Here is a 144,179-nt window from a genome sequence, read left to right on the forward strand (position 1 = left end):
GGCTGATATTCAAAAGTCTACAAGCAATAAATGCTAGAGAGGGTGTGGAGAAAAGGGAACTGTCTTACACTGTTGGTGGGAATGCAAACTAGTACAGCCACTATGGAGAACAGTGTGACGATTCCTTAAAAATTTGCAAATAGAACTGCCTTATGACCCAGCAATCCCACTGCTAGGCATACACACAGAGGAAACCAGAATCAAAAGAGACACATGTATCCCAGTGTTCATTGCAGCACTGTTTATAATAGCCAGGACATGGAAACAACCTAGATGTCCATCAGCAGATGAATGGATAAGAAAGCAGTGGTACATATACACAATGGAGTATTACTCAGCCTTTAAAAAGAATACATTTGAATCAGTTCTAATGAGGTGGATGAAACTGGAGCCTATTATACAGAGTGAAGTAAGCCAGAAAGAAAAACACCAATACAGTATACTAACACATATATATGGGATTTAGAAAGATGGTAATGATAACCCTGTATGCGAGTCAGCAAAAGAGATACAGATGTATATAGCAGTCTTTTGGACTCTGTGGGAGAGGGAGAGAGTGGGATGATTTGGGAGAATGACATTGAAACATGTATAATATCATATAAGAAACGAATCGCCAGTCTAGGTTCAATGCAGGATACAGGATGCTTAGGACTTGTGCACTGGGATGATCCAGAGAGATGGAATGGGGAGGGAGGTGGGAAGGGGGTTCAGGGTTGAGAACACGTGTACACCCGACACAGAGTCATGTTCATGTATGGCAAAACCAATACAGTATTGTAAAGTAAAATAAGGTAAAAAAAAAAAAAAAAAAAGAAAACTATTCCGTCAGTGGAGAAAAAAAGAAAGAAGAATGTAAAAAAGTGATGACATCAATGAGATATGGAAAATCATCAAAAGAATCAATACATGCCCTACGGGAAGCTCAAAAAGATAAGAAGAGAGAAGTGGCAGAAAGTACTTAAGGAAATAATAACTGGAAACATCCCAAATCTTTTGAAGAAATGGACATCCAGATTCATGGAGGTCAAACGAACCCTAAATAGAATCAACTCAAAGAAGACTATAATTTTGCATAATATTATCAAAAGTAAATGATTAAAAGAGAATTTTGAAAATGGCAAGAGAAAATCAACTACTCACATATAATGGAATTACCATAAGACAAAATGCAGTATCTCAGCAGAAGTTTTGCAGGCCGGCGGAGAGTGAGTTGACATATTCAAAGTATCGCAATTAAAAAAAAAAATCCTGCCAATTAAGAATCCTATACTAAACAAAGCTATCATTTACAAATGAAAGAGACATAGTGGCTCAGATGAGCAAACACTGAGGGAGTTTGAGTGGACATCCTTAGGTCTGTCTTATAAGCTATGTTTAAGGGAGTTCTTCAAATTGAAGCAAAGAGATATACAGCTATATGAAAACATAATCTCACTGTTAAAAGTAGATATACGGACAAGTACAGAATAAAGTAACACAGTAATAATGGTGCATAGATTAGTTTTACCTTAATATAAAAGTTAAAAGACAAAAAGTTGTTAATGTATACATAGTATAAGACAGAGCAAACTCTAACTACGAGAACTTAAAATGTGTGTTTATGGAGAAGTAAAAGTGTAGAGTCCCTGTATGTTATTGAAGTTCAATAATTGCTAACTTAAAATAGAGGGTTATATTTATAAAATATTTTATGCAAACCTCAAGGTAACCACAAAGAAAAAGCTTACAGTAGTTACATCAAAGACAAGGGAAAAAGAATCAAAGCAGATTGCCACAAAAGGTCATCAGATAATAATTACTTTAAATATAATTAGATTAAGTTCAGGTAGTTCAATTGGTAAAGAATCCATTTGAATGCAGGAGACTTGGGTTCAGTGCCTTGGTTGGGAAGATCTCCTGCTGAAGGGCATGACAACCCACTCCAGTATTCTTGCCTGGAGAAGTCCATGGACAGAGGAACTTGGCGGGCTACAGTCCATAAGGTCGCAAGTGTTGGACACAACTTAGTGACTAAACTACCACCAGATTAACTTCACAATTAAAGCCATAGTGTGGCCATATAGATTAAGAACAAAAACAAAAAACAAGATCAGCTATATGATGTCTATGAAGAACTCACTTACTTATATTTATTCATTTATTTATTTTTATTTAGGAATACTGACATATAAAAATTATATTAGTTTTGGATGTATAATGTGATTCAGTGTTTGCATATATTATGAAGTGATCAACATAATAAGTCTAGTTAACAGCTGTCATATATAGATATGATTTTATTTTTCTGTGATGAGGACTTTTAAGATCTACCCCCTTCAAATAGGCAAAGCAGTATAGTTACCATATTGTACATTACATCTCTATGAATTATTTATTTTATAAAAGGAAGTCTGTACCTTCTGATCTCCTTTCCCCATTGTGCCCATCTCCCACCCAAAAAATTCACCTTAGATTTAAGGACATATATAGACTGAAAGTGAAAGAATGGAAAACAATACACCATGTAAATAGTAACCAGAAAAAGGAAGGGTGATTATTCTTTTATCAGACAAAACAGACAAAACAGACTTTAGAATTACATAAGAATATTATATAATGGTTACAATGCCAATTCAAAAGGAAGATGCAAGAATTAAAAGTATATATAGGGTCAATATCAAAGCACCTAAAGATATAAAGAAAATATTGATCTGAAGAGAAAAATTGACAATAACACTTCAATACCCCACTTTCAATATTACATAGAGCATCAAAAGAGAAAATTAGTAAAACAACAACAAACCCCTCCCCCCAGCAGTCTTGAATATTTCTATAGTTAAAATAGATCAAGTAGATATAAACAAAACTTTCCAGAAACCAACAGAATATTTATTCTTCTCAAATGTACATGGAATATTCTTCAGGATAGATCACAAGACAAATGAAAATGATAATACAATATATGAAAATGCATAGAATGCAGCATGGAATCCCTACATTGAAATAGAAGAAAATGTCAAATAAAAAATCCAACACATCAGGAAGTAGAAAAATAACAAAGTAAGCCCAAAGTTGGAAGAGAGAATGGTATAGTAAAGATTATACCAGAAATAAAATTAATAGATAATAAGAAAAGCTATTACCATAAATGTCTTAGAAATTTAAAAGATCATCAGCTCAGTTCAGTTCAGTTGCTCAGTCGTGTCTGACTCTTTGCGACCCCATGAATCGCAGCATGCCAGGCCTCCCTGTCCATCACCATCTCCCAGAGTTCACTCAAACTGATGTTCATCGAGTCGGTGATGCCATCCAGCCATCTTATCCTCTGTCGTCCCCTTTTCCTCCTGCCACCAATTCCTCCCAGCATCAGAGTCTTTTCCAATGAGTCAACTCTTCACATGAGGTGGCCAAAGTACTAGAGTTTCATTCAAAGTACTGGAACATCATTCCTTCCAAAGAACACCCAGGGCTGATCTCCTTTAGAATGGACTGGTTGGATCTCCTTGCAGTCCAAGGGACTCTCAAGAGTCTTCTCCAACACCATAGTTCAAAAGCATCAGTTCTTTGGCGCTCAGCTTTCTTCACAGTCCAACTATCGCATCCATACGTGACCACTGGAAAAACAATAGCCTTGGCTAGACGGACCTTTGTTGACAAAGTAATGTCTCTGCTTTTTAATATGCTTTCTAGATTGGTCATAACTTTCCTTCCAAGGAATAAGTGTCTTTTAATTTCATGACTGCAATCACCATCTGCAGTGATTTTGGAGCCCAAAAAAGTAAAAAGTCAGCCACTGTTGTCACTGTTTCCACTCTTTCCCCATCTATTTCCCATGAAGTGATGGAACCAGATGCCATGATATTCATTTTCTGAATGTTGAGCTTTAAGCCAACTTTTTCACTCTCCTCTTTCACTCTCATCAAGAGGCTTTTTAGTTTCTCTTCACTTTCTGCCATAAGGGTGGTATCATCTGTATATCTGAGGTTAGTGATATTTCTCCAAGCAATCTTGATTCCAGCTTGTGCTTCTAAGGACTATTATATGATAACAAATTGGACAAACTAAAGATATGAATGAATTCCTAAATTAATAAAATGAGAATAAATTTCATTAAGTATGTGAAAGACATATACACTGAAAAATACAAAACATTGCATTATTTGTTCAAAAGGCTCTCCACTGAATTCTTTCTTGCACCTTTGTCAAAAACTCAATTGGGTATATTTGTGTGGGTCTATTTCCTCATTCTTATTTCATTCCATTGATCAATATGTCTATCTTCTTGTCAATACCGTGGTGTTTTTATTGTTGTATTTATATAGCAAATCTAATATCAGATAGAATACTCCCTCATGCTTTGTTTTTTCATTAAATGTTGTTAGCTATACTACAGTCAGACTTTTCCAGATAAATTTTAGGATAAGCTTTTATGTCTATGAAAAAGCTTGGTAGAATTTTGATAGGAACTGGATTATATATATAGATCAATATTTGGAGAATTGAACTTTGCTATATTGAGCTACATAATCCATGAACATAGTATGTTAAACCTATTTCTTTTTTAAAGATTAATTTTAATTGGAGGATAATTACTTTACAATATTGTGATGGCTTTTGCCCTACATCAACATGAATCAGCTACAAGTGCACGTGTCCCCCAATCCTGAAACCCCCTCCCACATCCATCCCCACCCCATCCCTCTGATTTTTCACAGAGCACCAGCTTTTTGTGCCCTACTTCATGCATTGAACTCGTATTTGTCATCTATTTTACATATGGTAATATGCATGTTTCAATGACCCCATAGCAGCTGCTGTAAATCCGCACCTCCACCAGACACTCCTGGAGACTCATAGGTGACTCTGGCTCAGTCTCTTCGGGGTCACTTCTCTTTTTTGCTTGTGCCCTCCAAGAGTCTGTTTCCCCGGTTTTGTGGAAGTTCTGTGATCAAATCCCACTAGCCTTCAAAGTCAAATTCCCTGGGGGTTCTTAGTCCATTTGTGGGCTCCCCAGGTTGGGATATCTGTTGTAGGTCTCAGAAATTTCACAACAGTGTGAGAACTTCTTTGGTATAATTGTTTTCCAGCATGTGGATTGTTTACTTGGCGGCTCTATACCAGGGCTCACACACTGTGCCTCCCAGGTCTGCTGCAGCCAGAGCCCCTGTCCCCATGGCAGGCGATTGCTGACACATGCCTCCACAGGAGACACTCAAAATCTCAGAGGCGAGTCTGGGTCAGTCTCTTGTGGGGTCCCTGGGTCCTGGTGCACACAAGGTTTTGTTTCAGCCCTCTGAGCAACTCTGGCAGGTATGGCATTTGATTCTAAACATGATTTTGGCCCTCTTACCATCTTGTTGCAGCTTCTCCTTTGCCCTTGGACATGGGATATCTTTTTTTTTTTTTTTTGGTGGAATTCAGCATTCTTTTATTGATGGTTGTTCAACAATTAGTTGTAATTTTGGAATTCTCACAGGAGAAGATGAGTGCATGTCCTTCTACTCTGCCATCTTGTCAGACAAATATATTTATATAAAATAGAAAACTACGAACCATAAGCACCTTTTGTATTAAACAGGGAACTCTCTTCAATAATCTGTAATGGCCTATATGGGAAAATAATCTTAAAAAGGGTGGATATATGTACAAGTATAACTGATTCACTTTGCTGTGCACCTGAAACTAACAGAATATTGTGAATTAACTATACTCCAACAAAAAAAGACACGTAATGACTGAAAGTGAAAAGAAGGAAAACAATACCATGCAAAAACTAAGAGAAGTTTTATATTAATAACAAAGTAGATTTTAAAGCAGCAAGCAATAAATAAGATAAAGGGGGACAGTTCATAATGATAAATACATCATTCTAACCGAAACATGTAAATTATTTCTATCTGTATTGAACTACCTTATAGCCTCAAATACATAAAGCAAAAATGTATGGCAATAAAGAAAGAGAGAGACAAATCAATAATCACACTTGAAGATTTCAAGAAATCTATTTCTACTGATAAAAAATACAAACACAAAACAGTAAATATATGGGATATTTAAACAACATGATTAGCAAACTAGAACAATTGCCCTGATAGAACATACCAACACTTGAGAATATACATTATAGTAAAAATATTTTAATATTTTCTGAAAGAAATATTTTCTAAGTTGCAGAGCAAATATTTTAAAAATATATTGTATTTAAATCTTATATACAGTGTGTTCTTTAAACACAGTGGAATTAATTAAAGCTTAATAATAGATAACTAGAAAATTTCCAAATATTTGGAGACTAAGTAATTCACTTTTAAGTAACCTGTGAATCAAAGAAGAAGTCAAAGTGGAAATTAGAAACTATTTTGATTTTAATAACAGTAAAAATATGACAGAACATGTGGGTGCAACTAATGCAGGGCCTATAGGGAAACATGGAGCTTCAAATTAATATATTAGAAAAAAAGGAAAGCTAAAAATCAACCTAAGTGTCTATACCAAAATGCTGTAAAATGGAAAGAAATCAAAATTTAAAATTATAAAGGAAAAGCAGAAAACACTAAAACAGAAAACAAATATAGAGAAAAATGAACTGATAGACATTTTTCCAAAGGAAATGCAGACAGTCATTACACACATGAAAAGGTGCTCAATGTCACTAAGCATCAGGGAAATGCAAATGAAAACTACAGTAATTCATCTTACATCTGTCAGAATGGCTATCATCAAAAAGAGCAAAGACAAATGTTGGTAAGGATTTGGAGGAAAGGAATCTTCCTACAGTGTTGGTGGGAATAACAACAGTGGGGAAAACAGAACCGTGGCTTCCCAAAAAAACTAAACTACCATATGAGCCCCAAAAAGCTAAACTACCATTTGAGCCAGTAATTCTACTCTAGAGTATATATTAAAAAAAAAGGAAAAAAAAAAGGAAACACTAATTCAAGATGAGACATGCACCCCAACGTATAGCAGCATTATTTACAACTGCTAAAATATGGAAGCAACCCAAGTGTTCATCAACAGATGAATGAATAAAGAAGATGTGATACTCACACACACACATACACACAGTGGAATAGTACTCAACCATAAAAAAGGGTTCAATATTTCCATTTGTAGCAACATGGATGGAACTGGAGGGTATTATGCTAAGTGAGAGGGAGAGGAAGACAAATACTGTATATCACTTATACATGAAATCTATAAAAATATGACCAATTAATGAATATGGCAAAAAAGATGTTGACACATAGATATATAGACAAAACTAGCAGTTACCACTAGGGGGATGGAAGTGGGGAGATGCAGTAAAGGGATAAGGTACAAACAATTAGGTATAAGATAAGCTGCAAGGATATATTGCACAATACAGGGATTAGAGCAAATATTTTATAATAACTAAAAATGGAGTACTGCTGCTGTTGTGGCTGCTAACTTGCTTCAGTTGTGTCCGACTCTGTGCAACCCCATAGACGGCAGCCCACCAGGCTCCCCCGTCCCTGGGATTCTCCAGGCAAGAACACTGGAGTGGGTTGCCATTTCCTTCTCCAATGCATGAAAGTGAAGAGTGAAAGTGAAGTTGCTCAGTCCTGTCTGACTCTTAGCGACCCCATGGACTGCAGCCCACCAGGCTCCTCCATCCATGGGATTTTCCAGGCAAGCGTACTGGAGTACAACCTTTACTAATTGTGAATCACTATATTGTATAACCTGCAAAGTGTAATGTTGTACATCAACTGTATTTCAACAAAAATATTGAAAATTTTTAAAATTAAAAAATGCAAGATAGAAAAAAAAGAACAAATGAATAAGTTGGCTTATTTATTAATGGTCAATCAAATTGATAAATTTCTGCTTGATAAATATAATACATACTATGGGCATTAAAATGAGAAACTTATTACCAATAAATTTTAAAATTTTGTTAAAATTGGCAAATTCCACAAAACACTATTTATTAAATGCCATAAGAATCAGTAGGAATTTTATATATTCCTATATATCAAACACATTTTTAAGTAAAAACTTCCCCCAAAGAAAACTTCAAAGTAGATCTACCAAGGTTCTGATTTGCTTCTTGGCTTCAATAATCAGTGGAGCTGGGTGGATCATCCCACAGCAACAATTCAATACAAGCACCTGCACACTGACCCACCTAAGTGAGTCTTGTCCCACTTGCTTTCCACAGTATCACAATGTCATTCAAGGTATTGACTCCTCTCTTCTGTATCCTCCATATCCCTGGGACTGTAAAATGCTACTGTACTCTCAGATTTCATTTAAATTTTGTCTCCTAATTACCTTTCTGATAACTTCAGCCTGCTAGTCCCTATTCTCAACAGAGTAGAAAGAACACAGATTTAGAAGTACAGCAGTCCCCGTACCCACCTCCCAACCATGACCTATTTACTTAGCAGACTCAGCCAAGTGATCCATCTCATCAGGGCTCCATTTTGCTCATTGGTATTAAAAAAGGAAGAGACTTATTTCGGAGGGTTGATATAGGGATTGGATGAGGTTCTCTGTGTAACTCATCCAATCTACAAGAAAGTAACCTTACACACTGAAAGATGAACTCCTCAGGCAGCTAGGTGTCCAATATGCTACCGGAAATCAGTGAAGAAATAACTCTAGAAAGAATAAAGAGACGAAGTCGAAGAAAACACAACACCCAGTTGTGGATGTGACTAGTGATGGAAGCAAGGTCCGATGCCATAAACAACAATATTGCATAGGAACCTGGAATGTTAGGCCTATAAACCAAGGCAAATTAGAAATGGTCAAACAGGAGATAGCAAGAGTGAACGTCAACATTTTAGGAATCAGTGAATTAAAATGGACTGGAATGGGTGAATTTAACTCAGATGACTATTATTATATCTATTACTGTGGGCAAGAATTCCTTAGAAGAAATTGAGTAGCCATCACAGTCAACAAAACAGTGAGAAGTGCAGTACTTGGATTCAGTCTCAAAACTGACAGAATGATCTCTGTTCATTCCCAAGGCAAACCATTCAAAATCAAGCTAATCCAAGTCTATGATCCAACCAGTAATGCAGAAGAAGCTGAAATTGAACAGTTCTATGAAGACTTACATGTCTGGTCCTATCACTTCATGGAAAATAGATGGGGAAACAGTGGAAACAGTGTCAGACTTTATTTTTTGGGGCTCCAAAATCATTACAGATGGTGATTGCAGCCATGAAATTAAGAGACACTTACTCCTTGGAGGAAAGTTAATGACCAACCTAGACAGCATATTAAAAAGCAGAGACATTACTTTGCCGACTAAGGTCCAACTAGTCAAGGCTATGGTTTTTCCAGTGGTCATGTATGGATGTGAGAGTTGGACTGTGAAAAAAGCTGAGTGTCAAAGAATTGATGCTTTTGAAGTGTGGTGTTGGAGAAGACTCTTGAGAGTCCCTTGGACTGCAAGGAGTTTCAACCAGTCCATTCTAATGGAGATCAGTCCTGGGTGTTCATTGGAAGGACTGATGCTAAAGCTGAAACTCCAATAGTTTGGCCACCTCATGTGAAGAATTGACTTATTGGAAAAGACTCTGATGCTGGGAGGGATTGAGGGCAGGAGGAGAAGGGGATGACAGAGGATGAGATGGCTGGATGGAATCACCAACTCGAAGGACATGAATTTGAGTGAACTCCGGGAGTTGGTGATGGAGAGGGAGGCCTGGCGTGCTGAAATTCATGGGGTTGCAAAGAGTCGGACACGACAGAACAACTGAACTGAACTGAACTGATGAAGACCTACAAGACCTTCTAGAACTAACACCCCCAAAAGGTGTCCTTTTCATTATAGGGGACTGAAATGCAAAAGTAGAACATCAAGAAACACCAGGAGTAACAGGCAAATTTTGCCTTGGAGTACAGAATAAAGCAGGACAAATGCTAATAGTTTTCACAAAGGAAAGCACTGGTCCTAGCAAACGTTCTCTTCCAACAACATAAGAGAAGACTACACAGGTCATCATCAGATGGTCAACACTGAAATCAGATTAATTATATTCTTTGCAGCTTATGATGGAGAAACTCTATACACTCAGCAAAAACAAGACTGGGAGCTGACTGTGGCTCAGATCATGAACTCCTTATTGACAAATTCAGATTTAAATTGAAGAAAGTAGGGAAAACCACTAGACCATTCATGTATGACCTAAATCAAATCCTTAACGATTAAACAGTGGAAGTGACAAATAGATTTAAAGGACTAGATTTGATAGACAGAGTGCCTGATAAGCTACAGATGGAGGTTTCTGACATTGTACAGGAGACAGGGATCAAGACCATCTCTAAGAAAAAGAAATGCAAAAAAGCAAAATGGCTGTCTGGGGAGGGCTTTTACAAATAGCTGTGAAAAGAAGAGAAGCAAAAAGCAAAGGAGAGAAGGAAAGATATATTCATTTGAATGGAGAGTTCCAAGGAATATCAAGGAGAGATAAGAAAGCCTTCCTCAGTGATCAGTGCAAAGAAATAGAGGGAAATAATAGATTGGGAAACACTAGAGATCTCTTCAAGAAAATTAGAGATACCAAAGGAACATTTCATGCAAAGATGGGCTCAGTAAGGGACAGAAATGGTATGGACCTAACAGAAGCAGAAGATATTAAAAGAGGTAGCAAGAATACACAGAAGAACTGTACAAAAAAGATCTTCATGATGATAATCATGATGGTGTGATCACTCACCTCAAGCCAGATATCCTGGAATGTGAAGTCAAGGGGGCCTTAGGAAGAATCACTACGAACAAAGCTAGTGGAGGTGATGGAAGTCCTGTTGAGCTATTTCAAATGCTAAAAGATGATGCTGTGAAAGTGCTGCACTCAATATGCCAGCAAATTTGGAAAACTCAGCAGTGGCCACGGATTGGAAAGGGTCAGTTTTCATTTCAATAACAGAGAAAAGCAATGCCAAGGAATGTACAAACTACCGCACAATTGCAATCATCTCACAGGCTAGTAAAGTAATGCTCAAAATTCCCTAAGCCAGGCTTCAGCAATACTTGAATTGTGAACTTTCGGATGTTCAAGCAGGAGTTAGAAAAGGTAGAGGAACAAGAGATCAAATTGCCAACATTGGTTGGATCATCAAATAAGTAAGGAAGTTTCAGAAAAGCATCTCTTTCTGCTTTATTGACTATGCCAAAGCCTTTGACTGTGTGGATCACAATAAAGTGTAGAATATTCTGAAAGAGATGGGAATACCAGACCACCTGACCTGCCTCTTGGGAAATCTGTATGCAGTTCAGGAAGCTACAGTTAGAACTGGACATAGATGAATGGCTGGTTCCACATCAGGAAAGGAGTATGTCAAGGCTATATATTGTCACTTGGTTAATTTAAATTATATGCATAGTACATCATGCGAAACACTGGGCTGGATGAAGCACAAGCTGGAATCAAGATTGCTGCGAGAAATATCAATAACCTCAGATATGCAGATGACACCACCCTTATGGCAAAAAGTGAAGAAGAACTAAAGAGCCTCTTGATGAAAGTGAAAGAGGAGAGCGAAAAAGTTGGCTTAAAGTTCAACATTCAGAAAACTAAGATCATGGCATCTGGCCCCATCACTTTATGGCAAATAGATAGAGAAACAGTGGAAACAGTGGCAGACTTTATTTTTGGGGGCTCCAAAATCACTGCAGATGGTGACTGCAGCCATGAAATTAAAAGATGCTTATTTCTTGGGAGAAAAGTTATGACCAATGTTCAGTTAGGTTCAGTCACTCAGTCATGTCTGACTCTTTGTGACCCCATGAACTGCAGCACTCCACGCCTCCCTGTCCATCACCAAGTCCCGGAGTGCACTTAAACTCATGTCCATTGAGTCAGTGATGCCATTCAGCCATCTCATAATCTGTCATCCCCTTCTTCTCCTGCCCCCAATCCCTCCCAGCATCAGAGTCTTTTCCAATGAGTCAACTCTTCACATGAGGTGGCCAAAGTACTGGAGTTTCAGCTTTAGCATCATCCCTTCCAAAGAACAGCCAGGACTGATCTCCTTCAGAATGGACTGGTTGGATCTCCTTGCAGTCCAAGGGACTCTCGAGAGTCTTCTCCAACACCACAGTTCAAAAGCATCAATTCTTTGACACTCAGCTTTCTTCATAGTCCAGCTCTCACATCCATACATGACCACTGGAAAAACCATAGCCTTGACTAGTTGGACCTTTGTTGGCAAAGCAGTGTCTCTCCTTTTTATTTTTTTATTTTTATTTTTTACTGCAATAAAACAAACGTTTAATTTAATTCAGAATAAGAAATAAGAAATAACTCTTCAATAAGATATATAAAATTATATAAGGCACTCTTTCAAAGTGATAAAAGTATACTTGGGGCAGGGAGGGGGTGCTGGATAGAAAGATTAAATACCAAGGAGCTATACTGACTGTCTGACAACATCATTTTTTACCAAGTCAAAACATGGCTTTACCCTCTGCCCCCAGCATGTTAAAAAGTATATAAAATTTTCTAATAAGTTTAGCACATACAATAGGTACACACAGAGAAAGCATGATTTTCTTCTTTTTTGGATCTGTTCATTGTTCAAGAATATTTAGCATATAGACAATGGTTACAAGATACTCATTTTTTTTAAAGCAGAGAATTAACTACACCCCTCCTCCAAATTGCCTTTGCAATGCGTGAGGACTGACATACCTAGTGGTTCACAGAAACCATCAATTCCTCCCAACATGCTTTAACTTTTCACACCCGAATTATCTGAAATGAAGTTAAGCAACAGCCTTGAGAGGAATTAGGAAGGACCTCCATTTTCCACCTTACCCAGGAGGACTCTCACGATTCTAATCTTTTATTGATCTCACAAAAACTTTTAGTAATGTGTAATAAAGAAGGTGGAGAGGGGGAAAAAATATAGGGCCAAATAGGGTCATGTCTAGTGAATTTTCAATCTATGTGAGTTTTCAATGCACATGAAAAATGCAAAAACATGATGTGTCCCTTCCCTGGGAGGAATCTTTCCATATCTACTCCTTATGCAAGTAATGTCTAATTCTAACGTTTGTTTTCCATAAGCTAAAGTCAGTTATTCCATCCAAATCACCAGATTTCAGCAATTTTAGCAAATAATTTGTCTCCCCCATAAGAAAAACAAAACAAAACAGATAGACTTAAGCAGTCTCTTTTAGGAAGGTGAAATATAGAGAAAAAAGATATATTATATATATATATATATATATATATATATATAGCCTTTCAAAATAATTTGATTTTTATGTCTGCTGTATAAGTGTCAGAGCCAATCTTTATGAAAAGGGGGGGGGGTGCATCTGGCAGATTAATCAAGAAAACAGGGCTTGGGTGTCTCCGGTCAAAGAAGCAATTCGAACTATGTCTGTGGCCCTGTCGATCTAGCCGCTGAGGCTGAGGGTGGAGCATGCAAGGTTTGCAGAGCGGGACTGTCTTCTTGGAGGCGGGGCGGGGCGGGGCGGGGCGGGGGGGGAGTGGTGCTGGGGCGGAGGGAGGCTTTTAAACAAACATCCGTCCCGAAGTCTATTGAGCTGGTCTTCCTTAGGATAGGTGGTACATGCCATATCCCACTGGAGTCGCATAGAGTCGAACGGGCGGGATGGGGAGCACAGGTCTATGGAAAGGGTAAGATGCACTGTGTAGAGATGCTGCTTGCAGGGGAGAGTTGATGGGGAAAGGGAGGCTGAAGCCCCAGGGCAGCATAGGTTTTGCTGCCATTTTCAGCTTTTCCGGTTCTGCCTCCTGCAGTCTTTTCGCCTTGGCTCTTCGGTTCTGGAACTAGATTTTGACCTGGGTCTCTGTGAGGTTCAGAGAGCTGGAGAACTCTGCCCGCTCTGCGATGGAGAGGTGCTGTTTCTGGCGGAACTTGCGCTCCAGAGCGAGGAGCTGGGACGTGTTAAAGGGCGTGCGCAGCTTCCGATTGGTCTTGTGTTTCCGCAGGGTGCAGGTGGTGGGGCTCTGTGTCTTGGCGGCGGCGGCGGTTCCTACATCCACGCCGCTCAGTCTTTTGAATTTTCCGACTTGACGGAAGCGGTCTCGAAGGGTTTGACCAGCGGCCCGGGGCTGTGAGCTTCCCGGACGCCGTGGCCAGGCAGCAGAAGCGGCCGCAGGGTGGCCCAGGCGGAGGCGCTTTCGGCTGGCCGCGGGGACGTCTCCTTGGGCGGCTTCTTGTCCGACATGAGCGCCTCCACACTGAAGGGCAGGCTGGAGACCTTGATGCGGCGCTGCTCCGCTGCCCCTTCGGCGCCCCCAGACCCCGGGCCCGGTCCGGCCACCATCGCCGGGCCCTCCTCATCAGACGAAGACAAGTCACTGGCTTTGGACGGAGAAGCCACGACTTCTCTGCCCTACGTAGCTCCCGGCACGCGACTCCGCTGGCAACCCAGCAGCTGCGACTCAAACTTTTTTTCTCTCTGCTTTTCAATATGCTATCTAATTGGTCATAACTTTCCTTCCAAGGAGTAAGCGTTTTTTAATTTCATGGCTGCAATCACCATCTGCAGTGATTTTGGAGCCCAGAAAAATAAAGTCTGACTGTTTCCACTGTTTCCCCATCTATTTCCCATGAAGTGATAGGACCAGATACCATGATCTTAGTTTTCTGAATGTTGAACTTTAAGCCAACTTTTTCATTCTCCTCTTTCATTTTCAACAAGAGGATTTTTAGTTCCTCTTCACTTTCTGCCATAAGGGTGGTATCATCTGCATATATGAGGTTATTGATATTTCTCGCAGCAATCTTGCTTCCAGCTTGTGCTTCTTCCAGCCCAGCGTTTCTCTTGATGTACTCTGCGTATAAGTTAAATAAGCAGGGTGACAATATACAGCCTTGATGTCCTCCTTTTCCTATTTGGAACCAGTCTGTTATTCCATGTCCAGTTCTATCTGTTGCTTCCTGACTGACATATAGGTTTCTCAAGAGGCAGGTCAGGTAGCCTGGTATTCCCATCTCTTTTAGAATTTTCCAGTTTATTGTGATCCACACAAAGGCTTTGGCATAGTAAATAAAACAGAAATAGGTGTTTTCTGGAACTCTCTTGCTTTTTTGATGATCCAGCGGATGTTGGAAATTTGATCTCTGGTTCCTTTACCTTTTCTAAAACCAGCTTGAACATCTGAATGTTCACGGTTCACGTATTACTGAAGCCTGGCTTAGGGAATTTTGAAGCATTACTTTACTAGCATGTGAGACGAGTGCCATTGTGCGGTAGTTTGAGCATTCTTTGGCATTGCCTTTCTTTGGGATTGGAATGAAAACTTTCCTTTTCCAGTCCTGTGGCCACGTCTGAGTTTTCCAAATTTGCTGGCATATTGAGTGCAGCACTTTCAGAGCATCATCCTTCAGGATTTGAAATATCTCAACTGGAATTCCGTCACTGCCACTAGCTTTGTTCATAGTGATGCTTTCTAAGGCCCCCTTGACTTCACATTCCAGTATGTCTGGCTCTAGGTGAGTGATCACACCATCGTGATTATCTTGGTCGTGAAGATCTTTTTTGTACAGTTCTTCTGTGTATTCTTGCCACCTCTTCTTAGTATCTTCTGTTTCTTTTAGGTTCATACCATTTCTATCCTTTATCAAGCCCATCTTTGCATGAAATGTTCCCTTGGTCCAAGCAGCGGTGGCTGCGCCAGCACAAGAGGGCTGAGATGAGCTATTCCATGTTCAAGGTCAGGAGGGGCGGCAGTGAGGACATAACCCTTGTACAAGGTAAGGAGCAGCAGCTGCGCTTTGCTGGAACAGCCATGAAGAGATACTCCATGTCCAAGGTAAGAGAAACCCAAGTAAGATGGTAGGTGTTGAGAGAGGGCATCAGAAGGCAGACACACTGAAACCGTAATCTCAGAAGACTAGTGTATCTAATCACACGGACCACAGCCTTGTCTAAATCAATGAAACCAAGCCATGCCGTTTGGGGCCATGCAAGTGTCATGGTGGAGAGGTCTGACGGAATGTGGTCCACTGGAGAAGGGAATGGCAAACCACTTCAGTATTCTTGCCTGAGAACCCCCTGAACAGTATGAAAAGAAAATATGATAGGATACTGAAAGAGGAACTCCCCAGGGCGGTAGGTGCCCAATATGCTACTGGAGATCAGTGGAGAAATAACTCCAGAAAGAATGAAGGGATGGAGCCAGAGCAAAAACAATACCCAGCTGTGGATGTGACTGGTGATAGAAACAAGGTTCGATGCTGTAAAGAGCAATATTGCATAGGGGCCTGGAATGTTAGGTCTATGAATCAAGGCAAATTGGAAGTGGTCAAACAGGAGATGGCAAGAGTGAACGTTTACATTCTAGGAATCAGCAAACTAAAATTGACTGGAATGGGTGAATGTAACTCAGATGACCATTATATCTACTACTGCAGGCAGGAATCCCTTAGAAGAAATGGAGTAGCAATCGTGGTCAACAAAAGAGTCTGAAATGCAGTACTTGGATGCAATCTCAAAAATGACAGAATGATCTCGGTTCGTTTCCAAGGCAAACCATTCAATATCACAGTAATCCAAGTCTATGCCCCAACCAGTAACACTGAAGCCGAAGTTGAACGGTTCTATGAAGACCTACAACACCTTTTAGAACTAACACCCCCCAAAGATGTCCTTTTCATTATAAGGGACTGGAATGCAAAAGTAGGAAGTCAAGAAACACCTGGAGTAACAGGCAAATTTGGCCTTGGTATACAGAATGAAGCAGGGCAAAGGCTAATAGATTTTTGCCAAGAGAACGCACTGGTCTTGGCAAACATCTTCTTCCAACAACACAAGAGAAGACTACACATGGACATCACCAGATGATCAACACTGAAATCAGATTGATTATATTCGTTGCAGCCAGAGATGGAGAAGCCATATACAGTCAGCAAAAACAAGACCAGGAGCTGACTGTGGCTCAGATCATGAACACCTTATTGCCAAATTCAGACTTAAATTGAAGAAAGTAGGGAAAACCACTAGACCATTCAGGTATGACCTAAATCAAATCCCTTATGATTATACTGTGGAAGTGAGAAATAGGTTTAAGGGACTAGATCTGATAGATAGAGTTCCTGATGAACTACGGACGGAGGTTGGTGACGTTGTACAGGAGACAGAGATCAAGACCATCCCCATGGAAAAGAAATGCAAAAAAGCAAAATGGCTGTCTGGAGAGGCCTTCCAAATAGCTGTGAAAAGAAGAGAAGCAAAAAACAAAGGAGAAAAGGAAAGATATAAGCATCTGAATGCAGAGTTCCAAACAATAGCAATGAGAGATAAGAAAGCCTTCCTCAGTGATCAATGACCACTGTAGACAGCATATTAAAAAGCAGAGACTTTTAAATTTTACTTTGCCAACATAGATCCATCTCGTCAAGGCTCTGGTTTTTCCGGTAGTCATGTATGGATGTTAGAGCTGGACTATAAAGAAAGCTGATTGGCAAAGAATTGATGCTTTTGAACTATGGTACTAGAGAAGACTCTTGAGTGTTCCTTGAACTGCAAGAAGACCCAACCAATCAATCGTGAAGGAAATCAGTCTGGAATATTCTTTGGAAGGACTGATGTCAAAGCTGAAACTCCAATACTTTGGCCACCTGATGCAAAGAGCTGACTCATTTGAAAAGCCCCTGATGCTCGGAAAGATTGAAGGTGGGATGAGAAGGGGAGGATAGAGGATGAGATGGTTGGATGGTATCCCTGACTCAATGGACATGAGTTTGAGTAAACTCTGGGAGTTGGTGATGGACAGGAAGGCCTGGCGTGCTGCAGTCCATGGGGTCACCAAGAGTCAGACACGACTGAGTGACTGAACTGACTGACTGAGTCTTACTTCTGTCTTCCTCCAGATTGGTCTACCAGCAATCATGATTTCATCATGAAAATGGACCTAATTTTTTCCAAAGAAGTTAGTTTTTCCTTCTTCCTAACCTTAAAGGAATTGAGGCCATACTTTTTTTTCTATTGTATTCCCTGGGCACATAGCATAAGTTATAAAATATCACACAAAGTCACACTAGCAATATTAAGGGGAAGAAAGAGAGAGTCAAGACTGTTACCATTTATTCTGAACATATCCCATCCCAGACTCAGGATAAGTAACTTAACCTGCACTGTCTAATCAGCTCCCACAACATGTAATTCCAGTTTTGTACATTAACTCACTGCCTCTAAAGTAATGAACTTGCCAAAGGTCAGTGCTTTAGATTCATCCAGATTTGCCTGGTTTGAAAGCCTTGTTTCTTTATTTCTTTTTTTAATTTTTATTTTTACTTTATTTTACTTTACAATACTGTATTTGTTTTGCTATACATTGACACGAATCTACCACGGGTGTACATAAGTTCCCAAACATGAACCCCCCCTCCCACCTCCCACCCCACACCATCTCTCTGGATCATCCCTGTGCACCAGGACATGGAAACAACCTAGATGTCCATCAGCAGATGAATGGATAAGAAAGCTGTGGTATGTATACACAATGGAGTATTACTCAGCCATTAAAAAGAATACATTTGAATCAGTTCTAATGAGATGGATGAAACTGGAGCTGATTATACAGAGTGAAGTAAGCCAGAAAGAAAAACACCAATACAGTATACTAACACATATATATGGAATTTAAAAAGATGGCAATGATAACCCTGTATGCAAGACAGCAAAGGAGACACAGATGTGTAGAAAGCCTTGTTTCTTAACCTCTGAATTATTTCCCCTTTATTCATGTGAGGCACTAAGATACATTTACTGCCAAATAGATGGTTTGTGTCATAGAAGGAAAGAAAATTACCCAATATTCAGAACAAGTTAGGCAGATGACAGAAGGGGGAAAGAGGAGTGAAATGTGGCTTGGCATTATGCTAGTGTTCAACATTCTGGGACCAGAAAATAAGTCCATACAGCTTCTTGACCTTGCCTAACTCTTCTGGCCCCTGAAGAAATAAGGAGTAGGAGACTTTAGGTATTAGAGTGGATTGATAATGTTTTCTGAATATCAAAGACAATTTCTCAGTACAGTTCAGTCACTGAGTCATGTCCAACTCTTTGCTACCCAATGGACTGCAGCATGCTAGACTTTTCTGTCTATCACCAAACCTGGAGTTTACTCAAACTCATGTCCAGTGAGTCAGTGATGCCATCCAATCATCTCATCCTCTGTTGTCCCCTTTTTCTCCTTCTTCCAATCTTCCAGCATCAGTCTTTTCGAATGAGTCGGTTCTTCCCATTGGGTGGCCAAAATATTGGAGTTTCAGCCTCAGCATCAGTCCTTCCAATGAATATTCAAGACTGATTTCCTTTAGGATGGACTAGTTGGATCTCCTTGTAGTCCAAGGGACTCTCAAGAGTCTTCTCCAAGACAACAGTTCAAAAGCATCAATTCTTTGATCCTCAGCTTTCTTTATGTTCCAACTATCATATCCATACATGACTACGAAGAAGCATAGCTTTGACTAGATGGACTTTTGTCAGCAAAGTAATGTTTCTGCTTTTAAAACCTATGTTGCCTAGGTTTGTCATAGCTTTTCTTCCAAGGAGCAAGTGCCTTTAGTTTCATGGTTGTAGTCACCATTTACAGTGATTTTGGAGTCCAAGAAAGTTGTCTCTCACTGTTTCCATTGATTCCCCATCTATTTGCCATCAAGTGATGTGACGGGATGCCATGATCTTCGTTTCTTGAATGTTGAATTTTAAGCCAGCTTTTCCACTCTCCTCTTTTACTTTCATCAAGAGGCTGTTTAGTTCTTCTTTAACTCTGTCATAAAGGTGGTGTTATCTGCATATCTGAGGCTATTGACATTCCTCCCTGCAAACTTGATTCCAGCTGGTATTCACATGATGTACTCTGCATATAAGTCAAATTAGCAGGGTGACAGTATGCAGTTTTGACCTACTCCTTTCCCATTTTGGAACCAGTCTGTAGTTCCATGTCCAGTTCTAACTGTTGCTTCTGAACCTGCATACAGATTTCTCAGGAGGCAAGTAAAGTGGTCTGGTATTCCCATCTCTTTAAGAATTTTCCTGTTTGTTGTGATCTACACATACAAGGTTTTGGCATAATCAATAAAGCAAAGGTAAATTTTTTTTTCCCTGAAATTATCTTGCTTTTTAAATAATGCAATGGCTGTTGGCAATTTGATCTCTGGTTCCTCTGCCTTTTCTAGATCCAGTTTAAACATCTGGAAGTTCACCATTCAGGTACTATTGAAGCCTAGCTTGGAGAATTTTGAGCATTACTTTGCTGGTGTGTGAGATGAGTGCAATTGTGTGGTAGTCTGACCATTCTTTGTCATCTTTCTTTGGGAATGGAATGAAAATTGAGTTTTTCCAGTCCTGTGGCCACTGCTGAGTTTTCCAAATGTGCTGGCATATTGAGTGCAGCACTTTCACAGCATCATCTTTCAGGATTTGAAATAGCTCATCTGGAATTCCATCACCTCCACTAGCTTTGTTTGTAGTGATGCTTTCTAAGGCCCACTTGACTTCTCATTGCAAGATGTTTGGCTCTAGATGAGTGATCACACCATTGTGGTTATCTGGGTCAGAAGATGTTCTTTGTGTAGTTCTTCTATGTATTCTTGCCACCTCTTCTTAATATCTTCTTCTTCTGTTAGGTCTATACCATTTCTGTCCTTTATGGAGCCCATCTTTGCATGAAATGTTCCCTTGGTATCTTTGACTTTCTTGAAGAGATCTTTAGTCTTTCTCATTCTATTGTTTTCCTCTATTTCTTTGCACTGATCACTGAGGAAGGCTTTCTTATCTCTCCTTAATGTCCTCTGGAACATTCATCCTTTTCATTCAAATGGATATCTCCTTTTCTCTTTTGCATTTTGCTTCTCTTCCTTTCTCAGCTATTTGTAAGGCCTCCTCAGACAACCATTTTGCCTTTTTGCCCCCCCCCTTTTTTTTTTTTTTCATCCGGATGATCTTGATCACTGCCTGCTGTACAATGTTACAAACCTCCGTTCATAGTTCTTCAGGCAATCTGTCTATCACATTTAATCCCTTGAATCTATTTGTCACTTCCACTGCATAATTTTAAGGGGTTTGATTTAGGTCATACTTGAATGATCTAGTGCTTTTCCCTACTTTCTTCAATTTAATTCTGAGTTTTGCAGTAAGGATTTCATGATGTGATCCACAGTCAACTCTCAGTCTTGTTTTTGCTGACTGTATGGAGCTTCTCCATCTTTGGCTGCAAAAAATATAATCTATTTTATTTTGGTATTGACCATCTGGAGATGTCCATGTGTAGAGTCATCATTTGTGTTGTTGGAAGAGGGCGTTTGCTATGACCAGTGTGCTCCTTTGGCAAAACTATGTTAGTCTTTGCCTTGCTTTATTTTGTACTCCAAGACCAACTATGCCTGTTACTCCAAATATCTCTTGACATTCTACTTTTGCATTCCAGTCCCCTATGATGAAAAGGACATCTTTTTTGGGTGTTAATTCTAGAAGGTCTTGTATGTCTTCATAGAACCATTTATCTTCAGCTTCTTGAGTATTACTGGTTGGGGCATAGACTTGGATTATTATGGTATTGAATGGCTTGCCTTCAAAATAAACAGAGATCATTCTATCATTTTTAAGTTGGCACCCAAATACAGCATTTTGGACTCTTTTGTTGACTATGAGGGATACTTCATTTCTTCTAAGGAATTCTTTCCCACAGTAGTAGATATAATGGTCATCTGAATTAAATTTGCCCATTCCAATCTATTTTAGTTCACTGATTCCTAAAATGTTGATGTTCACTCTTGACACCTCCTGTTTGTCCACTTCTTATTTACCTTGATTCATGGACCTAACATTCCAGTTTATACTCTGAACATTTTGCATAGGGCAGCATCCTGGTGTCAGCACACAAGTCAGTAATGGGAGTTGCAGGTAGCCGAATGTGTGGATTATCCCCTACGTTAAAATGTCAAATAAAGCCTTTCCATTCTCAACAAATACAAATGTACTTCAAGCAGACAGAAATAGGTTAATAAAAGTTCTGTGACCATATGGAGCAGTGCTAATGTGCACATGATAAGGACAGTAATCTGTTTATCCTCCTAATGGCCACGTGTTCTCTGTCTTCACAGAGAGGGTTATTTATCTTTTTAAAATAAAGTAACACTTCAGATCATTCTATAGACTACAGTAATCAAGGCAGTAAGGTTCTGGTGCAAAAGCAGAAATTTAGATCAATGGAACAGGATCAAAAGCCCAGCAATACACCCATGCACCTATAGTCATCTAATCTATAACAAAGGATGCAAGAATATACAGTGGGAGAAAGACAAACTCTTCAACAAGCAGTGCTGGGAAAACTGAACAGTTAGATGTAAAATAATGAAATTAGAACATTTTCTAACATCATACAAAAAATTTAAAAATGGATTAAAGACCTAAATATAAGGCTGGAGACTATAAAACTCTTAGAGATGAATATAGGCAAAACACTCTTTGATATAAATCAAAGCAAGATCTTTTTTGACCCACTTCCTAGAGTAATGAAAATAAAAGGTAAACAAATGGGACATCTCATTGCACAGGAAATTATAAAGATGAAAAGACAACTCTTAGAACAGGAGAAAATATTTGCAAACAAAGCAACTGACAAAGACTTAATCTCCAGAATATACAAGCAGCTCACGCAGCTCAGTAAAATAGAAAAAAAGAAAAAATAGGGAGAAGACCTAAACAGAAGTTTTTTTCAAAGAAGACATATACAGATGGTCAACAAACACATGAAAAGATGCTCAACAAAATGCTCAGCATTTGTGAAATGCAAGTGAAAACAATGAGATATCATCTCACATAGTCAGAATGGCCATCATAAAAAAATCTACAAACAATAGATGCTAGAGAGGCTGTGGAGAAAAGGCAATCCTGCTGCTCTGTTGGTGGAAATGTAAATTGATAAAACCACTATGGAGAACAGTATGGAGGTTCCTTAAAAAGCTAAAAATAAAACTGCCTTATGGCTCAGCAGTGCTACTATGGGACATATACCCTGAGAAAATCATAATTCAAAAAGGCACATATACCCCAATGTTCATTGCAGCACCATTTACATTAGACAGTACATAGAAACAACCTAAATGCCCATCAACAATGGAATTCATAAAGAAGATGTGATATATATATATATACACACACACAATATAATATTACTCAGCCATACTAAAAAGCCTCTTGGTGAAAGTGAAAGAGGGGAGTGAAAAAGTTGGCTTAAAGCTCAACATTCAGAACACTAAGATCATGGCATCTGGTCCCATCATTTCATGGAAAATAGATGAAGAAACATTGGAAACAATGTCAGACTTTATTTTGGGGGCTCCAAAATCACTGCAGATGGTGATTGCAGCCATGAAATTAAAAGACGCTTGCCCCTTGGAAGGAAAGTCATGACCAACCTAGATGGCATATTCAAAAACAGAGATACTACTTTGTCAACAAAAGTCCGTCTAGTCAAGGCTATGGTTTTTCCAGTGGTCCTGTATGGATGTGAAAGTTGGACTGTGAAGAAAGCTGAGTGCCAAAGAATTGGTGCTTTTGAACTGTGGTATTTGAGAAGACTCTTGAGAGTCCCTTGGACTGCAAGGAGATCCAACAAGTCCATCCTAAAGGAGATTAGCCCTGAGATTTCTTTGGAAGGAATGATGCTAAAGCTGAAACTCCAGTACTTTGGCCACCTCATGCGAAGAGTTGACTCATTGGAAAAGACTCTGATACTGGGAGGGATTGGGGGCAGGAGGAGAAGGGGACGACCCAGGATGAAATGGCTGGATGGCATCACTGACTCGATGCACATGAGTTTGGGTGAACTCTGGGACTTGGTGATGGACAGGGAGGCCTGGTCTGCTGCAGTTCATGGGGTCGCAAAGAGTTGGGCATGACTGTGTGACTGAACTGAACTGAACTGAACTGAACAAGGAATGAAATTTGTGGTGATGTGGATGGACCTAGAGTCTGTCATATAGAGTGAATAAGTCAGAAGAGCAAATATTGTATATTAAGGTATATATATGGAACCTAGAACAATGGAACTGATGAACAAACTTGTTGACACAGTGGGGGAGAGAGATTGTAAGGCAAATTCAGAGAAGCATTGACATATATACACTACGATGTGTAAAATAACTAGCGTGAAGCTGTTGCCTAGTACAGGGAGCTCAGTTCAGTGCTGTGTGATGATTTAGAGGAGTGGGATGGGGGTTGAGAAAGAGGCTCAAGAGGGAAGGGATGTATGTATATATAAGAAATTAACACAGTATTATAAAGCAATTATACACCAATTAAAAAATAAAAATACTTGAAAAAGTTTAAAGTGACAATATAGGGTTACAGTTATTTATTGAGTGTCATCCATTCCCCACCCTAAATTTCTTGAGAGGTGCAAAAAGTTTTCTGAAAGGATTCTGGAGCCAGCAGAAAAGTCTTGTCAATTAGCTCTTCACGTAAGGAGATGGAGTTCAAGAATGGAACTAGGTTGTAATGCACCTTCTGACTTTCAGTCCTTTGAGTCTTCTGTTGGATGCAGTCTCAGGGAGGGGTTACAAGACTGAGGGACAGCTATAGTCAGCACAGCCTGATGTCATTATTGTCTCAAATCTCTGTGGCAGCTCACTGTTCAGGGAGCCACTATTGGGTCTGAGCACAGTAACTGACTGTAGCCATCGCTGGTTCTCTGAAGACAGCATTGTCAGGTGATATGATCCAGTTTGGTTCATAATTCCATCCTTAACATAACTTCCACAATTAAACTAGGAATATTATGATGGGAAAAGTCAACCTTGGTGTTATATACTAAACATGTTTTTGGGTCACTTGATATACCTGGCAAGATAGAAGTCTACCATAATCTTAAGAATATACTATTTGAATACACTTATTTACTTCATGGAGAAGGCAATGGCACCCCACTCCAGTACTCTTGCCTGGAAAATCCCATGGACAGCAGAGCCTGGTGGGCTGCCATCTCTGGGGTTGCACAGAGTTGGACACGACTGAAGTGACTTAGCAACAGCAGCAGCACTTACCTCATGCGAAGAGTTGACTCATTGGAAAAGACCCTGATGCTGGGAGGGATTGAGGTCAGGAAGAGAAGGGGATGACAGAGGGTGAGATGGCTGGATGGCATCACCGACTCGATGGACATGAGTTTGGGTAAACTCCGGCAGTTGGTGATGGACAGGGAGGCCTGGCATGCTGCGATTCAAGGGGTCGCAAAGAGTTGGACACGACTGAGCGACTGAACTGAACTGAACTGAATTAAATAAATTTTTAGGTCTCTTCTGTAAGTATTTTGCAACTCAACAGTTTTCTGGCTCAGCAAACCACGTTTAGACCTTGTTGTATCGCTTTTATTTTAGTGTGCATACTGTGAGCAGTTGCTCAATTGTATCTGACTCTTTTTGGCTCCATGAATCATAGCCCATCAGGCTCCTCTGTCCATGGGGAGTTTCCAGGCAAGAATACTGGAGTGGGTCACCATGCCCTCCTCCAGGGGATCTTCCCAACCCAGAGATTGAATCCAGGTCTCCCTCATTGCAGGCAGATTCTTTACCATCTTAGCCACCAGGGAAGACCATGAATACTGGAGTGGGTAGCCTATCCCTTCTCCAGGGGATCTTCCCTATCCAGGAATTGAACTGGTGTGCCCCGCATAGCAGGCAGATTCTTTACCAGCTGAGCTATTAGGGAAGACCATCTTCAGTTTGCACAGTCAACTTCAAAAGCAGATTATATACATCTCAAGAGTTATTTCAGCTTCATTCTTAGAAATCTAGCATCTAAGTATCTGAAATGTAGAAAGTTTGATTCATAATGATAAATAGATAAAAAACAGATATTGATTTAAACTGCTGTGATTTTGAAGATTTATTGCTCTAAAAGCATATATTGGCTTAAAATATAAGGTCAGGTTTGACGTTAAATTAACAATAAATATTTGTATATATACCAGAGCAGAAAGGCAGTAAATGTAAATAATGCTCTCTGCATGTTGAATCTAAAAATGAATCATTTGCTCTTCTAATCCTAGTTTCCCAGGACACTCACACAAAAGACTTATTAAAAACATGAGAAAGAACTTTGATGTAGAAGCTCAGATATCATCTGCATCAGCTACCAAGATGACATTAGGATAATTACCAAAATATGAATCTCCGTGTAGTCATGACAGTGCAGCTGTTCCCAGGCTGATTCCCTTTTGGCTTCTGAGTTGATTGCAAAATGACATCATACTACATTCCACTTTACAATAGGCAGTTATTTTTCATCCTGTATTAGGGGATACATATTGGATTCTATTTAAAAACTGATTTTATAACATGCAAGATTTAAATACATACATTAAGTGTATGGATGAAAATCAAAGAACATGGTCAGTAATGAGCTATGTTATAAATTTTCCATTTCTTTCAGATGCTGTTATGACTTTATAATATTTAGAACACTTTATCTACTGCCTATCCACATATTTATGTCATCTGTTTCTATTACTGTCTGCCTTTAAGCCTGCTTTACTATGGATCTTGAATGCAATCCTGATTCCCTTTGAGAGATTCAATGAGCACATAAATTTGTCAAAGTCCAGATTTTAGGTTACAATAATTGACCCTGATGTCTATAGACTCATTTCAGCAAAACTGTATATCTTTTGAAATTTTTGTGTGTATGTTTATATACTGTTTATATATTTGAGAGAGACTCTATAGTTCTTGACAGATGAGAATTTGTGACTTGAGAAATGATAAAGATTTAAAAAGAAACATGTGAGTTAAGTTGGGAGAAGAAACAGTTGGAAGCATTTCTGAGATTAGAGTTTCACCTTATTCTTTTTCATGATAACGTATCTCAGCACCATTCACAAGGGGATACATACCACAGTAGCGCATACTCAAACTTTGTATCATATACCTGGTGGCATATCTTATACCAGGTTCTTTTCTCTCTTCTGGCAGCCAAATTCTTCCTTTCTGGGAAATACCAGCTCAGTAAAAGTCCTGCATTCACTGAAGTTCATGGTACAGAGGTACTTCTTCCTACTCTCCCACCTTGCCCACATACCTCCCCTCTCCTCACATGTGCCAGGCAGATTTTTTCTATGTCTTTTCTCGTCCTACCCTTTCAGCCTGGGATGAACTCCTCACTTCTTTGGGGTACATGTCTGATTATCCCAATGCTGCTTCTCCATCATGACCCCTCATATGCTGTGTTCATTTACCTTGTAGTTTTACCATACTGTCTTCCTTCTTCACTAGACTCTGAGAGCCTTCTTTAAAAAAAAAATTTGTAGCATCTCATCGTTATGTAGCAGTTTATGATTTATCAGTACTTCTTGCATTTGATCCTCACAACCACTTTAGCTCCTTGGGGATTCCTCCCTTCTGCCCGAGTGTTTAGGACCTCAACCAGTGTCTGGTAAGTGTCTTAAGTATGGGAAGACATGAACTTCACATCTTCCTCCTCTGTTCTTGACTCCACCCCTGGCATCCTGGAAAGAAGGCAAGCATGCCTTTCATCACCATACCTCTGGCCCCAAAGCAGGGCCTAACACTCGGGAGAAGCTTAGGAAGTGTGTGTGGAAAGGTATCCTCTGCAATCTATTGTAACCTCTGCCCCCTCCAAACCCATACTGGGCTCCCAATCTGTACCACACACCTTGAAGCTGCTTCTCCTACATGGAGCTGTTGATGTTCTATGTGCTTAATTTTAGCACCCTAGACAGACAGAAAGTCACTCAGAGAAAGAGACTGTTTTCACACTTATGAACTTTCAAAGAAAACAAATCTACCAAATCCATTTGGAGCACATGTTAGGGAAGGGGCAGGCCCTAGGCAAACACTGGTCAAGAAGAGTTGACCCCTCCAGTGTTTATTACTTCTCTGAGAAGAAAAACACTGCCTCTGAGTCTTTGAAAAGAGTATTCAGATAGAAAATGAAAATTTTCAGGAATGAATGCTTGAGTTTTTGTTTAGTGTTAGCTAGCAAGGAAGTCAAAAGCAATCCTGTTATTGCTATAAATCATAACAGGATTAGAAAAGTGAATCAAGAAGGGAGTTATTGCCATAATAAGCATATTCATCTTAGAAACTACTATCCTTCCCCACCAGTCCTAAAACTAACCTTCCTCATCCAGTGACATGTGGCCCTGGGTGATCTGGGTTGGGGGGGGGGGGGCTGGGGCGGGGGGCTGAGAGTGGCTTTACTGCAAAGAAGTGAGTAAAAATTCAGTTTTAAAATCCATTTGAACTTTAGTGACTTAAAATAATTGAAAAAAAAACGACAATAAACACAGACAAAAATAATAATAGGTACACACATAAAAAAGAAAGGAATCCAAAGCATACTGCTAAAGATAGTCACCAAATAATAAGAAGAGAGCAAAAAAGAAGAAAGAAACAAGAAAGAATTACAAAAACAACCCCACCCAAAACAATTTTTAAAATGGTAGTAAGTACATTCCTTTTCATAATTACTTAAATACGAATAGACTAAAAGCTCTAATAAAGACATAGCATAGCTGAATGGATAGGAAACAAGTCCCATGTATCTGGTGCTTATAAAAGACTCACTTCAGGTCTAAAGACACACACAGACCAAAAATAAAGGGATGGAAAAAGGTATTCTATGTAAATACAGATAAAATAAAGCTGGAATATTTATATCAGACAAAATAAACTTTAAATAGACTGCAACAAGAGACAAAAAAAGACACTACATAATGATCAAATGATCAATCCAAAAATAAGATATAACAATTATATATATTATATGTATATATAATATATATATATATTCACACACACACGTATAAAGTGAAAGAAAGTGAAAGTCGCTCAGTCGTGTCTGACTCTTTGCAACTATATACTCCATGGAATTCTCCATCCCAGAATGCTGGGGTGGGTAGCCTTTCCCTTCTCCAGGGGATCTTCCCAGCCCAGCAATCAAACCCAGGTCTCCTGTATTACAGGTGGATTCTTTACCAGCTGAGCCACAAGGGAAGCCCAAGAATACTGGAGTGGGTAGCCTATCTCTTCTCCAGCAGATCTCCCCAACTCAGGAATTTCCTGCATTACAGGCAGATTCTTAACCAACTGAGCTACAAGGAAAGCTATTATATATATACTTCCATGTTGGTTACATATGGGAGCAACCAACATGGGAGCACCTAAATATATAAAGCAAATATTACAGACCTAAAGGGATAAATTGAAAGTAACACAATACTTATAGGGAATTTTAACATATTGCTTACATCAATGAAAAAATCATCCAGACAGAAAATCAAAAGGAAACACTAGCCTTAAATGATAACTTAGATCAACTATTTATTATAAAATATTTCATTATAAAGGAGCAGAAAACACATTGTTTTCAAGTGCACATGGAACATTCTCCATGGTAAATTACATGCCAAACTATAAAAGAAATCTCAGTAAATTTAGGAAAGTTGAATATATATATACACACACACATATATATATATATATAAAACGGATATATATATAGATATCATATATATATGGATATATATATAATCATGATATATATATAACTGAATATATATACATAATATATATTATATATATACACGTAGCATCTTTTCCAATTACAAAACTGAGACTAGAAATCAACTTCATGAAAAGAGCTTCAGAAATATAAACACATGACAGCTAACTAATATGCTACTAAACAACCAATGGATCCAGGAAAAAATCAAGAAGAAACAAACAAAAAGAAAAAAAAAAACCTGGAGACAATGAGAAAGAAAATGCAGTGATTCAAAACATAAGACACATAGCAAAAGAAGTTCTAAGTAGGAAGTTTATAGCAATACAAGAAAAATTTCAAATAAACAACCTAAACTTACAAAAACTGGAAAAAGTAGAACAAACAAACAAACCCAAAGTTAGTAGAAGGAAATAAATAATAAAAATCAAGTCATAAATAAATGACATAGAGGAAAAAATAGAAAAAAAATCAATACAAGCAAAAGCTGATTTTTTGAAAAGATAAAACTGATAAACTTTAGACAGATTTATCTAGAAAAAAAGAGAAAGGGCCCAAAATGATAAAATCAGAAATAAACAAAGAAGTTACAACCAAAACCACATAAATGGGAAGAATTATAAGAAATGGCGTCAATAATATACCAGTAAAGTGGATTACCTACAAAAATACATTTCTAAAACAAAAGTCTTCTATGGCTGAATCAGGAAGAAGTAGAAAGCATAAACAGATAAATGATCAGTAATAAAGTTGAATCACTACTAACAAACAAGTCCAGCACAGTTTAGCTCTATGGGTAAATTTTACCAAACACTTAGAGAAGAGTTAACACATTCTTTTCAAACTATTTCAAGAAAACTGCAGAAGAATAAATTTTTCTGTACTCATTTTATGAAACCAGGATCACTCTGATACCAAAACAGGACAAACATATCACAAATGAGAAATTATACTCCAATATCGTTTATGAATGGGGTTCCCTGATAGCTCAGTTGGTAAAGAACCCACCTACAATACAGGAGACCATGGTTCAATTCCTGGGTTGGGAAGATCTGCTGGAGAAGGGATAGGCTATCCATTCCAGTATTCTTGGGCTTCCCTTGTGGCTCAGCTGGTAAAGAGTCCAAGTGCAATGCAGGAAACCTGGGTTCGAGCCCTGGGTTGGGAAGATCCCCTGGAGAAGGGAAAGGATACCCACTCCAGTATTCTGGCCTAGAGAATTCCATGGACTGTATAGTCCATGGGGTCACAGAGTCAGACATGACTAAGTGACTTTCACTTTCACTTTCATCATTTATGAACACAGATTAAAAATTCTCAACAAAATATTAGCAAACTGAATTCAATAATTCACTAAGAGGATTATACAATATGACAAGATGGGGTTTATCCCAGGGGTGAAAGGATGATTCAATATTAGCAAATCAAAAAAATCAAATCAATAAAATTAGAAATGAAAATGGAGAGATCACAACAGACAACACATAAATACAAAGGATCATAAGAGACTACTATCAGCAGTTATATGCCAATAAAATGGACAACGTGGAAGAAATGGACAAATTCTTAGAAAACTACAACTTTCCAAAACTGAACCAGGAAGAAATAGAAAATCTGAACAGACCCATCACAAGCATGGAAATTGAAACTGTAATCAGAAATCTTCCAGTAAACAAAAGCCCAGGTCCAGACGCCTTCACAGCTGAATTCTACCAAAAATTTTGAGAAGAGCTAACACCTATCCTATTCAAACACTTGCAGAGGAAGGTAAACTTCCAAACTCATTCTATGAGGCCACCATCACCCTAATACCTAAACCTGACAAAGATGCCACAAAAAAAGAAAACTACAGGCCAATATCACTGATGAACATAGATGCAAAAATCCTCAACAAAATTCTAGCAATCAGAATCCAACAACACATTAAAAAGATCATACACCATGACCAAGTGGGCTTTATCCCACGGATACAAGGATTCTTCAATATCCTCAAATCAATCAATGTAATTCACCACATTAACAAATTGAAAAATAAAAACCAGGTTATTATCCCAATAGATGCAGAGAAGGCCTTTGACAAAATTCAACATCCATTTCTGATAAAAACACTCCAGAAAGCAGGAATAGAAGGAACATACCTTAACATAATAAAAGCTATATATGACAAACCCACAGCAAACATTATCCTGGTGAAAAATTGAAAGCATTTCCCGTAAAGTCAGAAACAACACAAGAGTGCCCACTTTCACTGCTACTATTCAACATAGTTCTGGAAGTTTTGGCCACAGCAATCAGAGCAGAAAAAGAAATAAAAGGAATCCAAATTGGAAAAGAAGAAGCAAAACTCTCACTGTTTGCAGATGACATGATCCTCTACATAGAAAACCCTAAAGACTCCACCAGAAAATTACTAGAGCTAGTCAATGAATATAGTAAAGTTGCAGGATATAAAATCAACACAGAAATCCCTTGCATTCCCATACACTAATAGTGAGGAAGTAGAAAAAGAAATTAAGGAAACAATTCCATTCACCATTGCAATGAAAAGAATAAAGTACTTAGGAATATATCTACCTAAAGAAACTAAAGACCTATATATATAAAACTATAAAATCCTGATGGAAGAAATCAAAGAAGACACTAATAGATGGAGAAGTATACCATGTTCATGGATCAGAAGAATCAATATAGTGAAAATGAGTATACTACCCAAAGCAATCTACAGATTCAATGCAATCTCTATCAAGCTACCAGCGGTATTTTTCACAGAACTAGAACAAATAATTTCAAGATTTGTATGGAAATACAAAAAACCTCGAATAGTCAAAGCAATCTTGAGAAAGAAGAATGGAACTGGAGGAATCAACTTGCCCGACTTCAGGCTCTACTACAAAGCCACAGTCATCAAGAAAGTATGGTACTGGTACAAAGACAGAAATATAGATCAATGAAACAAAATAGAAATCTCAGAGATAAATCCACACACCTATGGACACCTTATCTTCGACAAAGGAGGCAAGAACATACAATGGAGTAAAGACAATCTCTTTAACAAGTGGTGCTGGGAAAACTGGTCAACCACTTGTAAATGAATGAAATTAGATCATTTTCTAACACCACACACAAAAATAAACTCAATCAATATGATAAACAATTTATGAAAGGAAGAATAAAAATCATATGATAATCTTCATAGATCTTGAAAAATCTTTTGACAAAATTTAGCATCCATTTATGATAAAAAATTCTTCACAAATTGGATACAGAGGGACAGGTTTCAACATAATGAAGGACAAATATAATAAGACAACTAATATACTAAATGTTGGAAAAGTTGAAAGCATTTCCACTAACATCAAGAATGTGACAAGGATCCCCATGCTTGCCATTTTATTCAACAAAGTATTGAATGTCCTAGACACAGTAATTGACAAGAAAAAGAAATAAAAGAAATTCAAACTGGTATAAATGTGTAAAACTGTCACTATTTGCAGATGACATGATACTATTTATAGAAAATGCTAACAACATCAAAAAACTACTAGAACACATCAACAAATTCTGTAAAGTTGCAGAATATAAAATATATATACAGGAATCAGTTGCATGTCCATAGCCTAGCAACAAACTATCAGAAAGAGAAATTGAAAAAGTGAAAGTGTAAGTCCCTCACTTGTGTCCAGCTGTTTGTGACCCCATGGACTACAGCTTGCCAGGCTCCTCTGTCCTTGGGGATTCTCCAGGCAAGAATGTTGGAGTGGGTTGCCATTCCCTTTTCCAGGGGATCTTCCCAATGCAGGGATCGAACTCAGGTCTCCCATATTGCAGGCAGATTCTTTACCATCTGAGCCACCAAGGAAACCCAACAACAAACTATCAGAAATGAAAATTGAGAAAACAACCCTATTTACCACCAAGTCAAAAAGAATAAAATACCTAAGAAGAAATCTAACCGAGGTGCTAAAACTCCTGTACCCTGAAAATTTCAAGACACTGATAAAAGTCATTGAAGATTAAACAACCAGAAAGATATATGATGTTCATGAATTGGAAGTTTAAAGTTGTTAAAAATGATTATATATCCAAGGCAGCCTTGAGGTTTGATACAATTTGTATTGAAATGTCAATGGCAATTTTCACAGAATTAGAGAAAACAATCCTAAAATATTCAGGGAAACACAAAGGACCTCAAATAGGCAAAACAATCTTGAGAAGCAAAAACAAGCCTGGAAATTTTGTGCTCCCTGACTTCAAACTATATCACAAAGCACAGTAATCAAAACAGTATGGTACCGGCACATAAACAGACACAAATATCAATATACCAGTTTAGTTGGTTCAGATATAAACCCATACTTATATGGTCAACTAACTTATGATAAAAGAGGAAAGACTATACAATGGGGGAAAAGACAGCCTCTTTAGTAATGGTGTTGAGAAAACTGGATGTCTATGTGCCAAAGAGTCTCACTGGACTACTTTCTCCCACCATATAAAAAAATATGCTCAATATAGATTAAAGGCTTAACTGAAAGACCTGAGTCATAAAACTTGTAGAAGGAAACATAGGCAGTACATTCTTTGACATTGGGCTTGGCAATAATTTTTGGATATTTTCTCAGGCAAGGGAAGCAGAAGCAAAAATAAGCAAGTGAGATTATGGTAAAATCTAAAGCTTCTGCATAATGAAGGAAACTATCCAAAGAATGAAAAGCTGGCCTCCTGAGTGACAGAAGATATTTGTAAATGATATATAGAACAATGGGTTAATATCTAAAATATGCAAAGAACTTATACAGATGAACATAAAAAAACTAACAACTTGATTAAAAAAGGGCAGGTGTCTGAATAGACATTTTGCCCAAGAATATCTACAGATGGCCAATAGGTACAGGAAAAGGTATTTAACATCACTAATCATTTGTTGTTGTTGTCATTCAGTTGCTAAATTGTGTCTGACTCTTTGCAACCCCATGGAATGCAGCATGCCAAACTCTCCTGTTCTTCACTATCTCTCTGAGTTTGCTCAGATTCATGTCCACTGAGTCAAGGATGCTATCTCAATTTTGCCTTCAATCTTTCTCAGCATCAGGGTCTTTTACAAGGAGTTGGTTCTTCACATCAGGTGGCCAAAGTTTTGGAACTTCAGCTTCAGTCTTCCAATGAATATTCAGGGTCGATTTCCATCAGAATTGACTGGTTTGATATCTGTAAAACCTAAGGGACGCTCAAGAGTCATCTCTAGCATTGCATTTTGAAAGCATCAATTCTTCAGCACTCAAGCCTTCTTCATGGTCCAACTTTCACATCCATTTATGAGTACTGGAAAAATGATAGCTTTGACAATATGGACGTTTGTTAGCAAAATGATGCCTCTGCTTTTTAATACACTGCCTAGATTTGTCATAGCTTTCCTTCCAAGGAGCAAATGTCTTCTAATTTCATGGCTGCAGTCACCATCTGTAGTGATGTTGAAGCCCAAGAAAAGAAAATCTGTCACTGCTTCCACTTTCCCCCCATGCCATGAAGTGATGGGACTGGATGCCATGATCTTAGTTTTTTGAATGTTGAATTTAAGCCTGCTTTTTCACTCTCCTCTATCATCTTTGTTATGTGGCTCTTTTAGTTCATCTTCATTTTCTGCCATTAGAGAGGAATTATCTGCATAACTGAGGTTGTTGAATATCTCCCAGCAATCTTGATTCCAGCTTGTGATTCTTCCAGTCCAACATTTCAACATGATGTACCCTGCATAGAAGTGAAACAAGCAGGGTGACAATGTACAGCCTTGTCATACTCCTTTCCTAATTTTGAACCACTTCCTTGTTCTATGTCTGGTTCTAACTGTTATTTCTTGACCTATACACAGGATTCTCAGAGAACAGGCAAGGTGGTCTGGTATTCCCATCACTTGAAGAATTTTCCAATTGTGATCCACAAAGTCAAAGACTTTAGTGTAGTCAATGAAGTAGAATTAGATGTTTTTTCTTAGATTTTCTAGCTTTCTCTATGATCCAACAGATGCTAGCAATTTAATCTCTGGTTCCATTTCCTTTTCTAAGCCCAACTTGTACATCTGGAAGGTCTCAGTTCACATACTCTTGATACCTAGCTTGAAGGGTTTTTAGCATAACTTTGCTAGTATATGGAATTAGTACAATTGTACTGTAGCTTGAACATTCTTTGGCATTGCCTTTCTTTGGTATTGGAATGAAAATTGACATTTTCTAGCCCTGTGGCCACTGTTGAGTTTGTCAAGTTTGCTGACATTGAGTGCAGAATTTTCACAGCATCATCTTTTAAGATTTTAAATAGTTCAGCTAGAATCCCATCACTTCCACTATCTTTGTAATAATTCTACCTAAGGCCCAGTTGACTTCACACTCCAAGATGTCTGGCTCTAGGTGAGCTACCATACCATCATGGCTATCTGGGTCATTAAGACCTTTTTAAAATAGTTCTTCTCTGTATTCTTGCACCTCTTAACCTCTTCTACTTCTGTTACATCCTTCCTGTTTCTGTCTTTTATTATGCCATCCTTGCATGAAATGTTCCCTTGATAGCTCCAATTTTGTTGAAGAAATCTCTAGTCTTTCCCATTCTATTACTTTCTTCTATTTCTTTTCATTGTTCACTTAAGAAGCCTTTCTTATCTCTCCTTGCTATTCTTTGGAGCTCTTCATTCAGATGGGTATGTCTTTTCTTTTCTCCCTTGCCTTTTGCTTGTCTTCTTTCTTCAGCTATTTGTAAAGCCTCCTCAAACAACCACTTTGCCTTCTTGCATTTCCTTTTCTTTCAGATAGTTTTGGTAACTGTCTTCTGTACAATGTTACAAACTTCCATCCATAGTTTTTCAGGCACTCTGTCTACTAGATCTAATCCCTTGAATCTATTTGTCACTTCCAGTGTATAATCATAAAGGATTTTATTTAGGTCACACCTGAATGGCCTACTGTTTTCCCTACTTTCTTGAATTTAAGCCTGAATTTTGAAACAATTAACTCATGATCTGAGCCACACTCAGCTCCAGGTCTTGTTTTTGCTGACTGTATAGGGCTTCTCCATCTTAGGCTGCAAGAACTATTATCAATCTGACTTCATTATTGATTATTTGGTGATGTTCATATGTAGACTATTCTTTTGTGTTGTTGGAAGATGCTGTTTGCTATGACCAGTGTGTTCTCTTGACAAAACTTTAACATTTTCCCTGCTTCATTTTGTACTCCAAGACCAAACTTGCCTGTTACTCCAAGTTTCTTGGTATCTGTTGACTTTCTAGTTATATGTTCCAATCCCCTGTTATGAAAATGACATATTTTTAAGTGTCAGTTCTCAAATGTCTTGTAGGTCTTCATCTAAGGCCCACTTGACTTCACTTTCTAAGATGTCTGGCTCTAGATTAGTGATCACATCATCATGATTATCTGGGTCGTGAAGATCTTTTTTTTAACAGTTCTTCCGTGTACTCTTGCCACCTCTTCTTAATATCTTCTGCTTCTGTTAGGTCCATACCATTTCTGTCCTTTATCCAGCCCATCTTTGCATGAAATGTTCCCTTGGTATCTCTAATTTTCTTGAAGCATTTCCCTAATGATTAGTGTTCCTTCATGGATCATAGACTTGCCATGCTAAAGAGGCCCATGTAACTCAATGAAGCTATGAGATACGTTGTGCAGGGCCACCCAAAATGACAGGTCATAGTGAAGTATTCTGACAAAACATGGTTTTGCCATACATTGACATGAATCAGCCACGGGTGTACATGAGTTCCCAATCCTGAACCCCCCTCCCACCTCCCACCCCATATCATCTATTTTCTAAAGATATATGAAACCCTATGTTCATTGCCAAATCATTTATAATAACCAAGATAGGGAAGTACCTTAGCACCCATCAATAAATAAATTAATAAGGAAGATGTGGTATGTATATGCAATGGAATAATGCTCAGCCATTAAAAAAAAAATGAAATCTTGCATTTGCAGAATCATGGATAGGCCTAGAGGGTTTTATGCTCAGGGAAATTAGTCAGATAGAGACATATGCTGCATGATTTCACATTAATCTATAAAACAAAATGAAATATCAATAATCTCAGATATGCAGAGGACATCACCCTTATAGAAGAAAGTGAAAAAGAAGAACTAAAGAGCCTCTTGATGAAAGTGAAAGAGGAGAGTAAAAAAGTAGGCTTAAAACTCAACATTCAGAAAACTAAGATCATGGCATCTTGTCACTTCATGGCAAATAGATGGGAAACAATGGAAAGAGTAACAGTCATTATTCTGGGGGCTCCAAAGTCACTGAAGATGGTGACTGCAGGCATGAAATGAAAAAACACTTGCTTCTTGGAAGAAAAGCTATGACCAACCTAGACAGCATATTAAAAAGCAGAGAGATGTTATGTTGCCAACAAGAGTCAGTCTAGTCAAAGCTATGGTTTTTCCAGTAGTCATGCATTGATGTGAGAGTCAGACTATAAAGAAAACTGAGCGCAGAAGAATTGATGCTTTTGAACTGTGGTGTTGGAGAAGACTTTTGAGAGTCCTTTGGACAGCAAGGAGATCCAACCAGTCCATCCTAAAGGAAATCAGTCCTGAATATTCATTGGAAGGACTGATGCTGAAGTTGAAGCTCCAATACTTTGGCTACCTGATGCGAAGAGTTGACTCATGGGAAAAGATCCTGATGCTGGGAAAGACTAAAGGGAGGAGGAGAAGGGGACCAGAGAGGATGAGATGGTTGGATGGCATCACTGACTCAATGGACATGAGTTTGGGTAAACTCCGGGAGTTCGTGATGGATAGGGAGGCCTGGTGTGCTATGGTCCATGGGGTCGCAAAGAGTCGGACACGACTGAGAAACTGAACTGAACTGAGCTGAAGTACTGAGAATGTAATGAACAACATGATAAAATAATTAAAACTGCTGAAGTATGTATGAAACTTATTTGAGGAAATCTTAAGACTTCTCACCACAGAGAAAAAAAAAATTGCTGTTTCTTTAATTTTGTACCTATATGAGATGATGTATATTTAGTAAACTTAATGTGATAATCACTCCATGATATATTTAAGTGAAATAATTACACTGTACACCTTAAACTTATACATTGCTCTATACCAAGTATAAACTGGAATAAAAAAGTAAATAAAATTTGAATTTTATAGAATTTTCTGTTATAAAATCATAATTTCCTTCTCTTTCTTTTCTCTGTCTTCTTTCAGTTGACATAATTATTTTGAGATATATCAATTGTTGCCTGTCAATATTTCATTATGTGGATGATTTACAATTTTTATCTATTTCCTTTTTTGGGACATTTAATTGTCTCTAGTATTTTGGCTCTTACTATTAAAGTTGCCTTGAATATTTGTGTCGATAAAAAAGATCGAGCAAGTGATATAAATAGACATTTCTCTAGTGTTAATATACTCATAGCTCAGTCAGTAAAGAATCTGCCTGCAATGCAGGAGATGTAGGTTCTATTCCTAGGTTCAGGAGATCCCCTGGAGAAGGAAATGACAACAGACTCCAGTATTCTTGCCTGGAGAATACCATGGACAGAGGAGCCTGGCAGGTTACAGTCCATGGTGTCGCAAGAGTTGAATATGACTTAGTGACTAAACCATCAACAAGCACATAAAAGATGTGTAGTTTCATTTGGTTCAGTTCAGTTGCTCAGTCATGTCTGACTCTTTGCGACCCCATGAATATCAACACACCAGGCCTCCCTGTCCATCACCAACTCCCGGAGTTTACCCAACTCATGTCCATCAAGTCGGTGAAGCCATCCAGCCATCTCATCCTCTGTCATTTCCTTCTTCTCCTGCCTCCAATCCTTCCCAGCAAAAGTTTCTTTTCCAATGAGTCAACTCTTCGCATGAGGTGGCCAAAGTACTGGAGTTTCAGCTTTAGAATCAGTCCTTCCAAGGAACACCCAGGACTGATCTCCTTTAGAATGGACTGGTTGGATTTCCTTGCTGTTCAAGGGACTCTCAAGAGTCTTCTCCAACACCACAGTTCAAAAGCATCAATTCCTCAGTGCTCAGTTTTCTTCACAGTCCAAATTTCACATCCATACATGACCACTGGAAAACCATAGCCTTGACTAGATGGACCTTAGTCGGCAAAGTAATCTCTGCTTTTGAATATGCTATCTAGGTTGATCACAACTTTCCTTCAAAGAAGCAAGCATCTTTTAATTTCATAGCTGCAATCACCATCTGCAGTGATTTTGGAGCCCAAAAAAATACAGTTTGACATTGTTTTCACTGTTTCCCCATCTATTGGCCATGGAGTGATGGGCCAGATGCCATGATCTTAGTTTTCTGAATGTTGAGCTTTAAGCCAACTTTTTCACTCCCCTCTTTCACTTTCAACAAGAGGCTTTTTAGTTCCTCTTCACATTCTGCCATAAGGGTGGTGTCATCTGCATATCTGAGGTTTTTGATATTTCTCCCAGCAATCTTGATTCCAGCTTGTGGTTCCTCCAGACTAGCATTTCTCATGATGTACTCTTCATATAAGTTAAATAAGCAGGGTGACAATATACAGCCTTGACATACTCCTTTTCCTATTTGGAACCAGTCTGTTGTTCCATGTCCAGTTCTAACTGTTGCTTCCTGACCTGCATACAGATTTCTCAAGAGGCAGGTCAGGTGGTCTGGTATCCCCATCTCTTTCAGAATTTTCGACAGTTTATTGTGATCCACACAGTCAAAGGCTTTGGCATAGTCCATAAAGCAGAAATAGATGTTTTTCTGGAACTCTCTTGCTTTTTCAATGATCCAGCCAGTGTTTGCAATTTGATCTCTGGTTCCTCTCCCTTTTCTAAAACCAGCTTGAACATCTGGAAGTTCACAGTTCACGTATTGCTGAAGCCTGGCTTGGAGAATTTTGAGCATTACTTTACTAGCCTGTGAGATGAGTGCAATTGTGCGGTAGTTTGAGCATTCATTGCCATTGCCTTTCTTTGGGATTGGAGTGAAACTGATCTTTTCCAGTCCTGTGGCCACTGCGGAGTTTTCCAAATTTGCTGGCATATTGAGTGCAGCACTTTGACAGCATCATCTTTCAGGATTTGAAATCGTTCAACTGGAATTCCATCACCTACACTAGCTTTGTTCGTAGTGATGCTTTCTAAGGCCCCCTTGACTTCACATTCCAGGATGTCTGGCTCGAGGTGAGTGATCACACCATTGTGGTTATCTGGGTCAGAATATGTTCTTTGTGTAGTTCTGTGTATTTTTGCCACCATCTTCTGCTTCTGTTAGGTCCATACCATTTCTGCCCTTTATGGAGCCCATCTTTGCATGAAATGTTCCCTTGGTATCTCTAATTTTCTTGAAGAGATCTCTAGTCTTTCCCATTCTGTTGTTTTCTTCTATTTCTTTGCATTGATCGCTGAGGAAGGCTTTCTTATTTCTCCCTGCTATTCTTTGGAACTCTGCATTCAGATGCTTATATCTTTCCTTTTCTCCTTTGCTTTCACTTCTCTTCTTTTCACAGCTATTTGTAAGGCCTCTCCAGACAGTTATTTTGCTTTTTTGCATTTCTTTTCCTTGAGGATGATCTTGATACCTGTCTCCTGTACAATGTCACCAACTTATGTCATCAGGCACTCTATCAGATCTAGTCCCTTAAATCTATTTCTTACTTCCACTGTATAATCATAAGGGATTTGATTTATGTCATACCTGAATGGTCTAGTGGTTTTCCCTACTTTCTTCAATTTAGGTCTGATTTTGGCAATAAGGGATTCATGATCTGAGCCACACTCAGCTTCCGGTCTTGTTTTTGCTGACTGTATAGAGCTTCTCCATCTTTGGCTGCAAAGAATATAATCAATCTGATTTCGGTGTTGACCATCTGGTAATGTCCATGTGTAAAGTCTTCTCTTGTGTTGTTGGAAGAGGGTGCTTGCTATGACCAGTGCATTCTGTTGGCAAAACTCTATTAGCCTTTGCCCTGCTTCATTCCATATTCCAAGGCCAATTTTGCCTGTTACCCCAGCTGTTTCTTGACTTCCTACTTTTGCATTCCAGTCCCCTATAATGAAAAGGACATCTTTTTTGGGTGTTAGTTCTAGAAGGTCTTGAATGTTAGTTCTAAAAAGTCTTTTTTGGGTATTCTAAAATGTCTAATTGCTTCATTATACATCAAAGAATGCAAATCAGGTCACAGTGATCTCCTACTCACATGTACTATGATGGGTAGAATAAGAAAGGTAGGTAATAACGAGTGTTGGTGATGATGTGGTGAAATTAGAACACTTATTCCATGCTGGTAGGAATGTAAATGCCATTTTGGAAAACAGTATTTCAGTCCTCAAATGCTTAAGCATAGAGTTACCATATGGCACAGCAATTTCATCCTTAGGTATACCTTACCCCCAAAAAGCACATATGTCTAGAAAATCTTGTAAATTAATCTTTATGGCAACATTACTCATAATAGTTAAAAGACAAACACAACTCAAATGTCCTTCAACTGATAAATGGGAAAAGAAAATATGGTGTATGAATGTAATGAAATATTATTCAGCTAAAAAATGAATGACATATTGATGCATACCATATGAGTGAACCTTGAAAACCTGCTAAATGAAAGAAGTCTGTGATAAGAGACTATGTATTATATGATTCTATTCATAAAAATATCTTGAAGTGGTAATTCTATAACAGCAGACAGTAGATTAGAGGTTAAGGTTGGAGGTGGAGAGGGGTTATTTAAGGAGGTGATAGCTAAAAGGATATAACGTTTAACGAAAATGTTCTAAAACTGACTCAGTGTTGATTGCACTTATCTGTTAATATATTAAAAACCACTGAATATCCAGAGAGATGATATGGGGAGGTTGGTGGGAGGGGAGTTCAGGGTTGTGGTGGATTCATGTCAATCTATGGTAAAACCAATACAGTATTGTAAAGTAAAAAAAATTAAAAATAAAAAAATAAACCCTCTAAATGGGTGAATGTTATGGCATTTGAATTATAAATCAACAAAGGAGTTTAAAAATGATGGAAAGTCTGGAAAGTTTCAAGTTATTTACCCTAGCTGTACCATGAGATTGGTGCAAAGGATATGGCTGGAGAGAGAGAAGCTGAGGGGTCTGGACAATGTTCCAAAGTCAACAGGGAAGCAGGATGATTTTGAATTCAAATTCAAGACTGTTAGCATATGCAGATTTCAGGGAGTATAGGGGGAGAAGTGGCAACCCACTCCAGTATTCTTACCTGAAGAATCCCATGGAAAGAGGAGCCTGGTGGGCTACAGTCCATAGGGTTTCAAAGAATCAGACATGTCTGAAGCACCTTTGCATTCAGGGGTAGAAATGGCAGGGTGATCTGCTTTTCTCTAGTCAACTGTGTTTCCACAACTACAAAAATGTTTTTGCCTTAATATCAACCTTTTTTCCCCCAACCCCTACTCACCTAAACTGATGATGGCATTGTTCTTCTTTTCACGTCACAATTTCATCTTCTTCACTGATTCTCCTACATACTAACTCCTACAAGTAGCATTAGCCAACTGATTAACTTTTCTTAAAGAAAAAAAATAAATTATTATTTAATGCCTCAGGGTGGTGCCTGGTGTACACTCGTCGCATTCTTAGAAGTCCAAGGGAAACTTGTATGCAAAGAAACAGGCCCAGCATAGAAAGATGGTTGCTGTGATAGGCGGAGGAAGGGGTAACAAAAAAAGACAGTGGTTAGATATGCCTCTCAGGAAGGCAACACAAGGGAGGTAATCTCAGGAGAGTCTTAAATTTGCTAAGTAGAAAAAGTGTGTGTGTATGTGTCTTTGGGGAGCAGAAGCTTATCAAGTGCCAAATGTTCAGGCTTTTTGGATTACCTCCTATGAAATTTAACTATATATCCTTTTCTATACAGAATAAAAGTAAACAATTGTAAGTCACGCTTTTACGTGCCTCAGTTATTTTCCTTCCATGAGTCAAGAGACTGTCAATAAATGAGCCCTTCCTTCCCTTGCATGCATAACTAACATGATATTCATTAGATTCTAAGCAGAATTATTGATGAGGATTACAAAGGTATATAGGAGGAAGAGAGCAATAAAACATTATGTTGGCAGAAGTAAAGCATTTTATAGTTTTCAAAGCATTTTGACATCTATTAATTCTTTAAGACCATAAAACTTCTCAGAAGATATGTGATATCATTCTCATTGTACTGTTGGGTGAAGCAAATCTTAGAAAATGTGACATCTAATAGGTCATTCAGATTTGATGAGATATAAATGGACAAGTGGGGTCAGCTTAGACACTTGTTCCAGGGCTTTCCTCTGGCAACATCACAATGTCAGGAGTGACTCAGTAGAAAGAATGAAGACCATGTACATATTGGGTTCTGAGAATGCAGGTATTGAGAGTGAGAGTCTTAACGGTCTACTACAGATGCACAAAGTGGGACTTGAAACCAAGCTGAGGATCCATGATTCCTGCCAAGAATTCCTTTTATTCCATAAAAACACAAAGCCTAAATATGGAGCATGTATTTATTATGGAGAGTCTGACCAGGAGGGTCTAAGAAGACATGAATGTTGTCTACAAAAAATTTACAAGCAAGTTCTTCTAAGTATGGAAGAAAATCAGAACCTTTTTCTTTATATTATAAATGTAAGTATTACTGTGGTAGAAAATGTTGTGTGAGAGAACGCTCATGTACCAGGTCTCAGGTGAGACCTTGGAATGCAACACCAAGTAAGAGTCCTCGGTTTTGCAGAGAAAAAGGTTCAAGAGTGAGCTGTAGTAAAGTGAAACAGGTTTATTTAGAAACCATGCATGTTCCAAGTGGCCTGTCTCTAAAGCATTCCTGGGGTGCAGGGGTGGTTAGTTTCTATGGGATGGGTAATTGCATAGGTTAAGTGGGAGGATTGTTCCAATTATTTGGTGGAAGGGTTGGAGATTTCCAAGAATTAGGCTACCACCTACTTTCTGCCCTTTTATGGTCAGCCTTGGAACTGTCATGGCTCCTGAGGATGCATCATTTAGCTAATGTATTACAGTGAAAATATGCTAAGACTCACGGTCCACTGAAAGTCGAATCTTCTGCCATCTTAAGCTTAGTAGGTTCTAATCAGTTTTTGTTGTATACTCAACAGCTATGTCCTTCTTTTAAAGATTGTGTTCTATCCCCCTTCTTTCATGTCTCATCATTAGAGTAATATTTATAAAGATTTGGTCTATGGATCACTGACATAAACTCTGTCCTTAATATAATTTTAATCAGGCTCCTCTGAGCTTTCTGCCTGGCTTCTCAAAGTTGGCCTACTGCTTTGCCCTTGGCCTGCCTTAATCCTATTGAGTCAGTTTAGCTAGACTCTCCCTTTTCTTAATATCTGGTCATGTTCTTTTTAGTAATTTTCCATCCACTGACCCCCTTATTCTGCTTGTTGTCTTTATTTTTTTAAATTAAATTTTTATTTTTACTTTATTTTACTTTACAATACTGTATTGGTTTTGCTGTCCATTGACATGAATCCACCATGGTGTACACGCGTTCCCAAACATGAACCCCCCTCCCACCTCCCTCCCCACAACATCTCTCTGGGTCATCCCCGTGCACCAGCCCCAAGCATGCTGTATCCTGCGTCAGACATAGACTGGCGATTCGATTCTTACATGATAGTATACATATTTTAATGCCATTCTCCCAAATCATCCCACCCTCTCCCTCTCCCTCTAAGTCCAAAAGTCTGCTATACACATCTGTGTCTTTTTTGCTGTCTTGCATACAGGGTCATCATTACCATCTTTCTAAATTCCATATATATGTGTTAGTATACTGTATTGGTGTTTTTCTTTCTGGCTTACTTCACTCTGTATAATCAGCTCCAGTTTCATCCATCTCATCAGAACTGATTCAAATGTATTCTTTTTAATGGCTGAGTAATACTCCATTGTATATATGTACCACAGCTTTCTTATCCATTCGTCTGCTGATGGACATCTAGGTTGTTTCCATGTCCTGGCTATTATAAACAGTGCTGCGATGCACATTGGGGTACACGTGTCTCTTTCAATTCTGGTTTCCTCAGTGTGTATGCCCAGCAGTGGGATTGCTGGGTCATAAGGCACTTCTATTTGCAACTTTTTAAGGAATCGCCACACTGTTCTCCATAGTGGCTGTACTAGTTTGCATTCCCACCAACAGTGTAGGAGGGTTCCCTTTTCTCCACACCCTCTCCAGCATTTACTGATTGCAGATTTTTGGATCACAGACATTCTGACTGGTATGAAGTGGTACCTCATTGTGGTTTTGATTTGCATTTCTCTAATAATGAGTGATGTTGAGCATCTTTTCATGTGTTTGTTAGCCATCCGTATGTCTTCTTTGGAGAAATGTCTATTTAGTTCTTTGACCCATTTTCAGAGTTGAAGTTTCTTTCCTCTACAGCAATCACTTGAACGAAGCACATCTTGCTGATTTTAACAAGTATCTGGTGCAAACGTTTTCTTTAACACCACCTACATTGGAATTACAGGAAGTTTGTTAAAGTGTATATTCCTGGGTCCACTCATGATCTACTGGATCAGGTCCCTTGAGTAAAATCCTGGAAACTGTGCTTTCTAAGCTTGAGGGGATTTTCACATGCATTAGAGCAACAGGCAGAGATTTTCATGATGCCATGCCCTGTACCTTCCCCACCCCCTACCCCCCATGCATTTTATTTGTGGCTAAGACCTTGGCTGTCTGAGAGACCCAGGGCAGGCACTAGATCAACTCACAACATGACATAACTGACTGTGTGTATCTTCAGAAATGAATTCCTGCCAAGCTGCTTTCTTCACTTCCCCCAAAGAGAGGCATTGGAGTATTGTTTTTCAATGCAAAGATTGGTCTTAGAAATAGTGTTTCAAGGTTCATTTCTGCCTGAGTGCTTGAAAAACACTGTTTGGCTCCTTCCCTGAATAAATAAAGACCTGCTGATTGAAAGGTGTGCTAGAGAAGAAAGACTACACAATTGTAACTATTTATAAACTCTTGACCTCTCAACATAGTACTGTGGTTCTAGAACCATCTAAACATTTAAAATGCTAAAACAGTGTATATATATATATATATATATATATATATATATACATAAAATTATCTAAGTATCTTATCTATATGACATTTTTGTCAACAGAGAAGCAAGTGGATAGAAAGGAGCTTGGAATCAGTGCATATTTGAGCTTAGCCATAGTTATTGCAGTCTTGGGCATATGTCCAAGTGAACACTTGAGTGAATGTTGTAATGTCAGTGCTGTTACACTGCAGTGGATCTCCCCTCAGCTTCTGCACTTGCAGTCAGTTCTTCCAACTCTAGTCCATAATCACCCTTGAGAGCAGCACTGCTCAGACACAGTCTACAGAGCACAGTTTGTGGCCTCCATATTGGAGATCACAGAAATGGTGTGTAAAGATTTATAAACTTTAGAACAATTGTTCAGAGTAATTTAGTGTCCATTGAATCTAATAATAAAATATTGGGGCAATTGGGGATAACTACCCAATTTGGTGGGAGGAGTGCTATGTACCTACAAGAATGGAAAGTGTGGATGTAGACCATCTTTGAGGGTTAGCTATCATAAACTTCTTGCCCTTTATTTTTCATAAGAACCCACTAGCCATTAAGGTTCATGTGACAATCATTTCATATTCAAGTTTTCAGGGACGGTAATAGCTCAGTGAATGATTCAGTAGAATTAATTACACTACCAACCCAAAGCCTGAAACTATAGACTGTTCCCATGCTGTCATTTTCCACTGTGCTTAAATAACCCACTTGCAAATGGAGCAGACGTGAGATGAAGGTTTGATAATTGGGTTGGGAAGACTCCCTGGAGAAGGCCATGACAACCCACTCCAGTATTCTGGCATGGAAAAATCCCATGGACAGAGGAGCCTGGTGGGCTACAGTCCATGGGATCTCAAAAGAGTTGGATGTGACTTAGAGACTAAACAACAATGGATAGGTAATATTCTTGCTCTTTCTTGAGAAATGGTTCATACTGATTTCAGCAACTAAATGGAAATAACAACCACTTCTCCATACCAGGCCACAGCTAAAAATCTTTACAAAATGCAGAAAACAATTCCTGATCATTTCCAAAACAAAGGTTGCAAAGTCAGAAATAACTGCAGGGACTTAGCAAGCACACACGTTTCTTCTCGTTGTAGAATGAAAGGAACAGCAGAAGGACGAGGTAGTGGACAGATGTATGGAGAGAAAGGCCAATACTGAACCCTGAGGAAAAGAGATAATTGCTGGATAAGGATACTTGACTCAGTAGTAACTTTACATTTTGCTGTTGTTAGCAGCATTTTTCAATTGTATAGAAAGTAATTCTGATTTCCCTTCTCCAAAAATTCACAGACTTTCAAAATGACACTGTTTTCCACATGTTGTATTTCTGTTTGTATCATTCATTTACTCAATAAACCTCATTGAACATATACCAGGTATAAGGCATCATTCCAGATCTTGAGAATACAGAGAAATAAAGGAGCCACCCTATTTACATGACTTGGCTCAAGCTATTCTCTCTGTTTAGATTCCCCCCGCTCTCTCCCCTTCTTTTGGCTCACTTCCATTCACTCTCCCTAAATGGAGATGATACCTGTTACCTGGAAACTTCAGCTTTTTCTCACATGGTATCCCAGGTAGGACAAAGAAACATTTCTCCATCCTCTTATAATCCCCTCTGATTACCTCAATCATTTTTACTGGGTTGGGAGTCTGAGGGCAAGGGCTGGATCTTGTCATTCCTGTCCCCAGAATCTTGCAGTGTTTGGCAGAGAATTAAACTGGATAAATGTGTAGGTATGAGCATTTACCCTCAGGACATGCCCTAAAGAAAATAGACCTTTAATGATGCTAAAGATTGGTATCTTTGCCTAAGAGATTTCTGCCTGTAATCTTTGGAGAGAAGATGGGGTCCTCTGAATATTCTCAAACAAGCAGGAGCCTTTCCTTTTCACTGGTTTACTGAAGAGAAACTCTGACTATCTCCCACCAGGTGACAGGTTACCCTCCCTTGGTCAGTTTGCCTGCATGTGATGCCTTAATTGGCCAATTTCAATCTTTTTGTTTCTTTCACAGTCACATAAGTTGTTCACATGCATAGCATTCCCAGAAATGGGGTCAGAGTTTGGAAACAGTTCCTATGGAAGGAGGTATCCTAGCAATGTGAACTTGCCCCACTGAAGGCCTTCAGGATTATGCATCTGGCTTGCCTCTGCCTCCTTCATCATTATTCAGAAAAACACAGCCAATAAAAAAGGGAGCTAGTCTTGTAAGATCCATATTAAGGGATAGCACTGAATTCAACGTGGGTAATAAAAAGCAAAGGATATAATCAATCTGATTTTGATGTTGACCATCAGGTGATATATGTGTAGAGTCTTTTCTTGTGTTGTTGGAAGAGGGTGTTTGCTATGACCAGTGAATTCTCTTGTCAGAACTCTATTAGCCTTTGCCCTGCTTCATTCTGTACTCTAAGGCAAAATTTGCCTGTTACTCCAGGTGTTTCTTGACTTCCTACTTTTGCATTCAGTTCCCTATAATGAAAAGGACATCTTTTTGGAGTGTTAGTTCTAAAAGGTCTTATAGGTCTTCATAGAACCATTCAACTTCAGCTTCTTCAGCATTACTCGTTGGGGCATAGGCTTGCATTACTGTGATATTGAATGGTTTGCCTTGGAGAGGAATAGAGATCATTCTGTCGTTTTTGAGATTGCATCCAAGTACTGCATTTCATACTCTGTTGTTGACCATGATGGCTACTCCATTTTTTCTAAGGGATTCCTGCCCACAGTAGTAGATATAATGGTCATCTTAGTTAAATTCACCCATTCCAGTCCATTTTAGTTTGCTGATTCCTAGAATGTCAACGTTCACTCTTGCCATCTCCTGTTTGACCACTTCCAATTTGCCTTGATTCATGGACCTGACATTCCAAGTTCCTATGCAATATTGCTCTTACAGCATCGGACCTTGCCTCTATCACCAGTCACATCCACAGCTGGGTATTGTTTTTGCTTTGGCTCCATTCCTTCATTCTTTCTGGAGTTATTTTTCCACTGATCTAGAGTAGCATATTGGACACCTAACAACCTGGGGAGTTTCCCTTTCAGTATCCTATCATTTTGCCTTTTCATACTATTCTTGGGGTTCTCAAGGCCAGAATACTGAAGTGGTTTGCCATTCCCTTCTCCAGTGGACCACATTCTGTCAGATCTCTCCACCATGACCCTCCCATCTTGGTTGGCCCCACACAGCATGGCTTAGTTTCATTGAGTTAAACAAAGCTGTGGTCCATGTGATCAGATTGGCTAGTTTTCTGTGATTATGGTTTCAGTGTGTCTGCCCTCTGATGCCCTCTTGCAACACCTACCATCTTACTTGGGCTTATCTTACTTGGATGAGGGGTATCTCCTCACACCCGCCCCTCCTGACCTTGGACGTGGAGTAGCTCTTCTTGGCCTTCCTGAACCCGTGCATCCACCATTCCTTGAACGTGGGGTTGCTCATCTCAGCCACCTCCCCTGACCTCGGGCATGTGGTAGCTCCTCTAGGCCACTGCCCAGACCTTGAGAATGTGATAGCTCTTCTCCATCACTGCCCTTTTAGGAACATAGCTCCAGCTTGCTGCTGAGCTCTTCCTTGTGCAGGGTCCAGCTCTCAGCAGGGACGAGCCCAGCGCTGTCCTCGGGTCGTTCACTCTGGCTGGGCAACTCTGCAGAGAAGTAAACACACAGGGCACAAGGCCAGGTGGCACTTTAGGTAGAGACTTTAGGGTTTTCCAAAGAAAGTATTCAGTTCAGTTCAGTTCAGTCGCTCAGTTGTATCCAACTCTTTGTGACCCCATGAATCGCAGCACACCAGGCCTCCCTGTCCGTCACTAACACCCGGAGTCCACTCAAACCCATGTCCCCCAGTCGATGATGCCATCCAACCATCTCATCCTCTGTTGTCCCTTTCTCCTCCTGCCCCCAATCTTTCCCAGCATCAGGGTCTTTTCAAATAAGTCAGCTCTTCGCATCAGGTGGCCAAAGTATTGGAGTTTCAGTTTCAAGATCGGTCCTTCCAATGAACACCCAGGAATGATCTCGTTTAGGATGGACTGGTTGGATCTCCTTGCAGTCCAAGGGACCCTCAAGAGTCTCCTCCAACACCACAGTTCAAAAGCATAAATTGTTTGGCGCTCAGCTTTCTTTATAGTGCAACCCTCACATCCATACATGACCACTGAGAAAACCATAGCCTTGACTAGACGGATCTTTGTTGACAAAGTAATGTCTCTGTTTTTTAATATGCTGTCTAGGTTGGTCATAACTTTCCTTTCAAGGAGCAAACATCTTTTAATTTTATGGCTGAAATCACCATCTGCAGTGATTTTGGAGCCCAGAACAATAAAGTCAACCACTGTTTCCACTGTCTCCCCATCATGAAGTGATGGGACCAGATGCCATGATCTTGGTTTTCTGAATGTTGAGCTTCAAGTAACTTTTTTACTCTCCTCTTTCACTTTCATCAAGAGGCTTTTTAGTTCTTCTTCACATTCTGCCATACGGGTGGTGTCATCTGCATATCTGAAGTTATTGATATTTCTCCTGGCAATCTTGATTCCAGCTTGTGCTTCTTCCAGCCCAGCGTTTCTCATGATGTAAGTTTCTCATGATGTAAGTTAAATAAGCAGGGTGACAATATACAGCCTTGACGTACCCCTTTTCCTATTTGGAACCAGTCTGTTTTTCCATGTCCAGTTCTAACTGTTGCTTCCTGACCTGCATACAGGTTTCTCAATAGGCAGTTCAGGTGGTCTGGGATTCCCATCTCTTTCAGGATTTTCCACAGTTAATTGTGATCCACACAGTCAAAGACTTTGGCATAGTCAATAAAGCAGAAACAGATGTTTTTCTGGAACTCTCTTGCTTTTTCCATGATCCAGTGGATGTTGGTGATTTGATCTCTGGTTCCTCTGCCTTTTCTAAAACCAACTTGAACATCTGGAAGTTCATGGTTCACATATTGCCGAAGCCTGGCTTGGAGAATTTTGAGCATTACTTTACTAGCATGTGAGATCAATTGTATGGAAGTTTGAGCATTCTTTGGCATTGCCTTTTTTTGGGATTGAAATGAAAACTGACCTTTTCCAGTCCTGTTGCCACTGCTAAGTTTTCCAAATTTGCTGACATATTGAGTTCAGCACTTTCACAGCATCATCTTTCAGGATTTGAAATAGCTCAACTGGAATTCCATCAGCTCTATTAGCTTTGTTCATAGTGATGCTTCCTAAGACCAACTTGACTTTACATTCCAGAATGTCTGGCTCTATGTGAGTGTGAGTGATCACACCATCATGATTATCTGGGTTGTGAAGATCTTTTTTGTATAGTTCTGTGTATTCTTGCTACCTCTTCTTAATATCCTCTGCTTCTGTTAGTTCCATAGAGTTTCTGTCCTTTATTGAGCCTATCTTTGCATGAAATTTTCCCTTGGTATCTCTAATTTTCTTGAAGAGATTCTAGTCTTTCCCATTCTGTTGTTTTCCTCTATTTCTTTGCACTGATCATTGAGGAAGGCTTTCTTATCTCTCCTTGCTATTCTTTGGAACTCTGCATTCAAATGGGTATATCTTTCTTTTTCTCCTTTGCTTTTTGCTTCTCTTCTTTTCACAGCTATTTGTAAGGCCTCCTCAGACAGCCATTTTGCTTTTTTGCATTTCTTTTTTGGGGATCATCTTGATTCCTGTCTCCTATACAATGTCATTAACCTCCATCCATAGTTCACCAGGGACTCTGTATATCAGATCTAGTCCCTTAAATTTATTTCTCACATGCACTGTATAGTCATAAGGGATTTGATTTAGGTCATACCTGAATGGTCTAGTGGTTTTCCCCACTTTCTTCAAAATAAATTATTAATCACTTGCTAATAGTGACAGTTTTGCTTCTTCCCTTCCAACATAAAAATCTTTTATTTATTTTTTCTTGCTTAATTTCTTTAGCTAGAACTTTCAGTAATATGTTAAATAGAAGTGATAAACATTGATATTCTTGTCTTTTCCCTGAATTTAGAGAAAAGCCTTTCTTCCTTTCACCATTGAGTATGACGTTGACTGTGGATTTGTCATAAGTTGTCTTTATTATATATATGCCCTCTATACCCACTTAGATAACAATTTTAAATTATGAATGGATGTTGAATTTTGCTAAGTGCTTTTTCTCTGTCTATTGAGATTATCATATGACTTTTACTCTTTGTCTTGTTAATAGCCCTGTAGTCATATTGATTGATTCATGAATATTGAACCATTCTTTCTGCATCATTCAAAATAGTCAAGACATAGAAATTACCTTAGTGTCCATCTGCCAATGACTGGGTAAAGAAATTGTAATACATATATAATACTTCAATGTATACATTACAGGAGTCAAGATATGGAAACAATCAAAGTGTTCGCCAGCAGATGAAAGGATAAAAATATATGTGTGGTGTATATATCAATGCATGTATTAATATACTAAAGGAATAAACAAACTTGTTACTTGTCAGCAAAAATGTGTTGATTGTAATGATTCCTATTTTGATTGATAACAATGAGTTTGAGACTCATTATACTGATTTAAAATTCATAGTCCAAAATCACAATAGTGTATGCACCAACCTAATATATATATGATAAAAATATTTTAAAATGTGATATACATATATATATAAAACATATAATGCAATAATATTGTCATGAGAAACAAGAAAATGCTGCTATTTTTGACAACATGGATGCACCTTGAGATCATTATGTTAAGTAAATAAGCCAGACAGAGAAAGACATATTCTGAAATTCTGCATGGTTTCACTTATATGTGTCAAAGTCACTGAATCAGAGAGTTGAAAAGTGGTGTCTAGAGACTAACGGGTGGGTGAAATATAGAGAAGATTAAGGAGAGATGGGTAAAAGGGTGCAAAGTTTCAGCTATAAGATAAATAATGTCTAAGTATGGTGCTGAAGTTAACAATATGTATTAATATTATACAATTGCTATTTGCCAAGAGAGTAAATGTCCGTCTAGTCAAGACTATGGTTTTTCCAGTGGCCATGTATTGATGTGAGAGTTGGACTGTGAAGAAAGCTGAATGCTGAAGAATTGATGCTTTTGAACTGTGGTGTTGGAGAAGACTCATGAGAGTCCCTTGGACTGCAAGGAGATCCAACCAGTCCATTCTAACGGAGATCAGCCCTGGGTGTTCTTTGGAAGGAATGATGCTAAAGCTGAAACTCCAGTACTCTGGCCACCTCATGCGAAGAGTTGACTCATTGGAAAAAACTTTGATGCTGGGAGGGATTGGGGGCAGGAGGAGAAGGGGACGACAGAGGATGAGATGACTAAATGGCATCACTGACTAGATGGATGTGAGTCTGAGTGAACTCTGGGAGTTGGTGATGGACAGGGATGCCTGGCGTGCTACGATTCATGGGGTCACAAAGAACCGGACACGACTGAGCGACTGAACTAAACCAAAGAGAGTAAAGCTTAAATATTCTCACTAAAATATAGTTAGGGACTTCCTGGTGGTCCAAGACTCCATGTTCCCAATGAATGGGACCCAGTTATGATCCCTGGTCAAGGAATTAGATCCCACATGCTGCAACTAAGAAGTTTGCATGCTGTGATTAAAGATCTCACAGGCCAGAACTAAGACCCAGTGCAGCAAAATAAATAAATAAGTATTAAAATAAATGCTTTTCATATCTAGTCTTTTTTTTAAAGAAAAACAAGAAAACAAACAAAACTGGTGTCTGATTTCATCAGTCAGTAAGAAGGTGTCAATGGAATATGAGAGAAAACAGAGACTGTAGACAAAGAAACAGAATTATCTGAAGAGTTTCTCCACTTCATCCTAAGTAAGAAAATGAAAATTGAATACTAAATGGAGATGTTTTCATCCATTTGAATTATCAAAAAGATTCATTACTTACTCTAATGATGAGAGTGTGGGAAATCAATATTCCTTATACTTTTAGTGAGGATCAAAATTGGTGTAACCAATTTGGAAAAAAAAATATCATAATATATATAGCCTAAATTTTAGGTTCTAGGAATTCATCTAGATATGTGTGATATTTATGAGGAGATATCATCATTTCAGTCACATCTGACTCTTTGCAATCTTGCAACCTTATGGACTGTAGCCTGCCAGGCTTCTCTGTATTTGGAATTCTCCAGGCAAGAATACTAGAGTGGGTTGCTCTGCCCTCCTCTAGGGAAATCTTCCCAATCCAGGAACTGAACCCATATCTTCTGCAGCTTTCCCATTGTAGGCAGATTCTTTACAGCTGATCCACTGGGGAAGCCCCATATGCATGTGTGTGTGTGTGTGTGTGTGTGTACTCATATACATATATGGGGAAATTAATAAGATGGTGCCAGTGAGGGTCTTTTACCCCATGTTCTGTAAACAATGACTTTACACAGTTGTATAACAGTTGAGGTCACTTACAGCACTGTGCCTGCACATCACAAGGTACTTGCTTGGTCACAGGCTACTTTGTGTGGTACACCTGTATGAGCTTCACCATGAAAGCCCTGGCTGTTGCTGAGTTGGAGGGACAACATGGTTATGTTATATGAGGTTATGTTGTGGCTACATTATTGCTACGTTATGGTTATGTTACAGCTACTGCTATGGCTGCTGTGTCAGCCAGGAGAGAGACTGTATTATGGCTGTCATGCCAGTTAGGAGAGAGTAAACGGGTCTTCAGTTCCTATGGCTCCTCATATCTTTTTCTAGCCTCTTAGCTCCAGCCTTGTGTACCCTGGATTCAGTGAACAGTGCAGACAGTGTGAATATTTAGATGACTGGAGCTTTAACAGCATCAGCAATGCAATATATTATACATGCCCATGGTGAAAGAAATGGGGACCACTTCAGTACTCTTGCCTGGAGAATCCCATGGACAGAGGAGCCTGACTACAGTCCATAGGGTCACAAAGAGTTGGACATGACTGAAGCGACTTAGCATGCACACATGCATATATAGTATTAATTTTAAAAAATTTAGTAGTAAATGATTGGAAGCAAAATACATGATGAAATATTCTTATAATAGAATTTCAAGTAGATAATAAAAAGAATAAAGTAGAGCTTTATGTATCATTGTGCCCAAAGATACATATCAATATTAATATCATTGAACTAATAATGTAGGAAAAGGAAAGGAAAATGGAAGAGAGAGAGAAAGAAAAGATTGAGGGAGAATGATAATGCATCTAGTATCTATCTGTGTGTGTGTGCTAAGTTGCTTCAGTTGTGTCCAGCTCTGTGCAACCCCATGCACTGTAACCCTCCTAGATCCTCTGTCCATGAGATTCTTCAGGCAAGAAAACTGGAGTGGGTTGCTGTGCACTCCTCCAGGGTATCTTCCCAACCCAGGGATCAAACTTGCGTTTCTTCTGTCTCCTGCCTTGTCAGGGGGGTTCTTTACCACTAGCGCTGCTGGGAAGTCCCCTGGAAGAATATTAAGATATTAGTAATAGTGGCCACTATTAAAGAAAAGAACAGGCAAATGGATTTAGGGTTAGGAAGGCCCTAAATTCCATTTTCACTGAATTCCTTATTTCATATTTGAATTTAAATTTTTAATTGGAAAGAAAAAACAGATTAAAGTACTAGCTAGAAACATAAGTTGGCATCACTGACATGCAAAAGACACATTTGTAAAGCATTTGTAAAATTCAATAGGAATTAGGACTGTGATTTCTAAAATTGGATAAACTATGGATGTACTTACTAGCAATATTACTTTCACTACATATTAGATCATGGGAGGAAGGTTCTCACTCTCACTTTGTTAGGAGATCTGTGTTCAGTTCAATTATCTTTTATAATAAGAAGCATAACTATTTAATAAAGCTGAGAATTTGTGATAATGCATTCTCTCATTTAATCCTCCTAACAATTCTACTGGTGGGTATTATTATTATATTTATTTTGAAAAATTAAAAGTTATGCCACTGAAAACTTTAACTTGCTCAAAGTCACAAAACTTAATAATAACAGAGGATCTTAGCCCATACCTTCAAGATGCCACAGCATGAGTGCTTTTAACCATACTGCCATATTGTCTCCATAGTGATATTGACAAATGCTAGTTTTCCAGATGATTGCATCAGAAATGGTGGGAGCTTAGAAGCAAGAAGTGTTAGTGATATCACAAAGTCCTCCTTCTTTGGAAGGATGGTTATATCAAAGGTCATCTTTTACTAGTTGGGCTACATGTGCTCTGTTAGATCACAAGGACAGACGTGGACCTCCAGAAATTTCACTGACATAGAGGATCCTTGAATTTTTGTCAGATTTATTTCTCAACCTTTGATATACACCAATGAGTCTAGAGTAACTGCCACTTCTTCCTCACTAGGTCTACTTATAAAAAAGCCAACAATGTGGAAGTTATAGGAAATAAATGTAAATTCAATGCTCGATAAATACATCTTTTAAGACTCTTCAAATAGTGCAATGATTTCCCTCTTATTCCCTTCTTGTAAGTACAACTAGCTTCTCTCTTCTTTATGTCGTATTCTAGTACCTGAGAGTTTGTATAAAATTGGTATTGTTTCTTTCTTAAATATTTTATAGAATTTACCATTGATATTATCCAGGCTTGGAGTTTTCATTGACAGAAGTCTTATTTATTACGAAGTCCTGGGTGATGTTCACCCTTCCTGATATTTTTTACCTAAATACAATGTTGTAAAATTAACAAAGTTCTTAAGTATAAGGGGATAAGAAAGAGAAGGAAACAAAGGTCACACATTCATTAAAAAAAATAAGGAAGAAGTGGTCATTACAAACAGTTCCCACTTCTGTAACTGATTACATAGATGATGTAAGTATCTTTTTTCACCATTCCTTCAAAATTTCCTCTGCCCTCCAGCAAGCACATTAGCTTTTTGTGTTCTTTACCTGGTGGGATGATTGAGATCTTTATTCCTGAAGGATTTGGGTTGTTAGCAGTCCCTGAATTGGGTTGTTGTAGTTTTCCATTAACTTTAACCACAGGGCATGAAAAACACTAAGGGCCATCCTAAAGTATCTCCAATATTTCAGATGTATTCTTCCTTACCTCCACTGTAGAGTATCTATTCAATTTGCCCTTGATAGAATCAATCACTCCAGCCAATACAGTAAATTCACTCTGCCTGTTGACCTAGAGACATAAGTGATCCAAAATGACTGGATGGTAGTCTTAGCTTCTAGTTCAATGGAACTATTGTTTCTTGTTGGAACTTGGATGTCTAGACCAGCAGAGCCTATTGTTGCAGGGACAGAAAGTCCAAGATTTTGCTAGTGGGCTCCTAAGGGTAAGAGTAAGTGGTGCTGTTCTCATTGCCACCCTTTGGTTCCTGGACCCATCCATCTCTGTTGTGGGAGGAACAGCACTACATACTGTGTGCTGATTCAGAGCCACACACCCTCCAGGAAAACCTTACTCCAGAAATGCACCACTTTTCCACCTAGCTAGCACTGCAACTACATCTGCAAAAGGCCATTCCCCCATTCTACGAAGCCAACTGGTTCAGGGTGGCGGGGAACATGCTAAGGCCAGTAAAGTTCATGAGTATGGGCACATTCTGGCTCAGAGGTAAAGAATCTGCCTGCAATGCAGCAGACCCAGATTTGATCCCTGGGTCAGGAAGATCCAGTGGAGAAAGGAATGGCAACCCACTACACTATTCTTGCTTGGGGAATTCCATGGACTGAGGAGCCTGGCTGTCTATAGTCCATGGTGTCACAAAGAGTTGGACATGACTGAGCCATGAACACACACAAAGTGAGTTCCTAAATAAGAGGCTATGCTGTGTGCAATACTTTGACAGTTGATGAGGCATTGTGTAAGTCCACAGATGGTAGTTTTGGTAGGAGCCTTGTGTTCAGGAAGACAAATCCATAACCAGAGTAAGGATATATTCCAGTAAGAAGAAAACACTGTTGATTCCATACTGGAAGTGATATAATGTAATCAACCTAATGTCAAGTAGCAGGAAGATCACTCCAGGCAATGATTTCTTACTGGGGACTCAGTGTTGGTTTCTGCTGTTGGAAGATTGGGTAGTTAGCATGACCCAGGAGGAAAAAAGTCCATGGTGCTGAGCCTGGACATAATGTTTATCACTGCTGCCAAGGACACTGTTCATAAGCCCTCTGAGCAATGATGTGGTAACTGAGGAAGAATGCTGAACTGTATATATAGAATGGGTCATCCCATCTACTTGATTAAAATTCTGTTCTGCTGAAGTCATCTTCATATGGCACATAATTTCATAACATTTTTGTCCACACATAGAGGTCTATGTCCCCAGACATTTTTTGCCACCAATTTTCCAATCACAATAGTTCAAAACCCCTGACATCTGGCCAAAACATTTGTCATAGACTATATATATGGACCTAACAGAAGCAGTACATATTAAGAAGAGGTGGCAAGAATACACAGATGAACTATGCAAAAAACATCTTAATGACCAGATAACCACAGTGATGTGATGACTCACTTAGAGCCAGACATGTTGGACTGTGAAGTCAAGTGGGCCTTAGGAAGCCTCACCACAGACAAAGCTAGTGGAGGTGATGTAATTCCAGCTGAACTAGTTCAAATCCTAAAAGATGATGCTCTGAAAGTGCTGTACTCTATATGCCAGCAAATTTACAAAACTCAGCAGTGGCCACAGGACTGGAAAAGGTCAGTTTTCATTCCAATCCCAAAGAAGGGCAATTCCAAAGAAAAATCAAATTACCACACAGTTAAACTCATTTCACTGCTAGCAAAGTAGTGCTCAAAATTCTCCAAGCCAGGTTTCAACAGTACATGAACAGAGAACGTCCAGATGTTCAAGCTGCATTTGGAGAAGGCAGAGGAATCAGAGATCCAATTGCCAAAAGCAAGAGAATTCTATAAAAAATATATCCTTTTGCTTCACTGAGTACACTAAAGCCTTTGACTTGGATTACAGCAAATTGTGGAAAATTCTTAAAGAATGGGAATGCCAGACCACCTAACCTATCTCCTGAGAAACCTGTATGCAGGTCAAACAGCAACAGCAAGAACTGGACATGGAAAAACAGACTGGTTCCAAATTAGGAAAGGAGTACATAAAGGCTGTATGTTGTCACCCTTATGGCAGAAAGTGAAGAGGAACTAAAGAGCCTCTTGATGAAAGTGGAAGAAGAGATTGAAAAAGCTGGCTTAACAAAAAATGAAGACCATGGCATCTGCTCCCATCACTTCATTGCAAATAGGTGGGGAAACACTGGAAACAGTGACAAACTTTATTTTCTTGCGCTCCAAAATCACTAAAAATGGTGACTACAGCCAAGAAATTAAAAGACGTTTGCTCCTCAGAAGAAAAGCTATGACAAACCTAGACAGCATATTAAAAGGCAGAGAAATTACTTTGCTGACAAAGGTCCATCTAATAAAAGCTGTGGTTTTTCTAGTAGTCATATATGGATGTGAGAGCTAGACCATAAGGAAGGCAGAACACTGAAGAATTGATGCTTTTGAACTGTGATGCTGGAGAACACTCCTCAGAGTCCTTTGGCCATCAAGGTGATCAAACTAGTCAATTCTAAAGGAACTCAATCCTAAATATTCATTGGACGGACTGATGATGAGGCTGAAGATGCAAAGAGCTGACTCATTTCAAAAGACTCTGATGCTGGGAAGGGTTGAAGGGGCGAGGAGAATGGGATGACAGAGGATGAGATGGTTGGATGGCACCATTGACTCAATGGGCATGAGTTTAAGCAAGCTCTGGGAGATGATGAAGGACAGGGAAGCCTGGTGTGCTGCAGTCCATGGGGTGCAGAGAGTTGGACATGACTGAGGGACAAATTATATATATATGTGTATACATGTGTATATATATACATATATATACACACACACATATATAAAACTATATATATATATATATATAGTCACAGAGTGGGCCATTTTTATTTCTGAGAAAAATGATCAGCCAAATCCATTGCATGAAGTTCTGTGCCCTGGGGAGATTTCACCATTTTTCTTCAGGGACATCCCAGAAATGGACTATAGTATGGTTGTCCAATTTTTTGTAGTACTTGAATATTACGCAGAGCCATTGATAAACCAGGTCCAAGTTTTCTCTTCCAAGTTGGGGAACTGAGAAACTCCACACAAGGACATCATTGAGGCCTAGGAGAGAGTAGGCAGTGTAGCAGGAGTGGGGAACATGGACATTGGGTCACTTCATCATGTAACTTACTTGTGATTTCAGGACTTGCCCAGGCCTGATCACATAGTTCATTCAACATTTGATGATGGAGTCCTGCTGTGCATGCCCAACTTTATGGCTTGGTGGGTCAACATAACATCAAATATATGATGGGAAGCTTAAGTCACTTGGGGCTTCCCTGATAGCTAAGTTGGTTAAGAATCCACCTGCAATGCTAGAGACACTGGTTTGGTTCCTGAGTCAGGAAGATCCACTGGAGAAGGGATAGGCTACCCATTCCAGTATTGTTGGGCTTCCCTTGTGGCTCAGCTGGTAAAGAATTCTCCTGCAATGCGGGTCATCTGAGTTTAATCCCTGGGTTGGGAAGATCCCCTGGAGAAGGGAAAGGCTACTCACTCCAGTATTCAGGCCTGGAGAATTCCATGGGCTGTATAGTCCATGGTGTTGCAAAGAGTCAGACACAACTGAATGACTTTTACTTTCAGTCACTTTTACTTTTAAATCACTTGGTAACTTTTTGGCTCATGATTAAGTGCTCAGTCATTACTAAGGCTCAGCAGGAAGAGAAGATATATTTCCCCAAAGGAATATGTTATCTGCAGAGGATAGAAGGAACTTGATCTAAGATCCTAAGGATCTGTGCTTCAATTCACCTACTAGAAGGCAATGGCACCCCACTCCAGTACTCTTGCCTGGAAAATCCATGGACAGAGGAGCCTGGTAGGCTGCAGTCCATGGGGTTGTGAAGAGTCAGACACAACTGAGGGACTTCACTTTCAATTTCACTTCCATGCATTGGAGAAGGAAATGGCAAACCACTCCAGTATTCTTGCTTGGAGAATCCCAGGGATGGCAGAGCCTGGTAGGCTGCCGTCTATGGAGTCAAGCAGAGTCAGACATAAGTGACTTTGAAGCAGCAGCAGCAGCAGCAGCAGCAGCAGCAGCAGCATCAGCAGCAGCATCAGGGCTTTCCAAAAGCTGTACACAGCATCTCTACCTGCCAGTGACACTTCAAATACATGATCTGATGAGTCATATAGCTCTAGTGGCAAAGTGAATTGTAGAATGGGTGGCAGACTGGACTCATGGCGGAGTCTATTCTTGTTCTGAGCCCTACTCAAAACTGGTAGTTTTGGGGGTCACTCAGAAGATAATCTGGGTAGCATTCCCAAATGAGAAATGTGTTCCCTCCAATTTCAGAGACTACTAGGCCATGTGCCTCTTTTTTGGTTGTAGGAGGGATCTGATGCAACTTCACTTTCATTGAGTTGGAGAACCCCTGATAGAGAATCCCTGAATTTTTGTCAGATATATTTCCCATCTTCTGATACGCAAATGTCTTACTAATAAGATGAGGGTGCTTGTTACATCTTGCTTAATAGGTAAAATTAGTAATAATGTCATTAATGTAATGGACCAATGCGATATATGTGGAAGAGATAGGTGACAAAGATTCCTACAAACAAAGCAATGACATAGGGCTGAAGAGTTGATATAATTCTGAGGTAGGACAGTGAAGTTCCTGCCAGCTGAAAGAAAACTGCTGCTGGTGGTCTTATTAACAGATATGGAGGGGAAAAAGCACTTTCTAGATCAATAGCTACATACCAGTTACCATGGGATGTGTTAATTTGCTCAGGCAATAAAACCACATCTGGTACAGCAGCTGCAATTGGAGTCACCACCTGGCTAAGCTTATGATAATTCACTGTCATTCTCTAATTCACTATCATATACTTATTTTATGCACAGGCCAAATAGGTGAGTTGAATGAGGATGTGATGGGACTCATCATTCCTGCATCCTGTAAGTCTTTGATGATGGCACTCATCTTTGCAATCACTCCGGGAATGCAGTATTGCTTTTGGGTTACTGTTTTCCTGGGTAAATGAAGTTTTAGCAGCTTCAGCTTTGTCTTTATTCTCATAATGGCCTTCACACCACAGGTCATGGAACAAAAATAGGAATTCTTCCAGTTGTTGAGTATGTATATTTCTATCATGCTGTCTGCAACAGGAGAAAAACCACAGGGTTGGTTTGAGGACCCACAGTGAAATGGACCTGAGTTAAAACTCCATTGTTTATCTGACCTTCTTATGCTCCAGCTCTGACTGGGGGATCACAGTGATATTTTGGGTCTCCTAGAAATAGTGTCAGTTGAGTCAGTGTCCTGTATTCCCCCAAAGTATGATTATTTCCTTTCCTTCAATGCAAAGTAACCCTGGGAAAAGACAGTAGTCCATGTAAGAAAGGCTGAGAGAAAAATTAATTTTGTAAATTTCTGGCAGTGTAGCAGAATTCATCTTCAAAGGGACCCAATCTTCCTTTGTTCAAGAGGTTCTGGATCTGTAAACTGACACAGTTCCAGGAATATAAATATTCAGATTGAGATTCTATTTTTATAATTCAAGTTAGGCCTCAGTTAATTTAATCTAGAAATCTTTATATAATTAAAGTAAGAGTTTGCTAGACTTCTTGTATATTTACTCATAAGGACACTATGATCATCTAGTTAATGTTGTAGGTCTCTGTGAGTCAGACTTTTCTGATTACAGTTTTGACTTTGCTGTCTATTAACATAGATCTGTTTTTTTCTTTGGGGATTGAGTACCATTACTTGGCCCTTGCCATCCTGGGATCCAGTTGTCTCTATTACATCTAAACTTCTTAATTCAATGGCAGCAGTTCTCACTATAATTTCTAACCTACAGACAAGAACAATCACAGAGCCCATCAAGGATGCTAGGGCTCCCTTTGTAAATTTATTTCTCAAAGCTATGGTTTAAGATTTGTCCTATGGATCCATCTGGGTTAGGTTAGTGGGTATCACATGATAAATCTACTCTAAAATTCTTAAATGTTAGTTGCTCAGTCATGTCTGATTCCTTATGATCCCATGGACTATAGCCTGCCAGACTCCTCTGTCTATGGAATTCTCCAGGCAAAAATACTGGACTAGGTATCCATTCCCTTCTCCAGGGGATCTTCTTGACTCAGGGGTCAAACCAGTGTCTCTTGCATTGAAGGAAGATTCTTTACCATCCGAGCCACCTATACCAAAGCTCATTGCCATTTAATCTTCATTTAGTGTAGGTCACATTTTGGTCCATATTTCAGTCAACAAGTAAACCAACCAAATAATCAAACCCGTTCTAATGTCCCAAGCTACAACATTAATCCAGAATCTCTGCTTAGAGGGCCCATAAATGTAAATTTGGCCTGATGCAGATTTATGTTCCTTCTACCATTTCCTCACACATGTAATATTTAAGAAAGATTGAGGACAGGAGAAGGGGGTGACAGAGGATGAGATGGTTGGATAGCATCACTGACTTAGTGGACAGGAGTTTGAGCAAACTCCGGGAGATACTAAAGACATGCTCCAATCCATGGGATTGCAAAGAGCTGGACACAACTTAGCAACAAAACAACAACACATATTCCTCATATTTCTGTCAGTATAAATTTGAACAAAAAATCACATAATTCTTTTGAGCCTCCTCATTGATCATACTTTGCATCTTACCTTTTGAGGCATTCTGGGATTTGAGTGCAGATATAAATGGGGAACCAAAGATGAGTGGGGTGTGGATGGGTTCCAAGGAGACTTATCAGTGTCTTATATTGCAACTCTCTTGAGGGAGGCATTACAGTTTCCTTAGGTAAAGCAGAATTATTTCCTAAGACAGGGATGAGGAGGCTCCTTTTATTGGCAGAGTCTCACCAGAATTTATAAATTCAGTGTCCCCAGCTTATCAGAGTTTTCCCATATGTTCAACTCTCAGTATCCCATTCCTACTCAATCAATGTCCTCACTTTAACAGCAGATATCCGGAGAGGGTGGAAACTCAATCTGTCTTATGATTCAGCCACTTGCAAGGTGAAACCCTCAATTTGGTTTTCAGAAATCTAAGCTCCAGCTCTGCAGCTGTAGGAGTTAAGAACTTTCAGAGCATACATAGAATCTTTAAGGCCATTTATGTGGTGCTTGAGGAAGAAATTTGAATCCCTGCACTCATGCTTTTTAATCCACTGTGTTCAATGTAATTAGGAGCAACCTGTCAATATCATTATGCTTACTAATTTGCAAAATGCTCTAAACTCTCAAACACATGGTCATTCAAATCTAGCCTCTCAAAAGTATTTTATTAGGAGTCTCCAATGATGATATTTTGTGTATTTATATTGCCATATCACACTGCAGATTATTAGTGCTCTCTTTACTATTAAATATCAATATCCAATTGATGGACATTATGCTTTTAAATCTAATAAAATTAGAGAATCAACCACAGATATTCTAGATCCAATTTGGAAAACACATACTTCAGATTCTGTTTTCAGTACTAAAATCTGTAGTAGTCAATGTTCTCCAGGGAAACAGAATCGATAAGGAGATCTACACATGGACAGAGACATCCCCTTTTGCTTCTCTCTTGTTCTCTCTCTCTCATAAGGAATTGGCTCCTGTAATTTTGGGATATGGTAAGTCTAAAATCCATAAGGGCAGGCCTGAATTCTAGAGATTTACGTAAGTGTTGATGTTTCAGTCTTGAGTCTGAATTCCATGGGGAAGCAGGCTAGAAACTTATGCAGAATTTCTATGTTGCTGTCTTGAGAATTTCTTCTTCAGGAAGCCTCTGTATTTACCCTTAAGGCTTTTAAGGTTTTGGATAAGACAAAGCTACAGTTTTTCCAGTAGTAAGTATGGACGTGAGAGTTGGACTGTAAAGAAGGCTGAGTACCAAAGAATTGATGCTTTTGAGCTGCAGTGTTGGAGAAGACTCTTGAGAGTCCCTTGGACTGAAAGGAGATCAAACCACTCAATCCTAAAGGAAATCAGTCTTGAATATTCATTGGAAGGACTGATGCTGAAGCGCCAATACTTTGGTCACCTGATGCAAAGAACTGACTTATTGGAAAAGACATTGATGCTGGGAAAGATTGAAAGCAGGAGGAGAAGAGGATGAAAGAAGACGAGATGGTTGGATGGCATCCATCACTGACTCAATGAACATGAGTTTGAGCAAGCTCTGGGAGATGGTAAAGTGCAGGAAAACCTGATGTGCTGCAGTCCATAGGGTTGCAAAGAGTTGGACACAACTGAGCAACTGAACAACAGCACCCATATTATACAGGATAATCTGCTTTAATCAAAGCTCACTGATTTAAGTATTAATCACATATAAAAAATAGCTTCACAGCAACATCTGGACTGGTGTTTGACCAACAGTTGTGCAGTATAGACTAGTCAAGTTAATACATAAAATTAACCATTACAGATCAAAGCTTTTTTTAAAAAAATATTTCCACTTTCAGAACCTTGAAAAGAATCTGGAAAATAGTGTAAAAAATATTTATTATTAATTAATAAATAATCGGTCTCCTGCCAATTCAGTGATAACCTTTCAAACTAATGAGTTCTTTGTTTCAGTTTTTAAAGATAGGAAAAAATACTGGGTGGCCATCAAATTAGAATGCTGTGAAATTGACCATTTATATTCTGTTGCAATACTCAGTTCCTAGAATTATGATATGAGAACTGAAGCACACTTTCTCTTTAAAGAAAGTCTGTGACCACTGAAAACTACATTGTGAAGAATATCTATTCCTTGTGGAATATGACGGGATTGCTGTTTTCTCCTTCATTTTACATGTGCCAAAAACTTAAAAATCTTCATTAAATAAGAGTGTGAAGGAAGATGAGATAGAAAACAAATTTAGAAGCTAAATTAAGGACAAGCTGATCTCATTCCCCTCACCTGTCTAACTTCTTTTCTTAAGCAATCATATGTTCCCTGTGGGAGCATATGCATGTGGTGTATATCTTTTTCTCTCCCTGTAGTTTATTTGAAAACTTGTCCAGAAGGGATGTTGGAATAGCAATGAAGAAGAAGCTGCCAAGTTAGGTGATTCACTTCTATATAGCATGAGGGCATTTGTATCCCCAGGAGCTCACATTATTTGTCTGTTCCTTCACTTCTCTGTAATTCCTCCTCCAGGAAACAGAGCCAGGGAGGATCTGGTGGTGTCTTATAGAAATGTAAGGGTATAAAGAATGCAGAGGGTCTCCCTTGCCCTCTTCCCCACCAGAAGAAGAAGAAGAAAACAAAACAAAACAAAAACTGTAGCCTGATAAGGCAAGTCAGTTATAATAGGTTTATTGAAAACTCTTGCAATCTTGAAACCTTTTGTAGTCAAGGTTCCCCAATAAATACTGAAAGATGTTGGCAAGGCTGCTTGTAGCTGTGTGACTAGAAGCTTGAAAGAACTAAAAACCCAGAGACCAAAAATTATTTCATTGCCTAAGTGGAGGGCAAAATCTCTTGTCTGCGTGTTTGGGGAAAAATGAGTTGTCTATAGCACGAAAGTTGAACTCATGAGATTAGGATATCATTAGAAAGAAGAGAGAGAGGACGTAATGATATATAGAAGTTTTGACATGTGGAATCATGTTTTCAAAGTGGAAATGGCAACTAATTTTGAACCAGGAGTTACCCTCCCATCTTACTTTTTAATTGTGATGCAGATGATAGGAAAACATTTATGATCTGAATATTCATGTCTCCAAATTTTATTTCAGTTCTAACAAGAAATTACTGTGAAAAGCAAGATGAGAAGAACAGGGGGAAATTTTTTCTGACTTTCTCTGATACTGAGGAAACTAAAGACCTTCTACTCCTCAATTTCTTTAGCTCCAAAGTTGTTACCTAGCTCAGGTTCAGTTGCTCCCCACTCAAAAGCCAACAATTGAGCAAGTGTCCTTAGAAAAGAAAGATGCTTTATTCAGAAAAGTTGGCAATCTGGGGAGAAGGCAGACTTGTGTCCAGAGACCAATTCCAAAGGCTTTGATCAGACATTACAATTTTTCGAGGGAAAAAGTGAAATATTCTTAATGGAAGGTCAACTTCTTTATCATTTTTTCCATTTTGTGCAGTTTTCAATGCAGGAACCTTCAGTTTGCCCCCACCCCCTGCCTAGCAAAGTAACAAAACTATTCTTTTCTACTTGACCAAAACTCTGTATCCAAGATTCAAGTTGGCACCAGTGCACAGAGGCCAAGTTTTTGGCATCAAGCTTTTGGTGAGAGTCAAACCCTGGATGACACCTTAATTGAGGCAAACAACCCAGATAAGTTGTGTTTGAGCTCATGATCTACAGGAATTTTGTGAGTTTAAACAAACAAACAAACAAAAAGCTTTTAAATAGATGACTTTGTGCTCATTTTTTGCATCCACTTTTCTTGGTGCCTCACTTGGAGTGAGTGGACTCCCTTCTCTCTGGTTTCCAGTTATGTTTAGCTGATGGGAGGCACTAGGATATCAAAGGGTGACAGGTGAGTAAGGTTGGGTTATTTATTTTTTTCAACTTCCTTCTCTCCATCCAGAGAAAACAGCCCTCTCCATATGGCTGTCTCTGTTCACTCTCTTTGTTTGGTTAGGCTCACCTGATTGTTACCACTTCCCCCAGGGCGCCTTACCATTCTCTATGCTTTTCTACACCCTAATCACACTTTTGTAAGTATTAATAGTCCTTTCACTAACTTCTTTCCAAATAACCCAGATAGGTGAGTCATCTGTTTCCTGATGGGATCTGACTGATTTAAGAAACCTCCAAAGACATCTATTACATGAGATTCTTCTCCAGTCCCCAACAAATAAAATTGAGGACAAATGAAATTTAAGTATCCATAATAGATGGTTTTTGTGCTTATAGACTGGTAGTCAGTTTTTAAACTTTCTTTATGGATAGCCCTGAATTATTGATTTAGAATTTGAAAAGTGGATGCTCATGTGTGCTAGGAATGGAGAACAGGTTTGGCCATTCCTGTAAGAGGTTCAAGGACATACAAACTTCTAAATTAAAGTCCCAATTATACTCGTGTATTAAAAACTGAATACACGGGAAGTTTACACGTGTGCTTGAATAAGAATGGAAGGGGGGAAACTGACACTCACAGATTCCGTGTTTGTCACCCTGTCGGAAATGAATTTATTCCATCCCTGCCGTTGTGGTGGGATGCCTCATATTGTATATCTTTGCTACAGCTGTCACTTTTTGGCATGGATTATATACACAGTGTGACACTACAGGACCTATCTAGTCTTCATTCAGAGTTGAAGAGATGAGGTGGCTGAGGTTCAGAGAAGTGAACTAATATGTCCACGGCCACAAAGTAAGTAAGTGGCAGAAACTCAATTTGAAGTTGCCTGTCTGACTCACTTTGTGCTCATATCCTGAACCAATTCACATTATCACAGACTTCACTCAAAGAAAGTGAGGACTTAGAAAAGACTTGGATCATGAAATGGAAATTTATAATTTGTTCATGAATGCAACAGCTTTAATTCCAGTAGAAGTTACTTGAAACAATATGCTTCTGATAGAGAAGTGTAAATAGAACTTTATTTTATGAGTATGCCCATCACTCTTTCCTGTTGCCTAGAATAAGTTGAGATGTGTATATTCTTTGGGCCTGACATGTAAGATAAAACATGCAATCACCACATTTTATGTGCTTTGAATATCATAATGTTCATTGACTCAAGAAAGAAATGTTGTCTATTAAGTTTTACATGAATTAGAACACCAGTAACCCAGGAAGAAATTATTTATTTTTGATGCTACTTTCAATGGCAGAGGACATTTTGATGTTATTGCTTCTATTGTTATTTTCATTTTAATCCCCCAACTGGAAAATTACAGACTCCTTACAAAACAAGCCCCTCTAGTGTAATGAGGTAGAGACAAACACACCTTTTACTAGCATATTATTTAGGCAGGTGCAAAAGTAATTGCAGCTTCAGACTCTAAATTTTAAATCATTATGACTGGGGTCAAACACATCTTTATTAATCAAAATAGGAACTTTTACAATCAATATATTTTAGCCAACAAGAAATAGGTTTGTTTATTCCTGTAGCATAAATATCCATGCTTTGGGATTCAACAGATTCTTAGAAAGCATTTTTTGCCTCCTGCTGGTTGTGGAAGTGCTTTACCTGCAAAAATTGTGATACTTGAAGAAGTGGAAGTCAGTTGACAAAGGTCAGATGAATATGCTGGATGAGGCAAAACTTCAGAGCTCAACTCCTTTAACTTTTTTTTTTTTAATAGGAAGAGAAGAAAATTTTATGTCTGTTAAGTATATATTATATATGATAACTGGAAAAAGCATGAAACATAAAACAGAAAATACATTTGTACTTTGTGTTATATATATTATACAATTTTAATTATTTAATAAGGTTTTGCATTATCAAAAAGTTAGTCTGATAAAGGATTTAAGGCAAGACTACAAGAACAAAATTAATATTAATATACAAAACAATATAAGATCAGTTCAGTTCAGTCACAGTCATGTCAGAATCTTTGTGACCCTATGAACCGCAGCACGCCAGGCCTCCCTGTCCATCACCAACCCCTGGAGTCCACCCAAACCCATGTCCATCGAGTCGGTGATGCCACCAACAATTTCATCCTCTGTTTTCCCCTTCTCCTCCTGCCCTCAATCTTTCCTAGTATCAGAGTCTTTTCCAATGAGTTAGCTCTTCGCATCAGGTGGCCAAAGTATTGGAGTTTCAGCTTCAACATCAGTCCTTCCAATGAAAACCCAGGACTGATTGCCTTTAGGATGGACTGCTTGGATCTCCTTGCAGTCCAAAGGACTCTCAAGAGTCTTCTCCAACACCACAGTTCAAAAGCATAAATTCTTCGGCTCTCATCTCTCTTTATAGTCCAACTCTCACATCCATACATGACCACTGGAAACCATAGCCTTGACTAGATGGACCTTAGTTGACAAAGTAATGTCTCTGCTTTTTAATATGCTGTTTAGGTTGGTCATAACTTTCCTTCCAAGGAGTAAGCATCTTTTAATTTCATAGCTGCACTCACCATCTGCAGCAATTTTGGAACCCGGAAAAATAAAGTCAGCCACTGTTTCCACTGTTTCCCCATCTATTTGCCAGGAAGTGATGGGACCAGATGCCATGATCTTAGTTTTCTGAATGTTGAGCTTTAAGCCAACTTTCTCACTCTCCTCTTTCACTTTCATCAAGAGGTTCTTTAGTTCTTCTTCACTTTCTGCCATAAGGGTGGTGTCATCTGCATATCTGAGGTTATTGATATTTCTCCCAGCAATCTTGATTCCAGCTTGTGTTTCCTCCAGACCAGCATTTCTCTTGATGTACTCTGCATAGAAGTTAAATATGCAGGGTGACAATATATAGCCTTGACGTACTCCTTTTCTTATTTGGAACCAGTCTGTTGTCCCATGTCCAGTTATAACTGTTGCTTCCTGACCTGCATATAGGTTTCTCAAGAGGCAGGTCAGGTGGTCTGGTATTCCCATCTCTCTCAGAATTTTCCACAATTTATTGTGATCCACACAGTCAAAGGCTTTGGCATAGTCCATAAAGCAGAAATAGATGTTTTTCTGGAACTCTCTTGCTTTTTCGATGATCCAGTGGATGTTGGCAATTTGATCTCTTGTTCCTCTGCCTTTACTAAAACCAGCTTGTACATCTGGAAGTTCACAGTTCACATATTGCTGAAGCCTGGCTTGGAGAATTTTGAGCATTACTTTACTAGTGTGTGAGATAAGTGCAATTGTGCAGTAGTTGGAACCTTCTTTGGCATTGCCTTTCTTTGGGATTGGAATGAAAACTGACCTTTTCCAGTCCTTTGGCCACTGCTGAGTTTTCCAAATTTGCTGGCATGTTGAGTGCAGCACTTTTACAGCACCATCTTTCAGGATTTGAAATAGTTCCACTGGAATTCCATCACCTCCACTAGCTTTGTTCATAGTGATGGTTCCTAAGGCCCATTTGACTTCATATTCCATGATATAATGTAATAAAACCAATAAAGCAAACATATTGTTATAACTGTCTTACTTTGAGGAAACATTGAAAAAAAACTCACTATGAATTCTCCACCATCAGTTCTTCCCATCCATGACAAAGGATGAAAGTAAATGGAAAATTCAATATTATCAAAGAAAAGCTAATTAAAATGTCATTAGTGGGATCATGTCTATATAACGGCTATGTATGTTTGATAATTGATTGTCTATTGTTTTGGTACCAGTTCAGAAGGAATATCAAATACTAGCCAATCACTTGGATATTTCTAGCTCTGAGTATTGCTTTGTTCTAGGGGTTCATGTTGTTATATGGATATATTACACATTTTGCCTTTAACTTTTGAAGCATTGGTTTTCGGAGGTGTGGTTGGTTGTTGTCATGAAGAAGAATTAGGCCCTTTTCTTTGACCAATGCCAGTTTCAGTTTTCAGTGCATTTTATCAATTTGCTGAGCATACTTCTCAGATGTAGTGGTTTTTCTGGGGTTCAGAAAGCTGTAGTAGATCAGACTGACAGCAGACCCCCAAACAGGGACCATGATGTTTTTTGGGATGCAAGTTTGGCTTTGGAAGTGCTTTGGAGCTTCTTCTCAGTCTAATCACTGTGCTATTCATTGCTGCTGGTTGTTGTATAAAACCCACTTTTTGTCACACACCACAAAATGATTGAGAAATGGTTCATTGTTGCATAGAATAAGAGAAGATGACATTTAATTTAATTTAATTTTAATTTTAATTTTTACTTCATTTTACTTTACAATACTGTATTGGTTTTGCCATACATTGACTTTTTAAAGTGACTTTTTTTTTTCAGTCAGCTTGTGAGGCACCCACTTATTGATCTCTTTTATCTTTCCAATTTGCTTCAAATTTTGAACAATTATAGAATGGTTGAGCTGAGTTCTTCAGCACCTTCTCATGTAGTTGTACGGGATCACTTCAATGATTGCTCTCAATTGGGTTGTTGTCATTTCTGATGGCTAGCCACTGCACCCTTCATCAAGGCTGTCATCTTCTTTACAAAATTTCTCAAATCACCACTGCACTCTATGTTTGCTAGCAGTTCCTGGGCCAAATGCACTGTTGATGTTGCAAGTTGTTTCTGCTGCTTTACAACCCGTTTTGAGCTTGAATAAGAAAATTACTCAAATTTACTTTTTGTCTAACATCATTTCATACATATAAAATAAACAGCAGGTAATAAGTCATTATTCAAGAAACATAAAGCAAGAAATGCACATTAAAATGATGTATAACATAACCACATGTATTTAAGAATGTATTCCAATATCAAATGGGAAATTTCAACAGTGCAAAATAGCAATTACTTTTGCACCAACTTAAAACCCTATGCATGATGAGATTTTAGTACATATACGTATCTGTGTTGGCAAACAATTTGCCCTACAGTCGTCCTGAATCCAAGCAAGATTGTAAAGGGAGTGGATATGTTGTCTTTTCTCTATTTTGCTCCTCCCCTTCACTCCTGCATCCCCAAAGATTAAGGCTCAGTGAAACTGGTATTATTTATGGTATAAACAACTAACACGGGGATTTGTTCCAACTTGTGTCAGGTGGATCCTGAGAACATGCCTGACATAGCTCTCTAGGAAAAGGGTATGCTGAGTCCAGGAGTTTAGGGACTGTGTGTTTTCCTAGGCCCGAGAATCACGTGTGCTTGCTTCCCTATGAGTTTCACAGTATAGGTTGTGTGACAATAATTTTTTAAAAAGTAATCCATGAAAAGAGAAATTCACCACATTTACTAACTCTGCCAGTTTTCTATAAAGGTTTAACTATTTATGAAGTTAGTAGGAAATCATATTGATGGGTTGGTAAAATATAGTAAGATACAGACATGTATACAAGATCCAGCTCTATCAACAAGAACACAGGCACAAGTTTCCCCAACCAGGAAAACATCACATGACGCTAATCCAACCCCATCCACGGGAGCAGATTCTACAACCAAGATTAATTACAACCTTGAAAACTTTATTTTTCCTTATAAATCACACTGTTTATTCCTCCTACAAATTCCTACCTTCACATTAGCCTTTTGCAGTGCTGTAAAGTTTTCCTCTTTGTTTTTATTGCTAAAGATTTTCTTCACTGCTTTTATGTGATTTTTTCTAATTTTGTGTTTGATATGTTTGATTAACTTTCTTATCGTTCTTTACTAAGCTGTAACTATTACTGAATTAACATAAATCTTTTTCACACGTTTATTTATCTTTGCTTCTCTATTTCTTTCTCTTTTACCCTCTCATCCACCCCTTCTCTTTCTTTCCCCTTCTCCTCTTTTTCCTCCCTTTCTCTTCTCCCCCTCTTTTTTTTCACTCTTTCTTTCTTCACCATGTAAGTTAAACTGTTGTGCTCTCTTTGCTATGTTACCCAGTTGGCAACCTGTTCAGGCTCAGTTTTCCAGATTGAGCTTTAGTCAGCTCTGCTTTTACTTGGTCAATATCACTTTTGGTTTCCCTTGTTCACCAAGTCAATCCCCTGTACTCATTTCTTTAGAATCAGTTCAGTTTAGTTCAGTCGTTCAGTCATGTCTGACTCTTTGCAACCCCATGAATCTCAGCACGCCAGGCCTCCCTGTCCATCATCAATTCCCGGAGTTCACTCAGACTCACATCCATCGAGTCAGTGATGCCATCCAGCCATCTCATCCTTGGTCGTCCCCTTCTTCTCCTGCTCCCAATCCCTCCCAGCCTCAGAGTCTTTTCCAATGAATCAACTCTTCGCATGAGGTGACCAAAGTTCTGAAGCTTCAGCTTTAGCATCATTCCTTCCAGAGAAATCCCAGGGCTAATCTCCTTCCGAATGGGCTGGTTGGATCTCCTTGCAGTCCAAGGGACTCTCAAGAGTCTTCTCCAACACCACAGTTCAAAAGCATCAATTCTTCTGTGCTCAGCCTTCTTCACAGTCCAACTCTCACATCCATACATGACCACTGGGAAAACCATAGCCGTGACTAGATGGACCTTAGTCGGCAAAGTAATGTCTCTGCTTTTGAATATAGTATCTAGTTTGGTCACAACTTTTCTTCCAAGAAGTAAGCATCTTTTAATTTCATGGCTACAGTCACCATCTGTAGTGGTTTTGGCACCACCCAAAATAAAGTCTGATACTGTTTCCACTGTTTCCCCATCTATTTCCCATGAAGTGATGGGACCAGATGCCATGATCTTCATTTTCTGAATGTTGAGCTTTAAGCCAACATTTTCATTCTCCTCTTTCACTTTCATCAAGAGGCCTTTTAGTTCCTCTTCACTTTCTGCCATAAGGGTGGTGTCATCTGCATATCTGAGGTTACTGATATTTCTCCCCACAGTCTTGATTCCAGCTTGTGTTTCTTCCAGTCCAGCGTTTCTCATGATGTACTCTGCATAGAAGTTAAATAAGCAGGGTGACAATATACAGCCTTGATGTACTCCTTTTCCTCTTTGGAACCAGTCTGTTGTCCCATGTCCAGTTCTAACTGTTGCTTTCTGACCTGCATACAGATTTCTCAAGAGGCAGGTCAGATGGTCTGGTATTCCCATCTCTCTCAGAATTTTCCGCAATTTATTGTGATCCACACAGTCAAAGGCTTTGGCATAGTCCATAAAGCAGACATAGATATTTTTCTGGAACTTTCTTCCTTTTTCCATGATCCAGTGGATGTTGGCAATTTGATCTCTTGTTCCTCTGCCTTTTCTAAAACCAGCTTGAACATCAGGAAGTTCATGGTTCACGTATTGCTGAAGCCTGGCTTGGAGAATTTTGAGCATTACTTTACTAGCATGTGAAATGAATGCAATTGTGCAGTAGTTTGAGTATTCTTTGGCATACTTTGGATATAACTGCATGTGTGGAAGTATTTGTATATGTCCCATTATTTCTGCAATTATCTGCTTGATCTCCTCTTATTAGAACACAGGCACAAGTTGTCCCTTAAAAGAAGTCAACAGAAACCACTCAACCATTCTTTCCCTCCAAGGGCAAAAACCAAAAGGAAGAAAGAATACAATCCTAAACCCTGGAAAAAGTGAAGCAAATTAGGAAAAAAAGTGAAAAGGCAGAGAAATATAGCACAAATGAAAGAATATGAAAGAAATGCACAAGAACAAATAAACAAAGAGAAAAATAGGCAATCTACCTGAAATAGAATTCAGAATAATGATGGTAAATATGTTCCTAAGACTTGAAAATAGAGTGGAGAAAATGCAAGAAGCAATTAACCCAGTTAATACAATCACCAAGAACACAGAAGAAATAAAGAATGAGCAAACAGAGATGAGTAACAAAATTGCTGAAATTTAAAATACTCTAGAAGGAACCAATAACAGAATAACCGAGGCAGATTAATGGAAAAGTGAGCTGGAAGATAGAATGGTGGAAACAACTGCTGAAGAGAAGAATAAATGAAAAATAATGAAAAGAATTGGGGATAGCCTCAGAGACTTTTGGGACAATATTAAATGCATCAACATTTGAGTTATAGGGATCCCAGAGGAAGAAGAAAAAAAAGGCACTGAGAAAATTTTTGAAGAAATTATAGTTGAAAACGTCCCCAACATAGAAAAGGAAACAGTCAATCAAGTCCGAGAAGCACAGAGAGTCCCTTACAGGATAAACCCATAGAGAAGCACATTGAGGCACATATTAATCAGGCTAACAGAGATTAAACACAAAGAAATAATATTAAAAGCAGCAAGGGAAAAGCAACAAGTAACATACAAAGGAAAAACTATACAATTAACAGGGACTCTTTCAGCAGAAACTCTGCAGGCCAGAAGAGAATGGCAGGATATATTTAATGTACTGAAAGAAAAAAAAAAAAATCTGTTACCAAGATTACTTTACATGGCATAGTATCATTCAAAATTGATGGAGAAATCAAATGCTTTACAGACAAGCAAAAGTTAAGACAATTTAGCACCAACCAACCAGCCTTACAAGAAATAATAAAGAAACTTACATAGCCAGAAAACACAAAAGTAAGGAAATACCTACAAAAACAAATCCCATTAAGAAAATGCCAATAGGAACATATATATCAATAATTAATTTAAATGTAAACAGATTAAATTCACCAACCAAAAGATACAGACAGACTGAATGGATACAAAGACAAGATCCATATATCTGCTGCCTACAAGGGATCCATTTTAGACCTACAGACACATACAGACTAAAAGCAAAAGTATGGAAAAAGATATCCCATGTGAATGGAAACTAAAAGAAACCTGAAGTGGCAATCTTTATTTCAGTCAAAAATAGACTTTAAAATAAAGAATACTATAAAAGACAAGGAAGGACACTACATAATGATCAAAGGATCAATCCAAGAAGAAGACATAACAACTGTAAATATTTATGCATCCTGAAATCCAAACTGTGATCAACAATCTCTCAAAAAAAAAAAAAAAAGAACAACCCACAAAAGCCCAGGGCCAAAAGACTTCACAGGGGAATTCTATCAACATTTAGAGAAGAGATAATGCCTATTTTTTCTGCAATACTTTTAAAAATTTCAGAGGAAGGAACACTTCCAAACTCATTCTAAGAGGCCACAATCACCCTGATACCAAAACCAGGCAAAGTCAACAGACACAAAAAAGAAAATTACAGGCCAATATTATTCATGAACATAGATGCAAAAATCCTCAACAAAATTCTAATAAACAGAATTTGACAGCACATTAAAAAGCTCATACACCATGATGAAGTCAGGTTTATTTGGGATGCATGGATTCTTTAATATACATAAATCAATCAACGTGATACACTGTATTAACACTATATGATCATCTCAATAGATGCAGAAAATGCTGTGACAAAATTCAGCACCCATTTATTATAAAAATGCTTCAAAAAATGGTCATAGAAGGAACCTAACTCAAAATAGTAAAGGCCATATATAATAAGTCCACAGCAAACATTATTCTCAATGGTAAAAAGCTAAAAGCAGTCCCTCTAAGATCAGGAACAAGACAAGGGTGTTCACTATCACCATTATTATTCAACATAGTTTTCAATGTCCTAGCTACAGCAGTTAGAGAAAAAAAGAAATAAAAGTAATCCAGATTGGAAAAGAAGCAAAACTCTCACTATTTGCAGATGACATGAATACAAGATACGCAGAAAAATCTAAAGATAGTATTAGAAAATTACTAGAGCTAATCGGTGAATTTAGCAAAGTTGTGAGATACAACGTCAATACACAGAAATCACTTGCATTCCTATATACTAACAATCAAACATCAGAAAAATAAATTAAGGACTCAATCCCATTCACCAATGCAATAAAAAGAATAAAATATCTAGGAATATACCTGCCTATGGAGACAAAATAACTGTACATAGAAAATTATAAGACACTGATGAAAGAAATGAAAGACGACATAAACAGATGGAAAGATATTCCATGTAACGGGTAAGAAGAATCAATGTGAAAATGACTATACTACCAAATGCAATCTACAGATTCAAAAGAATTCCTATCAAACTACCAATGGCATTTTTTCACAGAAGTAGAGCAAAAAATTTCACAATTCATATGGAAACACAAAAGATCCTGAATAGCCAAAGCAGTCTTTAGAAAGAAGAATGGAGCTGGACGAATCAACCTTTCTTACTTCAGACTATGGGAAGTGACGTGAAAGTTGCTCAGTCGTGTCCGGCTCTTTGCGACGGCATGGACTGTACAGTCCGTGGGATTCTCCAGGCCAGAATACTGGAGTGGGTAGCCTTTCCCTTCTCCAGGGGACCTTCCCAACCCAGGGATTGAACCCGGATCTCCTGCATTGCAGGTGGATTCTTTACCAGCTGAGCCACAAAGGAAGCCCAAGAATACTGGAGTGGGGAGCCTATCCCTTCTCCAGCAGATCTTCCTGACTCAGTCTTCCATAAGAGGAGGTTAGGGTGTCTCCAAGGGTAAACATTTCATTGTCATAGACTCACTGTAGGTAATAACAGAAGTAGTGACAAAGGAGTGGGTTATCTGGCCCAGTTAGGGATATTAAGGTATTTTAATAGTAGGCTGAGTGGAACAATGTTGCCTACAAGGGGGCAGGGTCCTGATTGTAGGAGTTAGTAATTGGCTCAATAACAAATCGGTAAGAGGCAATAATCCAAATGTTCCATAAAAGTGGAGTGGAGATTTGATCCTGGGGATATGTTTGTAACTTTAGGAGAAGGGTGATAAGGGTTTGGGCCCAAATGGCCTACAGGGCTAACTCCCAAAGTGGCAAACATTATCCCTGGAAGCCCAATTGCCTTTGAAGGGATGACAACTGATGGACTTCTAGTAGGCATTGTGCCTAGTGGGTTCACTGAGAGATGAACTATAATCATCAAGACAGTATAGTACTGGCACAGAAACAGAAATACAGACCAGTGGAACAAGTTAGAGAGTCCAGAAATAAACCCATGCACCTATGGGCACCTTATTTTTGACAAAGGAGGTGAAAATATACAATGGAGCAAATAGCCTCTTAAGTAAGTGGTGCTGGTAAAGCTGGATAGCTACATGCAAAAGAATGAAATTAGAACACTTCCTCTGTCCATGGGATTCTCCAGGCAAGAATACTGCCATGCCCTCCTTCAGGGTATCTTCCTGACATACGAATCAAACCAGTGTCTCCTATGTCTCCTGCATTGCCAGATAGGTTCTTTACCACTAGTGCCACCTGGGAAGCCCATCAGGTTATTCATGAGTAATCTAGCTTTCCGTGGCCTGTGTTTCTTCCTTAAAGCAAATGCATTACCCCTCATAGACTAGGAGAAGCCTATTCTGTCCTTCATTCATGAGTCACAGAAATACCTTCCGACCCCTAATTTACTTCTGTCTCTTTGATGCTCTAGATCAAGCCAATGGCTGTCAATCATGGAGGAGCTCAGGAACAGCAGCACCAACTCTTCCACTAATTCTGGTCATGCTTTCAGGCTGGTCTATTGTTTTGGCTGGCTTTTCTTTTACTCTTTTTTTCTTTACCAATTGCTAAAAATGATGAAGCCAGCAATCTAACATAGCCATGCCTACAGCTAAAGCCATAGAAATTTTACCCACATCTCATCTAGTAAACACATATTTCATTTCCCTTCTGACCTTTAACTCCCAAGGAAAAAAAAAATCTCAGTGATACTATATTGCATATTCAGCAGAGTTCTGAGCTGTTCCTAGAATTTGCCAGCTTCAGAATAATGAAAATCCTGAAACTGATTCAGCTTGTTTTGTGGTTTTCTCCAGTGAAACAGTTGGTCTGCATTTTTTAAAGTGGCAAGACAAGAGATTCTTATATTTGTGGGCTTCAGATTATCCTTATCCTGCTGCATCGCTAAGCACATGGCCTTAGCTTTTTTTCACATTTGATCACAGGGATTTGCCATTCATCAAAACCAGCTTCATCTCTCACTCTGAGCTGTGGATCCAAGTGAGCCTTAAGTCCATTTGTAGGCTCTCAGGCTATGTTGGAACAGAATCTGAGTGGACAGCTTATCCTGCGACCAGTGAGTCACCTACAAATCAGGCAAGCTGAGCTCTGTGAAACCACTACTATGTTTGGGTAGATCAGTGCCAGGTCCAGAACTCCATGTGGCTGCAGAGACTCCCCTCCATATTACCACTGAGGCCATGGTTAGAATCTTCAGGCTGATTAAAACTCCAACTCTTTGAGGAAACTTCCAGTCAGGGATATCAGACATTTCAGTTGGAAACCTTAGTTTCCTCTCTCCCTTTCTCTGTCTCTCCCTCCCTGCTTTCCTTCCTTCTTTCTCTTTGTGCAGGTCACTCTGCTGAATAATTGAGACAAGGATTTGCTGGAGCTCAGTGGTAAAAAACCTGAATGCCAAACAGGAGATGCTGGTTCAATCCCTGGGTCAGGAAGATCCCCTGGAGAAGGGAGGAAAACTCCAGTATTCTTGCCTGGGAAATTCCATGGACTGAAGATATTGGTAGGCTACAGTCCATGCAGAGTTTGACATGACTTAGTGACTAAAAAGCAGCAGCAAGATGAATATCTGGGGGACTAATATTAAGGAGCCCCCAGTCTTATGAAACAGACAAGATGACAATGACATGCATGAGGGGATGAGCATTATGAGGGTCACCTGGGTGAAACAGCACATGGAGGGGAACCACACCTCACCATCACAGCAGAGTCTGCCTAGTTTTGGGCAGGGAAAATCCTTGAGGTGGGTCTGAGAAAGGAATAGAGCCCATCACACAGGCAAGAGGATATGGAAGAATTAAGGCAGAGAAGACACTACAATCCCACAGAAAAGTGAGAAAATGTGCTCAGGGAAAAAGCAAGACAACAGAGTGACCCAGGGTGAGATCTGTGGGGAGAGTGGCCAAGATAAAGCCTGAGAGGTCGGGACAGCCACAAGCTGAATACACAGGGTTATGAGAAGAGTTGTCCAGATCGATGCTGAAACCAAAGGTGTTCCAACAAGAAGTGTGGCAGCACAGCACTGTGGTGGATGCTTGGGACATTGATTAGGCCGGCAGGTACGTGGGTTTCTCAGCTTGTTTGTTTTGCTTAAATAGTTCCCTCATTGGACTGGGAGCCAGTCTATGGGTCTTGTGTGAGAGGGCAGCTTGGTCCTCTAAGCAGCTTTGCTCTAGGGTCTGTGGGTGTGGAGCAGAGAGGTCAACTACCCAGGGAAAGAGGGATTCATCAATTCAGTGTAGCTTCCTCCTGGCTGCGGTGGCCTCCTATTTCCACTTCACATCGCACATGGGGAGTGAGCATTCCTTGGGCTCTGCTGCAGTCTCCCACAGTCTATAGCTTCTACATGAGGGCTTGTCTCTAGGCAGATTGATTACTTTCTTTAGGAAACAGTACTTGGGTTTTGCATGTGAACACTACTGGTCTGAGTGTAGGGAAGGAGAAGGGTCCTACCTTCTGATCAAGTAAATACCTGTATTAGACAGAAGAGCTTAAATATGTTGATGAGCAAATTAAACCAGCCATCTCTGAGGCTTTAACAAAACAGTGGCCTATTTCTCACTCACTTAAATTCTGAAGCCAGAGCAGCCAATATTCCAGGGAAGCTTTCCTCCATGCTGTTACATCGTGATCATCTTTGCGGCTCAGCCATGTCCACACATGCCCCCTTCATTGTGGAGGTGGAGGGAGAGCGTGGAGGGGGGACCCAAACATGCGCATGGGTGTGTGTGCACACACACACACTCATTCTGCTTGGCTTCAGCCCACAAGGGACACGTGGATACTGAAATTCTTTTTCCCACCAGACTGGAGAGAAATAGTCACATGGCTCTACTCACCAGCACTGTTAAGAGGACTAGTCCCCAGGTACACAGGAAAGAAGTGATCAAACACAGATTAACACAGAACCCTTATGGTTACCAAGTCTTTCCCAGATTCTTGGACAGCAATATTAAAGAAATGAATATTGCTTACCCTGGACTCTTATGCAAGTGAAGCTTTTTATTAAAAGAGATAGCTTGTGCACAAGGGAGAAGGCAGGAAAAAAAAAATAAAGTGCCAGTTCTCCAATTAGAAGAGGTGAGTTGCTTTTATAACAAAAGGGAGGATTTGTCTCATGATCACTGAGAATTTCCAGAAATTGTCAAACTTCTTTCATCAGTAGCAGGTGACCCTGGGGTGGCTATGGAGGACAGGGGGTCCTTCTGTGAGGAATTATAGGGCCCATATGGGGGCTCATTGTTAAAATGGCTCATTATATTGACCTCACACAGGAAGAATAAAGTCACAGTGACCCTTGAGACTGACCAAATTGCCTAAACAACATTCTGTTTTCCCACTGGCACCTACCTTCTCAAGGCTAGGAGACCACTGGATTCCAGACCTCTGGCTATGTGACCACAGGACTCAGCTACAGGCTAAAAATTAACCATCCCATCAGAGAATGTTTCATTGCTGAGGTATACGACCCTGTCAGAAAGGGAGGACACTGGTTCTCCTTAAGGGCCAGTCACCCTCTCTTTTTCCCTCTAATAAATTTCCTTCCCCTGCCTGACTGTCCAACTTGCTCTCCTTTGCTCTGCACTTGCCTTACAAGGGGAAAGAAATGTGTGAGAATTTTTTTCAAGAAAGCATAGGAACAGTGAAGCTTAAAGTTTATACTTCAGCTTCTCGTCTTGTGGCAACTAGGTATATTTTCCTTAGTGTAACAGATATAAATTTAATCTTTTAAGCCTGGATTTTTGTCTCAGGATCAGGCTTCAGGGTCTTGTTTCTTACTCTGCCAAGCCTGTTTGATGAAGGCTGCTCCGTGGTCCTTTTTCAAAATGCCTCTGCTCTTGTCTTCCTGTCTTGTTACCACACCTCCCCACCACTGGCTAGGCCTGGTTCCCAGTACCTCCACTGACTCAGATCAGAATATCTAGGAGATTTGGCATTACTTCTGCAAGATTTTTCTCCTAAGCATGTTTTAGGCTAAATAAGTGTTCTTCCCTTCATTTCTTCCTCAGTATGACCCTTTCTGCTGAGTATCTTCCAGGACTCTGAAAACAATTTGATTTGCTATGGATGTTCCCTTACTTTTTTGAGAGGTGTTATGATCCAAGTAAAGTTGGCTGAGTGCCTTTTCTTTTCTTTTTTTATTTATTTTCTTAATTTTCAAGTGATGTTGGAGAGTGTCAAGGAAGAAGAAATTTCCTCTACTCTTCCAGGTTCTTCTGGCTGGTCTAAGAATTAAACTGGCATGCTACAGATTAGCAGGGGAAAATCAAACAGTTTAATGCATACATGAAAGAGACTTAGGAGAACAGAATAACTCACCAAAATGGCTGAAAACTTTACCTTAAATATCACCTTCACATAAAGAAAAAAAGAGAGTGTTGAGAGTATTGGTTTGGGACCTCAAAGAGGAGAAAAGCAGTTGACAAGGAGATAGAAAATGTGCTGGGCTATAAGAGACAATGGGACACAGGGGAATTTTAACAAACACACTTTGCTAGGCTCCTTTCTGTTTATAAATCTAGTTCATGCTATAGTTATCTGTGGTAATACCTCCCTTCCTGGAACAGGTCCTCTATCTACATTCATTTAGGCAGTTAGGGGAAAGGTCAAAATTTCTTCCGGAGTCTTTTGGGCCTTTACTGTTTTAAACTCAAACTAATCCACAGGCCAAAGAGACATCTTAGAGTGATAACTTTTGTTCCACTGCAACGGAAAAGGGAAAGAGTTGTGTCTTCATCTTGAGGATTTCTTGGTGCATTTGTGCTACAAAATTGGACCATATCTGTTTGGTTTAACATTTAACACAGAGCCTGGCACACAATAGGCATCTGGTGTTTACCAACTGGATGGTCACAATGCGAGTCCAGGGCATTATACAAATACTCCTGACAGAGACCCAGGGGCCATGCAGGACAGCTCTGTGTGAAACTGACACCTCAGTGTGTGTGTGTGAAAGTCACTCAGTCATGTCCAGCCTTTTGCAACTTTATGGATTGTAGTATTCCAGTCTCTGTCTATGAAATTTTCCAGGCTAGAATACTGGGTTGCCATTTCCTTCTCCAGGGAATTTTTATGACCCAGGGACCGAACCCAGGTCTCCTGTACTGCAGGCAGATTGTTTACAGTACTCCATAACTAAAACTGTGAACCCTTTCTACTCAAATTGAGAGCTATACACATCTAAAAATGTAGTCATGTGAACAAAACCTCGGACAGCCAGTTTAGCAAGATTTTTATTTGGAAAGCAGTTGCTGCACAGCATGTGGAACAATGCTCTAATTTGACCTCTGCCACACATTAGTCACATGACCTTGAGCAACTCAACTAATCTCTTTCTTTCTTTCTTTTTTTTCCCCATCTGTGTAGTGAGAGTATTAACACTTCCCTGTCTATCCCACAAGGGTGGTCCGATGACCAAAAGCAGCTGATAATTGGGCAACTTTCTTTACATGCTAGACTCTCTGACAATACCAAAAACATTTCAGTGAGCCTAGCTCTCCACAAATATTGAAAGCCTGTTCTTACTGGTCAGTTTTGAGGGGAGTATTTTGCTACCTGTTGAATCTGCTATCTGTCTAAACACTCCCTGAGTTGGAAAAGAACAAGTGGTGTTTCTACAACGTTAGACTGAAACCAGAATTAGCTGGATTAGTTGTCTGCTCAGTTTCATTTAAGCTATTGAATGAAGGTTTTAATGAAGTCAGTTCTTACAGGCTTCATGTCCGCTATGGGCCCTTAAAGAGTATTATTATTCTGAGCAGACCCATTTGGAGTGAAGAATAAAATTGATGACATTTTAAAATCATGGGGAATAACCAACACTGAGAGACACTGAAAGAAATTCAAAGTAAAACCAGGCAGAGTATTCTGGATGGACTGGGAAGGAAAGAGAATTCTAATGTTCTGCAAAAGACTACAGTCCCAGGGCCAGGGTGTGGCTATATCCCTGAAGAAAGTCAGGACTGGCAGTCTCCAGGCCACAATGGCCTGCTCTTTTTTATATGTGAACCAGATCACATTTTTTATTTTAAAATTTTAATTAAAATTTTTTCTTCTTTTCCATTATGGTTTATCACAGGATATTGAATGTGGTTGCTTATGCTATAGGGTAGGATCTTATTTTTTATCCAGTCTACATAAAGTAATTTGCATCTGCTAACCCCAAACTCCCAATCTACCCCTCCCTCACTCCCTTGACAATCACAAGTACATTCTATATGTCTGTGAGTCTGTTTCTATTTTGTAGATAAGTTCATTTGTGCCATATTTTATAATTCTAGATTGCACATAAAAATGATATCATATAGTATTTGTGTTTCTCTTTCTGACTTAGTATGATAATCTTTAGGTTCATATATGTTGCTGCAAAAGGCAATATTTCATTCTTTTTATGGTTCAGTAATATTCCATGGATAGTATATTCAAAAGCAGAGACATTACTTTGCTGACTAAGGTCTGTCTAGTCAAGGCTATGGTTTTTCCTGTGGTCATGTAAGGATGTGAGAGTTGGACTGTGAAGAAGGCTGAGTGCCAAAGAATTGACACTTTTGAACTGTGGTGTTGGAGAAGACTTTTGAGAGTCCCTTGGACTGCAAGGAGATCCAACCAGTCCATTCTGAAGGAGATCAACCCTGGGATTTATTTGGAAGAAACGATGCTAAACCTGAAAGTCCAGTACTTTGGCCACCTCATGTGAAGAGTTGACTCATTGGAAAAGACTCTGGTGCTGGGAGGGATTGGGGGCAGGAGGAGAAGGGGACGACCGAGGATGAGATGGCTGGATGGCATCACGGGCTTGATGGACGTGAGTCTGAGTGAACTCCAGGAGATGGTGATGAACAGAGAGGCCTGGCGTGCTGTGATTCATGGGTTTGCAAAGAGTCGGAGATGACTGAGTGACTGAACTGAACTGAATATTCCATGGTGTATATATTTATATATATCACCATGGCAATGGCAAACCACTCCAGTACTCTTGCCTGGAAAATCCCATGGATGGAGGAGCCTGGTAGGCTGTAGTCCATGGGGTCGCTAAGAGTCGGACACAACTGAGCGACTTCCCTTTTGCTTTTCACCTTCATTCATTGGAGAAGGAAATGGCAACCCACTCCAGTGTTCTTGCCTGGAGAATCCCAGGGACGGGTCAGCCTGGTGGGCTGCCGTCTATGGGGTCTCACAGAGTCGGACACGACTGAAGTGACTTAGCAGCAGCAGTAGCATATATAAGTATATACACACACAGCTGGGATGGTTTTGGGGGCGACAATGGGAGGATGAGCCCATGTGCCTGTAAAGATGGTGTCCATTTTCTATCACATTCACTGCATGATTTTCTACCTCTTATGCAGGCTCAGAGTGAATACAGCACTTCCTTCTAACCCACAAAAAGGCTCTCAGATATGCCTGCTGCTTCATTGTTAGCTCAGCAAGGAGAATGTACCCTCACTGCTTGGCCCACTGAGCACTTTCTCATTCTTTAAGGCTTAGATATCCCATTCCCTGTAAATGTGCCTCTGATTACCCTTGGAAGAGGGCTGCTATGCCATTGTTGTCATTCCACAAGTGAGCAGATTGGGTCTTGAAGAAATTAGGTAACTTTGTAATGTCTCAAAATTTGTTTCCACTGAGCAGGGATTCATCCTGTACAGGTTCTAATGGACTCTAAAATTTGTAATCTTACCTATAGACCTAGACCCCATCTGCCACCCCACCAATAGAGGGGCAAAACTTGCCATCCCAAAATATCTCTGATGTGTGGATTATCAAAACTAAAAATAATTAAGGCCCAAAAGATTCTGGAAAAAAAAAAAAAAACTTTGATCTTTCACTTCACTGCCTAAAAATTTAGAGAGAAGGTCTATTTCTGGAATAGGGATATTACCAAAGATATCTGCAAAGAATATGGACCAAAGGAAGTGGGGAAAACTTGGCAGAGCCTACAGATCAGAGGTTTCTCTGTGTCTCACTGTCTCTGATGGTCCAGCAAACATTTGTTTACTGAACATTTACTTTTCCATCTTTATGTCAGTTGCTTTTCTTCCCTTGGAAATCCCAAACCAGTACCCCCAACAACTTCTTCTTCTTTCTTTCTTTTTTTTTTTTTAACCTGAAAATGGTATTTCTTCACCTGAAGGTGAAGGTTTCAGTCACTTTTGTGAGTTACTCAGTTTTACTGGGTTTATCCCATGTATACCTGTTACTAAACTTTTGTAGGATTTTCTCTTATTATAATCTACCTCATATCAATTTAATTCTTAGACCAGCCAGAAGAACCTGGAAATGTAGAGAAAAATTTCTTCTTCCTGAAAATCTGATTAATAAAGTGCTAGATCAGGATTCAAGTGAATCCACACACTTAATTACTAATATACTTTGATGTTGTAATTTATAAGTGTAAGAGAAAGTCAGAGGCACAAAATTATGTTACTGGTACTAAAGTCTATGTTACTGTGAATGAAAAATATGGCCTGCTATATCAGTAAACATACGATATTGCAGCCTTCAAGACATTACATTACATCCACCCCAACTGTGAGCACTGAGGGAACTCAGGATAGTTGCCATACCACCGTCAACAATCTAGCAGTCAATGTTGCAGCCACCCACCAACAGTGCCCCCTAGAGAGATTCAGGACTTGAAAATACAGGATAGTGGCCCCACAGCTGAAGGTCCATATCAAAGAAATGACTTAAGTTATCTCAGACTCTTGCATCTTCCCATACATAGAAAAGCACTAAACAACTTAATCTGAGATATCTGCTTTTTTCTAACAGTAATCTTTTGGCATTCCAACTACCTGATCTTTGATGCAAAAATTCCTATTTTATCCTGCCCCTCAATGCTTGCCTCTTGGGAACTGTATCTCAGAGTTATCTGAGAACCTATGTCTTGGGCTTCTGTCCTCAATTCTGGCCACCAAATAAGCCAACTCTCAACTTCTAGGTTGTACTTTTTTTTTTTTTTAGTTGACACTTGTGCTCACCATTTAGGAAGGGATTCAGAGAATGCTTCAGTCCTTTGTCTGAACTCTATGAAGAACTAGAGCCTTCATACCAGTAGAGGTCTCATATCCATCCATCTTCTCAGAGAGTCCAGATGAATTTGGGTGAGTCTCTCTTGGTTTTCGTATTTCCCAATTTTTGGTTGATGATTCAGAGTTTTATTTGGCAACATCTAATAGGTAACTCTGCAGCAAAAGATGGAGAAGCTCTATACAGTCAACAAAAAACAACACCAGGAGCTGACTGTGGCTCAGATCATGAATTCCTTATTACACAATTCAGACTGAAATTGAAGAAAGCGGGGAAAACTGCTAGACCATTCAGGTATGACCTCAATCAAATCCCTTATGATTATACAGTGGAGTGAGAAATAGATTTAAGGGCCTAGATCTGATAGATAGAGTGACTAATGAACTATGGAATGAGGTTCGTGACATTGTACAGGAGACAGGGATCAAGACCATCCCCATGGAAAAGAAATGCAAAAAAGCAAAATGGCTGTCTGGGGAGGCCTTACAAATAGCTGTGAAAAGAAGAGAAGTGAAAAGCAAAGGAGAAAAGGAAAGATATAAGCATCTGAATGCAGAGTTCCAAAGAATAGCAAGAAGAGATAAGAAAGCCTTCTTCAGTGATCAATGCAAAGAAATAGAGGAAAACAACAGAATGGGAAAGACTAGAGATCTCTTCAAGAAAATTAGAGACACCAAGGGAACATTTCATGCAAAGATGGGCTTGATAAAGGACAGAAATGGTATGGACCTAACAGAAGCAGAAGATATTAAGAAGAGATGGGAAGAATACACAGAAGAACTGTACAAAAAAGATCTTAACGACCCAGATAATCATGATGGTGTGATCACTCATCTAGAGCCAGACATCCTGGAATGTGAAGTCAAGGGGGCCTTAGAAAGCATCACTATGAACAAAGCTAGTGGAAGTGATGGAATTCCAGTAGAGCTATTTCAAATCCTGAAAGATGATGCTCTGAAAGTGCTGCACTCAATATGCCAACACATTTGGAAAACTCAGCAGTGGCCACAGGACTGGAAAAGGTCAGTTTTCATCCCAATCCCAAAGAAAGGCAATGCCAAAGAATGCTCCAACTACCGCACAATTGCACTCATCTCACACGCTAGTAAAGTAATGCTCAAAATTCTCCAAGCCAGGCTTCAGCAATACATGAAATGTGAACTTCCTGATGTTCAAGCTGGTTTTAGGAAAGGCAGAGGAACCAGAGATCATATTGCCAACATCCAGTGGATCATGGAAAAAGGAAGAGAGTTCCAGAAAAACATCTATTTCTGCTTTATTGACTATGCCAAAGCCTTTGACTGTGTGGATCCAAATAAACTCTGGAAAATCCTGAAAGAGATGGGAATACCAGTCCACCTGACCTGCCTCTTGAGAAATCTGTATGCAGGTCAGGAAGCAACAGTTAGAACTGGACATGGAACAACAGACTGGTTCCAAATAGGAAAAGGAGTACATCAAGGCTGTATATTCTCACCCTGCTTATTTAACTTCTATGCAGAGTACATCATGAGAAACGCTGGACTGGAAGAAATACAAGCTGGAATCAAAACTGCCGGGAGAAATATCAATAACCTCAGATATGCAGATGACACCACCCTTATGGCAGAAAGTGAAGAGGAACTAAAAAGCCTCTTGATGAAAGTGAAAGAGGAGAGTGAAAAAGTTGGCTCAAAGCTCAACATTCAGAAAACGAAGATCATGGCATCTGTTCCCATCACTTCATGGGAAATAGATGGGGAAACAGTGGAAACAGTGTCAGACTTTATTTTTTGGGGTTCCAAAATCACTGCAGATGGTGACCGCAGTCATGAAATTAAAAGACGCTTACTCCCTGGAAGAAAAGTTATGAGTAACATAGATAGTATATTCAAAAGCAGAGACATTACTTTGCCGACTAAGATCTGTCTAGTAAAGGCTATGGTTTTTCCTGTGGTCATGTGTGGATGTGAGAGTTGGACTGTGAAGAAGGCTGATCGCCGAGGAATTGATGCTTTTGAACTTGTGGTGTTGGAGAAGACTCTTGAGCGCCCTTTGGACTGCAAGGAGATCCAACCAGTCCATTCTGAAGGAGATCATCCCTGGGATTTCTTTGGAAGGAATGATGCTAAAGCTGAAACTCCAGTACTTTGGCCACCTCATGCGAAGAGTTGACTCATTGGAAAAGACTCTGGTGCTGGGAGGGATTGGGGGCAGGAGGAGAAGGGGACGACAGAGGATGAGATGGCTGGAAGGCATCATTGACTCGATGGATGCAAGTCTGGGTGAATCTGGGAGTTGGTGATGGACAGGGAGGCCTGGCATGCTGCGATTCATGGGGTCGCAGAGTCAGCCACAACTGAGCAACTGAACTGAAGTGAACTGAACTGAATAGGTAACTGACTCCCCAATTGAAAAATACTAATGTGTGCTCCCTATTTTAAGGATATTATAGGAGCCCAGTTGAAACATACCGGAGATCAGTTTAGACATTGAACAGGTTTTCCTCAGTGACATGTACTGGAAAGTTTTTACTCCATTAAAAGACTGAGTAAGATTAGACCAGGTAATTAGGGGGGAAACTGATCTGTCACTTTTCCTTGAATGTCTACACTAGCGATTTTATTTTGACAAACTGGCCTCTGAAAGCTTTCTTTTCAAAACAAAAGAAAGAGAAACAACAGATCTCCAACCTCTAACTAATAGTCTGGCTTATGTACATACAGAACTTCAGTTCAGTTCAGTTCAGTCACTCAGTCGTGTCCGCTTCTTTGCAACCCCTTGAGTCGCAGCACACCAGGCCTCGCTGCCCATCACCAACTCCCAGAGTTCACTCAAACTCAGGTCCATCAAGTCCATGATGCCATCCAGCTATCTCATCCTCTGTCGTCCCCTTCTCCTCCTGCCACCAATCCCTTGCAGCATCATAGTCTTTCCCAATGAGTCAACTCTTCGCATGAGGTGGCCAAAGTACTGGAGTTTCAGGTTTAGCATCATTCTGTCCAAAGAAATCCCAGGGCTGATCTCCTTCAGAATGGAATGGTTGGACCTCCCTGCAGTGCAAGGAATTCTCAAGAGTCTTCTCCAACACCACAGTTCAAAAGCATCAATTCTTCGGTGCTCAGCCTTCTTCACATTCTAACTCTCACATCCATACATGACCATTGGAAAAACCATAGCCTTGACTAGACGGATCTTAGTTGGCAAAGTAATGTCTCTGCTTTTGAATATGCTATCTAGGTTGGTCATAACTGTTCTTCCAAGGAGTAAGCGTCTTTTAAATTCATGACTGCAGTCAGCATCTGCAGTGATTTTGGAGCCCCCAAAAATAAAGTCTGACACTGTTTCCACTGTTTCCCCATCTATTTCCCATGAAGTGATGGAACCAGATGCCATGATCTTTGTTTTCTGTATGTTGACCTTTAAGCCAACTTTTTCACTTTCCTCTTTCACTTTCATCAAAAGGCTTTTTAGTTCCTCTTCACTTTCTGCCATAAGTGTGGTGTTATCTGTATATCTGAGGTTATTGATATTTCTCCCAGCAATCTTGTTCCAGCTTATGCTTCTTCCAGTCCAGCGTTTCTCATGATGTACTCTGCATATAAGTTAAATAAGCAGAGTGACAATATATAGCCTTGATATACTCCTTTTTCTATTTTGAACATAGTTGATAAATAATGCTGCATCAGTTTTGTTGTCATGATTCAGTCACTAATTTGTGTCCAACTCTTTGAAATCACCATGGACTGTAATACACCAGGCTCTCTTGTCCTTCACTATCCCTGGAACTTGCTCAGATTCATGTCCATTGAGTCAGTGATGCTATCTAACCATCTCATCCTCTGCCACTGCCTTCTTCTTTTGTCTTCAATCTTTCCCAGCATCAGGGTCTTTTCCAGTGAACCAGCTCTTTGCATCAGGTAGCCAAAGTATCAGAGCTTAGCTTCAATATCAGTCCTTCCAATGAATATTCAGAACTGATTTCATTTAGGATTGACTGGTTGGATCTCCTTGCAGTCCAAAGGACTCTTAAGAGTCTCCCCCAACACCACAGTTCAAAATCATCAGTTCTTTGGTGTTTAGCCTTCTTTATGGTCTAATTCTCACATCTCTATGACTTCTGAGAAAACCATAAGTTTTATTAGATGGACCTTTGTTGGCAAAGTGATGTCTCTGCTTTTCAATATGCTATCCAGGTTTGTCATAGCTTTCTTTCCAAGGTACACGTGTCTTTTGATTTCATAGCTGCTGTCACTGTAGGCAGTGATTTTGGAGGCCAAGAAAATAAAATCTGTCACTGCCAGGCCTCCATATCCTTAGGTACCTGGGAGTATGTTAATCAATGTAATTGGAATGTAGAAAAAGAAATACAGTTTATTATGTTAGCAATACTAGACTTTTTGAGTTAATGAATTTTCTCTTTTGTTGTGGATCACTGTACTCCTCTTTCTTTGGTATAAATCCTTGTGTCCTTGCTATGTAAAACTGTAACTTTATCATTGTCTTAAGAATAAGTAGATCTTAAGGGGAAACAAGTTTTCTGATTGATTAGCCTTTATCAATAGAAAGAAAGGCGAAGCCATAAAATGTTAATTGGTCTCCAGACCAGAAGATATTGTGAACAAATGTAAGACCCTTGTAAGAACAAAGATATGCTGATAAGGGTCGGAGCAGCTGACCCTGCGTGACTCTGTTTCTTACATTTATTTCTATGTATAACTAAAAGCATAAAAGTGGACCTGGAAAATAAAGAAATGGGACCAGTTCCTGGAAAGACTGGTTTCCCCTGTGTGGTCTTTTCTCATTCTCTTCTTTTCTGGCTGAATTCCCATCTGGAGCGTGGAGGCTCGCCATGTATACTTACTTGCCCTGGCTTCTAAGACCCACGTGAGAGGGAGCCCAAGGCAGGGTACCCTCTGCTATTCAAGCGGGCACCATGGCCTAAGTAGATGGTGCAAACTCCTTGTCTTGGAGTTTTATTGGTTTTCCACGTAAACCAAGTTATTCAGCCTCTTTTTCTCCACTTATTTTCCTACTACACTATTTCTTTCTACTCTCCCTCCATATCTTTAAGCAATTAATTCCTCAGACGCTGACTCCGTCCCCACTTTGAATTCCCTGGATCCACCGGGGCTGGACCCCAGCAGTAGTTCTTGCTTGTTATCATTTTCAAATACAGCAGTGTATACTTGTCAATCCCAAATGCCCCATCTATCCTGGTGCCCCCACTCTAAACACTGATAGACATAAGTTTGTTCTTCAAGCCTGTGAGTCTGTTTCTGTTTTGTAAATATGTTTATTTGTGTTATTTTTATTAGATTATGCAATGGCACCCCACTCCAGTACTCTTGCCTGGAAAATCTCATGGATGGAAGAACCTGGTGGGCTGCAGTCCATGGGGTTGCTAAGAGTCAGACACAACTGAGCGACTTCATTTTCACTTTTCACTTTTCACTTTCATGCATTGGAGAAGGCAATAGCAACTCACTCCAGTGTTCTTGCCTGGAGAATCCCAGGGATGGGAGACCCTGGTGGGCTGCCATCTATGGGGTTGCACAGAGTCGAACATGACTGAAGTGACTTAGCAGCAGCATATAGTTATATGATATGATATTTGTCTTTCTCTATCTCAGTATGATAATCTATAGGTCCATCCATGTTTCTGTAAATGGCATTATTTTATTGTTTTTAATGGCTGAGAGGTTTTCTATTGTATATGTACCACATCTTTATCCATTCATCTACTGATAGATATTTAGGTTGCTTCTATGTCTTGGCTTTTGGAAACAGTGCTGTAACAAACATTTGGGTGTGTGCATCCTTTCGAAACAAGGTTTTCTCTAAATATATGTCCAGGACAGGCATTGCTAAATAACACAGTAGCTCTTGGAAATGGAGATGGCAACCCACCACAGTATTCTTGCCTGGGAAATCCTATAGACAGAGGAGCTTGGCAAACTACAGTCCATGGGGTTACAAAGAGTCAGATGTGATTTAGCAACTAAATGAAGGTAGCCCTATATTTAGTTTCTTAAGGGATACCCAAACTGTTTTCTATAGTGGCTGTACCAATTTACATTTCAACCAGAAGATTTCTCTACACACTCTTCAGCATTCATTGTTTGTAGATTTTTTGGATGATGACCGTTCTGGTGTGAGATGTTAGATCATTGTAGTTTTGGTTTGCATTTCTCTAATAATTAATGATGTTGAGAATCTTTTCATGTGCTTCCTGGCCATCTATATATCTTTGGGGAAATGTCTTTTTAGGCCTGTCTCTTATTTGATTGGATTTTTTGTTTGTTTGGTTGTTTTTGATAATGAGACACATGAGCTTCTTGTAAATTTTAGAGACAAATCCTTTATCAGTTTTATCATTTGCAAATGTTTTCTCCCATTTTGTAGGTTCTCTTTTCATTTTGTTAATTGTTTCCTTTGCTGTGTGAAAGTTTTTGAATTTAATTAGGTTTCTTTAAAAGATTTTGTTTTTATTTTTGTTGCTCTAGGAGACAACAATATATTTTCTTATATATTTCTACTGTTTATGTAAAAAAATGTTCTGCTCACATTTTTCTCTAAGAGTTTATAGTATCTGATCCTACATTTAGCTCTTTAATCAATTTTGAGTTTATTTTTGTGTATGGTGTTCAAGACTGTTCTAATTTCATTTTCTTTAACATGCAGTTGTCCAGTTTTCACAGTTCCATTTATTGAAGAGACTGTTTTTCCTACATTGTATAGTCTTGGTTACTTTGTTGTAGATTAATTGGCCATAGGTGGGTAGATTTATTTCTGGACTTTCTATCATCTTCCATTCATCTGTATTTCTGTTTTTGTGCAAGTATTATACTGTTTTGATGATGTTAGCTTTGAACTGTAGTCTGAAGTCAGTAATTTCTCTTTCATTTATTTGTGCTTTGATCTTTATGATACCTATACATCTACTAACTTCAGGTTTGGATTTCTATTCTTTCTCTTGTTGCTTTAAGTGTAAGCTTAAGTTGTTTATTTGCAATTATTTTGTTTCCTGAGGTAAGATTTTATTGGTACAAATTTCCCTGATAGAAATGTTTTTGCACCATTGCAAACATAGCTTTTGGATCATTATGCTTTTGTTTTCATTTATCTCTAAACATTTTTTGACTTCCTCTTTGGTTTATTCAGTGGTTCATTGGTTGATTAGAAGCATGTTGTATAGCCTCCACAAGGTTTTGTTTTGTTTTTTTTTTTGGCATTTTTTCCCTTGCAGTTGATTTCTAATCTCTTAGCTTTGTGGTCAGAAAAGATGCTTGACAGGGCACCCAAAGCCAGTGCTCTAAGACAACCCAGAGGGATAGGGTGGGGAGGGAGGTGGGTTCAGGGTGAGGGGGGACACATGCATACCTGTGACAGATTCATGTTGATATATGCAAAAACCATCACAAAATTATAAAGTAATTATCCTCCAATTAAAATAAATTAATTAATTAAAAAAGAGAACATGCTTGATCTGATTTCACTTTTTAAAAATTTACTGAGGCCTACGTTGTGTTCCAGCATGTGATCAATGCTAGAGAATGTTCCATGTGTGCTTGAGAAGAATGTATATTCTGAGGATTTCAGATGGAATGCTCTACAAATATTAATTAAATCCATCTGATCTAATGCACCATTTAAAGTCTGTGTTTCCTATTAATATTCCATCTGTATGATCTGTTTGTTGATGAAAGTGGGTTGTTAAAGTTACCCACTATTACTGTGCTACTGTCTCTTCATTTGTCACTATTATTATTTGCCTTATATATTGAGGTGCTTATATGTTGGCTGTATAGACATTTATAATTGATATATATTCTTGGATTGACCCTCTGATCATCATGTGTCATCCTTCTACTCTTTTAAAAGTATTTCAAAGTTTATTCTGTTTGATTTAAATATTTCTACTCCAACTTTCTTTTGGTTTCTATTTGCATGGAATAACATTTTCCATCCTCTCACTTACCCTGTGGTTGCGTCCCTCTATCTGAAGTGGGTCTCTTATAGACAGCATGCATACAGGTCTTTTTTTATATCCATTCAGCCAATCTACCTCTTTTTCGCTGGAGCATTTAATTCATTTACATTTAAGGTAATCATTGACATATATATATATATATATATATATATATATATATATATGTATGTATGTATGTATGAACCAATTGCCATTTTGTTGTTTTGGGTTTGTTTTTGTAGCTTTTTTACCTTTCTTCCTCGTTTGTGATTTGATGACTAACTAGCATTATATTTTGATTCCTTTTTCTTTTTCTGTGTGCATCTATTGTAGATTTTTGTTTTGCAGTTATCATGAGGTTTTGATGTAGCAGTCTTTTATGTAGGTTCTTTTATGTGGCTGGTCTTAATTTCTAATGCATTTTCAATATCGTGCATTTGTGCTCTCCTCTTCTCAAAATTGCTGGTTTTGAGATCATATTTGTGTGTAGACCATTTCCTACATTCACTTTATGGTTTCTTTCTTTTTTTTTTTTTATGGTTTCTTTAGTGGTGAGCTTTTTCATTTGTAACTTTCTTGTTTCTAGTGGTGGTCTTTTCAGCTTGGAGAAATTGCTTTAGCATTTGTTGCAAAACTGGTCTCATGGTTCTGGATTTTCTTAACTTTTGCTTGCCTATAATTCATTTGATTTCTCCAATGAATGTGAATGAGAACCTTACTGGGTAGAAAATATTTCATTGTATTGAAGGTAGGTCATTCTCTTTCATCACTTTATATATATTGTGCCACTCCCTTCTGGCCTGCAGAATTTCTGCTGAGAAATCAGCTGATAATCTTATGGGAGCTCCCTTGTAACTTAGTTGTTACTTTTTCCTTGTTACTTTTAATAATTCTTAAACTTATTTTTTTATTAGTTTGACTGATATATTCCTCCTTGGGTTTATCCTGTCAGGGACTCTGAACTTCTTGCACTTGGGTGACTGTTTCTTTCCAATGTTAGGAGATTTTTAATTTATTACCTCTTCAAATATTTCTCAGGTCCTTTCTATCTCTCCTCTTTTTCTGGTACCCTTGTATGTGAATATTGGTGCATTTAATGATGTCTTAGAGGTCTAATAGACTATCTTCATTTCTTTACATTCTTTTTTTCTTTATTCTATTCTTTGGGAGTGATTTCTAGCATTCTTTCCTTCAGGTCTCTTATCCATTCTTCTGCCTCAATTACTTTGCTTTTAATTCCTTCTATTGTATTTTTAATTTCAGTGTATTTTTCATCTCTGTTAGTTTCTTACTTATTTCTTCTAGGTCTTTATTAAATATTTCTTATATTTTTTTCAGTCTTTGCCTCCATTCTTTTTCTGAGATCTTGAATCATCTTTACTATCATCACTCTGAATTCTCTTTCCTATAAATTGTCTATCTCCACTTCACTTCCCTGGAGAAGGAAATGGCAACCCATTCCTGTATTCTTGCCTGGAGAATCCCATGGACAAAGAAGTCTGGGAAGCTACAGTCCATGGGGTCACAAAGAGTTGGACATAACTGAGTGACTGAACTGCCATTTCAATTAGTCACTCTTCTGATATTTCATTTTGTTCCTTCATCTGAAATATGTACCTCTGCTGTCTCATATTATCTAATTTTCTGTGATTTTGAATCCTATTCTGCAGGCTGCAAGATTGCAGTTTTTCTTGCATCTACTCTCTGTCCTCTGGTAGATAAGACTGTATAAGAGGCTTGTACAGGTTTCCTGTTGGCAGGTTCTTGCTGGAGGCAGAAACCTGCTGGCAGGTTCATGGCTGAAGCTGTTCCCCCCCTCCCCCCACTGGAGGGTCAAGTCATGCTCAGGAAGACTTCAAGTAGCCTGTTTGCTGATGGGCACTATGTTCCCACTCTGTTTGTTGTTTGGCCTCAGGCATCCCAGTATTGTAGCCTACAGCTGTTAAATGGGACTGGGTCTTGAGGAGGCAATGTTGGCCTCTGGGAAGTCTCACGCAAATTAGTATTCACCAAAAATACCACTGCCAGTGTCTGTCCCTGCTGTGCATCACAATCACCTCCATCCTCCACAGGAGATCCTCTTTTACCAACAGATAAGTGTGGCCCAGTCTTTTATGCGGTCACTAGTTTTTTTCCCTGAGTCCTGATGCTCACTGGACCATGCATGTGCCCTCCTTGAGTGGAATTTCTATTTTTTCTATTCTTGTGGAATTCCTGTGATTGAACCCTGCTGGGTTTCAAAGCAAGATTCTCTAGGAACTCCTTCTTCCATTACCAGGCCCTCAAGCAGGGAAAACTGATGTGGGACTCAGGACTTTCACTCTGGTTAGAGAACTTTTGTAATATAATCATATTCCAGTTTATGGGTCCCCAACCTGGTGGTATAGGGTTTGAGTTTGTTGTGATTGGGTCCTTCCTACTGTTACACTGTGGCCTCTTCTTTGCCTTTGTATATAAGATATCTTTTTTGGTATGTTCTAGCATTTTTTTTGTCAATAATTTTTCAGTAGTTGCAATTTTGGTGTTTTTGTAAGAAGGGGTTAACTCAAATCTTTCTGACCTGAAATTCTGTTGACCAATCTCCTGAATCACTCTTAATATATATCTCATTTGTAGATAGATTATGGGTAATTTAAATTGGAGAAAATTGGTAAAATTTTAGAGAATTTTCATTATAAACAACTATTTCAGTGCTGCCTATAAAAATAAAATTAAAAGATAAAAAAATATCTAATGGCTAACATAAGAATTTCCTTAATTTAAATCAAATAAGAAAAACTGATTTGGAAAGCACTGTCATGTTCTTGGTGTTAGGGAAATTAAATGGAGATAGTCTTGTTCTGTCTACAGAAGTAGAGGAACAGAATTCTGATTGATTTATGGCACTGCCTGGACTACACGCCTGCCTGTAAGCACACCAGTTGTTACCAGGAAGTCTATAGCTCTTTAGATAAGAAAGGGAACCTTGGAATTTCTTAAGCCCCTGGGAACCTGGCCAGTCCCCAGAGTTTAGGACCTCTAGGGCTCACCAAATGAAACAAACAGCATTGTAAAAATTAAAGAAAAAACAGTTGTATTTTTTGCATGAAAACAGTTGAAAATATCCATCTGTGGCCTGGGATTATAAGTGGGAACCCTCCAAATCTGCAATTTGAAGTCTCACCAGTACAATGGACACAATGCCCAAGACCTTTTCCCAACTGGGACTCCAGATTGCTCTTATATGGGACTTCCTAGTGCTGTTCAAATCTGGATGTAGGTGTCAGCCCAGTTTTGTGATGTATAGGCTTTAGTTCTCTCTACTGTTTCTATTTATTTTCTTTTCATGACTGTATATTGAAATTAAGTTAAATAGTCTTCTATTAAAATTGAAGCTGTTTATGTGTGCATAACAAGTGGTTTATTTGATCACTGAATACTTTAAATCTAAAACAAGAATAAAACTTTTGGCAAAGCATTCAACTTCCCTGAAATGGCTCTTATCAGTTCAGTTCAGTTCAGTTCAGTCTCTCAGTCATGTCCTACTCTTTGTGACCCCATGAATCACAGCATGCCAGGCCTCCCTGTCCATCACCAACTCCTGGAGCTCACTCAGACTCACATCCATCGAGTCAGTGATGCCATCCAGCCATCTCATCCTCTGTCGTCCCCTTCTCCTACTGCCCCCAATCCCTCCCAGCATCAGTCTTTTCCAATGAGTCAACTCTTCACATGCGGTGGCCAAAGTACTGGAGTTTTAGCTTTAGCATCATTCCTTCCAAGGAAATCCCAAGGCTGATCTCCTTCAGAATGGACTGGTTGGATCTCCTTGCAGTCCAAGGGATTCTCAAGAGTCTTCTCCAACACCACAGTTCAAAAGCATCAATTCTTCGGCACTCAGTCTTCTTCACAGTCCAACTCTCACATCCGTACATGACCACAGGAAAAACCATAGCCTTGACTAGACGGATCTTAGTTGGCAAAGTAATTTCTCTGCTTTTGAATATGCTATCTAGGTTGGTCATAACTTTTCTTCCAAGGAGTAAGCATCTTTTAATTTCATGGCTGTAGTCACCATCTGCAGTGATTTTGGAACCCAAAAAAATGAAGTCTGACACTGTTTCCACTGTTTACCCATCTATTTCCCATGAAGTGATGGGACTGGATGCCATGATCTTAGTTTTCTCTTATAGATGCTACCGAAAACATTAGAATAATTAATGTTGATCAGGTTGATTAACAGAAACAAACAAACAAACAAACAAAAAAACTGTAGGGAAAGTCTAGAGACATTTTCCCCAACAAACAAGAACTCTTAGAGAGACTTATCCAAAATGAATAAAGAATCTTAGATGGTTATTTAAAATGTGATAAATAAAACAAACACTTAAGAGATTAAAGCACAAGGTTTTGATATTACAGTACTAAAATTGCAATGGTCCAAAAGGGACCCCCTACTGGTCCCCAACATTAAAGGCCAAACAGGTCAGCTCAAGCCATTCATAGCTTAAATATATATGTATACTTATATATTTTATATTTATATATTTTATATATTCACATATTATATATATTAAATATTTATATAATATATATTATATACATATTTATTATAAATATGTATATATATTTAAAGGGTAAAGAGAAAAAAAAATTGCACTGAGATACCTGACCATCAAGTATTTGAGGCAACAATCAGGCCAAGTAATCAAAACTGGTAACTCAACTTGAGTTCCTTGGCTCAAGCCCTCTGTGGGGATCCCAGAGCTTTTTATATAAAAATAGATAAAATGGAAATAAAAAGAAAGAAAAGCTTCCAAGATTTCTCCTGTGATGTGAAAAATTGTTCACTGGGTCCTAAAGAAAACTAAAGTTTATAGTATAAAAGTTGACAGAATTGAGATTTTATATGTATGAAAGAAAAGTGAAGTCGCTCAGTCATGTCCAACTCTTTGTGACTCCATGGGCTGTAGCCTACCAAGCTCCTCTGTCCATGAAATTTTCCAGGCAAGATTACTGGAGTGGGTTGACATATCCTTCTCTAAGGGACCTTCTCGATCCAGGGATTAAACCCAGGTGTTCTGTATTGTATATAAATATAATATATATATATATACACACACACATACATATATATATATACAAATCAGTTCAGTTCAGTTCAATCTCCCAGTCGTCTCCTACTCTTTGTGACCCCATGAATCACAGCACATCAGGCCTCCCTGTCCATCACCATCTCCTGGAGTTCACTCAAACTCATGTCCATCGAGTTGGTGATGCCATCCAGCCATCTCACCCTCTGTCATCCCCTTTTCCTCCTGCCCCCAAATCCTTCCCAGCATCAGAGTCTTTTCCAATGAGTCAACTCTTTGCATGAGGTGACCAAAGTACTGGAGTTTCAGCTATAGCATCATTCCTTCCAAAGAATACCCAGGGCTGATCTCTTTCAGAATGGACTGGTTGGATCTCCTTGCAGTCCAAGACTCTCAAGAATCTTGTCCAACAGTTCAAAAGTATCTATTCTTTGGCCCTCAGCTTTCTTTACAATCCAACTCACAACCATACATGACCACTGGAAAACACAAAGCCTTGACTAGACGGACCTTTGTTGGCAAAGTAATGTCTCTGCTTTTCAATATGCTCCCTCAGAAAGTGTTAATTAAACATACTAGAAAAAACCTAATAAGTCCCTTGGGCCTTAAAGTAAAACTGAAAACTAATATTTGGTGTTTAACTTGTACACCCAGAAAGAGGACTTTTGTTAAATGTCTTATGCAAGCTTTAAGAGATATGATAAATTAAACCTTAAAGTCTAGAATATATTAATAGAACTCTTAAATTTCAGCTTAGTTAAAAATCTTCTCACTGATACAGAATTTATAACTGGGCAGATCTTTCCTTTAATATTGTTTAGAGGACAGACCCTTTCTTTGAAGAGTTAAAAGCAACTGCTTTTGCCTTGCAAATCTCTACAAATCAGAAAAGTACAGGCCACAGGGACCTGAAACTGAGCCTAATTAGTTCAATCAGGTAGAACATGAAACCAAAGGAAAAGGAAACATGAAATAAAATGACAGTTTAAACTCAGATTGCTAGAAAGCCTCCCTCAGCTGAAAATCTAATTCATATCCTTCTTAGAATTTTACCAAGGTCAAGTATAATAGTCTTTTCCACAAATAGTAAAGCCTTAGTCATCTAAGCAAGCAAATTTAATTTATCTCAACTGTTTAAATCAACAATACAAACCAGCAAGTTTATATTGTAACACTTGATTCATAACTAAGTTTTTTTTTTTTTCTTTAAGTTAAGCTATGGGGTCGCAAAGAGTTGGACACAACTGAGCAACTGAACTGAACTGATAAGATCCCTAGTATACATTACACATATGAGATGCCTCTCTGAAAAATATTGCCAAAATTATTTAAGAGCTCTATTTAATTGACTTAAAAGTGAGTACTTCCAAACTAAATATTTATAAATATGAAAAACCTAGCCAAAATGGCTTTCAGGTTCATATGAACTGGGAAATATTCAATATTAAGTTAATACTGGGTATTAAGATAAGATTAAGTTTGTTAATCTAATTAATATAGACATGTCTGGAAGAGACATCAACATTAAGTATAATTAAGTATAATATTTTATTGCACCTAGGTTTAATAAAAGTCAAATAAGGTATTGCTACCTCATACAAAGAGTTGACTTATTGGAAAAGACTCTGATGCTGGGAGGGATTGGGGGCAGGAGGAGAAGGGGACGACAGAGGATGAGATGGCTGCATGGCATCATTGACTCGATGGACGTGAGTCTGAGTGAACTCCAGGAGTTGGTGATGGACAGGGAGGCCTGGCATGCTGTGCTTCATGGGGTCACAAAGAGTCAGACATGACTGAGAGACTGAACTGAACTGAACTAATGTTATATTAATAAATACTTCTGCAAAAAATAACCTGGTCTGGTAAAATTCTTATCAGTAAGTTAAGTACAAATGAGATGAAATTTTTGGAAATTTTTAGAATTCCAAAAAAATTATAAATAATATTTACAATCATTTATAATTATTAGAATAATTAGAATATTTCTACTTAATTAGAAATAATTAATTTCAAGTAATTATAATTAATATTTTAAACCATAATTAGAATAATATTTATATAATTTAATATTAATTTAGAATTCTAAAAAATAATTATTTTTAAAAGTTAACTTAAAATAATCTCTCCAGATACTTGGTAACTTGAAACTCTAGAGTTTTGCTAAAAGAAGTTAAAAGATAAATGTTTTTGAATAGTTAGGTCATTTCCATAGAAAATAAGATACTGGAACATTAATTGCTAAATAAGCTTACATTTTTCTACTTAAAATAGGGAAACTAAAGATGTTTGGGTTTATTAGATACATGTCTTGTACTACAGGAAGAAATAAATGTTTTGTATTTCATGGGGCTGTCTCATGGGATGTTCCAATCAGGAAATGATGCTATGAAAAACAGTTTACAATTACTTATTGCTTGTCTGTTTTTGCTGGAGATTAAGGTTTTTATAAGTTAAATTTGTAATATGTGTCTAAAGCTACTAGGAATAACAAAGGAACTTTTCCACATGCAAGGCAATTAGGATGAGCTATTTCAACAAAAGTATGTATGAGGAGTGAAAATATATTTTGTTAAGGAAAAATAATTTGTCCTAGAGCTGATTATTTTGAGTGTCCCTATTTTTAGGGACAAACTAATACAGATACAGAAAGTGATAGAAGACTGTGAAAAAGAAACCTTGAGAAAAGTTTTATGCATGATCAGGATTAGCTAAATTTATACTGAATTTAATCAAGTGAATGTATTTTGTGGTTAAAAGAAAGTTGAGGCTTCCAGTTCAAGAATGGAGGAATAGAAGGATGTTTGCTCATCTCCTCTTGCAAGAACACCAAATTTTCAATTAGCAACTTTGAACAACCATTGACAAGAGGACACTGAAACCCACCAAAAAAAGATACCCTATGTTGAAAGACGAAGAAGCCACAGCGAGATGGTAGGAGGGGTACAATTACAATCAAATCAAATCCCATACCCGTTGGGTGGGTGGCCCACAGACTGGAGAATGATAATGCCAAAGAAGTTTTTACACTACTGTGAAGGTTCTGAACTCCACATCAGGCTTCCCAGCCTGGGGATCCTACAAAGGGACGGGAATCCCCAAGGAATGGCCTTGAGGGCCAGCAGGATGACTGAGGGAAACAGAGACTCCAGTCTTGGAGGGCAAAAATACAATTTTGAGCACACCAGGACCCAGAGGAGAGGAGCAGTGACCCAACAGGAGACTGAACCAAAAGTACCTATTAATATTGGAGGGCCTCCTGTGGAGGCATGGGTCAGCAGGGGCTCACCACAGGCATGGGTGTACTGGAAGGTCCCCCTTGGCATAAATCCTCTTGGAGTTCACCATTAATCCTACCATAGAGCCCACAGACCCCAGGGCTGGGTCACCTCAAGCTAATCAACTAGGGAGGGATTGCAACCCCACCCATCACAGATAATTGAATTAAAGCTTTACTGAGCTAGTCCCTGTTGTTTCCCTCTATTTCTTTGCATTGATCACTGAAGAAGTCTTTCTTATCTCTTCTTGCTATTCTTTGGAACTCTGCATTCAGATGCTTATATCTTTCCTTTTCTCCTTTGCTTTTCTCCTGTCTTCTTTTCACAGCTATTTGTAAGGCCTCCCCAGACAGCCATTTTGCTTTTTTTCATTTCTTTTCCATGGGGATAGTCTTGATCCCTGTCTCCTGTACAATGTCACGAACCTCAGTCCATAGTTCATCAGGCACTCTATCTATCAGAGCTAGGCCCTTAAATCTATTTCTCACTTCCACTGTATACTCATAAGGGATTTGATTGAGGTCATACCTGAATGGTCTAGCGGTTTTCCCTACTTTCTTCAATTTAAGTCTGAATTTGGCAATAAGGAGTTCATGATCTGAGCCACAGTCAGGTCCTGGTCTTGTTTTTGTTGACTGTATAGAGCTTCTTCATCATTGGCTGCAAAGAATATAATCAATCTGATTTCAGTGTTGACCATCTGGTGATGCCCATGTGTAGAGTCTTCTCTTGTGTTGTTGGAAGAGGGTGTTTCCTATGACCAGTGCATTTTCTTGGCAAAACTCTATTAGTCTTTGCCCTGCTTCATTCCGCATTCCAAGGCCAAATTTGCCTGTTACTCCAGGTGTTTCTTGACTTCCTACTTTTGCATTCCAGTCCCCTATAATGAAAAGGACATCTTTTTGGGGTGTTAGTTCTAAAATATCTTGTAGGTCTTCATAAAACCATTCAACCAGTTTCTTCAGCGTTACTGGTTGGGGCATAGACTTGGATAACTGTCATATTGAATGGTTTGCCCTGGAGATGAATAGAGATCATTCTGTCGTTTTTGAGATTGCATCCAAGTACTGCATTTTGGACTCTTTTGTTGACCATGATGGCTACTCCATTTCTCCTGAGGGATTCCTGCCCCCAGTAGTAGATGTAATGGTCATCTGAGTTAAATTCACCCGTTTCAGTCCATTTTAGTTTACTGATACCTAGAATGTCAACATTCACCCTTGCCATCTCTTGTTTGACCACTTCCAATTTGCCTTGATTCATGGACCTGACATTCCAGGTTCCTATGCAATGTTGCTCTTTACAGCATGGGATCTTGCTTCTATCACCAGTCACATCCACAACTGGGTATTGTTTTTGCTTTGGTTCCATCCCCCATTCTTTCTGGAGTTATTTCTCCACTGATCTCCAGTAGCATATTGGGCACCTAATGACCTGGAGAGTTCCTCTTTTGGTATCCTATCATTTTGCCTTTTCCTACTGTTCATGGGGTTCTTAAGGCAAGAATACTGAAGTGGCTTGCCATTCCTTTCTCCAGTGGACCACATTCTGTCAGGCCTCTCCACCATGACCCACCCATCTTGGGTTGCCCTGCAGGCATGGCTTAGTTTCATTGAGTTAGACAAGGCTGTGGTTCTAGTGTGATTAGATTGACTAGTTTTCTGTGAGTATGGTTTCAGTGTGTCTACCCTCTGATGCCCTCTTGCATCTTACCCAAGTAGCATCTTACTTGGGTTTCTCTTACCTTGGCATGGGGTATCTCTTCACAGCTGCTCCAGCAAAGCACAGCTGCTGTTCCTTACCTTGGACAAGGGGTATCGCCTTACTGCCACCGTTCATGACCTTCAACATGGTATAGCTCCTCTAGGCCCTTCTGTGCCTGCGCAGCCACCACTCCTCGGGTTGCTCCTCCTAGCCGCTGGCCCTGGCCTCGGGCATGGGTAGCTGCTCCCAGCTGCTGCCCCTGGCCTCGGGCTCGGGGTGGCTCCTCAAGGTCACCACCACTGGCCTCGGGCACGAGGTGGCTTCTCCTGGCTGCCCCTGATTTCGGACACGGGGTGTCTCCTCCCAGCTGCCACTGGCCTTGGACGCAGGTTAGCTCCTCCTGGCTGCCGCCCTGACCTCAGACACGGGGTGTCTCTTCCCGGCCGCTTCTACCTCGGACGCGGTGTAGCTACTCTCAGCTGCTGCCCCTGACCTCGGACAAGGAGTATCTCCTCCCGGCCGCCGCCCCTGACTTCAGACGTGGGGTAGCTCCTCTCTGCCGTTCCTGAGCTGTCACAGCCTGGCACTCTAGGCCACTGCCTCTGACCTCGGACATGGGGTAGCTCCTCTCCGCCGGGCTTAGTGGGAAAGACTAGTGATCTCTTCAAAAAATTAGAGATACCAAGGGAACATTTCATGCAAAGATAGGCTCAATAAAGGACAGAAATGGTCTGGACCTAACAGAAGCATAAGATATTAAGAAGAGCTGGCAAGAATACACGGAAGAATGGTACAAAAAAGATCTTCACGACCCAGATAATCATGATGATGTGATCACTCATCTAGAGCCAGACATCTTGGAATGTGAAGTCAAGTGGGCCTTAGGAAGCATCACTATGAACAAAGCTAGTGGAGGTGATGAAATTCCAGTTGAGCTATTTCAAATCCTGAAAGATGATGCTGTGAAAGTGCTGCACTCAATATGCCAGCAAATTTAGAAAACTCAGCAGTGGCTACAGGACTGGAAAAAGGTCAGTTTTCATCCCAATCCCAAAGAAAGGCAATGACAAAGAATGCTCCAACTACCGCACAATTGCACTCATCTCACATGCTAGTAAAGTTATGCTGAAAATTCTCCAAGCCAGACTTCAGCAATACGTGAACCGTGAACTCCCTGATGTTCAAGCTGGTTTTAGAAAAGGCAGAGGAACCAAAGATCAAATTGCCAACATCTACTGGATCATGAAAAAAGGAAGAGAGTTCCAGAAAAACATCTCTTTCTGCTTTATTGACTATGCCAAAGCCTTTGACTGTGTGGATCACAATAAACTGTGGAAAATTCTGAAAGAGATGGGATTACCAGACCACCTGACCTGCCTCTTCAGAAATCTGTATGCAGGTTAGGAAGAAACAGTTAGAACTGGACATGGAACAACAGACTGGTTCCAAATAGGAAAAGGAGTACGTCAAGGCTGTATATTGTCACCCTGCTTATTTAACTTCTATGCAGAGTACATCATGAGAAACGCTGGACTGGAAGAAACACAAGCTGGAATCAAGATTGCTGGGAGAAATATCAAAAACCTCAGATATGCAGATGACACCACCCTTATGGCAGAAAGTGAAGAGGAGCTAAAAAACCTCTTGATGAAAGTGAAAGAGGAGAGCAAAAAAGTTGGCTTAAAGCTCAACATTCAGAAAACGAAAATCATGGCATCTGGTCCCATCACTCCATGGGAAATAGATGGGGAAACAGTGGAAACAGTGTCAGACTTTATTTTTGGGGACTCCAAAATCACCGCAGATGGTGATTGCAGCCATGAAATTAAAAGATGCTTACTCCTTGGAAGAAAAGTTATGAGCAACCTAGATAGTATATTAAAAAGCAGAGACATTACTTTGTCTACTAAGATCAGTCTAGTCAAGGCTATGGTTTTTCCTGTAGTCATGTATGGATGTGAGAGTTGGACTGTGAAGAAGGCTGAGCACTGAAGAATTGATGCGTTTGAACTGTGGTGTTGGAGAAGACTCTTGAAATTCCCTTGGACTGCAAGGAGATCCAACCAGTCAATTCTGAACAGATCAGCCCTGGGATTTCTTTGGACGGAATGATGCTAAAGCTGAAGCTCCAGTACTTTGGCCACCTCATGCAAAGAGTTGCCTCCTTGGAAAAGACTGATGCTGGGAGGGATTGGGGGCAGGAGGAGAAGGGGACAACAGAGTATGAGATGGCTGGATGGCATCATGGACTAGATGGACATGAGTTTGAGTGAACTCCGGGAGATGGTGATGGACAGGGAGGCCTGGCGTGCTGCAATTCATGGGGTCACAAAGAGTCAGACACAACTGAGCGACTGAACTGAACTGAACTGAGCTAGTCCCTAGTATCAAGAATCTTACACAAGCTTCTTAGTTTCATCCATCAGAGTGCAGACAGAAGCAAGAATAAGCAGTCTGACAATGGCTAAAACAGAAAACTATGTTACAGAAAGTTAAGCACTGTGTAAAAGCAAAAATTGTGTCCCAGATAAAGGGACAAGATAAAATCCCAGAAAAACAACTAAATGAATTAGAGATAGCAAATCTTCCACAAAAAGAATTCAGAATAATGATAGTGAAGATGACCCAGGATCTCTGGAAAGAATGTAGGCAAAGATTGAGAAGATTCAAGAAATGATTACTAAAGATCTACAAGAACTAAAGAACAAACAAGCAGAGATGAATAACACACTAAAAGGAATCAATAGCAGAATCATTGAGGCAGAAGAACGGATAAATGACCTGGAGAACAGAATATTGGAAATCATTGCCACAGAATAGAATACAGAAAAAAGAATGTAAAAAATGAAGACAGCTTAAGAGACCTCTGGGACAACATTAAACACATAAGCACTCACATTATAGTCCCAGAAGAAGAAAGGAGAGAGACAGGACGTGAGAAAATATTTGAAATGATAATAGCTTGGGACACAATGGGAAACAGGAAGTTCAGGAAATTTGCCTGGATATGGGAAAGGAAATAGTTAACCAAGTCCAGGAAGCATGGAGAATGCTAGGAAGATATTTAAATCAGCTGATAAATCAAAGGAGGAACACACTGAGACATATAATAATCAAACTCACAAAAATTAAAGACAGAGATAAAATATTAAGAGCAACAAATAACATACAAAAGAACTCCTATCAGACTATCAGCTTATTTCTCAACAGAAACTATACAAACCAGAAGGGAATGGCATGATATATTTAAAGTGATGAAAGAGAAGAACCTACAGCCAAGAATACTCTACCCAGCAAGACTCTCCTTCAGATCTAATAGAGAATCAAAAGCTTTCCAAACAAGCAAAAGTTAAGAGAATGCAGCATCACCAAACCAGCTTTACAACGAAGGCTAAAGGAAATTCTCTAAGCAGGAAACATGAGAAAAGGAAAAGACCTACAGAAAATAAACCCAAAACAACTAAAAAAATGGTAATAGGAGCATACATATTGATAATTACCTTATATGTAAATGGATTAAATGCACCAGCCAAAATACATAGATTAGCTGGGTTGATGAAAACATGTGCTTGTATGTTCTCCCACTTACCACGTCACTCTGCCTGACACCCCAAATTGTATGTAATTATTTTATATTGTTAAGATACTCATGTTCCCATTATGGCTTGGAATTGTAATTATCTTTAATTTTTTGTCTGGCTACTGACTGTGACAAATGATAAACATCTTTTACTGTTGTGATTATGTAACTATTAATCACTTAATACCATTGTATCATGATTGGTCAAAAGAAACAATAGAAGCATAGATCACCAAAACTAGGATTTAATAGATAAACCTATAATCATTTTTTAAAAGCCAGATGCATATCAGAATTATCTTGAAATTTTTTGAAAAGTGCAAATGCTCAGATATTGCTTCTTTCTCCAGAGCTCCAGAAGTTTTTAGTAAGCAGTCATGTTTAAAAGCAACTAGAATATATTATGATGTTTTAATTTTATCTAGTTTATTTCACCTTTTCTATTTCATATTCAGTGCACCCATTTCATTTAGTTTATGTCCTCTACTTTCTTCATCTCTTCTTTTTTAATTTTGATATTATTTCTTAAGACTTTATCAAGTGTAGTAGAAAAGCTTTTGCATACATATTATATAAATATGTTTATAATACATATATTATAGAAAGTATAAATTTTTGCCTAACTAAAAAAATTATGACATTTTGATTCCACTTGTTTGACTAAATATGAATAGAATGCTAGATTTCTAACTAAAAATAGATATGCAACAGGCAACAAAGGTTTACTGTATAACATATGAAACTATAGTCAATACCTTCTAATTTAGGATAGAAAAAATTTCAAAAGTAATATATGTATATTTATACAACTGAATCACCTTGCTGTGCACTTAAAACATTATAAGTCAACTATACTTAAATTATATATATATATATGTGTGTGTGTGTGTGTGTGTGTGTGTGTGTGTGTGTATGTGAAAAACCATAACATTGACTAGATGGGGCTTTGTTGGCAAAATAATGTCTCTGCTTTTCAATATGCAGTCTAGATTGGTCATAACTTTCCTTCCAAGGAGTAACCATCTTTTAATTTCATGGCTGCAATCACCATCTGCAGTGATTTTGGAGCCCCCCAAAATAAAGTCTGACACTGTTTCCACTGTTTCCCCATCTATTTCCCATGAAGTCTTGGGGCCAGATGCCATGATCTTCGTTTTCTGAATGTTGAGCTTTAAGCCAACTTTTTCACTCTCCTCTTTCACTTTCATCAAGAGGCTCTTTAGCTCCTCTTCACTTTCTGCCATAAGGGTGGTGTCATCTGCATATCTGAGGTTTTTGATATTTCTCCCAGCAATCTTGATTCCAGCTTGTGTTTCTTCCAGTCCAGCATTTCTCATGATGTACTCTGCACAGAAGTTAAATAAGCAGGGTGACAATATACAGCCTTGACGTACTCCTTTTCCTATTTGGAACCAGTCTGTTGTTCCATGTCCAATTCCAACTGTTGCTTCCTCACCTGCATATGGGTTTCTCAAGAGGCAGGTCAGGTTCTCTGATATTCCCATCTCTTTCAGAATTTTCCACAGTTTATTGTGATCCACACAGTGAAAGCCTTTGGCATAGTCAATAAAGCAGAAATTGATGTTTTTCTGGAACTCTCTTGCTTTTTCCATGATCCAGCAGATGTTGGCAATTTGATCTCTGGTTCTTCTGCCTTTTCTAAAGCCAGCTTGAACATCTGGAGTACATGGTGCATGTATTTCTGAAGCCTGGCTTGGAGAATTTTGAGCATTACTTTACTAGCATGTGAGATGAGTGCAATTGTGTGCTACTTTGAGCATTCATTGGCATTGCCTTTCTTTGGGATTGGAATGAAAACTGACGTTTTCCAGTCCTGTGGCCAGTGCTGAGTTTTCCAAATTTGCTGGCATATTGAGTGCAGCACTTTCACAGCATCATCTTTCAGGATTTGAAATAGTTCAACTAGAATTCTGTCACCTCCACTAGCTTTGTTTGTAGTGATCCTGTCTAAAACCACTTGACTTCATATTCTAGGATGTCTTGCTCGAGGTGAGTAATCGCACCATCGTGATTATCTTGGTCATCAAGCTCTTTTTTTTACAGTTCTTCTGTGTATTCTTGCCACCTCCTCTTAGTACCTTCTGCTTCTGTAAGGTTCATATCATTTCTGTCCTTTATCGAGCCCATCTTTGCATGAAATATTCCCTTTGTATCTCTAATTTTCTTGAAGAGATCTCTAGTTTTCCCCATTCTATTCTTTTCCTTTGTTTCTTTGCATTAATTGCTGAAAAAGGCTTTCTTATCTCTTCTTGCTATTCTCTGGAACTCTGCATTCAGATGCTTATATCTTTCATTTTCTCCTTTGCTTTTCACTTCTCTTCTTTTCACAGCTATTTGTAAGGCCTCCCCAGACAGCCATTTTGCTTTTTGCATTTCTTTTCCATGGGGATGGTCTTGATCCCTGTCTCCTGTACAAGTCACGAATCTCCATCCATAGTTCATCTGGAACTGTATCAGATCTAGTCCCTTAAATTTTTTCTCACTTCCACTGTATAATCATAAGGGATTTGATCTAGGTCATACTTGAATGGTCCGTGGTTTTCCCCAGTTTCTTCAATTTAAGTCTGAATTTGGCAATAAGGAGTTCATGATCTGAGCCACAGTCAGCTTCCGGTCTTGTTTTTGCTGACTATATAGAGCTTCTCCATCTTTGGCTGCAAAGAATATAATCAATCTGATTTCGGTGTTGACCATCTGGTGATGCCCATGTGTAGAGTCTTCTCTTGTGTTGTTGGAAGAAGGTGTTTGCTATGACCAGTGTATTCTCTTGGAAAAACTCTATTAGCCTTTGCCCTGCTTCATTCCATATTCCAAGGCCAAATTTGCCTGTTACCCCAGGCCTGTTTCTTGACTTCCTACTTTTGCATTCCAGTCCCCTAAAATGAAAAGGACATCTTTTGGGGGTGTTAGTTCTAAAAGGTCTTGTAGGTCCTCATAGAACAGTTCAACTTCAGCTTCTTCAGCATTACTGTTGGGGTATAGACTCCGATTACTGTGATATTGAAGGTTTGCCTTGGAAATGAACAGAGATCATTTTGTCCTTTTAGAGATTACATCCAAGTACTGCATTTCAGACTCTTGTTGACCATTATGGCTACTGCATTTCCTCTAAGGGATTCCTGCCCACAGTAGTAGATATAGTGCTTATCTGAGTTAAATTCTTCCATTCCAGTCCATTTTAGTTCGCTGATTCCTAGAATGTTGATGTTCAGTCTTGCCATCTCTTGTTTGACTACTTCCACTCCCTCCTCCAAGTTAAAGAGCAGTGACTGCATTTTGCTGGAGCAGCCGTGAAGAGATACCCCACACCCAGGGTAAGAGTAACTCAAGTAAGATGGTAGATTTTGCAAGAGGGCATCGGAGGGCAGACACACTGAAACCATAACCACATAAAACTAGTCAATCTAATCATACTAGGACCACAGCCTTGTCTAACTCAATGAAACTAAGCCATGCCCAGTGGGGCCATCACAACGGGCGGGCATGATGGAGAGTTTTGACACAATGTGGTCCACTGGAGAAGGGAATGGCAAACCACTTCAGTATTGCCTTGAGAACCACATGAACCGTATGAAAAGGCAAAATGATCAGATACTGAAAGAGGAACTCCCCAGGTCAGTAGGTGCCCAATATGCTAGTGGAGATCAGTGATGAAATAACTCCAGAAAGAATGAAGGGATGGAGTTAAAGCAAAAACAATACCCAGCTGTGGATGTGGCTGGTGATAGAAGCAATATCCGATGCTGTAAAGAGCAATATTGCATAGGAACCTGGAATGTCAGGTCCATGAATCAAGGCAAATTGGGAGTGGTCAAACAGGAGATGGCAAGAGTGAACATTGACATTCTAGGAATCAGCAAACTAAAGTGGACTGGAATGGGTGAATTTAACTAAGATGACCATTATATCTACTACTGTGGGCAGGAATCCCTTAGAGGAAATGCAGTAGCCATCATGGTCAACAAAAGAGTCCAAAATACAGTATTTGGATGCAATCTCAAAAACTATAGGATGATCTCTGTTCATTTCCAAGGCAAACCATTCAATATCACAGTAATCCAAGTCTATGCCCCAACCAGTAACACTGAAGAAGCTGAAATTGAATGGTTCTATGAAGACCTACAAGACCTTTTAGAACTAACACCCCCAAAAGATGTCCTTTTCATTATAGGGGACTGGAATGCAAAAGTAGGAAGTCAAGAAACACCTGGAGTAACAGGCAAGTTTGGCCTTGGAGTACAGAGTGAAGCAGGGCAAAGACAAATAGAGCTTTGCCAAAAGAATGCACTAGTCATAGCAAACACCCTCTTAAATAACAAAAGAGAAGACTCTACACATGGACATCACCATATGGTCAACACCAAAATCAGATTGATTATATTCTTTGCAGCCAAAGATGGAGAAACTCTATACAGTCAACAAAAACAAGACTAGGAGCTGACTGTGGCTCAGATCACGAACTCCTTATTGCCAAATTCAGACATAAATTGAAGAAAGTAAGGAAAACCACTAGACCATTCAGGTATGACCTAAATCAAACTCCTTATGATTATACAGTGGAAGTGAGAAATAAATTTAAGGGACTAGATCTGATAGAGTGCCAGATGAACTATGGCTGGAGATTCGTGACTTGTACAGGAGACAGGAATCAAGACCATCCCCATGGAAAAGAAATGCAAAAAAAGAAAAATGGCTCTCTGGGGAGGCCCTACAAATAGCTATGAAAAGAAGAGAAGCAAAAAGCAAAGGAGAAAAGGAAAGATATAAGCATCTGAATGCAGAGTTCCAGAGAATAGCAAGAAGAGATAAGAAAGCCTTCTTCAATGATCAATGCAAAGAAATAGAGGGAAACAAGAGAAAGACTAGAGATCTCTTCAAGAAAATTAGATATACCAAGGGAACATTTCATTCAAAGATGGGCTCATTAAAGGACAGAAATTGTATGGACCTAACAGAAGCAGAAGATATTAAGAAGATGTGGCAAGAATACACAGAAGAACTGTAGAAAAAAAGTTCTTCACGACCAAGACAATCACAATGGCGTGATCACGCACCTAGAACCTGACATCCTGGAATGTGAAGTCACGTGGGCCTTATAACGCATCACTAAGAACAAAGCTAGTGGAGGTGATGGAATTCTAGTTGAGCTCTTTCAAATCTTGAAAGATGATGCTGTGAAAGTGCTGCACTCAATATGCCAGCAAATTTGGAATACTCAGCAGTGGCCACAGGACTGGAAAATGTCAGTTTTCATTCCAGTTCCAAAGAAAGGCAATACCAAAGTGCTCAAAGTATCGCACAATTGCACTCATCTCACATGATAGTAAAGTAATGCTCAAAATTCTCCAGGCCAGGCTTCAGCAATATGTGAACTGTGAACTTCCAGATGTTCACACAGTTTTTAGAAAAGGCAGAGGAGCCAGAGATCAAACTGACAACATCTGCTGGATCATGGAAAAAGGAAGAGAGTTCCAGAAAAACATCTATTTCTGCTTTATTGACTATGCCAAAGGCTTTCTCTGTGTGGATCACAATCAACTGTGGAAAATTCTTAAAGAGATGGGAATACCAGACCACCTGACCTGCCTCTTGAGAAAACCATTTACAGTGAGGAAGCAACAGTTAGAAATGGACATGGAACAACAGACTGGTTCCAAATAGGAAAAGGAGTACGTCAAGGCTGTATATTGTCACCCTGCTTATTTAACTTATATGCAGAGTACATCATGAGAAATTCTGGACTGGAAGAAGCAAAGGTGGAATCAAGATTGCTGGGAGAAATATCAAAAACCTCAGATAGGCAGATGACACCACCCTTATGGCAGAAAGTGAAGAGGAGCTAAAGAGCCTCTTGATGAAAGTGAAAGAGGAGAGTGAAAAAGTTGGCTTAAAGCTCAACATTCAGAAAACGAAGATCATGGCATCTGTTCCCATCACTTCACAGGAAATAGATGGGGAAACAGTGGAAACAGTGTCAGATTTTATTTTTTGGGGCACCAAAATCACTGCAGATGGTGATTGCAGCCATAAAATTAAAAGACGCTTACTCCTTGGAAGAAAATTTATGACCAACCTAGAGAGCATATTCAAAAGTAGAGACTTTACTTTGCCAACAAAGGTCCGTCTAGTCAAGGCTATGGTTTTTCCTGTGATCATGTATGGATATGAGAGTTGGACTGTGAAAAAAACTGAGTTCTGGAGAATTGATGCTTTTGAACTGTGATGTTGGAGAAGGCTCTTGAGAGTCCCTTGGACTGCAGTGAATTCCAACCTGTCCATTCTGAAGGAGATCAGCCCTGGGATTTCTTTGGAGGGAATGATGCTGAAGCTGAAACTCCAGTATTTTGGCCACCTCATGCGAAGAGTTGACCCATTGGAAAGGCTTTGATGCTGCTTGGCATTGGGGGCAGGAGGAGAAGGGGACAACAGAGGATGAAATGGCTGGATGACATCGCTGACTTGATGGAGATGAGTCTGAGTGAACTCTGGAAGTTGTTGATGGACAGGGAGGCCTGGTGTTCTGCAATTTGTGGGGTTGCAAAGAGTCGGACACGGCTGAGAGACTGAACTGAACTGAACTGAATTTGCCTTGATTCATGGATCTGACATTCCAGGTTCTTATGCAATATTGCTCTTTACAGCATCTGACCTTTCTTCTATCACCAGTCACATCCACTGCTCGGTATTGTTTTTGCTTTGGCTCTATCCCTTAGTTCTTTTTGGAGTTATTTCTCCACTGATCTCCAGTAGCAATTTCGGCACCTACCGACTCGGGGAGTTCCCCTTTCAGTATCCTATCATTTTGCCTTTTCATGCTGTTCATGGGGTTCTCAAGGCAAGAACACGGAAGTGGTTTGCCATTTCCTTCTCCAGTGGACCACATTCTGTCACACCTCTCCGCCGTGACCGACCCGTTTTGAGTGGCTCCACAGGGCATGGCTTAATTTCTTTGAGTTAGACAAGGCTGTGGTCTGTGTGATTAGACTGATTAGTTTTCTATAATTATGGTTTGTGCGTCTGCCCTCTGATGGCTCTCACCACACCTACTGTCTTACTTGGGCTTCTCTTACCTTGGACGGGGGTATCTCTTCACGGCTGCTCCAGCAAAGTGCGGCTTCTACTCCTTACCTTTGACGAGGGGTATCTCCTCACAGCCACCCCTCCTGAACTTGAACGTAGAGTAGCTCCTCTTGGCTCTCTTGCACCCGCGCAGCCACCACTCCTTGGACATGGGATAGGTTCTCTCAGCCTCCGCCCTTGACCTTGGGTGAAGGGTAGCTCCTCTAGGCCAAGCTTCTTTGCGGTCCATCGCAGTGATCTGTATTTATTTATTTGAAATCTTCATCAGATTAGTTGAATGAATGAATATTACCTCATGTGTTTTAAAACCTTTTTGATATTTTTAACTTCTTAAATATCAAATTCTAACTAAAGATTTTTTAGACTCCAGCTAACTCTGGGATATTTCAAAGGAACCCTGAGACATCTCAGGGAGGAATAGAAAGCCACTTAGGTTTATTTGATATGTTAAATTACTTGAGAAACATTGTCAAGTGACTGAAGATGAAATTTACATTATATGGGTAAGTGCCATTAACATAGTTATTTCAAAATTTATATGAAATTACTGTTATTAGTGTTACCAGTATCAGTCATACTATTTAGTTTCTTAAAGTGTATGTCATAGAAATAACCAAGTTTTGTGCCAATTGCATCATAATCAAATTCTTTAACCATAACCTTTTAAGTTTTACCCTTTATAGACAATCATTATTTTACATTGAGGCTTTTTAAAAATTAATATCTTCAAGAAAATTCATAAAAGGATTAAAAAAAACCAGATATGAGTTTCTAATAGTTTTTAGATCATACCACTAAAATGGGAAAACCTGATGACTTCATCCAAATCAACAAGGATTAATTAATTACATGAGACTGAGTGAATTGATAAATATGATTTTAACTTTCACTTTTTATAGAAATATACTGGTTTTTAATCTTTGTTTTCGAAAAAGACCTTTCCCCTTATGCTATGACCTATGACAAATTGATAATGTATACCCTTCTGAAAAAGATGAAATATTTATGTTTCTCTTTACTCGATCCTTCCCAAAACTGGCTTCTTTAACTGGCTCTCCTGCGGACTTCATGGCTTATTGCAACTGGATAACAACTAGTTATACAAATCTTTATTTTAATTTGTTCTTTGTTTCCAAATAGCTTATCCTTTATGACTCTCTGCTATACTATGACTTCATTAATGCTACTAGCTGTGTTAATTATATTGTGTTTATTTTATAAGATTGTTCCCTCTTAAAATACCCAGTGTCAAAACAGGCCTCCAACAACATTGATAATGGCTAAACAGGATCACATTTATGACTCTTTATAACATAATTATAATTTATATATGTGTTACAATTATATATACATATATATGTGTTACAATTATGTTGTATAGAGTCATAAATATGGTCTTGTTTCTATCCATTCCACTTCCAAAGGAGAAAGAGGTAATTTCTATGATAGGTCTTTGCCCTTTACCCAAAGGTGACAGAGTCTGAGATAATCCTGTTCTTTCTTTTGTTAATCATTTACTTGCAACCTGCCTTCTGCCTATAAAAAGTTTTCATTTTCTACAACCCCTCAGAGTGCCTTTCTATTTACTAGATGGGATACTGCCCAAGTCATGAATCATTGAATAAAATCAATTTGAGTTTTAAGTTCATTTAGTTAAAATTTCCTTTTTAACATAAAAAATATGATTTTGGACCAATATATGTTTCTCATGTATATGAGAAAGGTCTTTATCCACAGTTCCTGGCTCACAGCTTCCAAAACTCTTAGAATTTCCTAAGTGATAAAAACAATGGGACTGTTGTCAAACCCAAGTTCATGTTCCCAATTAACAGTGAGGTCAAGTAAACCAAAAATCTCAGAGTTTGGAGCAGAGAGAGGCTTATTTGAGCAGGGTCAAACAAGGAGAATGGGCAGTTCATGCTTAAAAGAACTGAAATCCCTGTTGCTCCTCAGGGAAAATATTTTAAAAGCCAATTTTTGGGTGAAGGCTCTAGGGTACATCTCTTCTTTTTTATTGGTTTGGGGTAAGGTAACAGGATGGTGTTTCAGGAATCTTAGTCATCAACTTTCTGTTTCCAAATAGTCTGAGGTTTAGTGCTTATGCTCACTCTGAAGTTACCATCTTTCACCTGGATGGGAAACCTAGTTTCTGCTGAACAACTTAAAGATATGCATCAGATAGTAATACATATCCCCCAGGAGGAATTAGAGCTGTTTTATCACTGTAATTTTTCCTTGGTTGTGCCTTCCCTCCCTTCTCCCTATTAATTAGTGACTGTTTGAATTCCCCCTTTGGAACTTCAGGAAGTTGTAGGAGACTGAACCTTTTACCACAAACAACAAACAAGGGATATGGAAAGGTTTTTGTACCTGGGAGGGCCCTGTAGAGCTCTTTGAGGTTTTAATCCACTCTTTTCTTTGATATTCCTCAATCTTCATGGAAAATAGATGTGGGACTAGAGAAGGAATGACCTTTTGGATAGAAAAAATAATCATAAACTCAGCAGAGAAACTTAATTTTAGAAGACTGGGCTTTAAGGGGACTCAGATTTAAGGGAACTAATTTTCACCAGTATGGCATCATTCTCAACATGTGCTTTTGAACAAATTATTTCTTCTGTGCTCTAAGTCCTTGTCTTTCATTTCTATTTGGAAAAATCTTTCAAAACCATGCTTTGTCAGTAATTCTTCTTTAAAGACTACAGCTTTTCTACAAATAATCTTCCAGAATACGGAGTATGCTAAATATGCTCTGCTAGTCACCACAACCTAGAGGGAGGGCTCTGACCATACATCTAAACTTTACAACCTGCCCCACTAATAAAGTGTATTATACCCAACTTTCATTACCAGTGTATCACAAATGTTATATTGCATTACAGTGATAGAAACCTCTGACTATGTTTTTGTGATGTGTAAGACTCTTTGACAAGTGCATTTTAGAAAGAGAGAACTTACAATCACCTAACTCCCCATGTCTGCCTCAAAATATACCCAATACTCTTCCTCTTCCTCTGTTAAATATGCTAGAAACAAGAAAAAGTTGCTTAAGTCCTTATTCTAGGAGATATTGACTCTTAGGAAATATAGGATATAAAATCAAATAATCAAATCCATTATGATTATGAAACAGGAATCCAAGTTCATATTCACGGAGCTGAAGAATGAACTTCACAGATATGCAAACATTCACGGTAGCAAGCAAACAAAATTTATTTCAGAGAGAAGAAAAGTACAAAGATCTCACCCTAGACACTGAGAGGGGGGTGAAGTGCCCCTAAATGTAGGACTTAACAGCAGTTTATGTCATTGCTAGTATTGATTCATACACTTTTGATTGGTTCTTACTTTTTTTTTTTTTAACATATGTCACTTCTAACAAATCACCTTAAAAGTCAGAATGTTTAACTTGACATCCTTATAGCTTCTTTTGATCCTCAGATTCTTAGTTGTCCTATACATTAAATCACCATGCCACGACCTTTTCCCATGAGTACCAGCCATTTTACAATGGACCAGATGTATGGGCTAAAGATTAAGGATCACCAGTTGCTTTTCCCTTGGGCATATGGAAAGGCATATGGAACAGAAGTTAATTACTACCCTTTCCTGGATCTGAGTGCTGATAATTTATCAGTCCAGGAGCACATTCCTCTGAGAGCCAGAAACTTGGGACAAAGGGTATAGTTTTAGGTTAATGGAGCAGGAAGTTTATTGAAACAGGCTGAGATCTCAGAGTTCCTACACTAATGCCTAACAATTTCTACCTCAATTTTATAGTGGAGGTGACAAATAGATTCAAAGGATTAGATCTGGTAGACAGAATACCTGAAAAACTATGAATGAAGATTCATAACATTTAACAAGTGGCAGTGACAAAAATTATCCCAAAGAAAAAGAGACACAAGAGGCAAAGTGATTGTCTGAGAAGCCTTTATGAATAGCTGAGGAAAGAAGAGGAGTGAAAGACAAAGAAAAAAGGGAAAGATATACCCAACTGAATGCAGAGTTCCAAAGAATAGCAAGGAAATATAAGAAGGCCTGTTAAAATGAATACTGTGAAGATATAGAAGAAAATGATAGAATGGAAAAGACTAGAGATCTCTTCAAGAAAATGGAACTATCAAGGCGACATTTCAAGTATGGACATGACAAAGGACAGAAAGAGTAAGGATCTGAAAGAAGCAGAAAAGATTAAGAAGTGACAAGAATACATAGAAGAACTAAACAAGCAGTGTCTTAATGGCTCAGTAACCACAGTGGTGGTCAGTCACCTAGAGCAGGACATCCTAGAGTGTGAAGTCAATTGGGCCTTATGAAGCATTACTGTGAACAAAGCTACTGGAGGTGATGGAATTCCAGCTGAGCTATTTCAAATCCTAAAAAATGATGCTGTTAAAGTGTTGTACTCAATATGCCAGCAAATTTGGAAATCTAACAGTGGCCACACGACTGGAAGAGGTCAGTTTTCATTCCAATCCCCCAAAAGGGAAATGCCATGTTCAAGATACCATACAATTGCACTTATTTCACTTGATAGCAAGGTTATGTTAAAAATCCTTCAAGCAAGGCTTCAGTAGTATAGGAACTGAGAACTCCCAGACGTACAAGCTGGGTTTCAAAGAGGCAGAGTAACCAGAGATCAAATTGCCAACATCTATTGGATCATGAAGAAAGCAAAGGAATTCCAGAAAAATACCTACTTCTGCTTCATTGACTATACTAAAGCCTTTGACTGTGTGGATCACAAAAAACTGAAAAATTATTAAATAGATGGGAGTACTAGACCACCTTACCTGTCTCCTGAGAAATATGTGTGCTGGTTAAGAAGCAAAACTTGAACTGAATATGGAACAACTAACTGCTTCAAAATTGCAAAAGGAATATGACAAGGCTGTATATTGTCACTTTGCTTATTTAACTTATATGCAGAGTACATCATGTGAAATCCCTTGGCTGGAAGAATCGCAAACTGAAATCAAGATTGCTGGGAGATATGCAGATGATATCACTCTAATGGAAGAAAGCGAAGAGGAACTAAAGGGTTTCTTGATGAGGTTAAAAGAGGAGAGTAAAAAATTTGCTTGAAACTCAAATTCAAAAAACTAAGATTATGGCATCTAGTCCCATCACTCCATGGCAAATGAGTCAGTGATAGTCGCTCAGTCATGTCTGACTCTTTGCAACCCCATGGACTGCTAGGTTCCTCTGTCCATGGAATTCTCCAGGCAATAATACTGGACAGGGTTTCAGGGTGGAAAAATGGAAGCAGAGATAGATTTTATTTTCTGGGCTCCATAATCACTGTGGATGTTGATTGTATCCATGAATAAAAGATACTTGCTCCCTGGAAGGAAATTCTGACAAAACTTTTCAACATAAATGTCTGTATAGTCAAAGTTATGCTTTTTTCCAGTAATCGTGTACGGGTATGAGAGCTAGATCATAAAGAAGGCTGAGCACCAAAAAATTGATCCTTTCAAATTGTGCTGGAAAAGACTCTTGACAGTCCCCTGGACTGCAAGGAGATCAAACCAGTCAATTTCAAAGGAAATCAGCCTGAATATTCATTGGAAAGACTTGCTGAAGCCAAAACTCCAGTTCTTTGTCACCATGTACAAAAAGCCAACACATTGAAAAGATCCTGATACTGGAAATCAAGACTGAAGGCAAAAGAAGGGAAAGTCATAGGATAAGATGATTACATAGCATCACTGTCTCAATAGACATGATTCTGAGCAAATTCTAGGAGATAGTGAAGGACAGGGGAGCCTGGCATGCTACAGTCCATGGGACTGCAAAGTCGGATAGGGCTTAGTGACTGAACAACAAACAACAGAAGACTGTGAGCAGGCTAAAATAGCCCACTTACACCATCCAGGCCCACTTGTGACCCCTCAGCTTACCACCAATTAAAAGTTACTGTTATTAACTCTTCCTGATACAAATCAGTTGCCTGCCTTACAAGGTTCCAGCCTGAATCCCCGCCCATTTACCATTTCTGAAACTCAGTCAGGGTGATTTCCCTTACTGTAGCTGGTTTAACAAACTTAGATTTGCATGATCCGTAGGTTTTATGGTTGTCTTTGGGGAAGATAACATCAAAAATAGGAAATAATATTTTACATTGTCAAGTAACCATCAAAACACAGAGCCTTGTGAAGCCCAGGCCTGCCTGAGGCAACATCAATAAAGTTCCCTTTCAATGGACTCTTCATCAACTATTCATGTGTCTGACTGTGTCTGACTGTGTCTGAAAAGTTTTTGAGGGCCACGGAAGCATCTCCATAACAAACCTTGTTACAGTGTGATTTGTATCAGTGTTTTCAAGAAGCAATTGAATGACTATGTAACCCTGAATAGCATCAAAACAGCTTGGATATTTCTGCTTCTTGTAATACTGTGTCATCAAAAACATCATTTGGCATGGAAACAACCTAGATGTCCATCAGCAGACGAATGGATAAGAAAGCTGTGGTACATATACACAATGGAGTATTACTCAGCCATTAAAAAGAATACATTTGTATCAGTTCTGATGAGATGGATGAAACTGGAGCCGATTATACAGAGTGAAGTAAGCCAGGAAGAAAAACACCAATATAGTATACTAACACATATATATGGAATTTAAAAGATGGCAATGACAACCCTGTATGCAAGAGAGCAAAAAAGACACAGATGTGTATAACGGAGTTTTGGACTCAGAGGGAGAGGGAGAGGGTGGGATGATTTGGGAGAATGGCATTGCAACATGTATACTATCATGTAAGAATCGAATCGCCAGTCTATGTCTGACGCAGGATACAGCATGCTTGGGGCTGGTGTACGGTGATGACCCAGAGAGATGATATGGGGAGGGAGGTGGGAGGGGGGTTCATGTTTGGGAACACATGTACACCCGTGGTGGATTCATGTCAATGTATGGCGAAACCAATACAGTATTGTAAAGTAAAATAAAGTAAAAATAAAAAATTAAAAACAAAAAACAAAAACACCATTTGGAAATTACCTGTGATCAAATGGTTAGGACTCAGCATTCTCACTGTAAGGGTCCTGAGTTTGATCCCTAGTTGGTGAACTAAGATCCCTCAAGCTGTGAGGGGTGGCCAAAAAAAACAAAATAAGAAGAAAAAAAGAAAAACTTCATAACGTGTTAGTTGTTTAAACAATTCAACAGGTATTATTAGTTTTTTTTAAAAAAAAACTAATACAAAAGGAAGAGAAATTAACACTATGTAGCAAGAGGTATTGGTTTTAAGAGTTCACTGATAGGTGAATTATGAAAACTGAGAGAAAGGAAAAGTTTAAGAGAGCTCAAGGTAAGCTTTGTAACTCTTCTGACACCAGTGAATGATTCTGCTACCAATTCAAATGTGTGTTGTGGGGCTGGTATCTCTCCTTACCTCCTGGGTGTCCTGCAATTCTTGTTGTAAATAATAAGACACTTGAAGGTGAAATGGCTCTAAGGCATTTTTCAAGAACTGAGAACAAAAGATCTCTTGAAACCAAGTCCCCCTAAAGCCAAGTTCCTCTGCTCAGTTTATGTTTAATTCAAGCAGTTAATAATTAGAGAAGCAAGAAAGTACAGAAACAAAGGAACAGCAGTCAAGAGATAACAGTTCAACCATAAAGGACTTACAGGACTCCTAGTTCCTCCTTTTTTATAGGTAAAAATGTGACACATATACTTGAGTTGTTTTCCAGAAAGTAAGACCCCCAACCAGATGGAGGATGGTGACTATATGCTAGCCACAAGGATGTAGATTCCACATTAGTTAGAACTAGAAGGTTGATGACTAAGATTCTGAAGCACCACCCTGTTCTCTCACCACCAATCAGTCAGAGGAAAGTCCATGAGCTGATCACACACCCTGAAACCCTCACTTCTAATGTTGTCTTTAAAAAATCTTTCCTTGTTGTACAGCAGAAACCAACACAGCATTATAAAGCAATTATCTTCCAAATTAAAAGAAAAAAGAAAAAAAAAACCCAAAGAAACTCTTCCCTGAAAGTCACTGGGGATTTGGGTTTTTTGAATGCTAGCTACCCATTCTCCTGACTTGGTCCTGCAATAAATGCTGTACTTTCCTTCACCAAAACCCAGTGTCAATAGATTGGCTTTACTGCATGTCAGCTGATTGGACCTGAGCTCAGTTCAGCAACATTGGAAAGAGAAAATACGTTTTGACTAAAGTAGAGCAGAAGATTGAGCAGAAATGTTGGGCTTCTCAGCACAGGTATCAACTTTAACCTGTGGTTACTGTTGAGGTTGCTGAATTCAGAAGACTCTTGTTGAGTCACAGAAGTGTGACCCTCGAGTGGAAAAGCATGTTTCTGCATTAGAACCCATAGAAATTAGAGCCTGGACCAGCTTGTTTTTGAGTGTGTTTGGTCATTATATCCCCCTGAGAAAAGAGGGCCTTAAAAGGGCAGAGTCATGTCTGGTGGCAGAAAAGCCCAGTTGCCTCCTGGGCCTGAGGGGTTATTCTAACCATGCATAGAAAGAAGTAGAGAAGTGGCAACAGTAAAATCTTCAAGCAAAGGTATCCTGCAGGACTGTATATATATTTATATATAATTTGGGATGGTCTGGCATTACTAACTCAACTGGCAGACCTCTGTCAGAGGAAAAAAAATTAGCCAACAGTCAATCTAAGAAAGAAATGGACAATTTTATTCACATCACCCTTACGCTTATGACTTGAGAGCACATTAGAGGTCAGAGCACAGTTATATAAGTTTTTGAGACACAAGGTTATACATCAAAGTAACACACTGACAGTTTACATAGTCTAATAAGACAGTAGTGGGCTGCCCTTTTGGCTCAGCTGGTAAAGAATTCACCTGCAATATGGATGATCTGGGTTCGATCCCTGAATTGGAAAGGTCCCCTGGAGAAGGGAAAGGTTACCCACTTCATTATTCTGGCCTGGAGAATTCCTTGGGCTGTTTAGTCCATGGGGTCACAAAGAGTTTGACACGACTGAGTGACCTTCACTTTCACTTTCAGTGGGTCATCATGACCTCTTACATGATTGAGAAAGGAATGCTATCTCTTAAGGAGTCCCCTTGCTGGCAACAGAAAAAAATACTTGCTCTTTTTGGTGAGCAGGCATTCCTGTGTCTTCTTAAGGAATCTAGTTAATGTGTAATGCAGATGCACAATGTGCTCTAAAGGGGAGAGGTTGGTGGCTAAAATGGGAGAGAAGATTTTATGTCAAAATTTTCTTGTCCTAACAATCTTTTCTTCACCTCTCTTAGGATCATTTCTCCTTTAGTGTATTTTATTTTATTTTATTAAAATTTTAAAATTTTATAAAGGAGTAGAGTTGATTAACAATGTTGAAATTGTCTCAGGTGTACCACAATGTGATTTAATTATACATACATATGTATGTAATTTTTTCAAATTATTTTCCCATGTAGGTTATTACAGAGTAATGAGAAGCTTCTTGTGCTATACAGTAGGTCCTTGTTGATTATCTACTTCAAACATAATAGAGTGTACATGTCAATGCTAAACTCTCAGTCTGTCCCACCCCATTATTCTTTCCTAGGTAACCATAAGTTTGTTTTCTGTGTCTGCTTCTGTTTTGTAGATAAGATCATTTGTATCATTTTTTTTTAGCTTCTGTTTGTGAGAAATATGGTATATTTCCCTTTCTGTCTGACTTACTTCATTTAGTATAATAATCTCTAAGTCTATCCCTGCTGCTGCCAATGGCATTTTTTTTTTAATGACTGAGTAATATTCCATTGTCCATATGTACCATTTCTTCTTTATCCATTCCTCTCTTGATAGACATTTAGGATGCTTCCAGTTCTTTTCCATGGTGTCTGGAAACAGCACTGCAATGAATATTGGAGTGCACAGATCCTTTTGAACCATGTTATGCCCGTGAATGGGATTGCCAGATCATAAGATAGTTCTATATTCAGTTTCTTAGGGAACCTATATACCCTTCTCCATAGTGGCTGCATCAATTCATGTTCCCACCAACAGTGTAGGAGAGTACTCTTTTCTCCACACTCCAGCATTTATTGTCTGTAGACTTTTTGATGTTAGCCATTCTGATGGTTTGAGGTGATACAGCATAGTTTTGATATGCATTTCTCTAACAATTAGCAACATTGAGCATTTTTCATGTGCCTGTTGGTCATCTGTATATCTTCCTTGGAGCCCCAGCTCCATCTTAGAGAGCTCTCTTAGAAATATGGACTCCATGGTGATTTTCCTTTCACATGTGGCATCAGGGATTCAATACTAGCAGAATTCAGGTAACATCTATTTTAGGAACGTGTGTACTTTGCATAGGGACATATTTTCTGTTGTTCTTTTAGGATGTTCTGGGAGTGGCTCTTAATTTGATCTAAAAATTGATTACATAGGGGAGCAGAATTTGCAACCCCAAAATATCTCTTTGATTTGTCAATTATTTCAACTTGGTTGTTTTCTTTTCTTTTGGCTATGCTGGATCTTCTTTGCTGCCTGAGCTTTTCTTTAGTTGCAGCAAGTTGGGGTTAATCTGTAGTTGCTATGCACAGGCTTCTCATTGCAGGGGCTTCTCTTGTTATGGAGCATGGGCTCTAGGGGCATGTGGGCTTCAGTAGCTGCTGTTCCCAGGCTTCAGAGCACAGGCTCAATAGTGGTCACACATGGGCTTAGTTGCTCTGTGGTATGTGGGATCTTCCTGGATGAGGTATCGAGCCCATGTTTCCTGCATTGACAGGTGAATTCTTTGCCACTGAGCCACCAGGGAAACTCTGGTTATGTTCTAAGAAACAGTAGACACAGGACAAACAAGTATGAGTTACTCCTTTGAAGGATCTCCCAGGTGGCGCTAGTGGTAAAGAATCCACTTGCCAATGCAAGAGACATAACAGACTCGGGTTCAATCCCTGAGTTGGAAAGATCCCTGGAGAAGGGCATAGTAACCCACTTTAGTATTCTTGCCTGGAGAACCCCATGGACAAAAGAGCCTGGCAGGCTATAGTCCATTGAGTTACAAAGAGTCAGGCATGAATGAAGCAACTTTGTAGGCATGTACTCCTTTGTAAGAAATATTCATATCTGTAAGTGAAGTCTCTATGTGTAAGGGTGTCTCCCTCTCTACAGAAATAAGAGGAGGATGACTGACTCTCTAGAAACTCATATCAATGGAGAAGGAAATGACCTGGTTCTGCAAGACAACCTTATTCAATGTTTTTTATTTACAACCTTGTTTATCATGCTTTTTTGGTTACCTCCCAGAACCAACTCTCCCCACCCTCAACATCCTCTTTTGTTTCTAGCTGAGGATGGTATTTAAGGTGAGAGCTAATTACTCAGTTTTGCTGTTTGATTTTGATTTGTTAACCAATCTCATGTTTATTTTAATTCTTAAACCAGTGAAAAGAATGTAGAAGAGTAGGGAAAAATTTCTTCTTCCCCAACAATTATGTATAGATGCATATATAGTCTATGTATGTGTGTAAATATTGTATATATATGTGTGTGTGTGTGTACATATATATGTATATATTTTTAAACATTTAGACAGATATGATTTTATCATATACATTATTTTACAATGGATTAACACTTTAAAGTAAACATTGATTAAATAAATGAGCTACCTGCAATGCTCTTATTGGATGATTCCCATAAGATTATTAGAAGACCTGTTGTTTAATGAAGATCTATAAAAATACCTTTGAAATCTTTAGCTGACCTTCCACTTGCCTGAAAGATTTTTATGAAACAAAACACGAGATCACTGTGAGATTTTAAAGGAAAAAAAAAATGCTAATTCTAACTTGGAATTGACCTGTCTCAGGCATTTCATACTTTGAAAATTACTTGTCCTCCAGGAAGTACATGAATAAGGAACAACTTATTTGTTTTTAAAAACTGCAAGTCCTAACTCATTTGAATTTAACAGTTAAATTTTTTTTCTCATCTCTGCCTTTGGCATTTTGTCATAGGTCATGTAAAGAAGCTGAGTAAAACTTTTGATTTTTTTGTAGAAATCTCCATAGTTAGGTCATTGGGTTTATTAAGAACACCTCCTATTTTATATATTTTCACTATCAACTATGTTGTCAGAGTTTCTGCTGCCACATAACAAAGATTTCCTTTCTTCCAGTTCCAGTTATAATTACTTTATGTTGCTTTAACCCTCACTGCCACCTATCTGAGGCCCTCAGGTTCACATTAACAGTCTACACAATGCCCTTCCAGCATCCACTCACCATTTCACATTTGGGTAAAGAAACCTTATCAGTTACCTATTGTTTTGTAACAAATCACCCCAAACTCAGTGACTTTAAAAAGCAGTTTTTATTATATATATAGAACATTCCATCTGAAAGCATCAGAATACATATTCTTTACAAGGGCAAATGGAATATTCTCCAGGACAGATCACACAGTAGGCCACAGAAGGCTCATTAAATTGAAGAAAACTGAAATCATATCAAGAATATTTTCTTATCACAACAGTATGGGACTAGAAATCAAATTAAAAGAACAAAAATACAAGAAATACAAAGACGCAGATGTTAAACAATATGCTGCTAAACAACCAATGGGGGAATACTGAAGAAATCAAAGAGAAAATTTAAAAAAAACACCTAGAGACAAATGAAAATGACAACATGATGATATAAAACCTATGGATCAGAGCAAAAAGAGTTCTAAGATGGAAGTTTATAGGGATATAAGCTTATTTATATTATAATATATTATATTATATATATAACATATATGTAATATATATATTGCTTATTTAACTTATATGCAGAGTACATCATGAGAAATGCGGGGCTGGAAGAAACACAAGCTGGAATCAAGATTGCCGAGCGAAATCTCAATAACCTCAGATATGCAGATGACACCACCCTTATGGCAGAAAGTGAAGAGGAACTAAAAAGCCTCTTGATGAAAGTGAAAGTGGAGAGTGAAAAAGTTGGCTTAAAGCTCAGCATTCAGAAAACAAAGATCATGGCATCTGGTCCCATCACTTCATGGGAAATCAGTTCAGTTCAGTTCAGTTCAGTCGCTCACTTATGTCTGACTCTTTGCGACCCCATGAATCGCAGCACGCCTGGCCTCCCTGTTCATCACCAAATCCCGGAGTTCATTCAGACTCATGTCCATCGAGTCCATGATGTCATCCAGCCATCTCATCCTTGGGGGTCCCTTTCTCCTAGCCCCCAATCCCTCTCAGCATCAGAGTCTTTTCCTATAAGTCAACTCTTCAAATGAGGTGGCCAAAGTACTGGAGTTTCAGCTTTAGCATCATTCCCTCCAAAGAAATTCCAGGTTTGATCTCCTTCAAAATGGACTGGTTGGATCTCCTTGCAGTCCAAGGGACTCTCAAGAGTTTTCTCCAACACCACAGTTCAAAAGCATCAATTCTTCGGAATTCAGCCTTCTGCACAGTCCAACTCTCACATCCATACATGACCACTGGAAAAACCATAGCCTTGACTAGACGGATCTTAGTAGAGAAAGTAATGTCCCTGCTTTTGTATATACTATCTAGGTTGGTCATAACTTTCCTTCCAAGGAGTAAGTGTCTTTTAATTTCATGGCTGCAATCACCATCTGCAGTAATTTTGGAGCCCCCCAAAAATAAAGTCTGACACTGTTTCCACTGTTTCCACATCTATTTCCCATGAAGTGATGGGAACAGATGCCATGATCTTCGTTTTCTGAATGTTGAGCTTTAAGCCAACTTTTTCACTCTCCTCTTTCACTTTCATCAAGAGGCTTTTTAGCTCCTCTTCACTTTCTGCCATAAGGGTGGTGTCATCTGCATATCTAAGGTTATTGATATTTCTCCCAGCAATCTTGATTCCAGCTTGTGTTTCTTCCAGTCCAGCGTTTCTCATGATGTATTCTACATATAAGTTAAATAAGCAGGGTGACAATATACAGCCTTGACGTACACCTTTTCCTATTTGGAACCAGTCTGTTGTTCCATGTCCATTTCTAACTGTTGCTTCCTGACCTGCATACAGATTTCTCAAGAGGCAGGTTAGGTGGTCTGGTATTCCCAACTCTTGAAAAATTTTCCATAGTTTATTGTGATCCACACAGTTAAAGGCTTTGGCATAGTCAATAAAGCAGAAAGAGATGTTTTTCTGGAACTCTCTTGCTTTTTCCATGATCCAGCAGATGTTGGCAATTTGATCTCTGGTTCCTCTGCCTTTTCTAAAACCAGCTTAAACATCAGGAAGTCCACGGTTCACGTATTGCTGAAGCCTGGCTTGGAGAATTTTGAGCATTACTTTACTAGCGTGTGGATGAGTGCAATTGTGTGGTAGTTTGAGCATTCTTTGGCATTGCCTTTCTTTGGGATTGGAATGAAAACTGACCTTTTCCAGTCCTGTGGCCACTGCTGAATTTTCCAAATTTATTGGCATATTGAGTGCAGCACTTTCACAGCATCATCTGTCAGGATTTGAAATAGCCGTACTGGAATTCCATCACCTTCACTAGCTTTGTTTGTAATGATGCTTTCTAAAGCCCACTTGACCTCACATTCCAGGATGTCTGGCTCTAGATGAGTGATCACATCATCATGATTATCTGGGTCGTGAAGATCTTTTTTGTACAGTTCTTCTGTGTATTCTTGCCACCTCTTCTTAATATCTTATGCTTCTGTTAGGTCCAGGCCATTTCTGTCCTTTATTGAGCCCATCTTTGCATGAAATGTTCCCTTGGTATCTCTAATTTTCTTGAAGAGATCTCTAGTCTTTCCCATTCTGTTGTTTTCCTCGATTTGGGGAAACACTGAAAACAGTGTCAGACTTTAGTTTTTTGGGCTCCAAAATCACTGCAGATAGTGACTGCAGCCATGAAATTAAAAGATACTTACTCCTTGGAAGAAAAGTTATGACCAACCTAGATAGGATATTCAGAAGCAGAGATATTATTTTGCCAAGAAAGGTCCATCCAGTCAAGGCTATGTTTTTTCCAATGGTCATGTATGGATGTGAGAGTTGGACTGTGAAGAAAGCTGAGTGCTGGAGAATTGATGCTTTTGAACTATGGCGTTGGAGAAGACTCTTGAGAGTCCCTTGGACTGCAAGGAGATCCAACCAGTCCATTCTGAAGGAGATCAGCCCTGGGATTTCTTTGGAAGGACGGATGCTAAAGCTGAAACTCCAATACTTTGGCCACCTCTTGCAAAGAGTTGACTCATTGGAAAAGACTTTGATGCTGGGAAGGATTGGGGGCAGGAGAAGAAGGGGATGACAGAGGATGAGATGGCTGGATGGCATCACTGACTCGATGGACATGAGTCTGAGTGAACTCCGGGAGTTGGTGATGGACAGGGAGGCCTGGCGTGCTGCGATTCATGGGGTTGCAAAGAGTAGCACACGACTAAGTGACTGAATTGAACTGAACCTTACCCCAGTAAATAAGAAAAATAACAAATAAACAACTCTTACACCTAAAGGGTATAGGGAAAGAATAACAAGCAAAGCCCAACATTAATAGAAAAATAAACCATAAATATCAAAACAGAAATAAATTAAATACACACACACATATTCACACACAGAGGAGAAAAAAAAATAAATGAAACTAAAAGCTAGTTCTTTAAAAGGATAAACAGATGTGATAAACCTTTAGCCAGATTCATTTAAAAAATAAATAAATAAAGGGAGGGGATAGGGCACAAATCATTAAAATCAAAAATGAAAGAGGAAAAGTTACAATAGACTCTACACAAATACAAGGATGATAAGAGACTATCATGAAGATATGTATGCACAGCAAAATGGACAGCTTTGACAAAATGGACAAATTCTTAGAAACGTACAAGATTGAACCAGGAAGAAATATTAAAATATATGAATGGGCAAATTACCAGTAATAATATTGAATCAATAATTCAAAAACTATGTTCCAACCAGTAATATTGAAGAAGTTGAAGCTGAACAGTTCTATGAAGACCTAAAAGACCTTCTAGAACTAACACACAAAAAAGATGTCCTTTTCATTGGAGAGAACTGGAATGCAAAGTAGGAAGTCAAGAGATATCTGGAGATACAAGAAATACAAAGTAAACTTGGCCTTGGAGTACAAAATGAAGTGCAGAAAAAGCTAACAGAGTTTTGCCAAGAGGATTCACTGATCATAGCAAACACCCTTTTCCAACAACACATGAGAAGACTCTACACGGACATCACCAGATGGTCAATACTGAAATAAGATTGATTATATGCTTTACAGCCAAAGATGGAGGAGCTCTATACAGTCAGCAAAAACAAGACTGGGAGCTGCCCACGGCTCAGATCATGAATTCCTTGTCGCCAAATTCAGACTTAAATTGAAGAAAGTAGGGCAAACCACTAGACCATTCAGGTATGACCTAAATCAAATTCTTTACAATTATACAGTGGAAGTGACAAATAGACTCAAGGGATTAGATTTGATAGACAGAGTGCCTGAAGAACTATTGACAGAGGTTCATGACATTGTACAGGAGGCAGTGTTCAAGACTATCGCCAAGAAAAATAAATGACAAAAGGAAAAATGGTTGTCTGAGGAGGTCTTACAAATAGCTGAGAAAAGAAGAGAAGCAAAGGCAAAGGAGAAAAGGAAATATACACCCATCTGAATGCATAGTTCCAAAGAATAGCAAGGAGAGATAAGAAAGCCTTCCTTGGTGATCAATGCAAAGAAATAGAGGACAACAATAGAATGGGAAAGACTAGAGATCTTGTCAAGAAAATTAGAGATACCAAGGGAGCATTTCATGCAAAGATGGGCTCAATAAAGAACAGAACGATATGGACTTAACAGAAGCAGAAGATATTAAGCTGAGGTGGCAAGAATACACAGAAGTATACAAAAAGATCTCCATGACCCAGATAACTATGATCACTCACCTAGAGCCAGACATCCTGGAATGCAAAGTCAAGTGGGCTTTAGGAAGCATCAGTACAAATAAAGCTAGTGGAGGTGATGAAATTCCAGTTTAGCTATTTCAAATCCTAAAAGATGATGCTGTGAAAGTGAAGCACTCAATATGCCAGCAAATTTGGAAAACTCAGCAGTGGCCACAGGACTGGAAAAGGTCAGTTTTCATTCCAATCCCAAAGAAAAGCAATGCCAAATAATGTTTAAAGTACCACACAATTGCACTCATCTCACATGGTAACAAAGTAATGCTCAAAATTCTCCAAGCCAGGTTTCAATAGTATGTGAACCATGAACTTCCAGATGTTCAAGGCAGATTTGGAAAAGGAAGAGGTACCAGAGATCAAATTGCCAACATCCACTGGATCATCAAAAAAAAAATCAGAATTCCAGAAAAACATTTACTTCTGCTTTATTGACTATGCCAAAGTCTTTGTGTGGATCACAACAAACTGGAAAATTCTTCAAGATATGGGAATAGCCTAACATGGCAGAGGAATAGGACAGGGAGGCCACTTTCTCTCCCATAAATTCATCAAAAGTTCATCTGAATGCTGAGCACTTCCACAAAACAACCTCTGAACACTGGCAGAGGACACCAAGCACCCAGAAAGGCAGCTCATTCTTTTGGAAAGGAGGTAGGACAAAATATAAAAGACAAAAAGAGAGACAAAATAGTTAGGGATGGAGACCCTTCCTGGGGAGGGAGTGATGAAGGAGGAGAAGCGTCTGAACATCAGGAAACCCTCTCACCGGCTGGTCTGTGGGGAGTTTTCAAATTTCAGACGGCAACATAACCGGGAGAAGAAACAAACAAACAAACCAGAGAATAAGCACCTAACCGCAACTCCCAGTGGAGAAGTAGCCCAGACACTCGCGTCTGCACCAGTAAGCAGGGATAGTACAAGGTGGCACAGGTTGCATGCTTAGGGTAAGGACGAGGCCTGAATGTCTTGAGGCCAATCTGAGGGAGCTAACATGAGACAGCAACACAAACTGTGAGACAGACAGAGAGAGAGGAAAGAGAAAGAGAGAGAGAGAGAGAGAGAGAGAGAGAGAGAGAGAGAGAGAGAGAGAGAGAGGGAACTTTCCCTCAAAAAGCTCTAACCTAAGGCACAGCCTGGCCCACTCATAGAACAAAGGATTGAGTGGACACCAAAGGAGAGCTAGCCAGCTGCGGACTGGCCTATCCCCCAACTAGAGGCAGAGAGGCAGGTGTGCGACAACCAGAGCCAGAAGATAAGGGGCACTCTCAGCCCCAGAGACTGCATCCTCCACCAAACTGTGAGCAGTCTCCCAGTTGCTAACCAAGTCTCCCTGGGATTCTGGATGGTTGACATCTGCCAGGAGGGTCGCAGCCAGAGATCAGCTCCCCAGAGGAGACACATGGCACACCTGAGACGGTGCTCTCGTGGCTCACCCGGGAGACTGAGCAGCGGGGACTGGGGAGGTGATTAAGGTACACAGTCCCAGGTGCACGCTAAGCACCTGGTCACGTGAGCTGCTCAGATGTAGGAAGGGGAAAAAAACCCACGCCCAACTGAGTCTGTGCCTTTTTGGACTACCTGAGAACCTGAACCTGAGAAGCTTAGACCTGGAAAGTACACAAAATGCAGGGCCGGCTTTGGACAGTTCTCCTGCAGAGCAACTTGGAGCCTGAGTTAGACCAGAAAAGCACATGCTGCTGCGAGCTGGGGCAAACCCAGTGTGGTCCATACACTGCAAGCACTCCCCACAAAAGCCAGCGATTTGTGTTTGCAGTGTTCCCCTCTCCCCACTGCACAACTGAACAAGTGAGCCTAAATGAGTGACCACCTTCACCCCATTGTGTCAAGGTGGAAATTAGACACTGGAAAGACTTGCAAACAGATGAAGCCAAAATAAACAAAGAAGGAACCACTCTGAAAGTGACAGGTGCAACAGATAAAACCTTGTAGTTAACATTGACTAAGCATTGTATTGACTAAGCACTGGAAAGGGCCTATAGAACTTAAGAAGAAGTACAAGCTGGAACAAAGAACTATCTGAAACTGAACTGACCCCATACTGCCCACAACAACTCCAGAGAAATTCCTAGGTATATTTTTACTATTATAATTTTTAATTAAAAAAAATAAGTTATTTATTACTCCTTTAATTTTCATCTTTATAACCTACTATTACCTTGCCAAAAAAGACCTGGTTTTAAAGTAAATTTCATATACATTTTTATATTTTTTTGTGATTGATTTTGTTTTGGTGTTTTTTTTAATTAATGAATTTATTTTAAATGGAGGGTAATCACTTTATAATATTGCAGTGGTTTTTGCCATATGTTGACATGAATCAACCATGGGTGTACATGTGTTTCCCATCCTGAACCCCCTTCCCACCTCCATTCCCATCCCATCCCTTAGGGTCATCCCAGCGCACCAGCCCTGAGCAACCTGTCTCATGCATTGAACCTGGACTGGTGATCTATTTCACATATGGTAATATACATGTTTCAATGCTATTCTCTCAAATCATCCACCCTCACCTTCTCCCACAGAGTCCAAAAGTCTCTTCTTTACATCTGTGTCTCTTTTGCTGTCTTGCATATAGGGTCATTGTTACCATCTTTCTAAATTCAATATATGTGCATTAATATACTATATTGGTGTTTTTCTTTCTGATTCACTTCATTCTGTATAATAGTCTCCAGTTTCATCTACCTCATTAGAACTGATTCAAATACATTCTTTTTAATACCTGAGTAGTATTCCATTATGTATATGTACCACAGCTTTCTTATCCATTCATCTGCCTATAGACATCTAGGTTGCTTCCATGTCCTGGCTATTGTAAACAGCACTGCAATGAACATTGGAGTACATGTGTTTATTTCGATTATGGTTTCCTTAGTGTGTATGCTCAGCAGTGGGATTGCTGAGTCACATGGCAGTTTTATTTCCAGTTTTTTTTTTTTTTTTTAAGGAATCTCCACATTGTTCTCCATAGTGGCTGTACAAATTTGCATTTCCACCAACAGTAATCAGAAAGCCTACAAACAATAAATGCTGGAGACGGTGCAGAGAAAAGGGAACCTCCTTACACTGTTTTGTATTTTTAATATTGTATTTCTGAGAGTCTAACCTCTACTCTATATTTTTAATCTTTGCTTTTTGGTATTTGTTATCAATTTTGTACCTTTAAGAATCTAGTCTTCAGTATCCATTTTCACTTGGGATGTGAATACTGGCTTGATTGCTCTCTCCCCTTATGACTCTCCCTTTTCTTCCTCAGGTCACTTCTATTCCCTCCCTACCCTTTCTCTTCTCTACTTAGCTCTGTGAATCTCTCTGGGTGTTCTGGGCTGTGGAGAACACTTAGGAAACTGATTACTGGCTACATTGGTCTCTCCTCTTTTGACTTCCCCTCTTCTCCTTCTGGTCACCTCTATCTCCCACCTCCCTCTTCTCTTCTCTATGTACATCCATGAACCACTTTGGGTGTTCTAGACTGTGGAGAGCACAGAGGAAATTGATTATGGGCTAGATCACTCTCTCCCCCTCTGACTCCCCCTCTTCTCCTCCTGGTCACCTCTATCTCCCTCCTCCCTCTTCTCTTCTCCATGTAACTTTGTGAACCTCTCTGGGTTTCCCTCACTGTGGATAATTTTTTCACCATTAACCTAGATTTTTATCATCTGTGATGGATGGATGGCTAAGTCTAGAGGCTACTGAAAGAATAAGAGTGAAAGTCAGAAACAGGAGGCTTAAATACAAAATTGAGACCACCAGAGAACTCCTGATTCCAGGGAATATTAATAGAGAAGAGCTCATCCAACAGCCTCCATACCTACACTGAAACCAAGCTCCCCCCAAGAGTCAACAAGTTCCAGAGCAAGACATACCATACTAATTCCCCAGCAAGACAAGAGCACAGCCTGAGCACAGGCTGCCCAAAGCCATGCCAAAACCACACCCTAAAACTCACTACTGGGCTCTTCATTGCACTCCAGAGAGAAAAGATCCAGTTCCACCCACCAGAACACAGATGCAAGTTTCCCTAACCAGGAAACCTTGACAAGCCACTAGTCCAACCCCCCCCCCCCACACACACACACAGAGTAAAATCCATAATAAGGAGGAACCACAAACTTCCATTCTACATAAAGGTCACCTCAAACACAGCAATCTAAACGAAATGAAAAGGGAAACAGGCAAAGGTGTATAATAAATGCTGACCAAACCAAACCAAAGAGGAGGAGATAGGGAGTCTACCTGCAAAAGAATTCAGAATAATCATTGTAAAGATGATCCAAGATCTTGAAAACAAAATGGAGTTACAGATAAATAGACTAGAGACAAGGGTTGAGAAGATGCAAGGAATGTTTAATAAGGACCTAAAAGAAATAAAAAAGAATCAATCAATAATGAAGAACACAATAACTGAGGTTAAAAGAACTCTGGAGGGAACCAACAGTAGAATAACTGAGGCAGAAGATAGGATAAGTGGGGTGGAAGATAGAGTGGTGGAAATAAATGAAGGAGAGAAGGAAAAAGAAAAAAGAATGAAAAGAAATGTGAACAATCTCAGAGAGCTCTGGAACAATGTTCAGTTCAGTTAGTTCAGTCACTCAGTCATGTTCAACTCTTTGTGACCCCATGAATCGCAGCATGCCAGGCCTCCCTGTCCATCACCATCTCCCGGAGTTCACTCAGACTCACGTACATAGAGTCCGTGATGCCATCCAGCCATCTCATCCTCTGTCGTTTCCTTCTTCTCCTGCCCCCAATCCCTCCCAGCATCAAAGTCTTTTCCAACTCTTCAAATGAGGTGGCCAAAGTATTGGAGTTTCAGCTTTAGCATTATTCATTCCAAAGAAATTCCAGGGCTGATCTCCTTCAGAATGGACTGGTTGGATCTCCTTGCAGTCCAAGGGACTCTCAAGAGTCTTCTTCAACACCACAGTTCAAAAGCATCAATTCATCAGCGCTCAGCCTTCTTCACAGTCCGACTCTCACATCCATACCTGACCACAGGAAAAACCATAGCCTTGACTAGACGGACCTTAGTCAGCAAAGTAATGTCTCTGCTTTTGAATATACTATCTAGGTTGGTCATAACTTTTCTTCCAAGGAGTAAGCGTCTTTTAATTTCATGGCTGCAGTCACCATCTGCAGTGATTTTGGAGCCCCCAAAAATAAAGCCTGACACTGTTTCCACTGTTTCCCCTGTCTCCCCATCTATTTCCCATGAAATGATGGGACTGGATGCCATGATTTTCGTTTTCTGAATGTTGAGCTTTAAGCCAACTTTTCCACTCCCCTCTTTCACTTTCATCAAGAGGCTTTTTAGCTCCTCTTTACTTTCTGCCATAAGGGTGGTGTCATCTGCATATCTGAGGTTTTTGATATTTCTCCCAGCAATCTTGATTCCAGCTTGTGTTTCTTCCAGTCCAGCATGTCTCATGATGTACTCTGCATAGAAGTTAAATAAGCAGGGTGACAATATACAGCCTTGACGTACTCCTTTTCCTATTTGGAACCAGTCTGTTGTTCCATGTCCAGTTCTAACTGTTGCTTCTTGACCTGCATATAGATTTCTCAAGAGGCAGGTCAGGTGGTCTGGTATTCCCATCTTTTGAAGAATTTTCCATAGTTTATTGTGATCCACCCAGTCAAAGGCTTTGGCATAGTCAATAAAGCAGAAAGAGATGTTTTTCTGGAACTCTCTTGCTTTTTCGATGAGCCAGCAGATGTTGGCAATTTGATCTCTGGTTCCTCTACCTTTCCTAAAGCCAGCTTGAACATCTGGAAGTTCATGGTTCACGTTTGCTGAAGCCTGGCTTGGAGAATTTTGAGCATTACTTTACTAGCATGTGAGATGAGTGCAATTGTGCTGTAGTTGGAGCATTCTTTGTCATTGCCTTTCTTTGGGATTGGAATGAAAACTGACCTTTTCCAGTCCTGTGGCAACTGCTGAGTTTTCCAAATTTGCTGGCATATTGAGTGCAGCACTTTTAGAGCATCATCTTTCAGGATCTGTAATAGCTCAACTGGAATTCCATCACCTCCACTAGCTTTGTTTGTAATGATGCTTTCTAAGGCCCACTTGACTTCACATTCCAGGATGTCTGGCTCTAGATGTGTGATCACACCATCGTGATTATCTGGATTGTGAAGATCTTTTTGTACAGTTCTTCTGTGTGTTCTTGCCACCTCTTCATAGCTGTCTCAGAAGAAGACAAAATGAAAGGCCATGAGAAAATATTTGAGGAGATAATAGCTGAAAAGTTCTCTAAAGTGGGGAAGGAAATAGCCACCCAATTCCAAGAAACCCAGAGAGTCTCAAATAGGGTAAACCCAAGGCAAAATACCCCAAGACACAGATTAATCAAATTAATGAAGATCAAACACAAAGAGCAAATATTAAAAGCAGCAAGGGAAAAGCAAGAAATTACACACAAGAAGATCCCTGTAAGGATAGCAACTGATCTTTCAATAGAAACTCTTCAGGCCAGAAGGAAATGGCAGGAGATACTTAAAGTGATGAAAGAGAAAAGCCTACAACCCAGATTACTATACCCAGCAAGGATCTCATTCAAATATGAAGGCGAAATCAAAAGCTTTACAGATGAGCAAAAACTCAGAGAATTCAGCACCACCAAACCAGCTCTTCAACAAATGCTAGAGGATTTTCTCTAGACAGGAAAGACAGAAAAGGTTTATAAACTCAAACCCAAAACAACAAAATAAATGGCAATGAAATCATACTTATCAATAATTACCTTAAATGTAAATGGGCTGAATGCTCCAACTAAAAGACAAAGACTGGCTGAATGGATACAAAAACAAAACCCCCTATATATGTTGTTTACAAGAGACCAACCTTGAAACACGGGACACATACAGACTGAAAGTGAAGGGCTGGAAAACGACATTTCACACAAATGGAGACCAAAAGAAACCAGGAGTAGCAATACTCATATCAGATAAAATAGACTTTAAAACAAAGGCTGTGAAAAGAGACAAAGAAGGACACTACATAATGATCAAAGGATCAATCCAAGAAGAAGATATAACAATTATAAATATATATGCACCCAACATAGGAACACTGCAATATGTAAGGCAAATACTAATTAACAGTAACACAATAATAGTGGGAGACTTTAAGGCCCCACTTGTACCTATGGATAGATCAACCAAGAGGAGAATCAGCAAGGAAACATAAACTTTAAATGATACAAGGGACCAGTTAGACCAATTAGACCTAATGAATTTCACCTTTTTCTCAAGTGCTCATGGAATATTCTCCAGGGTAGATCACATCCAGGGCCATAAATCTAGCCTTGGTAAATTTAAAGAAAAAAATTGAAATCATTTCAAGCACCATTTTTTATTATAAAGCAGTAAGATTAGATGTCAATTACAGGAAAAAATAACTATTAAAAATACAAACATATGGAGGCTAAACAACACACTTGTGAATAATCAACAAACCACAGAAGAAATAAAAAAGGAAATCAAAATATGCATAGAAATGAATGAAAATGAAAGCACAACAACACAAAACCTATGAGATTCAGTAAAAGCAGTGCTAAGGGGAAGGTTCATAGCTATACAAGCCATTGTGTGTGATATATATATATATGTATATATTGTATGTGTGTATGTATATATACATATGTATACATACACATATACATACACATAATGGTTTTAAATTGAAGCTATCAAATTTATTGTTAGCAACATAATTCCTGAATTGTGTTTAGGATTTCGTTGTAGTTTCTTATTTTATTTTTATTTTGTAATTGAGGTATACTTGTTGTGACTATTATATAAGTGTACAATATAGTATTTCACAGGTTTTAAAATATTGGCTATCTTTCCTGTGTTGTACAATATACCCGTGTAGATTATTTTATCCATAATAGTTTGTAGCTCTGAACCCTCTACCTCCAATGTTGCCCCTCCTGCCTTCCTTTTCCCCACTGGAAATCACTAGTTTGTCCTCTATGTCTGTGAGTCAGCTTTTTTGTTGCTATATTCGCTATTTTGTTGTTTTTTATTTTTTAGATTGCACATATAAGGGATATCATATAGTACTCATCTTTCTCTTTCTGATTTATATCACTTAGCTTAATACCTTCTTAGTCCATCCATGATGGACTATATATATACATACATATATATATGTATAATATAAGAAAAAAGTGACAATTTTAATGACATTAGGTAGCACAATTTTCAGCAAAAGATAAAATATATAAAAATTAGATCAAATGTTTATAAAATTAACTTGAAAATATATAAAATGTAACAAGATTTGTTTATGTTGGCTTCTCAGCCTAAGGTTTTTTTTTTCTTTTTCTTTTTTTCCTCTCTGGCGATAAGGGTGTCCTTCTAACTTCAGATTCAAGGAGTGTACCTTTCATATGAGAGAGTTATTTTTTTGCTTTTTTTTTTTTTTAAAGAAAAGCCCGTTAATTGGAAAAGTTGCAGTTGAAATGACTTCATTCTAAAGACCACATGAATGTAGACATTGAAAAGTGCTCACAAACAGCGCCCAATTCCCCAACTTGTTTCCTAAGTGCAGAGCAGGAGTGTCAGGCAGCCTGCTCTCCATCCTTCCCCCTTCTTTCCTCCTTGTACCTGCCCTCATGTTGGCCATTTCTTGTGTAACTTTAATTCAAAATAATCAATATGTGATTAAGGCACATTTTGAGGTTACCTACTTTGGGCCCTACCAAGTGTAAGTCAAATAATTATGCTATATGCCCTAAAATTATACAGCACTGTAAGTCAGTTAAAACTGTATGGAAGATAGAAAAAAGATGGAGTGGAGGTGGTCTCTGAAAATGATGCCCTGTCCCCATCAAATGTTGAGACACCTAGGCAAACAGGTGAACTAACAGAAACCCAGAAATTATTGGAATCTGTGATATGTGTTCTTTTAGTAAAATTGATAATTCCCTTCCTGTAAAAATGGTGGTTAGTTGGAATTGTTTCGTTTGTTTTGTTTTTGCTTTTGGCATATCTGTAGAAAGGGAAAAGTATTTCATAGCAAAGTCTGGAGAGAAAGTAAAAGATGTGCGAATAGAGACCTTTTCACTAGCCTAGGGCTGAGCAGGGAAGATGGGAAGCCCATTTTGATGAGACCATGTGAGGTGGCACAGGAAGCACCCGTGATGTGTGTGCCTGGCCCAGAGGCAGGTAAGGGGTGTGAAAAGATTGTTAAGACTGTGGGTATCATCTTCTAGGGTCCTCCTTAGGTAGGTTCTCTGTCTCTAGAAGCATTAGCTGTGAAGGCTGGCCCCTTGGGATCCTCATCCTTGCTAATCTTCCCTGTGTTACTATCCATGGCAACACCAGAAGCCCCATTAAGGAGGCTGGGGCATCAGCCTTTCCTCTTCATTTTTCTTCAGTTCAGTTCAGTTCAGTCACTCAGTCATGTCCAACTCTTTGCAATCCCATGAATCGCAGCACGCCAGGCTTCCCTGTCCATCACCATCTCCCAGAGTTCACTCAGATTCATGCCCATCGATTCAGTGACGCCATCCAGCCATCTCATACTCTGTTGTCCCCTTCTCCTCCTGCCCCCAATCCCTCCCAGAATCAGAGTCTTTTCCAATGAGTCAACACTTCGCATGAAGTGGCCAAAGTATTGGAGTTTCAGCTTTAGCATCATTCCTTCCAAAGTCATCCCAGGGCTGATCTCCTTCAGAATGGACTGGCTGGATCTCCTTGCAGTCCAAGGGACTCTCAAGAGTCTTCTCCAACACCACAGTTCAAAAGCACCAATTCTTCGACACTCAGCCTTCTTCACAGTCCAACTCTCACATCCATACAAGACCACAGGAAAAACCATAGCCTTGACTAGACGGACCTTAGTCGGCAAAGTAATGTCTCTGCTTTTGAATATGTTATCTAGGTTGGTCATAACTTTTCTTCCAAGGAGTAAGCATCTTTTAATTTCATGGCTGCAGTCACTATCTGCAGTGATTTTGGAGTCCAAAAAAATAGTCTGACACTGTTTCCACTGTTTCCCCATCTATTTCCCATGAAGTGATGGGACCGGATACCATGATCTTTGTTTTTTGAATGTTGAGCTTTAAGCCAACTTTTTCACTCTCCACTTTCACTTTCATTTTTCTTAGGAGACAGAAACCAGCCCTGAGATGGGGAGCCCTGCAGATGAGAGGAATAGGCTCCATCCAACTGACCAGTAGCCCTTCAGGCTGTCTTCAGGAACTCTTCCAACTCCTGGACTGACACCTGGACACTGTTCCATGGACTCCATAAATGTCAGACTGAAAGCCCACAGTAAATTTGAAGGAAGTTGCTGGGCATTTGGTTACACAGCTATCAAAGCTGTTGAAGAAAATGGCACAGATAAATCTTCATGCATCTCTTTGAAACCCACCCACCTAATGTTATGATAATGTTCCTTTACATTCTTTCTAAAAGACCACAAAGGAATATCAAAGGAGGAATGACACTTTGGGAAGA

General features: G+C 39.2%; 1 pseudogene; it reads right to left on the minus strand.

Moving 5' to 3' along the window:
* Positions 1-13,529: 13,529 nt before the first annotated feature.
* On the minus strand, positions 13,530-106,243 carry LOC138433123 (homeobox protein MSX-2 pseudogene; annotated as a pseudogene).
* Positions 106,244-144,179: the final 37,936 nt, after the last annotated feature.

This window comes from Ovis canadensis, chromosome 2 (genome assembly GCF_042477335.2).
Source record: "Ovis canadensis isolate MfBH-ARS-UI-01 breed Bighorn chromosome 2, ARS-UI_OviCan_v2, whole genome shotgun sequence".
Lineage (NCBI taxonomy): Eukaryota > Metazoa > Chordata > Mammalia > Artiodactyla > Bovidae > Ovis > Ovis canadensis.